This window comes from Parus major, chromosome 4, assembly GCF_001522545.3.
Source record: "Parus major isolate Abel chromosome 4, Parus_major1.1, whole genome shotgun sequence".
Lineage (NCBI taxonomy): Eukaryota > Metazoa > Chordata > Aves > Passeriformes > Paridae > Parus > Parus major.
Window position 1 is genome coordinate 61,655,045 of NC_031771.1, and position 144,179 is coordinate 61,799,223.

Genomic DNA, 144,179 nt, shown 5'->3' on the forward strand with positions numbered 1-144,179 from the left:
ATTGTGGAAGAATTGAGTTGTTGGCAGGGCCGTCGAAAGGAGGTGGTTTGGCAACGTGGGCCAGGGGAGGGTGTTTGGGACTGGGTTTGTTTTACCATCTCCCAAGAGATTTTCTTTATAGCTCTGGTGGTACATGTTTTTACAGCTTACTACTTTTAGTATCTGTCACTTGAAAAGAATAGATGGTCTAGATACATGGGGGAAAAAAAAATGTGCAAGCAGCAACACGTAACCAACAAAAAGAAAACTTTCCCATGAAATACCCAAGTGATACAGATGTTGCAGGGTGCTTAAGGAACCACGGGTTAAGGAAAGACTCAGCACTTCTGGCTAGATTTTGGGTCCAGAGGCTGCAGATGAGAGCCTTCAAGCTCCCTTGGGTCGGATGCCAGATGATCCATTAGCCCAATGGCCATGCCAAGACGTGGTACCTTCCAGCAGCTGTAGCTGGCAAGGATCTCTTCCCAGACTCCAAACCAGAAATGGGAACTCCATGAGTGCCTTTAGCCCCAGTGCTGTGATTAACTGCTGCATGGACGAGCACTGCCTGCTGGGCTTCCTGGTGACACAGGGGTTTCAGGGTGCACAGAGGCAGAGGTGAGTACCCTCCCTCAATTCCCAGTGGATGATGAACTCCTGGTGTTACTCCTTTTGCCCCTGCACTTGGGGACAGCCCTTATTAAAGCAGATGGTGGCTTTGATTTCCAGGCCACAGTGATTAGTGACTGTGCTGTCCCCACGGGCTCTGGGCTACAGTGTCCCCTTGGGGGTGTGAATTCAACTTTTAAACCCCTGCACAGGAGCTGACCTTTGTTTCCACCAGTGGCACAATTAGGATGGACTCAGGGTGGTCCTGGGGAGAACATCAGCCTCCCTGTAATTGCTGGTGACAACAACCACAGGCCGGCGTTGGACATGGCCCACATTCTTGTGTTGTCACCACTGTGCTGTGTGACTTTGTGAGGACATTTTCCAGTGGGCATTGGCCTGGAGCCAGGCCACAGCCCGAGTTACTGGTTAAACCCATAGTTTTAATGTGCTAATCCCAGAGTTTGAGCTACATGTACTGTGTGGCTGTGTGTGTGTGGTCCTGAAAACTCACCAGTCTACTTGCAAATTAAAAAAACCCGAAAACACTATAATATTTGCCCATTTGTTGCCATGGCGATGAAGGAGTGTGGAACAAAAGAAAGATATTCCGGTTGCCCCCGGGCCTGTGAACAAGCAGAATCAGAGAGAGTGGGTGAGAATGTGCTGTTAATTGTAACCAGAAATGCAGTAGGTCAGCCACCATCACTGCAAAGTGTTCTTCAAACCTCCTTTCATGTCCCAAAAAGACATCCTGTAAAAGCCGGTGAAAGCACTGACAGCGGGACTTCCATTGTACCAGGCGGGACTTGGTCCATAAATTAAGCAAACTGAAAACGTAGCCTTGCTCCCTCCAGGTACTCGTTTTCCTCAGTCTATCGATAACCTGGCAGGAGCAGATCCTGAACCAAATGTTATCTCGGCGCTGCCGGGACTTGCCGGCAGCTGCGGGGGGAAGGCAGCGCCGCTGACTCGCGGAGATAACAGGTGGAATGCAACAGGCGCTGCTTTTGTCTGCCATAACTTGCACTTCAAGCTCTCGGATGCTGCCGGGCCCTTTGCTGTCCCAGCCTGCAGACTTTCCTGCCATGCATGCAAAAGAAATCCGAGGCATTTCACAACTTCCAAGTTCTGACAGCATTGAGAAAAATGCATAAAACCCCAATAAAGTCCCTTCCCCCATGCATTTGTTGTGCTAAGGAGGCACTTCGCTGTTTCATGGGTACAGAACATGGGCTCAGAAATTAACTGTAATTGTTGGTTCTCATTCTGTACGTGCACAACATTTGGCATGAAAAGTGTCTGCATCTTCTGTAAATCCCTCTTCAATTATGTGGAAGTGTTGGGTTTAATTTAAACCATGGCTGCTCCCACCAAGCTTAAAAATAAAATAACATAAAAACAGAACCACCCAAATCAGTCATAGTATCTTGGTCATGTTTATGTTATATATATGTAGCTAAATTTGCTCCTATATAGATGGAAACCTGAAGCCCACTCTCAGAGCCACCTAGCTTGTAAAGTTTCAAGAGGCTGTTGGATCCATGTGTAGTTGTTCTTCTGAGAAATTATTTTCCTGTCTCAAACTACATTCTTCTATTTGCAAGAACCCAGAAGGTAATGCAACCTTCAGACCAATTCCACAACCACAAAAAAAAGCCAGTACCCTTGATTCATTGCCATAAGGATGTCCAGGCACAGTATTTTCAGAGGCAGTATTACATAGCTCTTGCTAGGTAAAATGGATTTTTCAGAAGTTAAAGAGCAGCGTTTTAAAAATGTCCCAAATTAAATGCAGTCTTATTGACGTAGTTTTAAACACAAAGATGGTCCATATAAAGATCACAGGATCTGGCTTACAGTCATCAGAGATGGAAAAATACCTATCAGACAAAGCTGTACGAGGGCAGAATCTGGTTCCTCCTAAAAGAGGGCTGGGTCTCATCTTTCACTGTTCTTTCTTCCATTAACTTGATCTTTGATCTCAGTTCCTGTTAGAAATATCTGTAAACAGTGATGAAGTCCTAGGCCATTAACCAGATGTTTAACATTGTGAGAAGATCCCTGCCTCTATTAGACTATCTGATAAAGAAGACAGCTACAAGAGCAATCAATAACAATAACAATAACTACAACAACAATAATAATAATAATAATAATAATAATAATATTCCTCAGCAAAGAAGACACAGCATTTTCATTTTCTGAAGGATCTGTCTGTCACTTTGAAGCAAACCAGGCTGCTGGAAATGTGGTTCACATTTCAGAATCATTCCTTTCAGAATTATCAGGCTCAAGCATCCAAGCCAAGCTAATTTTTTAGTTTAACAAATATGAGCTTTCAGTTCAACTATATTAATTGGGTACTCAATCCACCACCAAGTTCTTGACCAAAAAGATAATTGAAGAACAGTTATTACAGAAACTGACCTTGTAATAGGGCATTGCAATTATTTTAGTTTAGACTTGGTCAATACAGGGTTCAAATCCCTGAAGCTTCCAGCCCCACACAGGTGACCTGCTGGGAGCTCCTGGAGCATGGCTAGTGCTGTGCAAAGACTGTGTTTTCAAGGACAGCTGCCTGGAAAGCCTTCCCAGCAAAGATCTGCCTTAGCCCAGGCTGACGTTGTTCAGGGAAAGCTGCAAAGTGCATTTTTAAATTTGTAAAGTCTTTCCCTGACCTAAGTGATACATAAACCCACATTGGCAGTACTCTTCACTGAGGAAGGAAGCAAGGCAAAAAGCCAACAGTTTTACTTTAGGTTTTTATAGCCCAGTAATTTTGTACAGCATGGTAGGCAATACATAATGGAAAGGTGTGTGGAACCATCAGGTTAGAGAATTAAATTCTATGTATTATATAGCCATGACTTATAAGCTATGGCTGAGGTATTATTTAGTCCCATTCACAATCCTGAGCATTTAGAAGTTAAAGCCTATCACGGCAAAAATGAGGCAGAGAAGGAGATCTGCTTTAAATGTACTCCTAATTACTGCTAGAGAGCTTTTATGAAGAACAGACCACAGCACTTCCTATTGTTTTACATTTTGTCTTGTTTTAGAGTCTCAAGAGTGATGTCATAACAGGGGGAAACTTGTCATGGACACACATTAAACCCTGGACACAAGGAGAAGATCTTTGATAACATATTCAGTACATAGATGGGTAATTCAATAAGGGGAGAAAATGCTGAATTAAAGACATTTTTAAAGTTACTTGTATGCATGTCTCAGAAATTCTACCTCTGTTCAGAGGCACATGCTGAACTGCAATCAAATTACTATGTCCAGCTCTGCAATTTCAATCATTTATCCCATTTATAGGGGTCTTTTTGTCTTGAATTAGGCAAAATGTGAGCCCAACAGGAAATTAAGCAACTAAGCAAAATCAGGAAATTCACTCAAGTGGCTTAGTCAGTGGAATGCCACTGCTATCTTCAAACTAAAACTCCAAAGAGGTTGAACTGCAGTTGGATTTATTTTCAAAGTGGCTAATTTGCTTTTAATTTGTACAAGGTTAGTAACCAGGAAAAAAATACATTGCTCTCATGAAGCTTGCCTTTAATTATTTTCACAGAAGGCCTCAGCATACAGACATACATAATGAGTTTAAAAATATAAAAATATCAGAACATCTATTTTAATGACAAAGTTTGAGATGCTTATTTTAAATAAGTACCTGCTGTCTTTAGAACATTAAAAAAGAACTGAAACAGAAAAAAATATGTTCAAAGATTACACTTGGTCCTCAAAACACATATTTGATGGTAGCTCTTGGGGTGGGGAGAGAGGAATTCTTTTAGCTGTTTACAGTGCCTCCCTGCATTTGGGATCTACAGATCTGTATGCAAAGTATTTTAAGTGATTTTTCTGGGAGGACAAGCTACATATTTTGCTTCACAGAAAACACTTCACTGCCCTGAACCCTCAAAACAATTTCTTGCTTGCAAATTACCATTATTACTTATCTACCCAAAGTACCTAGGAACTCCTGTGATGGTCCAGGTCCCTGTTGCACTGGGCAGTGCACCAACACAGAATAAGTGTATAATCCTTGCCAAGAGCACACAGAAGACAAGAGATGTCTTTTTGTAGTTTAAAAAGAGGACAGAGGTACCATGGCTGATCTTTATTATAATTCCGGTGGTCCTCATAGTGTTGATCTATTGCAGTTTGAAATCAGACATTTTCTTGTGATTTTAAATAATCATTGCTGCTTACACAGCAATGCACTGCACTTGCCTTTGATTTAAACTAAGCCATGAGATGCTTCATTAGCTTCAAGAGGAAACCATGGAGCCTCGCCCTGTGGTAACAGGTTTGGATCTGGAGGGTTTCACTGCTGCTTTCTGAGCCCAGAGCCTGTGTCACACTCCTCCTGCTCAGTTCTTCTTTCTGGGCAGCCTTTGCTGGACTTGTAACAACTCCTGTTTGGTATTCAAATAACAGCTATAATTAAATCTTCTGCCTTTAGTCAACAGAGATGAGGGAGGAAAAAAGAATAGATTTATACTAGGCATAAGGGAGAAAGTTTTTATGATGAGGCTGTTGAAACTGGCACAGGTTACCCAGGGGAGGATGCCTAATCCCTGGACACATTCAAGGCCAGGGGGGCTGGAGCTCTGAGCAACCTGATCAAGTTGAAGACATCCCTGATCATTGCAGGGGGGTTGAACTTGATGGCCTTTAGAGGTCTCTTCCAACCCAAGCCATTCTGTGCTTCTGTGATAACACACAGCCACTGTTGCGTGTCATCTGTGCCTGTCTGTGCATATCTGTACACGATGTAACAGATTTAAAACCAGTTGGGCAACTTCAACTGAATTTGGTAGAGATTTAGCGACCTTCTGGAGATTGTGCAAAATTCATGGAAGTACCCAACTGAAAACACCCCACAAGTATTTCTGCTGAAGACAAGGCCTCTTAATCAGCTCCTGTCTGGTCTTAGACAACAGATAACAAAGAAAAAAAACCACCCGAATTTGTGAGGCTTTCTCCTACCTCAAGTACAGAAGAAGTTTCAGCCAGGACTTGCATCTTAATCAGTCAGTCTTGAAACACCTTCAAAAGACACCAAGTTTCATTAAAACAGATTTTAAAATGTACTAGTTCCAATAGTATCTCCTCCTTTCTTCAGAAATATCCTAGATGTTTCATAGTTCAAAACACAGAACAGCTTATAGGGGTGTTTGGAGGTGATGGGGAAACCCCTCTTTCTACAGGACTGATGGATGTCTCTTGCTCCTTTGCACAGGGTTGATTGGGGGTCAGGAAGACATTTCCCTCCCAGTCAGGGAAGAAGGGACATGAAGATTCATTTGTCTTTTTTTATCCCTTTCCTCTACAGCCAGCAGCCTGGCTGACCTCCTGAATCATTCAGGTCATCATAAAAAAGCCTCAGGTCATGGTGATCACTCTTGTTTTCTGCTTGTGAAACACAGGTTACTCTCCTGAGAATGAAAACACTTTAGTTTAATTGAAACCTTTGGGCTTAATATATGAGTACCTTTGTTAAATGTAAAGCCCTGAGGTAAGTAGAGGTCACAGTGGTGCAGTTCAGAGTGACTGGGGGGCTCGAGAGGCAGAACAGCCTTTGCTTTAGTGAAGGGTAGACAGAGGCACAAGAGGCTGTGAAGGGCTTTGAATTAAAAGATGGGAAGTTTGTGGCTGACACAACTAAAATAGAGCACAAAACCAGAACCACCAGAGTTAGGAGGAGGCTCGTGTGGCTAAAGGACATGGCTAGACAGCCACTGCAGCAGTAGTGAGTGGGTCTGGATGGGATGAGATTGTGTTAGTTGAGAGGAAAAGAGAGAAAATGAAAAGTCCTGTTTGAGCCACAGTGGGCTCTATCTCTCACTTATGTGTCAGGGACAGGATTTCTCACAGGCTGTGATTTCAGCTGGAGCAGAGTAGGCAGGTAAGGGAGCAGGAGTAGAAATGTGGTGTTTGAACAGCTTTCTGCATGATCCAGAAATATAATATGTAAGAGAAAACCCTTCAATAGTTGAATATGCCCTGTGATTAGCATGCACAATTCTATGTGAATGTTTCATGGTTAAAATCTTTGGTACATATCACTCCTCTTGGCTGAAACACAAGGAAAATTCTTCCCTATATTGATGTTTTGATTTAAGGATGAAAATAGTCCCTGCTTTATCTAACCATAGTCAATTTAGGAATGAGATGAAGTGACATACAGATATTATTGGCTTGCAATCACTTTGTTCCCCAGTGAAGTTTCACATTTGGAAGATCTTTGTTTCCAGAGAGATGGTAAAAGATGTTAAGGCCTGACACTGTGACACTGCACATCTTCTACCACTTCACGGCCAAGTTTGAGGCAGAATAAAAGAAAATAATATGTATGCGGATATAAACAATTCTAACACTAACAAAATATTTATCCAGTGTGTTTCCACAGGGAAATTAATTTGCTAATTTCTCTCTCAAATTCCTGGGTAAGTAAAAGCAGAAAACGACCAGAATATTGCTAACTACCATCTTCTTGAAACAAAAACCAAAACAAACAGATTTCATAATGTACTAGTTCCAATACTATCTTCTCCTTTCTTCAGAAATATCCTAGATGTCTCATAGTTCCAAACACAGAACAGTTGTTTAGTTGCACAACAACAATAAAAAACCACCCCTCACAAAAAACCAAAAAAAAAACAAACAAAAAAACCCACCCAAAATTAAGAAAAACCAACCAAAACCAGCCCAAACCAAACAAAAAACCCCCGACCTCAGCCCATAAAAAATGAGAAGCAAATGAAATGGCTCATACAGAAATTCTATATTAAGGATGGTGAACCATAACAAGTGTGATATGTTGTACGGAGCGGGCTTTAAGTAACAGGGCTTATTAATCAAATTTAATTTATTTGTTCCTTATGTCTTCCCTATGCCTTGTATTGGAAATCACTGGAGGAGTCTGAAGGAGCTCTGTAAGCCCTGTTCTGGCAGAAAAACTGCAAACCTGAGAACTTCAGCAGTAGGATGCACATACCTGATGCACCTGTGCTGCCCCTGGCTTTTTCAAGGAGACACAAACTGGGGAAAAGTTCTGGGCTGAGAAAAACTCAGTCAAGAGATGAACAAGCCATTTGGAAAAGCAGACAAGTGCTGGAAAGTTCAGGAAAGAAGTGCTGTATACAACAAAAAGAACAAGACACTTGGAAACGTATGTAGCAAGGACTAGAAACTTGAGTAGGCAAAAGATGCTTTGGCTGAACTCTCAGTGGTTTAGAGTTCTCAGGAGTGGGGCTGTTCCTCAGGGACTGCAGTGAAAAGCTGCACAGTGCTGTACTGGCTCAGCACATGGCGCTTGATTTGCCCTTTTTGAAATCCAGTGGCTAGTTCATCCCCTGGAAAAAGAAGTATATTCTGGCTAGTTGGTTCAATTTAAGAAGAAACAGGCAAGTGTGTAGCTGGAGTAACAGGTAATGGAAGTGAAAGGCTGGGTGTAGGAAAAGTCAGCTGTGTGCAGGGGGCACAGGATGGAGTCACCCTTCCATGAAATCCAATAAAAACTGATCTGGTCATGATTAACTCAACATTTTCAAAATCCTTTTAAGAGTTCACAAGGAACACAATATCTAGCCAGCTCATAGTGGTATGTGAGGGACTCCTGACTCTAATATCCCTGGATGTCAGCCCTCTGTTTGTTTCAGATTTTGATGCTGAACACTGCTCTGCTTCTCAGTTCCAGCCTATTTATTTAGTATTCTTATCACTTTATCTCATTTTTAGCAAGCTTGTGAATCTAAGTAAGGAAAAATACCTTATACAATAACTTCATCTATTTGAGCAGTCTGAGCAAGGTCTACATTAAGCCCACCAACTGATACATATAATTAGTGGCAGAACTTCCTCTTGTGCCCAGAACCTGTGAAACTGCTCAGCAGAGAGAATGGAGAAGTGTGAAAAGCAGCTTTGATGGGGCTCAGCCATGCTCAAACATCCCCTCAAAACAGGAAGAACATCACAGTCAACTCAATACCCAAGCACTGTGTCCTGTACCTGCTCTGTGTCAGACTCCAGAGTCAGCCCAGTGTCTTTCTTCACCCCTTGCATGGGAATTCCCTGGGCTGGGAGAATCCACATTGCCCTCTTGCTTCTCAGGGGAAGTGCAAAGTGACCCAGAGGGAAACAGGATCTGTGAAGGATTTTATTTGATCTGGACTCTTTCTGACAGGCCTTCATAAATGTATCTTTTAAAAGCAGAGGCCCCTTTGCCACTATATATATATTTTATGGGGAAGCAGATGAATGACCAATGGTGATTGCTAAAAGAAGTGAGATAGCATGATTTGGGGTAAATTTACCTCAGACTTGCTATTCCAACTGAGAACTGCTATCCCAACCTGCTTGTCTTGCTTCTGTAATTCACTGTTAAAAGAATACTGTATGCAGTAAAGACACTGTTTTGTCATACTAATGTTGACCTAATCAATGTCCACAGCAAAACACTTTGCAATCAGTTTGAAATAGTGTTGGAAATGCTCATCTGACCTTTACAAGCAGTTGTGCACATTACAGAGTGTCTGAACTACTTTTGCACTTCATGACCTTACATCAAATAGCTGCTGGGCTCCTTGTCCACAAACAGTATGAAAATAATAACCAAAAAAGAGCTGAGTTGCACAGTCTCCTCTGCTTCCCTTCCTGATCTTAGGTGGTAATTTGTCTAGATATGCAGCAGCTTAGGTGTAACACACACCCATAGCATTCAGGACTAGCTGTTGTTTTCGCCCGAGAAGCAACGCCAGAGTGTCACTCATGTTTCTCTGCCATGCTCTAAGGAGGGGAAAACATTCCATTTCTTGAATACCTGGATCCATGACCTGGATGTGGAGACAGGAGGTTAGAGGAGCTGCTATTTCTTTATGAAACATGGGGGTCAAGATGGACCAAACTCATCCTGTAGTGAAGACTTCCATATTCTTAATGCAGCAGTTTAGGTGCATAAAATAATGCTCAAAAGGACATCTTAGAGAAGCTATGCCATCCATTGGTTCCCTAGGTGAAAACTGTCTCCTGAGGTTCATTGTGATTGCACCTATTTCAGCTTGTGCTTTATTGCAAAGACAACTTTTTGTCTCTCTTTAGTTTGCTCTCTTTCCCCTCTCTGTTTTTTCCCTTTCTTTTTAATTTAGAAACCTGCCTACATTTGTGTCTCACTGTTTTGTTGGAAACAGATGGCCCTTCCTGAAGACACACAGTTGAGTGAACAGACACGGACCACTTTACCATGTGGTAGCATGTTTGTAATTAGATATTTAAAGTGCTAGACAATTACTATCGAACCTTGTCATGAGGGAAATTTAGGTCTGTGTTTACCCAGATCTGAATTATAAACTGGATCCCTGCCAGGGCTTTACTTGTGGGTATAAGATGAAGGAAGACTCTGGTTGAATACTGAGTGACATTGATTACAGCTACCACCTGCCCTGTCTCAGACATGATCACACACTCCTCTCTCCCACCCTGTCTTGTAGTTTTTGTTGACCATTGTTTGTGGTTTCCCTATCTGATAAGTTTTGGGACCATAGGAGGTACCACCTCTGTAACATCTCTAGTTAAAGGCTCATCTTCCAAAGTGGTTCTGGACTACAGAGAGGTAAAAGCAGTTCCATCCCAAAAGAAGTCAGTGTAGAGCCATTGTCACATTGGGAAAAAAAAGCAGGTTATGTTGGAGAGGAGAATGGAAAGTGATAAATCAGGGGAGAAATTTTAGGGGAGTATTACAGAAGAAGATAAAGAAGTTCAGGGATTTATCTAATGCAGAAGATAGTTCAATTCCTGCAAAGTTTTGCCATGGAAATACCCAGGCTGTGGAAGCTGAGAGCAGCAGCACTGGCTGCTGGGGAGCTGCAGCTGTGTCCCTTTCACGTGCCTCCCCCAACGCTGCAGCCACAGCTGTGCCTGAACAGTTGCAATCAAGAAACTTCAATTTCAGATACATGAAGTTCACTCTGGTTTCACCCTGTTTGAAACAGTAATAGTATAGGAGTCTGGAGGAAAGAATCATGGAAACACAAATGTTTGCAAACTATGAAAATGGTTAAAGTCATAGGTAAAGGAAAACCAGTTTTACGTCAAAATCTCACACCTGAGCTGCTCTGCTCCAGTGGAATACTTAAAATGGTTGTGAAAGACAAATTATATCATGACTTCATTTGAAAAAACAAACAGAAAAAATTGTTAGTTCTAAATTTGGATAAGGATTTAGCAATGAAATGCTTCAGGGATAACTTGTTTTCAATGGGGAATTCTGCGAACAAAAACTGATTACAGGATGGAGCCAAATCCCTGGCAAGGATACGGACAGGATCATGGAATCAGATGAACTAAAATTTCCCATGCACTAGAATCCACAATAAGGCCAGGAGCAAAATGAGCACAATCACAATGCATTTCAAGAGCCAGGACTGAGCAATGGGAGAAAGCTGTGTACTTTCTTCTGTATACCTGTAATCTCTTGCAAGATCTTTCTGAAGAGAGGTATGTGTTGATCTTACAGAGAACTAGAACACTGATTTAAATATTCATTGTATAATCAAGGGAAGGAATCTTGGAAAACTATGTGAAAAAAGTACTGTGGGGTTGTACAGAGTGCAAAAGATGGGAGGACAGTGATGAAGACCAGCAGTAACACCTGGTAATGTTCTTTAAAATAAAATTTGGTTTAATTTATTGGTCTCTTAAAGTTCAAATTTGAAAGTAAGCTAGCCAAAGTAAGCATTTCCCAGGAACATAATTTTGGTTTGGAGTCTGCATTGTAACATTAACTCCGGTATCTCTTGCAGCATTGTCCTGTAATTCAAAAAAATCCCACAGGGAAATAAGGTAAATTCAGCTGAAAAACTCATAGGTCGAAGGACATGTGAGTGAAATACAACTCCATGTGCAAACACAGAAGAACAGGTTGCAGAAGGCTGAAACAACAGATGGTTGTCACAGGGACGAGAAGAGCTTGATAACAGTTACCATGAATAAGAAATACCTGCACGGCAGTAATGTTAGGCCTGTGGGCAGCAGTAAATCAGGGTTTGGTTTCTCATGACGTTAAGGATTATGCACCCACATAAAGAAGCCTCTGCCCTGACAAGTGCACGGTGTAATTGTTGTCCAAACACATCCCACTTCCTCGCTCCGGCTGACTCACGGCCGCCTCTGAGAAACTCCCATCGGAACGGTTCCTGTGGGGCGAGCAGCAGATGTTGGGCGGCTTTCTGCCCTGCATTTCGGGGGCGATGAGGAGCTGCCGGCGGCTGTGACTGGGAGCAGGGATCGGGCAAGCAGAGGGCAGTGTAAGCACACGGACACAGCGCCGGGAGCGCCGGCTCCAGCGAGGGAACGGGAGCGGCTCGGGCCGGGGGCTCTGCGGGCAGCCTCGGGTGTCCCGCCGCGCCTCGGCCTGCTTGTGACAGGCAAACATCATGACTTCATTCTTATTTAAAATAAATAAATAAATAAATAAAATTAATAGTTCAAAATTTGGATAGGATTTAGCAATGAAATGCTCCAGGGGATAACTTGTTTTCAATGGGGAATTCTGCGAACAAAAACTGATTACAAGGATGGAGCCAAATCCCTGCCAAGGATATGGACAAGGATCGTGGAAGCAGATGAACTACAATTTCCCATGCGCCAGAATCCACAACTGGGCCAGGAACAAAATGAGCACAGGCAGAAAGGGTGCCAAGAGCCAAAAGGAGGAGTAAGAGAAATCGGAAGTGGAGGGAGAGGAAGAGAAGGAAGAAGAGGAAAAAGATGAGAAGGAAGATGAGGAAAAGGATGAGGAGGAGAGTGCGCATCCCCCTTGCGGCTCCATCCGGGCATGCGATGACGTCATCACCCTCGCGCGCGCAGCGCGTACTCCCCTCCGCGCGCCCCTCGCCCCTCCGCACGCGCGCTGCCCAGCCAATGACAGCGGCGCGGCGCCGCAAGGCCTCCTGGGGGTTGTAGTCCAACGCGCGCTCCCCACCCCACCCGGCACCACAGCTGCGCGTCCCTGCCGCGACCGGGGTAGCGCCCGCCCCCCGCCCCTTTGTGGGCGGGGCCGGACCGCGCCTTCGGCCAATGGCAGAGAGGGTCAAGGTTCGGCCGGCGGGCGGCGCGGCCAATAGGCGCGGGCGGGCGGTGGAGGGGGCGTGGCCGGCGGTGTTTTGTTCGGTTGCCATTGAGCAGTCCGGTCCATACGCGCGGGGGAGGCGGCACGGCCGCTCAGGTACCAGCGGCTGCTGTGGGGAGGGCACGGGGTGGGGGGGCAATGAGCGTGGCCGGCAGGTAACAACAGTCGTGCGGCTAACAGGTAACAGCCGTGTAGGCAACAGCTGGACAGGTAATAACAGCCCTGCAAGCAGCAGCCGACAGGCAACAACCCCGCTGTCGGCCCGCAGGCAGTGCAGGGCAGAGGGGAGGCGGCCCGGCCATCCTCGGACCCCTTCGCGGAGCCCGGGAGGGGCCGTGCGCACGGCGCAGCTCCGGGCGGGCGGGGCAGCGAGCGCGGCCCGGGGGACCCTGCGGGGCGGGGGTGTCACCCCGAGGCTGCGCTTCCCCGCAGCGGCACCTCCTGCTGCCGCAGGGCTGCAGGCTGCTCATCCCTCCGGTTACCTCGGCAGATAGGTAAAGCGGTGTGGATCTTGTGCATTTTGTTGTTATTGTCCATGCTCGGCCCGGGCCGCGCTCCCCCCGCACCGCCGGGGCTGCAGCCGTGCGCCCGCTGGGAGCTGGAGGCGGCCGCCCCGCCGGGAGGCAGAAAATCCATAACCCCCAAAAATGAAGTTATTAGCGTTAATAGGCGCTGCTGGGGCGGGATCCGGGCCGGCTGCGCGGCGCTGCCGTGTCTCCCAGGGGCCTGGCCTGGCCCGGCCGTGCGGGGAAGGGAAGGTGCCCGGCCGCGGCGGGGCTCGGACATTCCTTTGTGCCGCTGCCCTGCAAACACATGTCTGCAGGCACGTACCCGGCGATTTTGAGGCGATTCCCCCCTGTCTGGCACAAGGATAGAGTTACCTCGGTGGAGGTGCCCGTTTTTCCACAATAGCTGCCTTCCATAATGACTCCTGGGTGGAAACGGTGGCTATTTTCTTCTTTTCCCCTCCCCTCAGCAATAGAAAGTTGATTTCTAGTTTATGGCCCCGAAGTGTAAGGACCAGTTGGGCTCATGGGCGAGTGAATGGGCTCTTTGTGTTATCCCAGCTTTTCTAAGGGCAATAACATGGCTTTGTTCTTGTTATTTGGCTTATTAAATGTCTTCTGGCCTGCAGGAAGGCTGGATAGAAATGTGTGGTTGAAGTTCTGGGTGCTATTTCAGGAGGTCGTTTTAGGTCCTATGAGATAGAGCAGCCACCCGCTGTGGAGGCTTCTCAAGATTGATGTTCAGGGATCTGAACTCCTGGGGTTGGGATGGAAAAGTTCAGGCGTTTTCCTCTTTAGGGAAGGATATCCCCATCCCAGCATCCAAAAGCTTTGGAGCAGCACCTCAGCTTTGGGGTTGCAGGGTTGAGAGAGACTGGGTGATTCTGTGAGTGCCAGGCCCTCTGCCTGGGGATGTTGGTCGAACCCATTTTCTGGTTCGCTGTGCCTACATTAAAATTAGCTCCTGGAACAGCTCTTAGAGCCTTAACTGTTGCATTGCCTCCCGTTCATTTGCCTGACTGATAGCAAATATTTTTGTCAGAAAAAAATTGCCGTTTTTGGCAAGAACCAGTAAGTTTGTATCTCTTGTGGCAAGCTCAAATGTTTCTGGGTGTGTTTTAATTGTGAATGGTCTGCTTGCTTCTAGTCGGGCTTATGAAATGTGGAGCACAATGTTTGCTGAATAGCAGAAACTTTCCTGATGAAGCATGTTACTTGATCTGGTTTTATTGGAGGTGCAGTGTACTTGTTCAAGCCCGAAAAGCTTGTATCCTTACAGTTATTGAGCTTTCAAAAATGCCTGGAGGAATTGTGCTTAGAGGCAGGAGACTAAAGCATACATTTTAAGTAGCTCTACATAAGTTGGTGGGACTCTGAATTAGAAAATGGGCTCACTCTTCACTCACTTTGGATTTCTGTGAAATACTTTTCATGTTAACATGTCTGCTATTTTTAATAAGACCTATTTTTTTGCATCAATAGCAAGATGCTGCTCTTCTTCATAAGGAAGAAAATGCTGCCTATTAGACACAATCTCAAAATAGTGATCTACAAGATCAGCCCCAAGATGATATGATACCCTTTTGGGATGTTCCTGTGGTAATCTGGCAGTCCTCTAGCGGCCTTTACCTGCCAGTGCGTAACCCACAGTTATTGTCTCTTTAACTGGGGAATTAAAGTTGGTTAAATAATTGTAAAGGGGTATTTTAAGTTCAGGATGGTTATACTTCCCTACTTCCTTTCAAAAAAGCTGTTTTTCTACAGGGTAGTATGATTCAGAAGAATGAGGAGGCTGAAAGAAGAAATATTTATATTTGCAACCATTGTGTTGAGCTTTGGAAGTTTAGTAGAGGTGTAAAACTATATTTATGAAAATATGGTGGGCAGATAGACTGAAAGCCTGACTGTACTGAGAAGACTGCAATTTATTGCATGGATTGCTTTATTTAAAACAAAACCTTGAAGGATTTATTCTTTCCTTTAGGAATTCCTTGAGAGTCTGGTAGCCATTACTGTGGCTCCCTTTTTTTAGTTCCTTCTTTTCCCTTCTCTGTGCTTTCTCCCCCTTCCTCTGTTGCCTCCCCCCAATCTACATTCCTTTGTGTTAGCAGTGATGATGGCAGTTCTAGTCACCTCCTGTGGTTTGATAGATTATTCCCTTTAGAATCATGGTGTACTTAAAACTTTCCAAACAATTCTTTCCTTGCTCCTCCACTTTTTTGATGCTGGCTTTGAGTTTTGTTCTAAAAATTTGTCCTCTGTGGTTCTGCTTTGAGTTGTCTTAAAAACTAAGAAGTAGTCTCCTTAAGCCTTTAGTGGAAAATATTAGTATTTATGTTATGATTTACATTTCTTTTTGTGTATGTTGATGGTCATAATATAAACAGAAATTTTGTGTTTTGGCAACAGGGAGCTTCTGTCTCCCCTGCAAGCTCGCAAGTTCTGTGCTTGCTTTTTAGACAAAACTTTGTTTGCTTTCAACTGTAATTTTTATTGTTGTGAAATAAACTTCTTGGACTTTGATTACTGCATTCTTGAGATCTGGTAGTCACGTAAGAACAGTCTTGCAGGTACTCTGTTTCAAAAAGCAATAGACTTCTGTCCACTGTGGAATTATTTGCAACATTTACTTTAGATGTTGTAAGTAACAACCTTACTGAGGAGACTGAAACTACTCACAAATCCCTGTGGAGGGCTTTATGAGCCCTCCTGAAGGAAGGGTTAATCAGCACAAGGAAGCCCTGTTCAGTTCTGGGGAAGAAGTTCATGGCTAGAAATACAGGTACTTGAAGTCAGTTCAGTGTCTGATACTTTCTTGGTAGGTAAATTTTAATCTCTTGACTCTGTACACCTGTGAGGGAGCTCTTTACATGGACAATGTGCTTTTTGGTTGTCATGAAGTTTGTGTCCTTAACAAGATCTTAGCACTGAAGTGCTGCAATCCGATGGTCTTTAAAACAAAGCACAACAGCCTCCACTTTGTTGGTTTCTCTTAACTGTAAACACTCTGTTAGGGCAATTGAGACAGTCATATTTTCAGAAAATGGTTTTCTTTAAGGATTTTCTTCTCACTCAAGAGGAGGCCTTTCAAAAAAAAAAAAGGTGTGTGTCATATTTTTAACTCTTTTCTAGGCTGCTCAACAATTTTTTTATGATCCAGTTGGATATTTTGGTACTGTTAAGTATAGAGAAACCTGAAATCAAGGTAACTGTCAACTATTAACATAGCCCTTTCTACATTTGGTGCTGTTTTGGCGTTTTTGGTTGTTACAGGGAATAATACCATTAGCAAGCTGGCAAGAAGCTGCTCAGCTAACTGCTAATGCTTTGCAGTGGGTGTAAATAACTTCTGAAGGCCATGTTTCTGCTAATTTTTAGGTTGAGGGGAGGAAGTAGGCAGGGTTGTTACTAAATACATTATCTGGGTTATGGCTCTCAGTTTACTGACAGCACTGTTTTTTTGAGCAAGTGTTGAATATTATGCTTTAAGGTAATATGAAATGTTTCAATTAGGATATTTAATGAGTTATGAAAACAAAACTAATATAATTGGCTTTCTTCTGTTTGAACTTGAGTATATTCTGGTAGAATGCAGTTTTGCATTTTGGGTGTTGACAGTGAGATCAAGGGTTCTGATCACCTGATGGTCACATCATTGCTCTGAACATGAAATGACAACATTGCTTGAAGTTCCTGTGAGAATTAACCTGTAGGAAAGCATTGGGGGGAATTGTCAGTGATCAGGCCCAGAGCTTGGGACATCCAGTGCCAGTGATGGCAACTGCTCTTCAGTGTGTCTGGGTCTGTCTGTGCAGATAGAGCCAAGGGTGTGAAATCAAACTGTATTTTGCCTGGAGCTTTCATTAGAAGTGTCATTTGCAAAAGTGATGCTGTGTACCAAGACCTACACGTCATTGTGGGGAGGGCATTTGAGCTACAAGAAAGCTGTTTCTGCATTTGCTGAGCTTCAAAATTGGAACACCCAGCTGGTACAGGAAATAGTTGAAGAAATAACTGCAGCACAACTGTCTGTACCTTTACTTTTGTGCTTTAACCTGAGGTATATGATACTGGAAGACAGGACCTGAATTCCGTTTTTTTAAAGGATTACCTGTTTCTCCTTGAGACTCCCCTCATCCAGCCAACCTAGGCAACCAACTTACTGTTTATTTGTTAATTCACTCCAGTTTTCTTGGGTTATGAAAGATCACATTTTTAACTTGCCCAGTTCTACATTAAAGTGAAGGTATTAAAAATCAAGGAAAACGTGTACTGTCCTAATAAGACCTCATATAACAAGGCTATGGCTTTTCTTCTACTGTCACCTCCCCTTGAGCCATTAATAGGAATAATAGAAACTTCTGTTGGTGTTATATTAACTTTAAGTCCCTAATTTGCATCACAAATAACATTGTGAACAGCATTAATGCCTTCCAGGGGTTTGGGAGGTTTTTTAATTTGTAGGGTAAATGTATTTTTTAACCTAATTGGGCAGTTCAGAATATTATTGCAGCATGTTTAATTTTTGTTCTGCACAGCTTGTGTTGATGTCAGTGGCTTTAAATCATTCCTTCAGTGCACATGTGTTGTTTCACCTTCTTAATTGTGGCTTTAGATTTTGGTGTTCACCTCATACAGTTACTACTAGATAATGTATGATATTTTTGTTCTTTATTCTACCCTCAAAAGTTTGTTTAGAATGAAAATTCTTCTTTTAAGGGTTCTTTTCCCTTTAACTCTCCCTGCTTTCCCAAAGAAAAATGCACTTCTCTGCCTTCCTTCAAGGTTTCTGTTGATCTGATCTCCTTTGGTTTTAGAGGGATGAAAGCTTATCATGTTTAAGGAAGGGGCAAGTGACAAAAGCTGTGTGTCATTTGGCTCTGTCAAACCCTGTGGCCTTATCAGCTTCCACTGTCCAAAAGCAATATGCAGAGTATGGAAGAGGTTAAAGTTTGGAGCCTTAGGTGTGATGTAGGTTATGAAACAGAATTCTGAGAACATAGTTGAGGCAGGATGATGGGTCTGGATATGAGGTTCTGCCTTCTGCAGCTCAGCATTTCTTAGTCAAGATGTAAATGGCCATTGAGGTCACAGGTGTTTTTTGTACCACATTATCTTTTCATAATGTCAGAAACTTCTGATCTAAGGACTGTTTGAGGGTGTGTTTTATTGATTTTTTTAAGTGCTGGTCTATGTTTAGATTCCTGAGACCTGTTTGTATGTTTGTACTGTGTTTTTGATGAACTGACAGTTAAAATTGAAATCCTAGTTTAAAAAAAAAAGGAACCTCTTTGTCCAATTATCCCAGTGTGATAGTAGTGGCAAATAATTCATTGCTATCTGTTGGAATGGAGGGTAGTGGTGTGTGAGCATGCCTCAAGACTACTGCTGTGCTTCAGAGTGTAATTTGATGCAGTATTTAGTAAATGAGAGGAGAGAGGGGTAGTGAAAACAGCATTCAAGAACTACTTACATGAATTGACTAAAGTACAGCATGTATTTCTTGTAGGGGGAAGGAGGAATGGAACAAGTACCCAGCACTTCATCTTTTCATTTCTTAAAAGTGATGAAATGAAACAACAGAGTTGAACCTTTATGAATTTGAGAAGTGTGAGTAACTTGGAGGCTAAACTGAAGTGCTGCTGCCTGTTGTAAGAGGCTACCAAAGGTTAAGAGACAGCAGGGGTGTTGCTGGTTTGGGGCTTGTGCTGGTATTGGAACATGAGCCAGCATGTTCCAGTGCCGGCCTGGTACTTGGCCTGTTCCCTTCTCAGGATGCATGAGCTTCCCCTTGAGCTTGGCTCATATCACATATGTGCCTACTGACTTCATCCTTTTCTTCTATTAGCACCCCATCCTGACCAGACCTTTCTGGTTCAATATTTGGATAAGAGATTGCTGAACTGCAGGAGGGTAAGGTGGACTGCTGCTGCTCTTCTGTTTTCATGCTTCACAAATCAGAGGAATGTCATTTATTAAAGCGGGAAAGTACCTGGATAAATACTTGTAGTACTAAACTATTACAGAGGATGAAAAAGGATAGTACTTTGTCTTCTTTTATGCTTTTTAGGTGGCCTATTTTATGCTTGAGCTCTTAAGAGTTAATTCCTCTGTGCTTTAATGACTTGTGATTTTGCAGTTTAAATGCGAGCTCTGGCTGTAACTAACGCTCTTTGCTTCAACTCGCCATCTGTAAAATGCTGCGTACCTTAATTTTTGTTTTGGAGTATTTGGCTGCTGCTTGCAGCGTTTTCCATCCTCAGGAAGTCCTAACCCAGCCTGAGGCAGTGGGTGTAAAAGGTGCAGGCACATGTTTGTGTGACAGTGCCTTGACACCACATCAGTGAAAGCCATTACATCACCCTGCTGGGTTGTTGGAAGGCAAAGCACGCCTGTCTTTCTGAAGTAATAGGCTTCTGGCTTCTCTTGGTCAGAAGAAAGATGCAGCAGGATACTGCAATATTGCTGAAACTTTCATGCTGCCACAGGAGGGGATTGGAGGGGTTTTATTTCTGTGTGAAGAAAGTGTAGGGCAGGTGTGACTTTTTTTTTGCTAATAATAAAATAACCTGATTATGCAAATCCTGAAGTTTTAATTTAAAAAAATCAGAAAAATAACTTCTAGTTCATTGAAACTCAAAAAACATTGTAGGAGGATAAGCAGAAACAGGGGTTTGAAACTGAATTTATCATTAAAAAAAAAGTAGGGCTGTGAAAGGTGTAGGCTGGTTGTGAGTCTCCTGCCCTATACTGGTATTACACATCTAATGTGATTCATAACAGAAGCCTGAGTAGCTCTTCTTTCTACTTAGTCCAGTGCTTTGCTTTCCTCAGTATTAAAACTTCTTCTGAATATGAAATCAGACATCTTTCTTACTGTGGGTCAAGCTTATTGCCTAATTGCCTGGACATAAGGGACAGCTATTCCTTCCCCTTTAGTAAGTAATCTTTCAAAAATATTTGAACTGTTTTTTGCAGTGTTCTTGTTTCCTTGTGTCTTGCCCTCCACCCTTGTGATACTTTTGTCCTAAATAAAACTGGTGTATTCAGGTCTTCCTGAGAGGTCATGTTTTCTTCAGCTCTGATTGTTCCTGTTTTTATCTCAAGTTAGTTCATGCTGGTCTTCAAGTGTGGTGCTCAGAACCCAAGTTTGAACTGCAACTGAGACTTTGTGCTGAGTGGAGTGAAAAAATGGCTTCATGTACCCTGGAGCTGATATTCCTGTTTATGCTTCCCCATGCACTGGACTTTTTTACACCAGCTTAGCACTCATTTCAAGGTCAGCCTGTTGATCCCACCTAGCTCACAGCTTTCTTCTGAAGAACTTGCCTTCCTGTTTGTTCACTTAATCCTGCCTGAGCGTGCCTTTCAGAACTCACTTGTATCCTATTACTTGCAGAACAGTTTTCCAACTTGTCAAAGTTATGCAGGATTTTAAGGCTGTCTTGCAGTCCTTCCTGCTGTTCTCCTACATATAACAAGCCTCCTCTGCCAGCAGCAGATCACGGGAAGCACAGAAATGGAACTGAGCTGGGTTCCTGCTCCGTGTGTTCTCCCACGCACCACTGGCAACTGCTCTTCGGCTGTGATTGTTCCCCAAGGACTGCCTTTGCTTACCTCCCAGCAGCACAAGTCTGTAAAATTTAGGTGTGTGAGCTCACAGGCTCCTCCCTGTCCCTAAACCGTGTTACACTGATGTCCCAGTGAACCAGCTGGGTGCTGCACACCTCTAGTGCTCACAAAAGGTTCCCACTCTTCCCAGAGGTTCTACTGAAATATGGGGGAATTGGAGACTGCTTGCATTAATTTTGATATTTCTCTTAATGCTGTCATAGAATGAAGACAGGCCTAACTTCAAAGTGATGTCCAGACCCGTTTTTGTTTGGTTGTTTTGTTTTAAGAAAGCCCCAGCCATCTTCTGTTTCTGTCTGTATTTAAATATATCACATAACAGCCTAAATCTAGTACCTTGCAAATAATTCCAGGTGCTACAGAGTGACTGAAGTCATCTGTAGTTAGAGATCTTTGAAGCTGTCCATTCTTGAGATGAAATTGCTCTTTCATTGCAAGCTGTGTGTCAAAGGATAAGCTCTACTTGGAACAGCTTTTCTTTAGAGTATTTTTCTTGGATTTGTTTTTGTAAGTATTTTTTGACATCTCTATAGGTGCAATTTTCTCTGTTTGAAATCTTAGTTCTCATATTATCTCCCCCCGTTGAACTCAATGCACATAATGAATCCTGTGCTGCATAGAAATGGATTTCTGTGAGCCCTGTCTCTGTTGGGGTTTGACACAGTTCTGTAAGTGCCATTTGTGTTTTTTTTCTCCAGCACCTCTTCCTCTAAATTTTCTATACCTCTCTGCCATTCAGTATTTCCCTTAGACTTGCTCTTATCATTGCCTTATTTACAGTCCCTGTGTGTGTAGCAGTTTCTCATCACACAGACGTATTTGAGTGTAGTTAAAAGTTTTATTGTGCCTGGCTGCAAGCTGGAATAATTAATCTTCCAACCATTCTTTCCATTCCTAAGGAGATGGACAGATAATGCTTTGAAACCATGCTGCAGTATTGAGCAGAGGTTTACAAAGTCTGATGGTCCTTTGCTAAAGATATTGAATGTTTGTTAGATGGGATTACCTCAGTGACCACTCTGAAGCCAGAAAATATTACCAGAACAGTAAGGTGGCATCACCTGGTGTTGGGAAATTAAAGGCAATGTGGATGGTGAAATTTGTGCTGAGTGTTCTTTAGGTTAATAGTTGTTTGTATGTATTGCAGACCTTAAAAAGGATTATGGGGGAGCTACGTTCAGAAAAGCTCTTTCAAGGTGTGTTCATGCTAGTGAGGGTTTTTCTGTATCAAGTGTGATACTCCAATTTTAGTAACATAGTTGACTGCAAAATGCCATGTATCCTCAAGATTAAACTTTATAGTCCTGTTAAAAATACAGTCTTAAATTTTGGAACTAGTTTGGAGGAACCATCCCTTTGTCCTTTTCTCGCTGGAGCACAAGCTGATCAAATAATACCAGACCTATTTCTGAGCTCTAAGCTAGCTGTTGAGCTGAGCCAAACTGCAATGAAGTAAATGCCTGTTGCACCTGCAGAAAAGGCTGCAGCTGTCAGAAGCTTGTTTATCACTTCAGTACTTCTTGAGTCCAGGTGCTCAGCCAGTGACTTCCCCTAACACAGTCATTTGTTTCAGATCTTCAGCAGAAAAGATGCTACTGCTTTATGCAGATTATAATGTGCTTAACCTTTGCATGTGTGAAGATGCCAGGAACCCAGATGTAATTTCAGAGGCTTACTTTAGAGGAAGCTTTGATGGAGTACACTTTTTGTCAGCATTGAAAGATCATTTGAAAGACCACATCTCTCTTACTGTTGACTTCATCAGATAAATCTTTACTGTTTTGTGCTTCAGCTTGGTTACCAAAGTTGATCTTGTCAGAATACTGTTATCTGTAAAGGTAACTGCCCAAGTGGGAGGTCCCATTTCCCTTCCAAATACTCTTGGTCCTGTCCTCCTTTGCACAGCTGTTGTCTGTGAATATTATGTGCTAGACTTGCCAAGTGACTTACCTGCTGCTGCTCAAAGCTGATAAATTTCTGTCCCAGTCAGGAAGGATTAAAAGTGAAGGCCTTTCTCAACACTTTCTCAACACTCTTTTTTTTTTTTTTTTTTTTTTTTTCCTGGCGTTTTTGTGATCAAATAAAATTCAGGTAATATTCAGGTAGTACACAGAAAATACTGAGCTTTTCCATCAAGCAAAGGTGATCTTCCAATATTTAAAGAAATAACAATCAAACTAATGTAGCTAAAATAGTTTACTTTTTTTGCTTCTTTGCCATAGTGTAACTTTGTCTCATGAAATTTCATTAGTTGATGTAATTGTTACAAATGTTTTTTCTAAACCCTACTGCAATGTGTGCCCCTTGGTTTGTGTCTTGACCTCTAATGCAGCATTTCCTGAATCCAGCTGTTCAGTGTGCTGCTCAAGGCTGACTGCATAGAAACAAAGTAGTTATCTGGCTTTTCAAATAGTCCAGTGAACTAGTAAGAGCTGCATAGCTCACCTAATTTTTATTGAAGTACCTTTAATAGGTCTGGCAAGAGGGATGTCCCCAGTGACACTTGAAGTAATGTCTGAATTGAATGCTGAAAGCACACACAGTATTGATGTGTACTGCTTTTGTCTTTGTATTTCATTCCATTATTTTAATGGGCTTTAATTTGTGGTCTGCTCATACTTGGGTCATTTGTGAACTGAGAGCTTGCATGTAGAGCAGATTATATGTAGTGCAGATCCCTTCAGAGACTTCACCATTCAAAAGCTTGTGGTATGTGCAAAACAGAAGTTGGAAACCAGCTATTAAGTTGATAGGAACCATAGTTTAGCAAATTAAAGAGCAACAACAAGGAACTCTTCAAACAACCACTCAGTTTTGCTATTTGCAGTGTGATACCAAGACCTCTTGATTTAAAAGAAAATTTTTGGTATTTGAAAGCTGTTTGGTACTTGGGTTTTATTTTCTGGATTCTAATGCATCTGGTAACTAGATGGGTGTTGTAGAGCTTGTGATCTTCATGTGCCACCTCTTGAGGTGGCATCTCCTGCCACGTGAATTAAGGTTTCTTCAGTGGCAAATTGCAGATGGTGAGCCATGAGAGAGAATAAGTTTTGGCTATGAGGTGGAACTTGGTTGTCAGCTATACACCATATTTCATATCTGTTCAATGCATTTCCATGCTCTTTCCACAAAGATAAATGTAGCAGCAAGCTTTAACTACTTTATGCAAGCCTGCATAGAATTTTACTGTTGTGTAAACTCTTCCTGTAATTTGCCATCTTCATACTTTAAGGTTTTACATGAGAATATGTAAACAGTGTACTTGTGAGCTGCTAAAGTAAAGGGTACACACACCCATATGCTCATTCAGTATAGTTGCACAGTGATCTTCTGCAGAGTTCCAATTTTGAGACAAAGACACACTTTTCTTAAACTGTGAAATCGGCTGTAATACTTCGTCATGAGAGAAATATTACTCATAGTATGAAAAATAAGTACAGTGAGGCTTGATGAAATGTGCTTCATGTTGCTGTAAGCATTGAGATGTATGGATATTTACAGAATACTGCTCAGAACTTGAGTTCTAAATTTAGTACTATCTGCAGTTCACCAGCTGTACTATTTACTGAAAAATATTTGGACTACCATAGGTTCCTCATTTTTAATTTTCATAGTTGTATGCAAGCTAATGAAGGGAGACTTGGCTGTGTGCAGATTATATAGCTCATTAGATCCCTGAAATGCCATGAAGTAGCATCTTAACATAAGTGTTTTTCACCTGGCCTGAGGCCTCTAGCAAGAACATTTCACACTTGGGATCATGAAAACAAACCTACTAGATGGGCTTTTTATTTTCAACAAGCCAACCAGATGTCTGAAACTCCTCAGAATGAACCTGAAGGCAAACAGGAGGAGGTTTATTAGCTGTGTGTGTTTTGGGAGCAGGATGTATGGAAGAGATTTGTATAATCCCTCAGCTCCAAGCCCATAGGCTTTGGTAATAGAACAGTACTTCAGTGCTGGTATTACTCTATTCTATCATAGGGAAGCAGGATGTGCGTGGGGTAATCATTGTTGTCACTGCTGTACAAATTAAGGGTCAGTACTATTTTTTTTTCAGCCCTTGGTATTTTTAAAGTATGCATAAGTGCCTGTTTTACTTCCCAGTTTTAAGGGCAAACACTAAGAGAAAGCAGGTGACACTACTCATTAATTCTCTTTTTTTTTTTTTCCCTGGCTTTTCTAAGTGGTAGATTGAAGCAAATATCATGGTAGTAGGGCCAGTTGATCTATTTTTTCCATTCTTCAAGCCTTAGAAGAAAAAAACCCAAAAAACAACCTCATGGGTCTTGTACAGTCTGGATCACTTGCTTTAGTGAAAGTCTGGTGGATTTCTCCAGACACTAATATTATCAGTATAGATTAGTATTTAAGTCTGAATTTTGTATCTTACTGGAGGCTTATTCTAGGAAGTAAATACTTCCATTGGTTTTAAATAGCATATTTTAAAAGCAGTATGTGGAGGTGAAAGTAATTTGTGTAGGACCTGAGCTTTTAGCAAAATACACTGAAAGCTACAGTAAAAAAGTGGTGATTGCCCACTAGGTTCTGTTCTGAATTGCTTAAACAGGCAATGGCTCTTGGTTTGAGTAGTGTAGTCTTGAAATAATGACTGTTAGCTCATTTAGTTCATAATTAGAACAAAAGCCAAGGGCTTGGTGTTCGTGTGTTCAAGCCTCTGTAGATCAGGCTTCTGTTCCTCACCATCACATCATAGCCTGGGGCTTTCTGCAGACAGGATGAGGAGAAAGAGTCCAAATCTCACATTGCAGGGACATGACTGCTCATGGGCTAGCACTGATGGCTCATTCACATGGAACTCCAAACAGAGTAGATGTAAATATTCTTCAGCAAAATTAATGAAATCCTTGCTGTCATTGTGGTGGGATTATTTTAGGAAAGAGTGTAAGTAACATAAGCATCTTGGAACAGCATCTCTGTACACCATCAGACACAAGACACAGCTCCTCCGTTGTCCTGTCTGACAAAGATACTTTAAAAGATGCAGGATGACTTGTCTGTGATATGAGTATTTGGTCTTTGTCAGGTCTGAAAGACAGGTTTAAACCCGAGAGACTGATTTCTTACTGATATGAGTAGGCAATAAAAAATGCTTTAACCTCTGGCTGAATTGAATTCTTAGCCCTAGTTTTCTGTAATGATATATTCCCTGCTTTAATTAGGTATGACCTGGAAAAAGTCTTCTGAGCTTACTTCACCACTTCTGTTGCTTTGAGAAGTGCACTTTATAAACTGTGACAAAGGTTTAACATTGCCTATCTCCACCCTTCTTTTTCTTTTCTGGAAGGAGACTCATCTTTTTTTTAAAACTAAACCAAAACGACTGACAGTAACTTGGGAAGTAGAAGAGGGTATCTTTATTACAGACAATAGTTCATACTGTAAAATATTTTGGTTCGAATTCAAAATGTATTAAATTAATGTAGGTCTTTGTTTCATATGTGTTCCTCTGCCAAACTGGGTGAGAACTCATCTCACACAATGAGAGTGTGATGTATGTCCTTTAGGTATAAAGGTATATCCTTTAACCTCTTTCCAGCATATATGCTGGAAATTCACTGTACTTTTATAAGTACAGTGGAATTGAAAGGCTGTGTGTGATGGTTGAGGCTTCACTTCCTTCTCATGCAGGAAGAGATCCTGGATCTGAAGTGTGGGAGATGGAGTAGAAGTGAAGTGTGCAGAGGATGCAGCTTTTAGTAGCAGTTTGTTTTGTCTCAGCTGCCTCAGTGACCAGTTGGTCTTAGTGATGATGCTTTAGTGTCAAAACAGTGAAATTCTGGGCTCAGGAGTGATTTTCTGCATTTGAGGTGAGAGGACCTAATATTTATTCTCATCTATCTCTGGAGGCATTAGCAACCCAAACCCTAATTTTTACCCTTAGAGTGGTGATCTGTAGTCCTGCCTTGCACATTAAGTGATGCATGTTCTTCAGCAGAGTTTTGAGCTCTTGATGTTCCTGGCGCTTTCAGAACCTGTGGAATATCTGAAATTTGTCTCCACTGGCCATTAGCTGATGTGAAGGATGTCTTCTAGCCTGTTTTTCTTGTCCTTTTTTTGAGCTTTGTGCTGGAGTTGTCAACCTGAATCGTGCTTCAATACCTCATAATATTGAAGTTTCCTTCTAATAAAAACTGGCTTATGAAAGTGCTGCATGGAGAGAGTGAGAGGTTCTGTAACTCATGAAATTGGTCTTCAGTCCTTGTAGAGAAAAATCTAAATTGCAAATGTTGAAATCGGGTTCTTTGGTTTGTTCAGAGTTCTGGAATGTGTAGAGTGTGGTGTTAAGGCTTTATTTTGTCTCATCTGAACTCTTCAGGGAGAACAACTACAATTTAAACATAATTTTTTAGATGGTTGTGAACTGGTTTCTACAGAATACAAACTAGGATTATAAACACTCTTCTCTTTATCCCTTTTGGTCGGAAGCTGTTTTTCTAATGCACTGTTAAAAATCTCTTTGTAAAGAACCTCAGAAAATAAAGGGGTGCTAGTTAATGGCATTGAGAGGAGTCCTGAATTATAATATGTTTGAAATAGAGGTGTCCCCTTATAGTACCAGTCCCCCAAAATGCTGATTGATGACTTTGTAGCTGTAGGAAACTTTCTAATTAAAAATGTTTGGGTTTTTTTTCCCCCCCCTTAATGTGGCATTTTGGAAGGTTTGTGGAATAGCCACACTGCAGATTAGTGCTGGAAAGGATAGAGTCCAAATAACTCTCTTTTAAGTGCTTGCTATCAACAACTTTTCTGGGCTGAAAGTTATTAATAATAGAATTATGTTGTAAGGAATGCTTAGCCTCTCTGTGAACTTCTTAGCACTGTAGTAAATAATACATATTTTTAGGAAAAGAATGTTCTCTTCCCTTTTGGAAGCTGGAATTCTACATTGCAGGAAACTAGACATTTTATAGCTTTTTGTCAGATGGCATAAAGTATTAGTTTAGCAGTAGGTGATCTTCCAACTTAGTGTTGCTTCAAGGATAAGTGGATGGGACAGACAATGCTCTATTAAAACTTAATCAGTTTTGTGTGATGTTTCAATTTTGAAGTGCTTCTTGGATGCTGCAGAAAGTGCCAGGAGGCAAAAAATCACATCACCTTTCATCTAGAGTCTAGTAACAAAATCATCTAGATCTGAAGTTAGTACTGGAGTGATTAGCTCCTTTGGCTTGCTGAAGCAGAGATAATATTTTAAAGGACCTACTTATCCGAATTGGAATTTTGACTTGAGCTAATCCTTTTCTTCTGCTGGGAGCAAGCTAAGTGCTTGTATGGGATTGTTGGTAATAAAAGTTCCATGTAGCACTCGGAGCAAAGGGTAGGAAACAATGTGAAGTAACAGAGGAAACAAACCTTTGTGTTCTCACAGGTCATTTTAATGCCATAGGCAGAAAAATAATGGAATAGTGATCACTAAGAAACATTTGTGTTATGGGGAAATCATCTAAAAATCTTGTGATCTCTTCTTTATCCAAGATAGAACTCCCAGAAACAGAAGAAATTGTTAGAAGTGTTTCAAACAAATGTAAATTTTCCCATTGAGATGAGCTGTTGCTGGAACATTTTGTCCTGCAGGATGCAGAGGAGGAGGAGTGGGTTGGAAATGAGTCTGGCTGCATTACTTTCTTAGAGCCAAGGAGAGATTTTTTTTTTTTGTGTTGGTTTTGTGTTCTTCATCAGGATTCTTCATCTCTTTGAAAGTAGCTTGTCAAACTGAATGAGCCTCTGACATCCTTTAATTGACTGGGAGGTTGGATAATCTGTATTTTTAGTAGTCTTCCCAAAAAAAGACACTAGTGATGTCACTGAGAAGATACAGAATTCGTGACATGAGCACTTCTGTTCTGTCTCCACTGTTAATTTTGGTACAGATTTTACAAGTCATTACTACTTGCAGCTAAACTTTTGAAGAAATAAAACCCTCTCTCCTTTAGTAGTACTATAGGGATATAATAATGAATCTTTACTTTTCCCAGCCTTCAGAATGAATAGAAAAGAACTTTAAATCAGAGATAGTGGTGATACTGATTCCATCATAGCTCGTTCTCCAGCTTTGGGGAATGTTAGCTTTGGCTTGCATTTGAAGTTTGATTTTTATATTCCATTTATTCCTTTTGAGTTGTCTACTTTCAGCAACAAAAAAATAGCTTCTCTTCCTCCCCAGCTCTCACCTCTGCCCCCCAGCTCAAGGAGATAGTAGGAAGATTATCTCTCCCAGGAAAGAGACTGAGTAACATCTTTTGTTGTATGTGTTTATCTTGGAGGTCTCAGCTTGCTTACTATCCCACCTAATCAGGCTCCACAAAGGATGGTGTGTTAAGGGAAAGATGGCCATGATCTTGTAGGACTCTATCCAGCTTGGAGCTCCAGCGCCTATTGTTATTAGTCAAGGCTTGGAGGATATTCCTGTTTGAACTGGCAGCACCTGGCTCTGCTGCTGCCTGCAGAGGCTTGGTGACAGCAGAGGTGTGTTACCTGTGGGCTCTGTGGAGACGGGGGCAGGACTGCATTGTGCCAAGATCTCTGCCATGAGGCAGCTGAAAATGTGCAAATTCAGCAGCATCCTCATTGCCCTAACAAGGATGGTCAAATGTTTCATATTACTGAAAATCCTGGGAGTATGAAGTGCTGAGCTGTTTGAGAGGAATTCAGCCTGATAAGCATAAAGAGTACGATGAGGAGAGACTGAAAAATAAAGTTGGCTGCTTCTAACCAGCTCTAGAAAAACAGCATGGTAGAGAAAGTACATAAAGTAAACAGCTTACTCTACTCTCAATGTGGATCCATTAAATACATAGCATAGCAGAGAGTCTTGAAATAAACTAAATGCTCAAAAATAGGAAAATTAAGTGAGGAGCCCTTCCTCTAGGAGGTACTGATATTTTATATATTATAAATACCTAGTAACAAAGTTTTAAAATGACCACAGCTGAGTGAAGTCATTCTGAAGAATCTCTCATCTCCTGGCAGCCAATATTAATTAGCAAAGATGAGGGAAACAATTCCTTGTAGAGTATCCATAGCTCAGCCAGAGTGAACCAGGAGTTTGGTCACTGAGTTAATGTGCTGAGGCTGCAGGGAGGATTTCAGATCCCTTTGAGCTGGTAAGTCTGACCAGTCAAAGGTGTACAAATTGGGAAAGGAAGATGAGAGCAAAACACGTTCAAACCATGCTTCAGGAGGAGCTGCCTAATTTCTAATTAAAGAAGCTGCGTGGCTCAGTGTAGGAAATGCTGATGTCAACTGGCTTTCTTGTGTGGTGAATTTCTTTTTTTTTTTCTGATGCTGTAGTTGGACAGGTACTTGGACAAGCAGTGTCAGCATCCCACAATGTGCCCACACTAGCATTTGTGTCCAGTTCATGGCAAACCCGGCTGGGGAGCTGATCCAGCTGGAAAACAACATTTCCCAGAAACAAAAGGAAGTGTTTTGGTTTCATCCAGCTATAAAAATTCCTTGATCTAGTTCTCTGTGATGAGCAGAAACACTTGTGCTGGCACACTGCTGTGGGCCACAAATAGCCAGAGAAGAGAATGTGTTGGCAGTTGTGATGGCAGCTGAGGTACATCAAACTGCAGCCTAGAAATGGCTTTCAGTGGTAGGAGTGTGATGGTGACATTTTGACCACTTAAATGTTCATTGTGTCATCCTTAAAAAGGACTGCCCTGTAAGAACAGATTTCTAGTGTCAAACAGTTAATAGCAATGTACTGATCAAGAACATTAAAAAAAGGTGAGAAGGGAGTTCACTTGTCAAGTGTGCTTCTGATCTGAGCTACAACTCGTGGTATCAGGGTTGTGCTTCATATGGAGAAGTGGAATCGTGATGGGGAGCAGATAGATGAAGGCTTTTTGGGCTAACAGCACCTTTTCATCCCTTCCCCATACTTTAAAATAAAATATTTGTCAATGGAGCATGTCTCCATTTGAGAAATTATTATTGTAAGTGTGAGCTGCTAAAATGAAACTTTTTGGGGAGGTTTTCCACACTGCTCTGTGTTTCAGAACTGATTGGGCTCCATGCTGTCAGAAAGGGCCTGAATGGCTGCAGTGCCCGAAAATTCCTTTCACTTGCTGGCAGGGTTTATGAATGTGGATAAGAACAATTCAGCATGATTCTGAAAGTGCTATGCTTCTGTGATTTCATTTGCTTTCCCTTTATCCTTTGATTCAATTGGTTCATTAACTAAAGTCTAATGTCATTCTGTCTACTCTCTCCTTATTTTAGCTTGTACTAAGCTGGCTTAAAATTGAAGTGAAACATTTGAAGATTTGAAGTACTAAGCAAAATATAACTATAATTAACTGATTAATGATCAGCTTTTCTCCCATCTTTGATAGTTTTATTGGATTTTGGTTTTTTTTTCCTTGAGGGACATAAAAGCCCACAAATTCTTCTATGGCTCTTCCAAATAGAAGTGAGTTCATGTGCTGAACTTTACAGCTGGATCTTAGTAGTAGCCCCTTACTACTGGAAACATTCATCCTTAACATAGATCTGAAAGTCTTTGCACCAGTTATGAAGCCCTTCAGTATGTTTTCAATCTGTAAAGGAACAACACCTGACCTCCACTCAGCCTTTCTTGTGACTTCTATTCTGGATTTCCAGATTTACTTTAAACTCCACCAGGTTTAAAAGGGATGCAGCAGTGTTTAATTGTGCTGCTCTAGGTGCTGCTGTGTTCACTCATTCTTGCCATCAAACTTGGCTTCAGTATTTCACGAACCACACTTTGTTTTGACTGCTCACACTGAATAGTGTATGTCTCACCTTTACCAGTGAGTGCATAAACTTGAGAGGTTTTAATATTTGACCTGGTGTAATTTCAGAACAAGATGTAAACATTTAAAGTTGTGTGCTTTCCTGAAAGATAGGACACATGAAGAAAAAGCAGACCAGTTGAATTTCCAGCTATCTGGGTAGCATTATTTGTGGTGGAAGAGTATTTCTAAGTATTTCTATCTTGCAGGAAAAAAAAAATATATATATATATAAGAACAAGGCCAAAAGTTGGGCAGAAATACTGCTTTTATGGGACAGCTCTCAGGCTGAGGGAGGCTGGTGTGTAGCAGGCTCTGAAGGTGAAATAGTGCATGGTTAGCATATGAAAATCATATTTGAGGATGTACTTAAAGGCAACAGGTTTAAAAGATAGTCTAGCATCACCATTATTATAATTACTATTAATATCTTAGTTTTAAGTGGGTTTAACTTGACTCGTAGCCTCAAGTTGCTTTATTTCCCTTGCTACTACTGGTTATTTAAACAGCTAATTAGTAGTGCGGAAGAAGCAATATTTTTAAGGAACACTACTTGAAAATAATTTCCTGCATTTTTTTTAAACTGTATATGTTAAAACTAGAGAATGTAAGTAATTCAGAAATGCATCTATCAAGATCTCTTCCCACTTTATATTCCATAAATGAATATGCTTGTCCAACTTAAATCATCGAGAGTGGTTAATGCAGGTCACTAGAGAGAAAGAAAATATGTGGAGGATGTTTAGGATAAAAACAGATAGCTGATGAACCTAGTGCTTTTGATTTAGATGACTACTTACAGAATAAAGATATCAAAGCTGTTGTCTGTGATACTTTTATGTATATAGGAATCTGTCCTGGTTACCAGATCTGGTGTTTGTTGACAGGTAAATTATGTAACCTTTAAAGAAAAAGCTGAAAAAAACACAGGGCAATTATTAAAAGTAGCTGTGGGTTTGGGAAGTAGGTGTAGTATTTATTACCCTATTACTGCTTCACTTTTCTTTTTAAGAAGGGATTAGTGATTAAAAAAATATGGTAGCTTTACTGAATGCTTTAACATGCCAAATAGTGTTAAACATACAGAACAGTATGGTGGGTAAGTGCCTGTGTCATATGCTGTTTTCATATTCTTGGCTTAGGCTTCAGTAGTTTAAGTGAGGGAAAGCTTTCTTTCTGCCTTGGATTAAATTCCTAGGTAGAAGCAGTTCAGTAGCAGGAAACAGGCAAATAATACTCTGATGTTCACCATTAATAAATCTCATATCCTTTCTAAAATTTGAGTCAGTGAAACCTCAAGTAGGAGTGTTCTTTCATGAATAGAGATGTGTGATCTGAAATGCCAGGCCATCAGTGTTGGTCACAAAATGATATATTTGTGTGAAGGAATAGTCCAAATAAGAGTTATTACAATACTAATTACAATACATGCAAGAGTTTTTCTGACTTTTTTCCTTTTTTCTAATCCAATTTTACAGGAAATCAGACATGATACATTGACAGTATTTGGAAATCAACTTTGGCAGTAAGATGGAAGCATAAATCTCAAGATTCTAAACTGACACCGAAATGGCTCATGAGTGTTAAAAGAAGAGACTGAAGAGCCTCCAATACTTGTGTGAGCAGTGGAAAAGGAACAACTACCATGGTAACACTAATAACTGAAAAGCTGCAGAACCAGAGCTTGGATGATCTGACCTGTAAAACATACAATATTAATCTGGTAAGGATCTACCAAAACAACATGAATTAAATGTGAAATGCCAAGTTAACTCACAACTGCATGACAAATTTAAGAATGCCTATCAGCCAGAATTCAGCTGTTTAAGTTAGAACTGTTTTGCAAGATTGGGTGAGAGTTGTAAGGGGAAGAAAAAGTGTATCTTCAGTGCTTAGTCTGTTTGAAGTGATGCTTTTTTACTTTAATGATCTTGTTAACCTTGCTACATGATTTTAAATAGCAAAAAGCCAGTTCTCTTCATTAAATAGTGTTCTAATAACTGAAAAGGATTATCCAAGCTTCTCAGGATTCCTTTTTTGCTAGAAAAATGTACATGTATTTGTATGGTTTGATGTCTTTATATCTGGCAAGAGTATTTACTTATAAAAATCTCTGGCTACCATGTAGGTAATTGTCAGCACTGGGCAGAAGGAGAACAGTTCAAGTAAATACAGTTAAACTAAAATTCAGGTTACTACCAAACTGTTGTTGATGCTAGTAAGGTGGATCTTTGCTTTTTCAATGTCTCAGATGCTTGGTGCTCTGAAAAACTTTGTAGTTTATAGTGTTATTCTTGCTGGTTTAATCTCTGGGTACAGTGTGTGGTTCAAGCATGCAATTCAGGCATGAAGGAATCTATTCTCTTCACGTGTGTCTTGTGAATGAAATATTTACTCCAGAGTGAGTAATGCAGAACAGTCTCTTGTTAGTTTTAGGTGCCTACCTGAGAACCCCAAAACTACGTTCTGTACGGAATACACTAATTTTATTTTACTGACTTTAATTACAGTGGCACCCTTCTGTAGGTCAAGATTTAATGTTCCAGTGAGACACAAAAAACTTAATTTGACTAAATGTTCAATTCTAGTGCTTTTACTTTTTAAAATAATCAAATGTTGGACCTGAACTATGTCAGTAATTTTAAAATTCTGTGTTGTAACTTATTTAAACAACTGAACTGCTTCCTTATTTATTTCACAAGCCCAAAGCAGGTGAAGCATACCTTGAATTGTGGTGGAGTTTTTGCACAAGCACCTGCAATTCTTATGTATGCAATTCCTTGTCCAGTAAGGATATCTTACAGTAGACATTAATCAAGCAATTTGATTTTCAAAACTGTAGCAGGTCCTTTTAGAGTTCTTCCAATAATTGATTTTACTTTTATTTCACCTTCCCCTTAAACATATGCTGTTGTTGAAAGGCAGATTTAAGGTGTTGAAATGATGTTAACCCTCAGGACAAGTGCATACTTGGCTCGCATTTATTTTGTCTGGTTTGATGAAGCACTTGGGGCATGCAGTTTGTAGGAGAATCTGCTCTATCTGTCAACTGGCAAAGTAATCATTCATAACTAAACTCTGGGGCCCAATTGTGAGCCAATGATGACTTACAACCTGTAGCAGTGGTTAGTTAGGAACATGTAGCAGCACCTTGTAATTTCTTTTTACCAATAGTCACTGTAGGTTTTGGACCACAGACCTCTGATAGCAGAGAAGGACGTTTCAGTGCTTTTACACTGTGTGGAGTCTGTACAGGAGTGTGTTGGCATGCTGTAATGTGTTGTAGATTGATTGTTTTTTATTCCTGTCCTTATCTGGACTTACAATAAAGCATGAAAAAGAATAAGTGGAGCGGAAAATGGCACATGATGTCTCATCAGTTGTTTCGTCCTCGCCCTTCTCCTGTTCCTCTCCTCCTTTTATCTGTCAAGTAATTGGTTTTGTAAGTGCTTTAGTTGTTGCAGAAAATAGGTTCTGAGGACAGGAACAGGTTCTGTTTGTACACAATGGCACCCTGAAAAAGTGTGGAAATTGCGTAGTGAGGTGTGGAAATAGAGCAGCAAGTGTGAATAAAAGTGTGCAAGTAGGTTGCTCCCTACTAAAAAAGATTCATGCAAGCAAATAATGACTTCCTGGCTAAAATGTGAACCTGAGATAATAAAAAGTGCGCTTTTTCCACTGGTGAAGGCAGTTGCTAAATCTCACTAAGAGAAAAAGACTGCTGGTGATGGTCTGGTATCACTGCTAGCACATTCAGGCTTTTTGACAAGAAGTTTAAGTTAATGCTGTAGTTTCTTCTAATAGCAGCAGCAGTTTGGAGCAATTCTGAAGTGATCTTGCCTGCACCTTTTGTGCACTTGTGCTGGCACAAGGTTCTGTGACACCATGTGGTGTACCTCATTGTGAGCTGATTGAGGATTAAGAGCAATTTCTCTTGCCTGGGTTAATGTAGTTAAACCTTATCAGTTTTGTGATACCTTTGCAGTGCATCTGCACAAGCGTCTTGGCACAAGTAGATAAAATAGCTGGGCAAAAGCTATTCTGTAATACAGCTCATGAATGAGGGTTATAAAAGAAAAAAGATTAGCTCTTTCAAAGCTATTTACTGTGCAGCCGAACTGTGCATAAAGACAACATGTAAAGGACATAGTACACTTTTTCATTTGTGTGAGCTGTGTGGTGACCAAGTACCTCTCTTTTATGTTGTAAAATACTGGCTGCAGCTTTTTAGTGCTCTGTTAAATGACATGCTAATTTTCCAAGCTGGTGTAATTCAGCCAGTGCACGCTCATTTGTATTGTACAGCCTTGTCCTGCACCTGCCTTAAGGAAAATGACTGAGTGACCTGCTGTAGATGCAGGGAGGTTGTTCCAAGCTTTTGTCCTCAATTTGGGTCGTGTCCCTGGTTGCTCAACTCTACCTCACAGAAGAGAAGTTCCGTGAGCACATTGTGGCTTTCATGGGTTGATGGTAGCACTAAATCAAATAGTTGGTCTCTATTTCTGTGAACTCTCAGAACTTTCATAGAGCTCTAGTCTTGGATTTTTCTGTATATTCTGACTAAACTTGCACCCTTTTCATATTCCTGCATAGAATCTCATGTTGGTTTGTGAAGTTACAGCATGTGAGCTGTAAGACTTCAAGGTGTGATACTAAGAAGGAAACAAGCACTGCCAGTCAAGGGTTAGTGAAAGGAACAAGTATAATTTTAAAAGCCCTTCCAGGCATGTGGGGTTTCGTTATTTTTAATTTCTGAGACTTATTTGTGTTGAAAGATGTAGAATTAGACTGACTTCCTCAGAGGAAAAGCCACTGGTCAGACTAGTTAACTTAATCCCTTCTTTACATCCTGAGAAAAGGTCAAAGTGTTCCTCCTCACTATTTCATATCCAGTCATATTTGGAGGATATTTGGTAGAGAAACAGAGGTCTGGCATGGCCTGTTCAAACTGAGTCACATCTGTATGGTGGTGGTTAAATTAGTATTTGAATGATAAACAATGGCTTCCCTGTGGTTTGGAAAGGATGCTGATAAATTGGAGGAACTCAAATATACTTGGAAACTAAAAAAAAATGCCTTGAAATTAAAGCCATTAATTTTAAAAGTATGAAGATGAAGTTGTCATTCTGAGAATGAGGAGGGATAGCACAGGCTGTGAAGTATTTAATGCAGTACATTGGAGTGTAGAAGAATAGCCAGAATTATTTTTGTTACAGTTGGCTTCTGCTAGCAAAGAACACTTAAAATTAGTGATGTAAATTATAATTCGTTGTCAGCCTCACTTGCACAGCTCTTCCACTTTCTCAGTTCAGACTAGATGTCTTTGAGGGAGTATTTTAATGAAAGAACAGCTGTTAAGATTCAGAAAACCAATTGAAACTTGCAGCACTGTCCTAAATGTTGTACCACATGCTTCCTTTCCTTTTGAACATAGTATCTCCAGCTGCACAAAAGAGATTCTATTTGTGAACAAGTATTTCAAAGTAGAGCCACTTCTTGGCATGAAATGAACATTTCTAACCTCAGGTGAAACTTGTAGTTCCATTGTTTTGCATGTCTATCTTAAAATATGCCATTATTTCCCTGATAAATTCTCCAGAGGCATGAGATCTTGGTGGATGTTTTAACATCTATTCAAAAAGCAGTAGTTGCAAGATGGATGTTTCCTCTTCAGGAAAATGACCCTGTTGAATAATTTGGCCTTATTCTAAGGAAGGTTTCCTTCACACAGAGGGTAGCAGACTTCCCTGTCAAGGTTCCTAGCGATTACAAGCTCTTTTTAAGCATAATCACAAAATACTCATTGAGGAAGCTTCAGGTAGATCGCAGCACGAAGGGAATGAGTGGGGGAGAGTGGAGTGTGGCCAGCCCAGGAGAGCTGATAAACTGGTTCAGAGCCCTGTTACACTACTATCTAGTGGGACTTGTGCCATGTGCTGTATAGATTAAAAAAATCTTCTATAAAGAATTTACAGCCTGACAGGGTCTTCTCAAGTTTGGGCTTCCAGAGGTGGTTAAAATACACCAACAGACACTGTTTCCAAGTGTTTTAGTTTCAGCTATGGAAAGCCAAGCCCATATTGTGAAGGAGATGTGTTACTTACTGTCCTTAGTCCCTCAGCCCTTCATTTCAGTGCCTTGAGCTTTTGCTGGAAATAGTGGAGCTCACTCTTCCTGTCAGCATGTGATGTCACATGTCATGCTCTTACGGTTTTTGGTCTGAATCTCCAAAGAATTAGAAAGTAATTTTTTTGTGACTTAGCAGGATTCTGTATAAACAATCCCAAGTTGCAGAGGAAATACGTCTGCTTTGTCATGGAAGTGAGCACTGGCTTCTCCAGAACCTGGTCAGAAATAGCTGTAAGGACAAGGTTCCTGAGTTAGAGAACATTGCAGTTCTCTGGAGGACAGATAGTGTGTGTGAATGTGGTCCCGCTTTTTCCACGGACCCCCTGAAAATCAGTTTCAGTGCTTTGCAGCTGTCAAAGGTAAAGTAGTTTAGTCTTTACTGGATGGACAAGGCTTTTGAAGGTGGTAGAAGTACAGGTAATCAAATAACTTGAACATTCATGAAGTGAAACTTGTTAAAGATGCCATTTGGCTGAAAACTGTAAAAATTAAGTATCAACTGCCACAAAGGATTGCCCTTGAGATTATTTTCCTTACAAGCATTGAATATCTTGGCCTGTGTGAATAAATAGTCTTTGAAACATCCCTAGCTATTATGTTCATATTAACTCATCTTGCTGCCCTTTCCATTTGGCTCAGGCTAAATCAGCTGTAAGACTTTTTGACACGTATTTTGTTACAAAAACACATTTTCTGTAGCTACTGTCTGATAGTTGAATAGGTTGTCATTGCCTTTCATTTGGGGAACACTGGAAAGGAAGAATTTGTTGGAAGACCTTATCTTTAAGTCTCTAATTTGTCCATTTCTCCTTCAGGGACAGCTGAAATGTAACTACTGTTACCTAAATGTGTTCCTGTGTTTTCACATGCAGCTGGTACCTGATTAAAGTAAATGGTGGAAACTGGCTTTTCAAATGTGAATTCTGTGGAACTGGCAAGTTGCAGACTTCAAATTGTTTGAATTGTACAAATTAACAGCAGATCCAATGGAGATATAAAATTGTGGTTCTGCTGTTTACTTTAAGGAGCCTCTTTAAAAGGAGGTTATAAATGCATCTAGATGGATTTGCAAAGTAAAAATTGAATGGTTTGGCTCATATGCAGATGCTGATAAAAAAATAAGATTAAAAATTTCATTACTGTCATATCCTTTCATCTGTTCTGTTATTTCTTACCTGTGGAACAATAACACCAAGGGAATATTACCACAGCTCAGTGTTTGTCTCTTTGGGGCTCAAGGATATAAAGTTGTCACTAGCACTCTGTGCTGCTGTACAAAGAAAAAAAAGGCTTTGTAGCCCAAGGATGTTTGTTTAAAAATTGACTTTGTATCTGGAAAGGAAGTGTATGTACAATGCTATCTTCTTTGGCTATACACAAAGAACAATGTTCACATAAAGTGTGTTGCTGTTTTTAAAAGCAATCTTCCTCTCCATCCTGAGGTGGTGGTGGGGGAGTGAATAATGACCCTTGGGCTGATGGAGCTATGAGCCACTTATTTATAGCTCCTTTATAGGAGGCTGGATTGCAAGCTCTGTGCTTTGTCTGAGAAATCTAGACCATTAAGAATGCCTTTGTAGTAATATTTTTTAGGTAAATTAGTTACAAACTTGTCTTACTTTGTAGATCCTACTGATGAGGCTTAATTGAAGGCCTTTGCACACAAACCTTTTAAGCATGGCTATTATGTTGTTTCCCACCAATAAGCTGAGATTTAAAAAGCAGTCAGTCTGCTAAAGATGTTTTGATGATAGGAAGGATTTTTTCCAATGGCTTTTCTACTTTGAAGAAACAAAAAAAAAATCACTGCATTGATAATAAGAAAATGTAAATGCTAATAAAGCCTGATTGGAACAGTGTTCATGGTGGTGAACTTCAAGATCTTGTATATTTAATTTAGATAAAGCTATTCCTGTTCCTTAGTTGAAGATGAAGTGTTTTGCCTTCTAGCCTTAAGATTGAAAATGGAAACCCAACTGCCAGATTGTAATTTCCTCTCTACTGAAATGAGAATTGGATCAAAGCTTTTTCATTAAGGATGAATTATCACTCTTAATTTTCTAGTTGATTCACATGGGCTGATGTTGTAACTCTTGAAACAGTTTGATACTTAGCAATATATTAGAAAACATAACAAATAATTAGGTGCCAGATCAGCTGTTCAGGAATTTCTTCAAGTTACATTGGAAAACCCCATCTTTTAAAGGTGTTGTTAAGTGCACATATAGAAAAACTAAAACCTGCATGCAGTTTCCTTGAAGTGAATGCTGACTCTTTCTACAGTTAAAACTTTTTTTTTCTGATTGATTTCAGTACTCATCTGAGAAGCTGAACAAAAGTGGCAGCTTGTTCCCTTTCGAAATCAATGGTAAGTTCTTCAGAAACCTTAGCTGTGTTTTACTGAGGTAATTGGTATAGCAAGCAGCCTTTCTTTTGTAAATAAGGTGAGGGGGATGGAGCATGCTGCTGTAGAGCCTGCTGGTTTAAGCTGGTCTTTGAACAATACTGGGAATGGCTGGTTGTTAGTTTTGTACTTGTGATCTGCTTTGCATAGTAAAAAGCCCCTGTAAAACTTTTTTTTTCTGTTCAATTTCTGCCTTGGTGTGTACAGAGGCACACTAATGCTGTTTTTCATGTTAAACATCTTCAGATTCCTCAACTGGTAGAAATCTTTGTACATCTTATTATATTCTTTGCCACATGGACCATCCAGCATGATGCAAACCATAAGTTGAAGTCTAGTGCCTGCACAGAAGTGTTATTTTCTTTTATTCCCCCTTGGTCCTATTAGAATAAGTTTTGTCTTGCAAAAACAAAAGTTCCAGTTACTGATATGTAAACTTTGTACTGCCTTATTAAAGGGTGGACTTGAAATTTTGCATGTTATGTTTTCTCTGAGCATGGAGGACTTTTATTTGCTCAGTGGGATTCCTCATAAAATGTGAATCTTAGTTTGTGAGAGGTTTCAAAAGGCAAATGGTGCTTTGTCTTAAATAGCATTAGCAACTAGGCAGGTATCCTGGTGGGTGTCTGTTACAGACCACCCAACCAGGATGAAGAGAGGCAGACAAAATATTCTTTTAGCAGCTGGGAGAAGCCTCACAATTGCTAGTCCGTGTTGTTGTGGGGGACTTGAACTCACCAGATGTCTGCTGGAAATACAGTACAGCAGAGAGAGCGCAGTCTAGTTGGTTCCTGGACTGTGTGGAAGAAAACTCCCTGACGTGTGAACTCACAGTGAGGGGAGATACTCTGCTGGAGCAGCTGGTTTGGAACAGGGAAGGACTGGTGGTGATGTGGTGGTCAGAGGCTGCCTTGGGTACAGTGACTGGGGGTTGGATCCTTGGAGAAGGAAGGAGGCAGGGATTAGGAGAACTGCCACCTTGAACTTCTGGAGGGCAGACTTCAGCCTGTGCAGGAGGCTGGTTGGCAGCTGGAAGGCAGTCCTGAAGGACAGAGGAGTCCAGGAAGGCTGGATGAGCTTTAAGAAGGAAATGTTAAAGGTGCAGAAGCAGGCTATCTATGCCATGTGCTGAAAGATGAGCCAATGGGGAAGAACATTGGCCTGATTGAACAGAGAGCTTTGGCTGGAGCTCAAGGCTAAAAAAAAAAAACAAACCAGGAGAGTTGACCTTTGGAGGGAGAGGAAGGCAGCTCAGGAGGACTACAAGGATGTTGTCAGGTTATGCAGGGAGAAAATTAGAAGGGCCGGAGTCCAACAAGAATGTAATCTGACTACTGCCATAAAACACAATAAAAAATGTTTGAATAAATACATCAGCAACAAAAGGAGGGCTAATGAGAATCTCCATCCTTTACTGGGTGCAAGGAGGAATATAGGGTGATGAAAAGCTGAGATGCTTAATGCCTTCTTTGCCACAGTCTTTAACAGTAAGACCAGTTCTCTGGGTACTCAGCCCCTTGAGGTAGAAGATGGGAATGGGGAGCAGAATGAAGCCCCCATAATCCAAGGGGAAATGGTCAGAGATCTGGTACATCACTTAGACATGCACAGGTCTGTGGGGCTGGGTGGGATCCACCCTAGAGGACTGAGGGAGTTCATGGATGGGCTCACTGAGACACTCTCCATCATTTACCAGCAGTCCTGGCCCCTGGGGAGGTCCCAGGGGACTGGAGGCCACCAAATGTGACACCCATCCACCAGAAGGGCCTGAAGGAGGATCTGGGAATTTACAGGCCTGTAAGTCTGAGCTTTATGAAAGGCAGGTCCTGCTTGACCAACCTGATCCCCTTTTCTAACAAGGTGACCTGTCTTGTGCATGAGGGAAGGATTTTTTACAAGTAACAGATGACAGGGCAAGAGGAAACGGCCTCAAATTTTGCACCAGTGGAGGCCTAGATTGGATGTGAGGAAAAATTTCTTCACTGGAAGGGTTGTCAAGTATTGAAACTGGCTGCCCAGGGCAGTGGTGGAGCCACCATCCCTGTAGGTATTAACAAGGCATGTAGATGTGGCACTTGAGACATGGTTTAGTGGTAGACTTGGCAGAGTTAAGTTAATGGTCGGACTCTGATCTTAGAGCTGTTTTCAAGGTTTGGTACTTCTGCCATGTAAACAATTAAAACACAGGTTAAACTTTTTTTTTTCTACATTAAACTTTTAAATAAGCCTCCTAGCCTGGGAGAAAGCTTCCTAAGGATTTTAAAAAATCAGGTGAGTCCCAGTTAGGAAATTGTCCTACAGTAGATGCTAGGAGTTTCAAACATTAGCTGGATCCCATTGTGTTGGCTCTTTTACTTGCATTGAATTATGGATGGTCCCTGCCTTGAAGAGCTTGCATGCTTAAGGCAAAGCACAGTATGTGGTTGTACCCATCTGAAAGAATGGAGGAGGAAGGACAGAGGAATTCTAATAAAACATGTTTGAATAGGCCAGCTGTCTGCACAGCTAAATGATTTTGAGACAATAGGGTGTTCTTTAAATAAGATCCAAATAAACAGGATAATCCATGACATACTTTGGGCATGGAACATGTACAACTATTTGGGTTTGCAACTTTTAAAGCTACTCAGCAAATCTTTTAGCTGTTGATTACTCTAAAACTTCAGTTTAGATAGTCTACCATAAGAATATACTAGTATTCAGTGTGTAGGCTCTCTCTAGGTTCTTAAAATAGGTATATGGGAAAAAAATGGGTATTTTAAATGCTCTTTCTTTAAAGCCAGGATAAGTGAAACTTATTTGGCTAATTGGTTTAAATTAGCAAATTTTCTAACCAAGCATGAAGCACTGTTAGCTGGCCAACAGTTTTTCTGCTTTTCAATTTGCAAATCCAAAGTCTGCTGTAGTTCTTCTTACACTTCATTGTATAATGCAGAGGAACAGCTGTAAAATGTGCAGAATGTTCTCAAAGAAATGCTTCACAAAAGAGTGAGAGGCTGCGCTGGCAGACTGCTTTTAACCCAGCGTTGCCACTTCAGATGAGAAGTTGTGCACTATGTCTGCATTCACAGTAAAACTTGCAGGAGGTTCTTAAGGGATACTTTATTTTATGCATTAAGTTAAGATTTGCATTTCTTTCTTATATTCAGAGTGTAAGGGGGGGAAGGCAGCAGTCTTCAGTCTGATTTAACTTTATTCTAATCTAAAGCTTTTCAGAGCAGAGAATATGAACACCCTTTGCAAGTTTTCTTTAATAAGGTGTTCTTAATAGAAAAGCATAAGAGTTAAATGAAGAAACAGTAGTCTGAAGTGATTATCCTGCTCTTGCATAAAAAAATAAAAAAGTTCCCTGATGGCTTCTCACATTGTTAATCTGTTTTGGTTGTACCTGTGGTTGTTCACTGTTACACAATTTATTTGTGGTATGTGCTGTGCACTAGGAAACTGTCCCTGTTGCTCACTGGAGAAAAAAAAATAAAATTGTAATTATTCAGAATAAAGGAAAAAGTATTAACAAGATACATATATACTGGAATGCCTGGATTGGTTCCTGATCAAATACTTTGGTCTTTGTGTTTTTTGAATTTTCTACTTTTTTCTTTAGCATGGAATTTTGCTTAAGAGCTGGGTATTTATGGCTCATCCTTCTAAAGATGATTTTGATGGCTTTACATGAAACTAGGTTTAAAACGAATTGTTCTTTCCCTTTTCATCTTTTACCTGTATCTTTTTCTGCTTTCAGAAGACAGTCCCTGGAAAGCTTTAAATGGGAGTTACCCAATCCAGCCTGACACAACCAGGAATTCAGCTTACCCTTTCCCAGTGTGCCCGTTCAGCACCAGCGCTGCCAGCAATGGCAGTCTGCCGTGGCAGCAGGAATCCTCCAACACGTCCATGGTGTCAGGATGGATAAGCGAGCTAAACCTGAATGAAAACTCGGGTCAGCCCCTGGCACCGCCCACCAAGCGCCACTGCAGGTCCCTGTCGGAGCCGGACGAGCTGGCTCGCTGCCGGTCACCCTGGAAGCCCGGCAGCTCCAAGGTTTGGACTCCTGTGTCAAAGAGACGCTGTAACAGCGGCGGCAGCGCTACCTTGCAGCGCTGCAACAGCCATGGAAGTGCCACCTTGCAGAGAAGCACAAGCATCAGCCTGCCACAAAACATCCTGTCCCTAAACAACGTCTTCACCATCACCAGCTTCAACACCTCTCCAGTACCCAGACCTTCCTCTGCCAGCAGCGGGTTTGTGGACAGCAGCGAGGGCAGCACGAGCTCCAGCACCCGCTGGAATTCCGGAGGCCCTTGTGACTTTAACCCAAGGCGCCGCCTCTCCCTCTCCCAGGAGCACATCACCGAGACAGGAAATCTCTTGCCTTCAGCCAACAGCACTCCCACCTCCACACCCGAGCTCAGCCGGCGGCAGGGCCTGCTGAGGTGCCGCTCGCAGCCCTGCGTGCTGAACGAAAAGAAAAGCCGGCTGAAGCGCAGACGGGAGGAGGATGTACGATGGAACAGGCCATCGTTAGACTTTTTTAAAATGACACGGGTGAGATTTTACTTTCCTCAGTGTGGGAAGGGAGCTCTTGCAGAAAGGCTGTTCCTAGATCAGCGGCACTAATTTGTAGTTGTTGCAGATTTGCTTGTGCCCTGTATCTATCACCTTTGGCAGGAGAACAGGTTGCTTGTGCTGAACCCTAATGCAGCTTATATTCTGCCTGTCAAACCCAGTTCTTGAAGTCCATTCTACTTGATGCAGAGTGCTGAGAGAGCTGAAAAGATGCTTAAAACAGAGGCCACAGAAAATGGGCTTGCATTTTGAAAAGCAAGAAAGCCATGGGGAATGGAGTGGACATGGTAGCAAGAAATTTATACCACTGTGTTCCCAAGTGCAGTGATTTGAGTAATCTTGGTGCAAATCTGTTTGATTAAGCCTTCCCATAGTTTGAGTAATTCTATAATGCTAAATAAGAGCAAGCAAACCCCTGTATAAATAGATTAACTAAAGAAGCTGCTAATAAGCAGTTGGAAAGAGATAGTGTTCTAATATGGCAACTCCAGGTGCTCCAGCTCAATGGAGGGGTGTTTTACTCCAGAATTTTATTCAGAATTCTACTTTCCCTCTCATGAGAGTAGAGGTGCTGATTTAAGAACTAGAAAACTTCAGTTTGTGCCTATACTTTGCACGTAATACAAGTGCATACGATACAGCTTATTTTTTTTGGAGCTTCTTTGTCCACAGAGTTGAGTGCTACAGTTAAAAATGTAAAACTGAATCTAAAATTATAGTCAGAGAACACTTTGTGCTTGTGAATATAACTCTACTGCTTTCAGTAGATACCAGACTTGGAAGGCTTGTGTGGTGGATCTATCATGACTAGCGGTAATGAGGCAGTTTGCAAAAACCAGTGAAATTGCAAGGAAGGGACATAGTTGTGCACCAGTGTCCCTGTATGTGATGCACCGTGCAGAAGAAAAGCTGAATAGGCCACAGTGTTGGCTAAAACATGCAGTTTGTGGTACCCCAGTATTAGTAGGCTTTACATCAAAATACATGGGCAAAAATACCAGTAAAATAGGTACTGGAACTGTCTGATACTAACTAATTTATATCCACTTGACTGACTGAAAGTCTCTACTATGACAACTGCCCTTCCCTTGTACTTTTGTGAAACAACTTTCCTATATCTTAAAGGATTTTCCTCTTTAAAAATACAGCATTTTTAGTGAAGCTGTGGGGTTAGAACAATCGGTTTATTACTGACAAGGTTGGTAATGGTTCTGTTCTAGGTATGACTAGACAGTGTTCTGAGTTTTGGCTAAGATGCAAGTTTACTTGTTAGCTAATCAGCTCTTACTTGTTTCTCTGTGTTAATCACTGCTGGGATTAATTTGCTAATCTAGACCAGAAGTATTATTGGATTTGCCTTTCAACTGCCTGTGTGGTCTCATGCAGGTTTCTTAATGTAAAATTTAAAACCTGCCCCTTTTTTGGCTAGACTTGATGTTTGCATTCTTCAGGCTCTGGAGGTGAGGTGCAATATTTCAGACTACTGAATGGCTTCAGTTGCTCAGGTCTTAATGCCTTATAAATAATCTATACAGCAGTGTGTATGGAGAAAACCTGTTACAGCCCATGTCTATAGGAAGTTTTGGCTGTTTAGATTTGCTGCAGAATTGTATATGACACTAATATTTAGCCAGTCTTTACTGTTTTTTCCCTGTAAGACTGTTCTGAAGAGATGATTTCATGATGAGTAGTTTATTCTGCAGTGTCAAGGCCTAATGTTTTCTTTCCATCTATTTCAGTAGAATCTTCCTATTAAGACACTACTGTGTATTTAATCAAAGGCACAAAAACTATAGCTTGGAAATGCATCAATTTCCAAACATGCTAAACTTTAATGAAAACATTTGCTTAAAAACTAGGCAAGTACTAGAAACATTTGAAGTAAAAATTGAATTAAGTCTAAGAAATACCAGGTTATTTTAGAATGTCAGCTTGCTTACCCATGTTATCATTAGAAGGCTTCCTATCTTTCCTTCTCTGCATGCCCCAAATCCTGGCAGATGTATATGCTTTGGAACTTACATTGTGGTCTTAAGCAAAATTATTGCTGTGCAAAATATCATGAGCTAATACTAGAGAAGGCTTGATTTGAAGTGTTATACAAGGTGTCCTATATCTGCTTAGAGCTCAGTGAAGATCAGGGCTACCATTAGGGAGAGTTCAGTAAGACCTTCCTTTCATGTATCTTGATGGCTCCTTATTGTTTCCAAAAATACTTTTTCTGTGATTTCAAATTCACTTCCAAGTCAGTTTATGAAAGACCTCTGTTGAAAACAAGCACTTTTAAGGATTTTTGTTTTAAGCTTTAGTGCAAATATTTTGATGTTCTCAAATCTTCCTAAAAAGCTCAATTTACCAAGTAGTTGCTCAAAAGCAGGTCAGCAGTTAGATAATAGTGCTTGTGGAGAACTTAACATGGGTCAAATGATTTATGATAGATCTGAAGGTGATGTATTAGAACCACAGCTGCTTGAAGGTGAAAGTTTTGGGGCTGCAGACATTTCTGCCAATGCTCTGGTGTCTTGAGAGGTTGACACAAAGACATGCTGAAGTTGCAGAAAGCTTCTCAGCACAGAATTCTCTCAAATCAGTGTTTATCAGCTCTAAATGATATATTTACGTTAGCTTGAAGCGAGGGCTGTTGTATCTGAATGAAGATCTTGAATAACTGTGGTCAGGTGAAACTTAGGAGGCAGAAGGGGATGAAAAGTCTTTTTTGGTTTGATGTGTTTTATTTTCTTGTTTTTGTTTTGATGTTGGTTGTTTGTTTTTGGCTTTTTTTCATTAGTGAACTGGTTTCTTTGCTAGTTGAGTTCTGAAAGCATACTTGTTGGTTGCTGCTGCAGTCCCTAATAATTTGATATTAGTGTTAGAAAAATCAAAAGTCTGATTCTGAAAACAAAGTTCCTATTGTCATTGCTTTTTAAGTTCAGAATTGATGAGAAAATTCAGGTTATTAATTTATTTGTGCCTGTTCTTAACTTGTCCTTGTTCATGGCTTGCTCCTTCCACTGTTGCATCTTTAGTATTCTGATTTGTGCCTTTATTTAGAAGAGGTAAAGAAGTTGGGCTACTCTGAATATCGTAAACTGTTTATTTCTATGTACTTTGACTTTGTTTTATTCTTCCACAGACCTTCACACTTCACTGTACTCCCCCTCTGGTTTAGGTTTTCATACCTCCTTGGGAAGGAATATGCCATATCTTCAATTCTCATGGAAAATGCCACATTAATATCCAGTAAAGTGAGTGATTCATGTATGTAGAAAGAGATTCAAGTGTTCAAGCAGATTGCTGTACACCCCTGCTTAGTTCTCATAGAGTGCTAAATTCTGGAAAGATCTTTTTTTGGACTAGAAGCTGAAAATACCAACTTGTGAAACATCAGACCTTCTAGGACATGAAGACAGCTGTAAAAACAAGTGGAAGAGACTGTAGGAAAAGATAACAAAATACGATAGCAGTTTTCAGCCCCTGAAGGCTCAGAATGACTTTCTCCATTCAGTTCTGTGTGCAAGAAGAGCTGTAGGAGCTGTAGCACAGCAGAACGCGGTGTCTGTGAGCGTTTGTTGACCATCACCCTGATCCTGAGCTGGCTGCAGTGAGCGGTGTCAGCCTCCCCCCATGGCCCAGACATCCCGGCACCCTGGTGTTTGGAGATGGCACAGAGCCTCCCTGGGCTTGTGCTCTCCTGCAGCAAACCCGCTCTGTCTCAGAGCCTGCCACAGAATGAGTCAAGGTGCTGTTTAGACTGCTAGCTGCAGTATGAGGAGAGAAATGTTTCTTTACTGAAGTGGAAACTGCTGAGTTTTTTCCAGTGTTCTGCTTTGTGAGTTATGTCAGTTGATCCTGAGGTGCGACAAGGAAAGAGCAGCCAAGAGGTTGCACATGTTTTTTGGTGTGTAAGCAAGTTTTGCTGTGACAGTGAGATTTAATTCTGTTTTAGATCAAACAAAACACTGTAGTTTGAAGTATTTCTGGTGTTCAACATTCTTGTCTTACTCCTCCCCCAGTGCGGTTGCATGAGGTTCCAGAAAGTAATAATCCTGGTATCATACTTAAAAATCCCAAGCTACTTGTGTTTTCTGTGAAGTGGTCCTTGGTCTGTTTAAATAGTTAATACCAAATACCTGGCTTTATTCACCTAATAGTTTCAACTGTTGAATCCTGGGGCATATCATGCATTAATTAACATAAGACCAATAAGACAACACAATGAAGAGTTTTAAGGGCCTCTAAGCAGTCAAATAGCTCAGGGACTGAAGTTGTAATTTCCTAGTACAGGGTGCTTCTTTTCTTAGAAATGCTTTAAAGTCATCTGGATTTTATACTACTGGATTTTCTTGGTACTGAGAGAGAGCCTAAGTGCCACACCAGGTCAGGCCAAAGCTGCAGCTGGCACCCTGCCCAACCAGAACAGCTGCTTTGAGGGATGCAGGAACAATGAATGTGCAATGTGATACTTCCTCCAGCATGGCCTGGCTCCAGCCAGTGTGCATCTTGGGGGCTTCAGAGTGTGCTTCAGTGGTTCTAACTCTGACCATTATTGGTAGAGCTATTTTCTGTTGACTGTCAGCTTTTTTAACCCCATATCTTGGACCTCCACCATGTTACACAACAGTTCAATTTTTGTAAACACTTCTTCATCACCTGCAACACCTGAATGCTTGATTTAGTCTTTCTTGAAGTTTCAGCTCTTCAATAAGCAGAACACTTGGATAACTTTGATCCTTAAAGTCAATTGAGGTAAAATTTCTTTATGACTATTGCCTTTATGCTGCAGATAGCAGTGATGTAATGGCTTTATATAGTAATGAGGGTTTCTCACAGGGCGAGTGTGAATAAATAAGTCAAATATGTCAACTTTGACCAAAACAGCAAAACTAGTATCACTTAGATGTGAGAATATGCAGAAGGACTAGATGGTAGTGATTCCCACATCAGTTTAAAAACATACAAAGCTGAGGTGAATCTTGGGGGTGGATATGTGTCCCTGGAGGGTGGGAAGAGGAGGCACTACTTACTAAAGGGCAGAGCACATCAGCAGTGTTGCAACTGAACTTGGGTCAGGTGGTTGCTGCTTTTATTACAGAGACTTTCCTGGTAACTCCTGATCTCTATTGTGCCATCTCTGCATCCACTTACTTGTTTCACTTTGTGTGGGCCAGTTTGTAGAAGCCAGTGTGAATAGATACAAGGGTGAGCTATAATACCAATTATTTTATTTAGGTACATAAGTCAGGGCAACAAAATGTGTGGTTTTGGGCTGCGAACTACCAGGCAATGGCTGGTTTTTGCCCTTTGAGGTTAACTGTAATGGTTAGTATGGGGACAGGTTTATGAATTAGCCATACTGTGACCTTACTAAGCTTAAGCCTTGAGCAAATTAAATGTGGAAGCTTTCTTCCTGATTCTTGGAATTTTTGTTGTGATTAGTGCAGTGCAGGAGCTGCTCCCTTTTGTCAAGCTCTCTCCCAGGTTGCTGTTTTAGCATGTGCAAGATAAAAGAAGTGATATCAAGTCCCTCACTAAGCTCACAGGCTGCCTGCCCTGTGAGTCAGGGCTGCACTGGCTAAAGTAGGTTAAGTGCTGGCTCATAAAGTTCATTCAAATTGTGCTCTATAAATAGTAAACATGTTGCTTTAAATAGCTTGAGATGCTTATGTAAAGCTTGTGTCTCGTAGCCTCTTGTCTAAATGGGAACAAACAGGTTATTTGGGGTAGATGTAATTTCTGCTCGTGGAGTCAGCAGAGACTGTTCTGTGCCCTGCCCACGAGTGCAGTGTGATTTGAGGGAGGTCTTTAATACGATTGCAGCACGTAATCACTCACACTCTTGTGATTCACTTGCAAGATGTACTGCAGCATCTCTGGGTCACAATGTAGGTCTGGTTTTTCTACCTGTGCATGACATGTTGCAATTCAGTGGTGCATTGATGGTGCAGTAATGCTCAGATAAAATAACTGAGTAGAGGTCCTTGCCCTGTCTGTAGGTATCTTGTGCTGCAAGGCACCCTCAATGCCCTTGGGTTTTGGAATATGGTTTGTGGAAAATACAATACAGATGAGTAATGTGTACAGAAGGATTGGGATCAATTAAATGGTAGCAAATGTAGATGTATAATACTAGTAGTTTCCCTTTAAGACCAAAAAGAACAGCTATGAATGAGACAATTGAGCCAGGAACAGAATTTTAGTTCTTTTTTTAAAATTTAATACCTATTACCATGGAAGCCTTTAACTAAACATTTGAAAAATAGAACTAATCCTAGCCTATCTTTACTTTGAAAAACACTTCAGGGACTTTTTTGGCTTTTTTTTTTTTTTTCTTCCTGTGGTGGTAATTTCTGTAAGTGATCATAAAACAAGAAAGCAAAAGATAACATGATTTATATTTCAAATATCAACACTCTATCAAAATTGCCCAGCTAAGTAAAACAGTGGTTTAAATCCATTTTGTGTAATTCTAGGCATAAATATAATTTATAGCTGGAAATAAATTGTGAGCAGTGGACCTCAAGGAAAATTTTTGTACTCTGCCCGTGCAGCATCACCCTATGTGCAAGAGGCTAAAGACTTCAATATTTCTTCAATATTTAAGAGTAATCTTGTCCTGGAGGACAATTGTCTGAATGAAAGTGAGTACAGTAAGATATTTGCAGGTTGTCTAAGCTTCTGTAGAATTAAGATAAACTCCTGCTATACCTGCAGGATTTTGAACAATGAAGAACAAGTCAGCATCAATCTGCTAGAGGCTGGTAAAGCTGTATTTGTTCGATGCAGATCAATTAAGAGGCCAGAGAATTGCTAAGATCAGGAAGAAGTTATCTTTGGAGAGGAACAGGTATGTGGAAGATAGGAGCAGTTTCTTGAGATACCTCCTCCTGTGGCATTGACTGCTTGAGCAAACTTCAGTGATGGCCAGCAGCAATCCCAGCACCACTGTCACTGCTGGAAGAGCACAGGTATTCCTGTTCTGCACTTCTGTGCAACAGATGTCTAATAAATATACAGATATTTTGACTTGGACTGTATGTTAAATTTGCCTCTCTGAAGTTAAGCAATATGCATCTGCTATGTAGTGTGATTAAACTTCCCATATTCTCAAATTAAATAAAAATAATGTACAGTTGAATCACATTTTGGTGTAACTATTTACGTTTGGCTATCAATCTGTAAAAAGCATTTGTGGAAATCATGGCCGAGGAAAGATGTCCTAAATCATCCTGTCTCATTCTCTGTTAATGCATGATTACTTCCCACAATATATTTTTCTAGTATTTTGTCCACTGTAGCCTTTTAAATGCCTCCAGGGATGTGGTTTCCTTAGCAGATAAAAAGAATCTTTTGTGGGAAGCAGAGGCAGTTTTGCCTGAGCTATAAAAGTTATTCAGACTCACTTAAGATAGTGTCATGTAGTTTTGGATCTCTTTCCTACTGTCATGGTAGTATTTCATGGAAATAGTCTTCCTGGTCCTCTAGTTAATAAAAACATGTCATATGTCTTAGTCTCCATCTGAAAGCAACTTCTACAGGAGCAAGAGGAGGAATAGCAGATACTAAATGTGGTACCTAGTGCCTGGGAGCCTGAATACAACTATACTTTTCTGCTTTGTGAAAAGTTTATAAAGGCTGCTTTCTTGGTCAGGAAATATTTTTCTTCATGAGTTGGAGAATAACACATGTGCAGGATATTTGAGGGAGCTCTGAGAAGTAGTAGCCAGGGATGAGAGCTTCTTGTAGAGCTTCAAGGATTCAGTAGCTCCAGCTGAGGTGTTCAGCTAAATCTCCATTTCCAGTCAAACATGTAGACTATTCCTTTCCCTAATAGTTAGGTCTCTTAATTTAAACCTCTTCAAAATACTCCAGTAGAACAGGTTAATGAAATGAATATTTTGTTGAAAGTGAACCTTTTTCACTAATCTTAAGCTTTATTTACCCTACTTTGTAAGGTGTTATACAGATGATACTTCCTATGTTGAAGTACTTACGTTAGAAATACTCAACTCCTGGTTTCAAAACTAAGAAAGATTCTTTAACATGTGTTGCATCAGAATAAAAAGCCTCTAAGTGGGCTTAAGCTCTAGATATTTAAAAGAAACTCCAAACAACCAAAACAACCTCCCCACCACAACTTTGTTTTATGCCATTATAAATCAGTATAGCTTTCTTGTAAACTTCTTAATCATATGTAGCAGCTAGTGTTTGTCTCTTGCTGTGTCCATTGTTTGAGCAGGAACTTGTTTAAATAACAGTAGTATCTTCAGGGGCATATGGAACTATTTTTGGAGTATGCATTTGTAGCATAAGTAGTTGACTTAAGCTTAAAGACAGCTTTTTAACCTTGTCAAAAAATCTGTATTTTCCACTGGGCGTTATGTTACTATCTGACAATCAGTTTTGAGTTGAATTTTGTCATTTCAGGCATAGTTGTATGGCTCTTTCATCCTTCCAATCCTAAATAGATGAACTGCACATCTGTTGTGTGAAAGTAACGTAGGAGGTCTCTAAATTTTTCTATTTCAAGAGTGACTTTGTTAACATCAGTTAAAAGGCTTATCTATAATTACACAGTTCCTATTAACACTGTGGTGTTGCAAAACTGATGTTCATTTTCCATCCCTTCCCAGATGGTTTTTAATGTGAAGCATGTGAAAATCTTTATTTTTAAAACTGGGTATTATGCTTAATAACTAGCAAAGGAAAGTATCAAAATTAAGCTTTAATTTTAAAAATAAGTTCAGGCACTGTACCAGGTGAAAGCAGAAGTGTTGAAAACAAAGAGCTGAGAATTGTCACCAAAATGTGTGTAGCAGCAGTGCCTAAGGATGACACTTGTGCCACGACTGACTTTAAAGGGCCTTTGGGGAGCAAACATTAGGAGCCTTCTCTGCACTGGGGAGGTGCAGAGACTCAAGTGTGGCTTTTAGTTCTTTAATGTGTTGTGATGAATTTTTTTAGAAGTGAAAAGAACAGTCTCTTAAAATAAAGAATGGCATCAAATACATTTTTTTTTCAGAAGGAGGCAAACACTGTATATAAGCCTTTCAACATCTGCCTGTAAAAAAGGCAGGACAGGTCATAACTTAATTTGACAATGAATCTTGTATGGCTTAGGATCCCAGATGGTGTCAATGGTGTAGAGCTACTGACCTGACTTGTCTGAGCTTTTCATGTAAAACTTGTGGGCTCTATATCCAAGTAACATGTAGCTCAGCTCAAAGTGGATTTAATTGCCAGAGACACTGCCCTGTGGAATTGACTTTCCTTTTGAACAGTCTGTGTGAACCTTTATGGCTGCAGTATATGTATAGATGCTGTAAGCTCCAAGGGCTGCCTGGCAGAGCAGTGCTAGCTTAAGAGTGTAGTTATTGCAAGAGGGAGATGTAGGAGACTCTAGCAGCAGACTGGGGTGATGAGTTTGGGTCCTCTGTGCTTGATTGTATAGCATCAATTAAACTGAGAGGGATGCTTGAATTTCCAAGATTTTCAGTATTTTCTATTTTCCTTAATAAAAAAAAGAAAATAGTTTTGCTCAAGTAGAAGCATCTCTGATAGCAATTAATATTTGCTCTATCAATTTCTTGAACTTAACAGTTCAGATAATTCTGCAATTCAATGAAGCTAGAGAAAAAGGTATGTGTAATTAAATATGAAATGAGATGTTGAAACTACTGCTTCTCAACTTCTTCCCAGTTATTTTTGATTCTGGGAGCCTAATTAAGACTCCCCCTGCCCCATCCAATAAAGTGTTTATTGAGAATTTGAATTAATTTTTTTCTGGTAAGTTCTGTAGGTGGAAAAAAGTAACTTAAATGGTATCCTTTTTTTATTCTGCATTACAGGCCCTGCTTCATCACTTGATGCTTTATTTTCCTTGTGTTTTACATAGATGAAGATGTGCTGTGAAACACTTCTTTTCATGACCTCTGTTGTGTAATTTTAAGTTTGGGTTCTCCAACTACTTGAATTTTTGTTGTTTAAGGATGTCCTTAAGCAAATGGCAGTATGCAAGGCACTGGTATAAAGCATTATCTTCCCTGAAGCTGTGCTTTTCCTGTGGTCACTCTGCCGCATGTTAATGTCGTGCATGCTTTGAAATTATGGAGGGTTTGGTTATAGAAACCACTTTAGCATTTGTTTTTCCCTTCCTTGCTCCCCTCCCCTTGCCACCCCTGTGGTTTGAGTTTTGTATGAGGAGGACTCAGAGGAAGGGAAGCTGAATTCCTTTTCCTTGTTTTCATCTTTCAAATACAATGGTGATTACAATGTCTGTATGAAACAGGCATTATATTTTGGTAATAATGTTTTGTCTCAAAGTGAGTGAGTCATCTTCTGACTACCAGGCTTCAGAATATGACAGTCCTTAAGAACTTTCCATATGAGGAAGCAATAACAGATTTGTGGGATGGCTAATGAATCATGGATAATTAGTGTCCTGGTCCTGCTAAGCTTTAGCATCTGACAGGTATTTTTACTTTTTGTGGGGTGGTTTACAGAAACATTCTCTACCCAGTTTATAATTTGATCTAATATGTGAAACCTTTAAATGCCAACTTTTTATGTCATGGTACAAAAATTATATTGAATTGATATCACAAAAACAGTAGAATTGATCTCACCGGATTACCTTCTGGACTTTATTTGCTTAGTTCTTGTGAGTATATTTTAGGGCATCACAGATTAAGCTATAATCTATTAAAAATGAAACTGTAGTCTATTAAAAAGCAATTATTGTTATAGTGAGGGGGACAAGTGATATATTCTGTATTATATTATTGGTGTGCATGTTGTATGAAACATCTAGCTCCATACTGATTTGAATGAGAAGGATCCTTGATATATCAAAGGCTATGTATTTTTAGCTTAGTTCAAAGTACTACAAATAATTACTTCAGTAAGCCAGAAGTTTCCAGTTACCAGTATTTGGCTTCTTCTGAGAGTAGCCTGGGGCACTTAATCATCAGAGCTCGCACTTGTGGGAGAGTCCTGCCCATTGCATTTGGTATCTGCTGAACATGAGTGGTCTCCAAATCCCTGCTATTTTAGTGTATCTGCTGTTGTTCATATATAACTGTGTGCCTGCTACAAAACTAATGAAATTCCTTTGATAATTGATGATTTTTTGACACTAGAGCTGTTAGTTTTTGTACCTTATCCAAGGAACAGCCATTTTTGAGAAGGAAGGCCTTTCAAAATAGGTGTTGTAGAACAAGAAAGATTTTCCTAAGAGCTCCAGGGCACATCTGAGGCTTCTTGTATAATCTGACTTACGGTGAGCAGCTGTTCATATTGATGACAGATCCTTCAGGCAGGACCAGCAGGTCCTGTCTCAATACCTTCAGCGTTTTCCAGTCCTGTTTTAGTAAATAGGCCCAGTTGACTGAGGCTTGATTTACTCTGGTACCAATGTAAGTATCTGAGGATTAATCTGCAGTTTGCCAAGTTGCTGGAGATAATGCTTAAATTAGAGAGTTAAATTTGATGCTTTTACCTCTTCCTGCCATGAACAAGATGAGTATCTAGGTAGCTTAAAAGAAAGGGAGGGAAGGGGATTGGGAATTGCTGTCCATTTAGGGCTCTGTTTCAGGTGCATCTGTATTTGGATAATCCAGATCTTGTGTGATTCCCCCTTCATTATGATGAACAAGATCCTTTACTTATAGCTGTAATTTCTAATTAATGGAGTCCTTAATTTGTTAGAAAAAAACCTATTAGATTGAGCAGTGTTAGAGGGGGAGCATTTTTTTCCAGTCTTGCTCCTTTAAATGATCTTGCTGTCATGAACAGATTTAAGTTTCCTGTGCTGAAACATAACTGATAACTACATTCCAAACCAGAGTTGTACAGGTCATAAAGTTTGTCAAGAAGTGGCCTTGTGGGTTTTTCTAACCACAGCAGAATATTTTCTTGACCTAGTTATTTTTCAAAGACAGATGACTGTTTTTCTTACCTTGGACATTGTTGCCTGAAGGGGTTAGTCTGATGGTTTGACACAGGGTTTGGAGAACCTCTAGTCTCTGCCTCTGATACTGTTGAATTTGGATGCTATTCTGGACAGCTGTGCTCTTTAAAAAAAAAAAAAAAAAAGTAAGATTCTTGAACTTGAAAAGCTCCTTCAGTAACAGGCCTTGAAAAAGCAAACCTTTGCACATAAGGCGTTTTCCTCTAGGATGAGTCTTGCATGGTACAAACCTAAAGTATGGAACTGTTCTACTGGGAGTCAATATTTTTTTTTTACATGGCATTTAAGCATCTTTACAAAATTCATGCCTGTGTTTATTGGGAATTAGCAACCCAGCATGATGTCTGTTGGCTAATTTCACATGGTCTAAAAACCTTTTTTCCCCTAAATATTGCCAACTTCTTTCCCTATTACTGTATCTGTGTGTTCCTGCATGTGTTTGTTTTATAAGGATGTTATGGACTACTGCTTGCTGCTGTAGGCTCTCTCTTTTGGAGGGAGGAAGCAGAACTGAGTGTTGGAAGCAGGAGTAATTCTTTCTCTATTACTGTGTGAGAACAGGACATGTGCAGAATTAAGTAGTTTACACAGCTACTCCTCAGGTTCTGCTTCATGTACATTGCTGTTCTGCAAGTTCCTTTGGCTTTGCTCTGAGTTATTTTTGCAGCTCTGCTGCTTTCTTTTTTTTCAAGTCCTTTGGTCTGGTGTCAAAATCCTGTTTAGATCTTTGTAGAGAATAACTTTCTAGAAAACCAGCTGTCCTTTCTGGTGCTGAGCATCACTAAGTCCTGTTCCACTTTCATTATGGCAGTAAGGAATTTTCTATTACTCGTAGCAGAAAAATCCAGTGGAACTGAGTTTTCTGATCCTCTTGTGTGGTGGCATGACCCACAGTTAGTCCTATAAATACATTGGGCTATTCTTAGGCTACTGTAGAAGCTGCCTTATACAAAACATTCCCTGACTAGGTAGGCTTGGGATCTAGTGACCCTGATGTTAACTGGATGTTGGAGCTGTGGCATATCTGAGAACCAGGGCTGAGAATATCCTGTAGCATCTGTGAAGCCTTGTGAACATCTCCCCATCCACTCTTTGCTCCCAGACACACAGGACATTCTTCTGCTAATGTGATCAACTCTTTTTATGGCTTGTACTTGTATTTTATTTTTTTTTAGTGAATCTGCTTCTGCAATCAATGGCTGTGGTTTTGAGTCTTTGATGTTACCATATTAAGTTGAAACCCACTTAGCATAATTCTGACTTTTTGTTTTAATTCATATTCTGAAAAAATATGAAGAACCATGGGGAACCATGAGACAAATTACATGTGTGGCAGTCAGCAGCTAGAGGATGGTGGCAGAAGGGTGAAAACTGTTCCCAACTGTCTGTTCCCAAGCAGAATTTGGGGATTTCTTTCTTTTTTTTCATTGCCACTGTCAGCAGTTTGATAGTCTGGAAATTAGTGCCTTGAAGCTGTTGGTTAAAAAAAGCATGCTAGTGTACTTCAGGAGGGGATGCCAGAGTTTGAGGGGGAAGGAAGGAAGGAATGTCCTCTGCAACCTTTTTGGTGTATGCTCTATGAATAGCTCTCAAAGCCTGTCTCTTCCAATTATCAATTCCCTGAGCAGCACTATTTGTAAAGTTTATGTTCTTGAGATGGCCTTTGGTTTCAAATGTCTATTTAGGCATAAATGCTATTTTTTTCTTCAGGTATGAGTCTACTGATACATACTGGAACTTCTACTTTAGGAGTTCCTTATGCACCTGTGAAATAACTTCAGTTAAGATTCCTGTTCTCCTGAGTAGTGATGAAACCAGCTGCCAGATGCACAAAGCAAAAATCAATATACTGCCAGGTTCACCACAAGTTATAGCAGCAATATGAGGTGTTTCTCTGTCCTACAGTAACTTGTGGGAGTAGCAGGAACTGTGACCTAAATAGGAAGGAGATTCAAACTAGTGCTACAACATATTGTCTGCAGAGTGTAACAAGTGACAGGTTTGGGACACTTTGAGTTTCTCCTCTGTTTATCTAAAAACAAAACAACCTTTTTTGCTTTGATATCTTACAGGAGATGTTGCAAGCAGTACTGCTTGGCTGATTTAGCTGCTGTCATACTGCAGGGTGGTTTTTTCTTCTCTTGTGGTGAAGTCTTTCCCCTGCTGTGAAACAGACTTCGTCATGTCTTCCATGGGGGATCATTTGATCTGTATGCATTCAGACTGAGGGTCAAGTCCAGTTTTGTAATAATAATATGGCTTGTAATGCATATTAGTGGTTTTACCTTTGGGTTACAGCAGAAATGACTTGGTCCTTGAAGTTCATGTTTGGAAACTGTAAACCAAAGGATTACAGAGAGGAAATGAAGGAGGGGCAGGATGTTGAAATGCATTTTTAGTGAACAGTCGTATCTGTAATAACCTCTAATCTGTAAGAACAAACCTCAGTGGAGCTGTTAGTGAACTGTGAGTGCTGCTGTTCACTGCCTTTGCTTAAAACCTCCTTCCCCTTCTACACGTCAATTTCAAAGCAGTCATATTTAAATTCTTTAATGTGACTCATACCTACTTTGAGTTTTTTTCTTCTCTCCATCTGAGAAGGTTTTGTGTACACAGAGTAAGGCTACTTTCACCCTTCACTGGCTAGCTTGTGGTCAAAATATTTTTCTGTGATCTATTTAAATGTGTCCTGAGATTTATGATAAATTTGTTCTTGTGTAACACTCCCCACCCTGCTAGTTTCTCTTCCTTAACCTTCTTCTTTAGGCTTGCATACTGTGGAAGCATCAATTTCCAAGAAGTGGTAACCGTCAGATGTATAGCCAAGCTGAAGTCTCCTGTTGAAAGAGATTACACAGGTTCCTGGGCTTCAATAGCCTATAAAAATCAAGTGAATATTGCACAAGTTGCTGTGGTTTGGTTTGTTTTACTTTTAGGATTAGAACATGAGCACCATGTAACACTGATTTTTATTGGAGCTGAATTTTATTGTTCATTCCCAACATGGTTGGTTTATGTTAGAAAGCTGCCATGAAGAAGATGATTGTGAGTGATTTCTTAATCTTTTCTTCATGGCTGATCATATCAGGTGTCCTTATCAAGTGTTTGTGCCCTGGAGCTGGTACTTCAGCTCTGCTTTCCAGCTGATTCCCCTTCAGAGTCCCTTCTTAGAGAAAGTTACTGCTGATTGTCTCTTTTGCCATGCTAAGTAAACCAGGCTCTGCTGAAGCAGACTGTGGGCACTGCTTACCTCTGACTGCTTTTTTTTTTTTTCTGTTTGCTTTTATTCTCTCTCCTTTTACGGCTGTTTTGTGTTGGTGACTGCACTCACTTGTTTTTCTTGTCCTGCTCTGACCCTTCCAACTGATTAATTCCTCGTGATGCAGTTTGATGGTGTGACCTTGTGCTTTTCTATAAATGTGCCCATGATATCGTTTCAATCAAGTTCATGAATATTCCAGCCTTCTCTTATGTGGCTGATGTCACTCAGCTTTAACTCATGAAGTATGTTAATATAATGTACTCTTTGGGGCATATTTTTCCCATTTTTAAGCAGTCTTCAGATGCATTGTCACAAAGATGTATTGCCACCTCCTTCTTTGAGCAGTTGTTTTGTGTGTTGGTTGGATTTCTGCTCTGTATCAGTATTGCTGCCCTGTGTCTTGCACAACTCAGCAGTGATGATTTAGCTGGTCATGGAGGACAGCAGTAGGGCTGGGAGCAGGTTTGTGTGCCACATGTAAGATAAACATACCACAGCTCTGAAGTAGATTAAACTAGAAGAGATGGAGTTCTTAAATTCTTAGAAAACTGATCATGATGAAGAACAATTATTCTCTAATTATTCTCTTCTGGACTTGTCTTTCTGTGTGTTTTTCATTTTTTTATTTTTTTTTTTAGGCAGTGCAACTTTGTATCTGTTAGGGCCTTTAGTACAGACTGTAACTTGACTTTTTGTTCCAAGTGCTGTGTCATAGCATGGTTTTGAATAACTCACCCTTTTCCTTTTGGGACGAGGTGTAACTTCCAAGACTAGTTGTGTCATGCTGCTGTTCTGGGCTCCCTTGGACTGAAGTCTGGTCACTCAGCTCCCTTGGCTGTCTTACTTGTGGAAAACTTTTTTAACCTGCTTTGATTATGTCAGTAAGGATAAGTAGAATATAGCATTAATTGCTGAATAGGGGGTGTGTTCTCCTCAGCTCTGAGGGCATGAAGATGTTCCAGGACAGAGTTTTTTCTCTGGAACTGTCTTCTGGTTTAAGGTCTGTTTGGATGGTAGAAAGTGGGTTTGTGCAATAAAACCAAACTAGTAATTCAGCTACAGTTCAGAGGCTTTTGAAAACTTTCTCAAGTCTCCACCCAAGAAACTTCCTGTGAGATCAGTGCACACAAGAAGAAGATAACAAAGTACTAGGTTTAAACTGGATTAGTGGAGAAGACTCATCTTCTGTGGGGTTTTTGATGTTCAAAAAGACTTCTTAAATTCACTGTGGTGTATAAACATATTAGGGAAAATAACTTGCTTCAAACTTGTATCTGTAAGACTCCTTGAGTGTAATGACTGCTGGGGATTTTCAGTGAAGGAAGAAAATTGGCTTACAACAAATGCAGCTGCAATCCTGATGTGAAATGAGCTTTTGTTGCAAAAATTACAAGGGTGAGCACTTGCATAGGGGAGAATTTCCATTTTGAAATGAGAATGGTTTAAGTTTGCAAAAAGCAAGAAGAATCTTGTCTGTTTTTGAAGAATTACCCAGGAATAGAGAGTGCCATGAAGTCTCTAAAATCTGGGGACTTTTTTTTCATATGGCTGAAGGGAGAGAGCAACAGGAAGGTCGCTCAGTGCTGGTAGGCAGTCCTCTGGTGTGGATTTTGAGTGTTTCTGGGATCTCTGTGGGGATTTACCAGGATTCAAGTGGTCAGGTGTATGAGGTTTTTACTGTGCATTTTGAAGAAAAGGATTAAAGAGTTTTTGTTAAATGAAAAAATGATTTATGGCAGAAGTTAGTACAGTAACTTTCTGGTGAGTCTAAAGAAAATTAGGATTAAATGAGACTAAATTTCTTTGAAATCTTTCTAGTTTCTTCATATCCAGATGTTTTGAATTGTCCAACTTTCTATGCAAGCAGAGATTAAAAAATGAATTATTTTAACATTCTTTTCTTTAGGTCCTGCAGGCTTTGGTTTTCATAGTTTTTGAATAATTCTCAAAAATTAATCAACTATTTATAGAATTCATTTATGTGTAGTAGAAGGAGCTGGTTTCACATTTGCTCTTGACATTAAGATTGAAAGTGGCAGTTTGGAGTGAAAAACTGCTTGTATTTGGGCAACACAGGATGGAGTTAGGACTCATGTTGTTTTAATATCAAAGGTGTTGCAGCCTTTTTTTGTAGATGATTTTCTGTTGTCATGGTTATAGTTTCTCTGCACTGTTCCCAGTGTTGGAGATCCCACCAGAGATTTTGAGGTTGCTTTGCCACGTGAGCACATCTGCTGTGTTGTGTACCTGACTTTCAGGAAAATACTTTCATCAGACATCACCTGTCTGGTTTAAAAATGCAATTAAATAGTTCAAGTAAATATTTGCATTAGCTGGGAAATAAAGTGGCACCTTGGAGATTAGGTCTGTTGTAATAATGAAGTGATAGAGAACAAAATGCAGCTCCTGAATAGGAGTTCTTAACTCTGAAGTGCAGTAGAAGATAATCAGGAATTAAATAAAATTTTTAGTGCAAGTCATCAACTGGATAAGTAGTAGATAGATCCCTTAGTGTTAAGCTTAATTTTGCTACATCAAAAAATGTATTTTGCTGACAGGGTGTTTTTGATAAACCTGTAGTGGCTAAAATGCTCTGACTTCAACACTAAAATGGCAGGAATGTGAAGAGCTTGCTTAGCCCAAACCTTTTGGAGTGCGAGCTGCAGCACCCTGTGTGAAACAGAAGCCTGGGTAGTTTTCCATTAGTTGTTCTTGTTGCAGTACTGGTGTGACACACTTCATCCGCCCAACAGCCTTTTTTAAGAATCTTGAACTTGCAGTAGTTAAAAAATAACTTGGTTCATTCAGTGCTCTGTGAAATGACTGTTCCATCGATCTGGATGTTTGCTTAACAGCATTTCCATTTTAACTGTCTTCCTATGCTTTTGAGAAAATAGCAAATGCATCCTCAGTTCTTAAATGAATCTGTTTCTGCTTGCTTCCAGTACTGCTGAGCAGCCAACAGTGTACTGCTAACTCAGTTATTGATGTGGCAACCTCATAAACTTCAGCCAAGTGACTAAGTACTCAAATACTCAGATATAGAAGCTGATAAACTGATGTCACCTAAAACAATTTCAATAAACTTATTTTGAACATGAAGCATCTCCAGCTCAAAAATGTTTTCATGATGCGTTTCAGTTGGATAAAATATCGAATTATATTTTGAAGGCCTATTGAAAATTTTTAATATTCACTATTTGCAGTACCCCAGTGTTCCAAGTATCATTGCATTTCACAGTCTGCCTTGATCAGAAATATTGAAGTGTTGCAATTGTACTTGCAGATTTTTTTGTATGTAACTATTTCATTTTCAAAAGCACAAGATGTGCTAGTGCAATAGGAGAACAACATCTTGTGGAAGGGGAAGGAGAAGTGGTAGATCTCACTCTTGGGTAGATGCATTAGAACCAAGGCCTGGCTCAGTGTCACTTTTGGGGTCACTGGTGCCTGCTGTGGGTCGAGAGTCTCCCTTCCTTCCACCGTACCCAGGAAGGCTGCAATACCACACTAACATTTCTAGCTCCCTACTGAAGAAACTGCCTTCCCTCAGCCAACCCTGAATAGTAAAACCAGGAGGCACATAGCCTATGTGGTCCTTTTTCTCCTGCAAGAGGTAGATTAGTTTGGCACAACTCAAAAATTGTGTGATTGCTTGGGCCTGTAAAGGTTTTACAAATGTGGAGTTTAAAAGAGCCTTTAAGACCAGAGGTTGAGTAATTTAAGCTCTGCAGAGATACTGTCCTTCTGGGAAAGCGTTTTGCATATTCCCAGTGTTCTTCAGGTGTGGCTTTTGATACTTTTTTCCTTTCCTAGTTATATTTTAACTATTTCATCTTTCAGTTCTGTTTTAAGTTGATCAGCGTGTGCTTTGCCAGTCTTCTAGACTAATTCACATTACCAGTAAAGAGCAGGAGAACTTTGTGGTCTTGGCAGTATTGGAACAAGAATACTGTGGTATAAATTGCTTAGCAGGACCGAAAGTTTTCTGAACTTCAGCTAATCCTGGGTAACTGCATTTCAGCCCATGTTGAAGTTTGTCCCTTTTAAAATGTGTGTTGCACAAGGGTATTTAAGTTTGAAGTGGTTTGTTAAAATAAGTGATATGAAGTAGTGTTATGATGTAAAATAGTATGAAAGATCGTAAAACACATATGACAGGTGTTTGTGGCTTAACTGTCATGTCCTATTTTGTAGAGCTTCAAGGTTACTTGTAGCTGCTGTAATGTGTGCTGAGAGTGGCAGGAATCAGATGTGCTTGAAGCACAGTCAACATGGAGCCTCACTGAAATTCTTCATTAGTGCACAAAACCAAAATTGATCCAGAGGCTGAGTCTCTAGATGTGCTCCAAACCCCTCAAATATAAACTTAATGTGGGGGTATTTTTTAGCTTCTCTCCTTTCAGCATTTAATTAGTTTACTTTTGCATAGCAGCTTGCCTAGCAGGTTTGGTTTTTGGTTTTGTTTTTGTTTTAGAATGTTATTCATCATACTTGTTTTGAGGATACTTTCCTGAATCAAAATACGTACTTGAAGGTTTCAGGGATTCAGAGTGAATGTACTGTCCTGAAGGGTTCAATGCACAGGCCATTTTGTTGAGCATTTAATATTATTTTGGTTGTGTAACTCTTGTAACTTAAGCCTGTGTTACTATAGAACCAAAAAATTTTTTAAGTTGAATTTCCAAGGCTTGTTAAAATTGCATGTCCCAGAGCAATAAACTTGCTTTTTCCAATTTTGCAAAGCTGACAAAGTTGGCACAGTAAGGTGTGTTTTCAGGGCATGCAAGTGTGCATTTGGGTTGGTAAATGGCCCTTAAGCTTGTTAAATAGAAGTACTTTGTCAGGTGAGTAGGAAAGTAATAATGGAATTTAATATGAACAAAAGCACTTTGCAGTGGAGTGTTTCACTTCCAGACTTACAACTAAAGTATATATATGCTCCATGTTGAAAAATACTGTTCTCTGGAATCCATATTCTAAAAGAACTGAATTCTTTCTGCTCTCCTGGGGAGAGGACACCTCATGGAGAGTTTGAATAACCATAAGAAGAAATGACAATTTTCTGTTACTGAGCCTGAGGTCCTTTAACAGCAGAAAGCATGGACCTTGAGTAATTAGGTAGTAATTAATAATCTTGAATGGCTTCAGTTCTGGAAAGAATTTAATTGATTGCTATCTTTTGAGGCACCAATAAAACCTTCGAGATCTAAACTGTCTGGTTGTTTTCATCTCCTTTTGACAAAACCCAGGTTTAAACTCAGATTATTTTACCTCTGTTCTGTGGTGGTTGAGCTCTGCAGGAGGTGTCCTCTCCCTGCAAGAGTGGGCAGCAGAAAGAATTCTGTTTTAAGAGAAACAGGTCCTCAGGTCAATGGGGCCACCTGCATGTCAAGTGTAGTGTTTTTGTTGCATCTTGTAGTGATACAGTTTGATTCAAAAATAATTAGATTAAACTTTTGGGTGTGGTTAATCTGGTAAATACATTATTCTGTTTGATGGGGGTAGGAGGAACCCTTTGTAAAGCATACTTGCAATACCTGAAGTATGTATCCTCTTCTTAAATCTTAACAACTAAAGAGTCAGATTCCCACCTTTATCTTGAGTAAAGTGTAACACAAGCTCATTCAGATGGCCTCCAGACATTTGTGGTGGACATAAGCCAGCATGTGCTTGTGTAAAAACAGCAATTGTAGAAAATGGTGAACTGTTGGATGTTGTCAGGGAATTTTGTATGCATGTCATGATAAAATGTTTCTACTAGGAGGAACAAGGGTGATACCACTCCAAATGAGGAATTATTAACACTGAATTAGTTAATGTTAGTGACCTTGTAGGCTAGTATTGATACTTTTATTCTGACTAGTGTCAGGAGATAAAGATTTGTGTGTCTGCTTACAGAGCACACACACACCTCATTTATATCTTAAAAGGCCTTTCTGTACTTTTTTCACTGTGCTCTGCTATTGGAGACCTTGACATGGAAACATGTTGCTGAGTAATGATCATCATGAGGACTGAAGTAATACTGTTCAAAATGCTAAGTGGTGGTAAGAAACTTACTGAGGTTTAAAAAATACATTTATTGTATGAATTTTTTAAAAAGTCACATTTTGTTCAAACTACCTCAGTGCTTTTGGAGCATTATTTTTAAATTTGGAAGTTCAAGATAGTAAAGATCAGACTTCACTTATAGATTATTAGCTACTTAAGTAGGATAAGATACCAGTCTCTTAATGGTTCATGGTTTTTTGCCAGTATATAATTTGATACAGTTAGAACCAGCTGTAGATCAATTTCACATAGGCTTGTGAAAGTGTTGGCATGTGGATCCCAGGTCCCTTAGTTATTGGGGTAGAGGGGAGAGATCCTAGAATGGACTAGGGTATAAATGGAGTTTGTAGAGATTCTTCTGACTTGCTACAGTTCCTTTCACTGGCACCCAGCCACCCCTCTAATGGGTATGGACTGGAGAGTTAGTCACAAAGCCCTTTCTTTGTGATCACTGATTTTTAAGGACAGATGATTGTTGTCTTTCCAGAGCCATCTGGTGTGTAAGAGAAGGCTGGATGGACAGATCCTAATGAGCCTGATCCTGGATCTTTCTGCCATTTTCTGCAGTTGCTTTCTGAGACTGATTCATCTATCCCTATAGTCCTGTCTGAATGCAGAATCATGCTAGATATGTATATGTACTAGCTAATAAGGTGTCAGCTTTGTAAAAGGAATCAGGTAGGTTACACTTTCCAAATCTTCACAGAAGTGTATGTTTATGTGCAAACAAGTGAGCATCCTTCCCCCCATAAAAGTTGGATGCTTTGCTATAAGGCTTGCAACAAAGCTGCATTTTTGAAGATTTCCAGATCCTCTGATTATATTCCTGGTTAATCACCAGTATTAGTTTGCTCTTATGTTGTAATATATTTGCAGGTTATGCAACAGCCTTAGGGAATTGAACTACAAGTTGTAATCTTAGTTTTTACTCTTAAACATACTTGGCAATAAATCTTAAATTTATTGCGACAGTTACTGTATGTGCTGGCTTTTGTCCATGTGCTTTGTGTGGCCACTCAAAGTACTGCAGACAGATTCTGTCCTTTGAACAGCTTTTATTGAGCTCCCTCAGTTGAGGCCGACTGTCCTTTGAGAGGTGTCCTCTCCAAGCAGCACAGATTTGGAGCTTTTTCCCCTAGAGAGGGACAGACCACTTGTCACATCAGTGGGGAGCTTTGGCAGATGGGACACTGTGGTTACTGCTGGGGCTTGTGGAGCTGCTTCTCACCAGGAACAGACTTCACCATCCTGGCTCTGATCCTGGGAATGGCCTGTCTGTGTGTTGTGCTGCCAAGGAACCTTTCCATGTACCTGGCAGGTTGTTGTACTTGCTGTTAGATGTGCTGGGTCCTGTTTCCTCCATTTAAAAAAAAAAAACAACAAAAAAACCAAAAACCAGTGAAGTGGGAGGAAACATCCCAGGGGCTGTTGGGTGGGCAGCAGTGTTATATTTCCTTCACACTGAAATTATTGTTGCATAATGCCATTGCCAAATGAATATTCTATTAATAATATTGATTGCTTGAAAGCTTCAAAGCCCTCAAGACTTTATTTGAGCCCATTATAGTGTCTGTGTCTGTTGTGCATTTGTAGAATTTAATTTTGACCTATGTACTACATGCTGGGAGTTATTTTGGTTTTCTGCTGCATGCAGTCTTTCCTAGGAGTGCTTGATGTGTGCTGCAAGGCAAGGAAACCAGTTTGCAACCCTTATTGCTGCTGCCCTTTGTAACAAGTAAGAACTCTGTGAACTCATATTTTGTGTGAGTTTTCTGCCTTGTTCTACACTAAAATTTCTTAATCTGACACAGTTAACAGTAAAACTTTTAAATATTTGCTACTGTTTGGGTAAAAACAAAACATTTGTGAGCCAGGAGGGTAAGATGAATATATTGTTGCTATCAAGTACATTTCTCAGAACTTAATTAGCATGAAGTACCCAAAGCCTTGCTTCTCTGAGTTCAAGGAACCAGCAGTCCCTTCATTCTGTCCCTTGTCATGCTGCAGCCACTGGTGTTGTGTCACATACTAAAAGCAGAATATCAGTGTAAACTCAAAGAGGTAATTTGAGGTTTAGGGGAGCTTTTGAGTGTGTAACAGCTGCAGCTTGAAACTCATCTCTGAAACAAGGTGCTTGCAGCAGCTGCTTATGATTTGTTTCCCCCTCTAACAGCAGCCTGCCCTGGCAGAAAGTACTTGTGACAAAAAGAAAAAAAAAATCCAAAAAAAATCTATGTGTTTAATGAGGGTGAAACTTGGCAACTATGTCCCAGAAAAGCACTGCCAGGAGTTGTGAACCACTTTTCAGATGGCTTAATGCAGTTAATGATCAGTTGTTTCTTTCCAGATAGTAACCTCCTTTGTGTGAAGCACATTGCCCTGTACATTAAAAAAATCTGCTCAGTTCTGTGAAGACAACATATAGTGTTACATCAGCCCAAGACTGTCCTTAGTCAGCAGGTTTGATTTCCAGAACATGATTAGGAGGATTGCTGCACAATAAACATTTCAAGTGATCCTAACTTGTGCTTTGGTTTAGACTCTGTGGATTTTTTTAAATAGGCAAGGAAGAGGGAGCTGGATAAAAGTATGTTCTTGCCTAAGCAAGGGAACAAACTAGAAAAACAGATGGTGCTAAAAATAGTCTATTACTGAGATCTAAATATGGCTCTGTGATTCCCCCCACCCCTTATAAATAATGCAGCTATAAATCCTGCTAGGTATCAATAAGTATTGAATTAACTCCAAACTGCTGAGTGTTACAGAACCTTTTGGCAGCTTTCCAAGCTTGGTGTTGCCCTTCATTCACAGGATCAACATTTAATTCCTTAACAGGGGAAACCTGAAGAATTCATCCTCTTTGAATGGAAACAGACGCAGGGAGCTTGAATGAGTAGCTACAGGCTCAGGCATCCCATTGCAATGGAAGGGGAGCCGTGCTTGATGAGTTTCTGCTAGGTTGCAGCCAGGATGAATCTCTTCCTTTCTTTTCTGCAACGCATGAACAATCAAAGGCTCCTTTTTTATCTATTGTTGCCATGGAGGGCGTCCATTTAAAGTTCAAATTCCAGCAGGCTTGGGAAGAAGGAAAGGAGATAGGAGTAGGCTGGGCTGGGAGATGATAGGCAAGCATCAAAAGTGAGCTGAAGACAAGCCAGCACTTTGTCCTGTGACAGGACAGACCATGCTGGGGGTACTTGGTTTTGAATGGATGCCTGGAAGTTTTTTGGAGCAGAGAATGGAACGCTGCTGAGGTAGCAGGCACAGAGAGCATCTGGCGTTTTGCTTTCTTTGCCTCGGCAGAGTGGGTCACAATGTGAAATTAGGCCCAAAATGGCATTTAATGAAGTGAGCCCTTGTGCTGGAGGTTCCCTGTGCTCTGACAGTGAGGGAGTATAAGCCCTGAGGAGTGTGAAGAAAAGGAAATCTCATTAAGGATGGAGGTTTTCCCCCTCTTTTGTGAATGGATTCTGTAACAAATATCTTGCAGATAGCCAGAGCTGCTCATCGCTGTGTTGTTTTGCCATACCTGCAGTCAGCACTGCCTGTGTGTTTATGGCTTTGTGTTACTTTCCTGTGAGCAACGTGCTGAGGAGAAGAGGAGGCAGTGAAATATCTGCTGCAGAGTTGCTTTTCCTTTCTTGCAAGTTCCTGTATGTACAATAAGTATTCATTGCTGAAAGAGCTAATGAGTACCAGACCAGCTGCGTTTGACATTATGAGAAAAGAAAGGGGCCATCTATTGACTCACATGCCAGGTTTCAGCCAGCTGTGGATATTTCTTTTTTAATTATTACTTATCCCACCAGAAAATTGGATAATGCTAAAATTATTGGTGATGTTGTTTGGAAAACAATACTGAGTTAAGAGCTATGGTTCAGCGTTAAACTTATAGTTCATGTGCCTAAGGGTTTAAAGAGAGGTGAGAGCTCTTTTCTCAGGTTTTACCATCTGGGTTTTGGCAGGTGGCAGGGGATTAAGTTGTTTTTTTTCCTCTGCTCTAAATTGCAAGAGGTGATGGCTAGCAGAAATGTTGAGTAGTGTCTCATCGTTGATACAGGAACTTTTTTCCAGAATTTTTTGGCAAAAAATAAAATCCCAGTGTAATCTTCAGAAATTTATTAGGAAAATAAGTTGTACATCTTTGAATTTAACTCTGGGTAATTCAGGGAGAGGGTTCTTTAAATATTCAGTATTTTTTATAACATGTTAATCAAATTAATAGATTAGTAGGTTTTTGTTGTACCTGAATGCAAGGACTGAAGTCTGAAACTAGACCTTGTTCTTCCATACTATTACCTGTTGTGGAACTTCCCTTGCTTTTTGACAGTCACTTTCTGACTTGATGCATCATCATCTAAGAGAGACGTTAAACCAAGTTGATTCATCTGAGGCTTTTCTCTGCAGAGAGGTTTATTAAAATCACTTGGAGAAGTCCTAAATTTAACTGTCACTTGGTCTTTTGTTAGTCTTGCATTGCATTGATCAATTCCTGCTGCGTGTATGCGCTGGTGCATAGGGGTGATAAAAGCAGAACAGATATCTCAAGCCTGTGAAAATGAACTGATTGTAATTTCTCTACATCACTTAGTGATGTCAGTTTTTCCATTAGGATGGGAAATAATAGCTTGCTTACGTGTTTTTTCAAGTACATACAAATTGAAGTTTGTTCTGTTCTTAAGTTGCTGTTACATACAACTTCTAATGGATTAGAGTTAATAAGGAGATGTTTTCTGCACAAGTGATCTGGGAGGTGATGGTTTAATGCTAAGGTGAGCTGCAGATAATCAAATAGATCATCTGTTTCTATATATGAAAGTACTCATTTATTTTTATTCTGATGATATGTGCTTTGCAATAAAACTTAAATATTAGCAGAAAAGGAATTTTAAGTAAATGAGACTTCTGATGAGTTTCCTGATTTCAGTTTTCATTATATTAGTAACCATGTGACTAAAACTCAAGGCCTTCATGGTATGCAAGGAAGTCTGCAAGCTGGGGTAGCATAAACAGATCCTCATCTTTAAAACCAAGCACATGTGATAATTAAATGAACAGGTTTTTTGAATGTTGCAGCTTTTTCATGCAAATTCTGGATTTACTGCACAATAGAACAAAACTGAGGCTGTATAGTGAGAGATTGAGCTCAGTTTTAGTGTTACCTCAAAGTTTTAGTAATATGAGCATTGTCTGTGCCTTACACAAGTTGGGTATACTTCTTGTCTGACTTGGTATGATGTATTTTAAAACATGTGTTGCACTGAAGGATAAAGGACCACATATATGGTTTCCTGACTTTTTAAAAAAACATACTGAGCATCAACTGCTGACATGTTGTCAGCTTTGGTATTTGAACCAATAAACAAACGTGTCTGAATTCTGTTTCTCAAACAGAAATTTTAGTGCAGGTTAACTTAGTATTAAAAATATATAGCAGTATCGTCAGTTAATGTCAGGAACACTTCCTGAACCACATTATTTCAAAAACGTTCGAATAGTACAAAATCGGATACTGAGCTAGGAAAATGCAGTCCTTGCACCATTCACCTTTAATCTCTGGTACTAATTCTGTTCTTCTTAAACACATTGTCTTCAGTGTAACTTGTCCCTGGAAATAATTAGTGCTAAAGGTCCACCTACAGTTCAAATTAATGCTCCTGGAAGAATTTACTGTTAAAGCATTTGTGCTTTGTGTGTGTCTGTGCCCGTGTGTCCCTCTGTGCACTTGCATAGCAAGATCTTAGGGCTTTGTTTTGGACAAATATTCCTCTAGTTGAAAGTTGACTTGAAGAAGGGGGAACTTTTCCCAAGCTGATGGGGTAGTTTTCCTTTTTTTTCCCATCCCCTCCCCCTGGCAGAAGTGAACTTTATGGCCCAATTATAGAATCCCTTAAAATGCTAGTTATGATGGAGTTCCAGCATAACCCAATAATATAGGTGAGTCTGACATCTGTCAGTAGCTAATGAGGGCAGCATTGGAATCAGGATTTGGAGTTTTCTTCTCTAATTTCTCCTAAGTTTGACCTATCATATCAACTTAACAGTTGACCTGAGGATAAAAATAAAATGGAAAGAGAACATGAAGGAATTTTTAAGAGAAGTTGGTACATGGATGTACACTGCAGCAGTTGGTGCATATGTGATTCAGTTGTTAAAGTAATTGTTTGCAGCTCATAGCAAAGCCATGAAGGAATAAGACCTTGGCTAAACTTCTCAGGAATAGAACTTCTCTGTAAAATAGATGACATGTAAATAGCAGGAAATGAAGCCAGTATGGTCATGTTTTGAAGCTACAAGGGTCAAATCCTGTCCTGTGTTACTCCAGTGCATAATCAGTCAATGTAAACCTTGTTACTTGAGAGCAGAGTTTGGCATGGCAAAGCAAACTTTGAAATGTCACTTTTTATTTAGAGTTTTGTGGAAGCACAGGTACAGCTTTTTCTCATCTAAATGTATCTAGTTAGAGGCTGAGAAAGTTATTAAAACTCCTGGGGTTGGAGGTAACTTTTTTGTTTATGTTGTTTCAGAGCTGATTGTAGTCTGTTAATTCCTCTGTCAGAGGAATAATACATCAGAAGGCTTTGACTACCCAGGGTGGTCTTTGCTTTTGGATCCTGAATGCTGAACACTGAGAGATAGATGGTACTGCAAGCAATCATAGTCTTGTTAAGCAGTTTTCTTGTGCTGCTCCTTTTGTGTCTGTGTTTCTGTTCAGGGGTGTGTGTGTAGCTCATGTTAATGATGTGTGTGTGCTTTCTTATTTCCCAGTCTAAAATGTGGAAAAATAGAGGCATCTTTCATATGTATTAGTTAGATTTGATTTAAACTAAGTCTTCATACAACTATTTTGTCATATAACTAAGGAAGATGGTAATACACAGTTTAAGCTGTTTCTTGCTTCCACAGCCTGTTTTCTTTCTGAAAGGAAAGGTAATAGTTCTTGAATAGGAAAAGAGGGAATGACTCTGGCAAAGCATGAATCACTTCTGCTGGGAGAGAGCATGTGCTTACATTGTTTCCCTCTGTGTCCTTCTACTACAAAACCAGATGTGTTTATCATCCCTGTATGCACACAAGTGATGCAGCTGTTTGTTCATCACACCATTGCTCATTAGTGCTGTTGGCTGATTGGATTTGCCAGACCAAAGCCTCTCGAGTTTTGTGCAGCTCAAGCACAGTAAAGGCCCAGTTCCATATTGTTCAGCTCCTCAGTCTATCCATAAGAGGAATAAATTCACTGTCCATGATAGAGCTGTGCTTAGGGTCAAGCAGCCAGTAGGAAAATCTGGTTGAAGGTGTGCAAAGACACTGGTTAACCTTAAGGCAGAAGAATTTCTGTGTCACTTCAGAGACCCCTGACTGCAGCTGTTGCTGAAGCAAGACCACAGCAAGAATCCATCATCCAGGCCCTTTCCTTGCTCTTTCAGCACCCTTTGGAATATTTTTTTTTCTGTGGTGGTTATTTGTCTTTGAAGAAACCTCTATTTTAATGCATGGGTGCATTTCAGATGAACACTGCTGCTGTATCTGGGAACTGTCCTATTTGGCTTTAACCTTCTCCCTGGCCCAAGCCTTTTATGCAGTATTATTCAGCAAAACAAAGCAATGTCACTGTGTTACACTTTGGCACTGTATTGATTATTAGTCACTTCAGAAGAGTTAAATCCTCTGTGTGAGCCCCCTCTGTTGTAGCTAATGGCATAATTCATAGCATCTGTAGGTGCCTGGTCCTGAGAATAGCTGAAACTTTCTCTTAATTACATGCAGGTGAAATAGGTAGGCCTGATGTTTGTAGAGAGTAATTCCACGTTCTTACAATAAAAGCTTGCGTGATTTATACTTAAACTGAGAAGGTAAAAGGTTGCAGTTCACAAATCCACTGAATTAGAAAATCTAAGAGGCTAACATATTGATTAAAATTCCATACTGTAAATTTTTAAAAATGTGGTTTAATGTTGGTCTGGGCTTTATAAAGGGGAAAATTCCTGTGTATATTCACCCTCTCCATGTTAGCACTAGTGCTGAATCATATTCTTGACTCTATTACATTAAGCACTGCATTAACTTGCTTAGGTTTCAATTTGTCTTTAAAAGCAAACAACAGTTAACTCCTGAGACGAATGGTCCTGACCTTGTAGTAGCTGCTAAACCCCAGCACTGAGTTTCCTGTGCTGAATTGCCCAATCCAACCAAAATTTAATTTTTAAAGGAATGACTACAAAATGACAGTATTGGTGTGTCTGCTTAAATTCAGTTTGAACACTTTTAGGCAGACAAACTTTTATTTAATCTAATTAAATTCTTTAGTTTCTTACATTACTTAATGTTGGAACTTCAATGAGCGCATGAACTCTATAAGCATGAGAGGGGTGAGCTGATAACTCTGAGGGGGCCTGGGGATGCTCTCAGTTGTTCAGATCATCTTTGCTAACCACTAAAAGGAAAAATTTGTTTGAGAGGATATTTAGTTTGCGTGTGGAATTTATCATATGTGCAGTGCCCATGATGGATGATTTTTGAGTCTGAGTTTGGGGCAAGGGGGTGTAGGTATTTGGGTTGAACTCAATCCATGGTATTTGTAATCCCTGATGTATTTGGGATCTGCCATGCCTCCAGCTTGACTGTTTGGATTGTGGTGTGAGAGCAGTGATGTTAATTGGGTCCTACAAGTTTCCTAACTAGGTGAGTAGGCTGCAGTGCCCGAAATCCCCTCACCAGTGCAGGGGACCCTGTGTGGGTGCAGTGATGTTCAATCAGGAACTGACCCCGATTTCCCCTCCTGTCCCCCAGTATTTGTGCATTTTATTTTTCTCACTTGGATACTTAAACTATTCCAGTGGTTTCTCTCAGTTACTTCACACAGTAAGCAGCCTTGTATTCTGGCATATCTGAGCATAATTAGATAAATTCAGTATTTAACCTATTTTTTTTAAGTCATTATTTTTTTTCAACTAATAGCACTAAATAGAAAGCCAAATTAAATCATAGGTTCTTGCAGCTTATAAACAAAACTTATAAGGACACTGTGGCACAATTTAGAGTATGAGCATAAATATCTAGGCCAATAAATAGATCAACTTTCATGGTAGACTACACCAGAAAGCTGCACACTTAAATCTAGAACAGTCTGGCTAGAGGGAGATGAAAGCCTGTTACATCATGATGCTGTTTAGCATCTGATGTGAAATGAGTTGATGGCAGTTTCCTTCCTTTCCTGGACACCTACATCTAAAAAATTAAAATAATCTTTGAAGATACAGCAGAGACAAAGCACTGAACAATTGTCATTTCAAGCTGTAGCCATACTGCTGTGTATTGCTGTCAGCTTATATTGATTTTTAACTGGATCTTTGGCATTGCAAATAGAGTTTTACCTTATTAGACTACAAGAATTGCAGCAGTAATTCTTTCTCTGCTGGAAGGAATGGCTATTATAGTTCAGTGTCTAATTACATGGCAGAATGTTAGAGGCTGTTTGCTCTTTCTCATTCATATCCAGTATTCCAGTTCTTTTCTGATTACTAGCTATAGATGATGACATAAACATTGCCTTTTTAATATATAAAAGTGCATGCCAAATTTCCAGGAAAATGAAGGGATAACTACAGAGCTTAAAAAAGAGAACAGCATCTTTGGTTCTCAAATCAAATTGAAGAGAGACTTGATTTTGCCCTTGAAGGTATCAGGAATTTTCTTATGATTTGATGGCTTCCACATAATACATAAATGGAAATATTTTTGTTCACTACTTTTTTTTTAAGCTGGTGCAAGAAAAATAATTATGGCTCTTGTGATTTACTTCAAATGCGTAACTTAAAAATTCTGCAGTGGTTTTGGACCTGAAGTATATACCTAGACACTTGAATTATAAAAGCTAATGTATTTCTACACCTTTTAATTTCTTGTTTGAACAGAGAGATTCTTTCACACTTAACTTTGGGTTTTAACTTCTAGTGCATTAGCAAGCCTCAAGCACATAACATCATGGAGAATGCTATATTGTTTTCCTCCTGTCAGCACCACTTTGTACCAGTGAAGCAGCATTTCTACTCAGCTGCAAGTTTCTTGAAAGCAAAGGTTATCTGCAAACATTGGAGTGTTCACAGAATGCTCAGTGCAATTCAAGACAGAAAAGAGTCAAATGTCAAGAGATTTACTCTACAGAAAGATTAATAGTTTGTTACATAAACACAGCATTTTTTCGTACTATTTTTCACTTCATGCATAGTAGAAGATGCAGGGATTAGGACTGTGATGGGATGTTTTTTAATCTATACAACCAGCTGACATTTTTAATCGTTTACAGTAGACAGTGTACATATCTCCAACATATCTCTGAATTATTACAGGTGAAGGTGTTAATGTAAGCAATTAGGTGCCTGATGTGAAAATTCAGTTTACAGGGAGGGGCACCCTTCACATCTGTGTGTGGTTGGATGTGATGTCAGCCAGGTGATGGTTTGTTCTCAGTATGACTGAGAGCTGCTCAGCACCAGGCTTTTGTGTCACTTCTTATAAAGTTCTTCCTTAAGCCTCCTCCTCAGCTTCACTGAATGGAATCTCTTAAAACAACCAATTTGTACTATGGTTGGGTTTTGTTGTTACTGAGGCTCCACTGTGACCTCTTTGGGGACAGGTTGGTGTCTGAGACACCAGTGAATGCATTGTGCTGTTTGTGGTGCTTCTGATCTGAACTTTGAGTTACCATCAGTAGAGGCATTTTTTGAGCCAGTCTCACTAATCTACAGGAAACATAAATCAAGGAAGTGAAGTAAGGACCCATGAAGCTCCCAAAGGGAGAAGTGCAGCCTCTCTAACTTGCCCCATCTCCCTCAACTGGCTGGATACACGGAAGGAACAAAAAAGCCACATATTGCTCCATGCTTGGGTTCTGCTACTTCAGTGTTTTGCTCTTGGGTTAGATGCTGATACTCCAGGAAATTCCAGACTTTCCTCATTATGAAGACCACTGCACCATCCATGTATTTCTTATTACTGGTAAGGAGACCTTAACAGTCAAGAAATCCCATGTGCCAGCCTTAAAGCAGCATCTCTTGTGCCATCATAGGGACGAGTCTCAGGATGGGACAGGAAGCAAGCCAAACAACCAGTCTGATTACACTGATGAATTCCCTCTCTTCCTAAGTCTGTGACTTCAGGGAGCAGCCCATCCTGCGGTGATAACTGGTGCTGACAAAGCAATAGGATGGGCTGAGGGTGGTTTGAGGCTTCCTCTGCTGCTCAGTGTGTGCCAGCTGCTGCAGCTGCACCTCTTCAGAGCAGCTGGATCTTCACCCCACTCAGAGCTGAGGGGTGGACTTGGAGGGTGATGGGGGCTCGGGGGGAGAAGCATGAGAAGTGCAGCTCCCATTATACACCAGGTTTTCATGCACATAAATGTCTTATTTTTTTCCCTTGACTACTGTAGCAAATGCTCTAGTTTTGTTAGTAAAACAAAAACAACCTTTTTATTGCTGCTTATATTCGGAAAGTGATGTATTACGGGTTTCTGAACTGAAGGTTTAATAAAGAGTACAGACATTAGCTTCCTTTCAAGCTGCCCTGGGCCTTTCTTGTTTGCTTTGTATGGCAAGGGTCTAGAGAGATTTCTTTTATTTCCTTCCCCCACCATTGTTTTTGGTACAAAGTTGGGGTTTTTTTCTTAATATTCAGACATTTTATCGCCTCACTTCTTTTAAAACTCTGAGGTTCTTTTTTTTTTTCTTTTTTTTCCATCACACAAAAGAATACTTCTAGCTGATTGAGTTCTATCCATTGCCAACTGTGGACTCTTTTGTCTTGCTAGTCCAGCATCCTTTATAAAATGAGGACCATTGAGCAAGTACTCGCAGGCTCCCCACTGAGCACAATTGTTCTTGAAAGGTGTGGTACTGTACCAGTGTAACATGGAAAGCTGCAGTTCAGAGGGCCTGAATGCATTGCAATTTCTACCTTTTGCTTTGTGAAAGGAGCTGGATTGTGCTGCGAGATAATAAATCCACCTATTTTTAGTTTGGTGAGGTTGTGACAAGTGGGTGAACAAAGAACCAGTTGAATGCACTTGCTGTTGTGTTGAAACCGACTAAAAGTTCCCATTCAAGTGGTTTCAGCACAGTACAGCTAACAGGCAATTTTCCATTTATGTACACAAACCTTCTAGAAAGACAGCTGTGTGGTTGGATTAATTTCTAGCAGTAAATTGAATAAAAGATATTTTGAAGGGGGACTCAGGAATTCCTTTCTAAAGCACTGAAAGCAGAACTTTCAAAGCTTTTCTTTATTTGGTTCCTTTCCCTCCCAGTACTTACTATAGGTTTAAAGAACTGAAAATATTGTCCCATATATGGAGATAGAACACATCTTGTGTTTTTCAAAGCAATGAGAGAGACTTAGGATTAAAATATACTTTAACTTTTTTTATTTTAAAAATATACTGGTTTGCTTGAAGTAAATATGAGAGAAATTTTTACCTGTTAGTCATAGAAAGAAACTCAGATGTTCTCAAATGTTTCTACTTGAATAAGCTGTGAGCTGTACAGAAGCATTTTGAAAACTGGGATGTATATTATACCAAAGCTGTTTTCACAGGGGAGTGAAATTTGAAAATAGAAATCTTTATGATCATGCAAGGTTATTTATCTTGTTGGTGTTAGTCACATGCAGTGTTAGTCACATGGAAAATTGGATATGGGCTTTAACCACAGCTGACAAAGACTTTGAATTTCTCCTGACAGAACTATGACCAGCAGTAATGTTTTTTCATCTTTGGATGCAGGCCTTGGAGTTAGACAGATCAACTCCTAGATGAAATCTTGTTTGTCTGTTCAAACAAACCAGATTATCCCTTATAGATCTTCCTAGCTGGAAATGTATAAATGTATGACTTAACTAATCACCTAATGTGTGTTGTGAGGTATGAAAGCTGTTTGAACAGGGGAGGAGCAAAGCAAGCCTGTGATCAGTAATGTGTTGGTGTGTTAAATGTGCTGCAGGCTCAGGGAATGCTGCTGCAGTGCCCTCCCTGTGGAGGGGTACCAGTGATGGGGCCACCATCCCATCCCAGTGCTGCTGATCACCCTTAGCCTGCCTGGGACTGAGCTCCACACTTGAGTGCTCTGCTTTTTACCTTTACCTGAGCTTTCCCTCCTGTGAACTTGCCGTGTAGATTTGATGTAGGAATGACCAAGGGACTGTATGACCTTGCAGCGTGGCATTGTCTGCAGTGGGATTGTCTGCAAGGTGTTCCATATGTAACATCATAACCTCAGGGATCAGGCTAATACCCTCCCCCTTGTGAGCTTTCCTCTTTTAACCTTTGTAGACAAGGATAATTCAAATTCCTTCTGAATTTGTGAAGTTTTGTTTAAAAAACACCCAAAGATACTGGAAAGCCCCATATGTGGGTGCTGATATGCCTTGGTGAAGCAGGAGCCATTACACTGTTCTCTGGAAGAGCATCTGGAATACAGCATACTAGGAATGTTGCAATGTTCCCATTTCAAATAAACAAATATAAAATACTTAAGAAATGACAAATTGGGGGAGGAAGCTGGAAATGGGTGTGAAAGTTGGTCTTGTTCCCTGTGGATCTCCTTGTAATACAATGATTGCCATGTATGAGACTGGAGTCACTTAACCAGTGAGAGACTGAAAATGAGTGTGACATTATTCTGTCTTGCACCACCTCTCAGAGGAGCCCTGGCTATGTCACCTTCCTCTCACTGGGTGCTTGCATGAGGCACAATTTGGAAGTTTCTCTCTTGTTAAATTTTAAGTCTTGTTCTCTGTGTATTTGTGTTTTTTTTAAATGCTCTCTCTGGATTCTAGACAAGGATCCCTTAGAGCTCCATGAGAAGCTTAGGCATTTTTCCTTTATCTCTGGTACAGAGGTTGCACATTTACTGAGTGTTTCTTTTCTTTTGCCATTGTACAAATAAAGTTGAGTGCCCCTCTAGTTTTAATATCCTTTGAACTTAAAACAGAATTGCTCCTGAGCTCTTGTTCAGACAGTACCCAGCTGAAAGACAAGCCAAGCAAGCTGACTCTGGAGTAAGATGCTCCCAGTAGAGGCTTGGGTTTCTTCTGTTTGAGATTACCCAAATGTGCCAGTTGTCCTGGCAGCCTCACCGAGGCAACGCCTGAGGGCTCATTCTCTGCAGGGGAAATTAATTGTTGACCAGGCTGCAGCGCAGCTGTGTGACCTAAATGCTGCTGTCACCAAATGCTCTGGGTTTGCCAGAAGCCCAATGCAGCAGACTTGGGTGGGTGTCTGTCTTTCCTCATGTAGTTGACCAAGAGGAGGTTTTCAGACCTTCCTGCAAAAGAAGGGGACTGTTTTTCTCACAAATGGGCATCTAGGCAAAATATCTATATGAAGCCTGACTCTGTAGTAAGTAAATACCATTCTTCCTCTATCTTCATGCCTCTCATTTCCAGGATTACTTCAAACACGTGGCACTCTTGAGTACATACACTCAAACCATTCAAGAATTTCAGGAATTTATTCTGTTCCTCCTGCCCAGTCATGGTTAATATAGTCATGGTTTCTCTTTTTTTTTTTTATTGCAGACTTTAAAAAATTCCAAAAGTCTTTGCTCCCTTGACTATGAAGATGATGATGATGACACACAAATGAAGACAATTGTGTCATCGCCATGTGACTCAAATGATCTTATGAACATCATCACCCCTGGCTCCAGCCCGATGAAAGAGCAGCTGGATGAAGGGAGGCACCACGGGTCGTGCCAACGTAGCTTCAAAACAAGGGATTATAAGAAAGCCGACGCAGTGTGCGAAAGCGACGAGGACACGAGTGATTGTGAGAGCACTGAAGAAGGAATCTTCCCTCTAGACTGTGGGGACTTGGACCTAGAGCAGATTGAAAACAACTGAGAGACTCCAAGTTGTGTGCTAGAATCAGAATTGTTCTAAATTAAAGTGATAGAGGATTACCTTTGCCATGCATAATCCATGTCCCTGAATCTCTGTATTGCCTATCTTTGGGCCTGTGTTAGAAGAAATGTTTCAGGTGGGGGAAAAACGTGAACCATTGTTACCTGTTTAGTCTATTGGTCAATATGTGGATAACAACAACAAAAAAGTAGGAGGTTAAATGTTATTTTGAACATTAAGGAATAATTTTGATTAAAAATTTCCTAACAAATATTTTGCATTTTTATGGCTTTTACAGTTCTGGAGAAAAAGCATCTCTATTTTGAAATGAATTTTCAGAAGGGCATTCTATTAAACTAAATCTGTCTACAGTGATTCTGGTGCGGGTCTATGTTGCTTTTGTTAAAGAGCTTAATGTGAAAAGTGAATTGCATAATGAAATTGGTAATAAACCTTCAGATAGAACTCTTAAATATCTGGTTGACAACTGGTCCAAAATACTTAACTGCCATCTTTGACAGTGTCTGGTTAAAAAACAACTTCATAACATGTACAAATGTTCTTTTCATACATTCAGGACTTTTTGATCAAAATATGGTAGTGACCTTAAAGGTTAACATTTTTCATTATTTTACTACTTGAATTGTTTTCTAGCCTGAAGCAATGCTAATTTAGGTGGGCTAAAACTGCAAGTAGCTGCCCACCTACTCGGTCATTATGTTTTCTGTGTTTCAAAAGAATGTACAACAAGAGCACTTGAACTTTTAGACAGGGACTTTGTAATGATCAATTCCCCAGGAGGTGATCCCTTCAGCAATACTAGAAGGAAAATAGTCCTTGAATTAAATAAAATGACATTTTGCTTTGCACTTGTGTCTGTTCATGGATTTTACTTGTGAAAAATGTGGTAGATTTTGTAATGTGGTACTTACGTGTGGAATTTGATGGAGGGGAGGGGCAGATTCCTGGTCAATTGAAACAAAAGTGACATCAGGTTTGTCTGGAGAGCTGTGGAAAAACTCATGCTGGATCCCAAAGGTGTCTCAATAGATTACATTTACTGGAATAATCTCAAATGTCATACTGCACTTATTGCAGACTCTTGCAACACGTACTTATTTTTTTAGTTCAGTTGCAATAAGGAACTTCCTCAACAAGGAGGAAATTGATCTCAAAATGGTGTTAAAAGGGAGAGACAAAGGAAACTTAGATAATGGTATTTGAGTCCATCACTCATCATGGTATTTGAGTTAGTGTGCTTAAATGAGCCAACTCCTACTGGAACTTGTGCCATAAAACCGAAATACAGCAACCAGTCAGCTAATGGAATATGATTAAAATATGAAAAAATATCTTGAGGGATGTGCTGATGGCTGTGGCAAGGTGTGATACAGGATCCAGCCATGTGCTTAGGGCCAGCCTTTGATCATACAGGGATTGGCCCTTAATCACTGAACAAGTGTCCATAACTCAGAACCTAAACAAATTTTTAATAGGGTATTCAGTAAGGTGCTCTAAACTTTTTTCTTTTATGGCTCCCACTGCAAGTGGCAATGATCTGTGCTATTGATACTGGCATGTGTGCGTAGTAAGGTGCAAGAAGACTGCAGAGACTTGCCAGGTTCTTGGTGTGTTACTGCATATTGTGTGGGAGCAGTAAAGCTGCTCATCCTCCTTTTCCTAGATGATTAAATTAAGGAGTTGCTGTTGGAGCAAAGATTTGAGTTCCTTCAGAAGCTCCTGTTGGTCCTGTCTCACCCTGCAGATGCTTGCTGTGGGGCAGCACAGAGCAGACAGGTGCTGGCACACACAGCCTTTTGGAACCATTGGATGTGATGGAGGATCACTATTCCTGGTGCTTCCTCCAGAAACAGTGAATGAGGTACAGCTCATTCCCCTCATGGGTGTTTGGGAAAAGTGCTGCAGTCTGGTGATGAGACTCTGTGGTAATGGAACAACCCAGCTCACTCCTGGACTGCAGTTGCTGGCTGCAGAACTGCTTTTCCTCCCTGTGTATTAATCGAGCAAGAGAGGTAAGTAAAAGTGAAGCAGCTTTAAGGCAGGATTGTAGCAAAGGCCAATGGTACAACTGGGATCACTTAAAAGCTCATTTACCTATTTGAAAGCACTAGTTAAAAGTGGAATGGCATGGAATGAGAAAGCTAATGTGGCAATCCATTTAGCTCTTCCTTCCCCAAGGAAGACAAGCTTTTGGAAGAAGAAGAAAATGCCTCAGAGGACACAGATAGAAGGAGGTTAAGATGTGCATTGTCAATGAAAAAATAACAAGAGCTGAAGCTGTCAATAAGATGTTGATAAAGCAAAGGCAAGGATAGACAACTAGATAATATTTGTTCTAGCTTTGAAATACAGCCTGCCTGTGGTGTTATGAATTGCTTTTGTAGGTGTGCTGTTTTCAGTCCACACAAAGCCACATTCCTACCCCACTCCTTAGAGCAGGAAGGGGTTTCCCAAGGGAAGTTACAGATACATTTGCTCATGGTAACACAGGACTCAGTCTCCTGCTAAGCCAGCTGTTAAAACTCTAAATAGGCCTTTCATGGAAACAAACAGAAAGGAGTGGGTTTGGATACTGAAGAATGAATTTCATGACAGTAGGAAGTAGTAATTATCTAGTTTAGACTCGTGTTAGTCAGTGACAGGAAAATAAGCAGTTGAACAGCTGTGCAGTGACACTGGCAAATTAAGAAATTGGCTGGAAGGAATCTGTGCACTTTGTCTGTAGATTCCAGTGTAATCCCCCATGAGAACCAACAGCAAAAAGGAGTTGTTGGTTGAAACTTCCTTCAGATGGGGTGGGCTTGGACTTTCCATCTGCCCCATGAGATTTGATGTCCTGCTCTAAAACAAAATCACAGATGATGAGCATGGCACCTTTGCACTTGTTTATAGGATGGTGTAGTGGCTGTTGTGGCAAACAGGATGGTTTGCAAAAAGGGAAAGTGTGGTTTCAGAGACTGAATTGTGCTTGGAAGCAGCTGAGTGGGCTGTAAGCAGCTCTGCTCTGGGAGTGGTTTCCTTCCATCTTGCACCCAGGGTCAGAACGGAAGGCCGTGTTGCGTGGGGCTGAGGGAGTTGCTCTAGGTCACTTATCTTTCATTTTTATTACAACCTGGATAACAAAATAGTACTCACGTTAAATCTACAGTCAACAGGAAGCTGGACAGATGTGAAAGATAAGATAGCTTTTAGAATTCAAAATAATCTTGGCAACTTGTAGAAATGGTTGCAGCAGGGAGGAGATGGGGAAAGACAAGATCCTTTTTAGCAAGGCACTAAATATAGGTAGGGTGAAACAACTGCACAAATTCAGAGTTGTAAGCAGTTTCAAATAAAGCTGGTCCTGGTGGTGGTAGAAAAGCTTCAGGCTGGACTTCACAAATAGTTTACAAATAGTAGTGTATTTAGTGAGATTCAAGATAATCCTGTATTTTAGAGGTGCAACCTGAGACACTGCACATGGACAGGAAAGTGCAGCAGAGAGTGGCATGAATGATACTTTGAAAATGTGGGAAAAGACACGAGGATGCAGTGGAAGGACTGAGCTTGAAATATGGTAGATGGGGCTTAAATTGTAGCTAGGATGAGTGGTAGTTATTTCCAATGTCAAATATTAAAACAAAAAAAAGGTAGGCAGTCACTGAACAGAGCCAGTAGTAGCTGTTCCACAAATGCAGACCTGTTAAGGGCAAGCATCTGTCAGCAGCAATGGCTGTGTTACAGCTGGCTTTGGGGCAGGGGACATGGCTGGCTGACTTTCCACAGTCCTTTTCCTCTGGATGCTGTCCCATTTTCCTCTGGATCTGTGCAGCTTGCATCTCTAAGCAAGCCTTGATGTTTCAAGGTAAATAACTGCTGGAGAAAAAGCTGAAAATAAGGGGGCAAAGAGAGCACTCTGGAGCAGAAAGGAAGGAGCTCCCATGCATGGTTCAACTGAGATCTGTGGATTCTGCTCAGAGCTGACATTGTTAGAATATAGGCCTCTATATATTGGGCTAAATCATCTGTCAGAAAAACATAAATATGTATTTTTGTGTATGCAGGTCCATTCTGAAGGGTGGTGCCTAGTGAATTTACCTTTGCTTTCAAATCTAAGGTGAAGTTGCTGCTTACCTGTTGGTGTAAAGATGGCCTCTGCAGCTCCTCTGAAAACCCACAGGTTTGTTGGAAAGGCCTCAGTGGAGGTTGGCAGATGCCAGAATAATTTTTCTCAATCTGCTCAGTGTGTTTATTTTGCAAACAACACATTGTTTGTTTTTAAAAGTACCTGAGTCTAGAGCTGTGTGCTTGCACAGTGGGCTCTCACAGTGGGGCTTATCCTTTCATTAGGAATCATCCAGTGCTGCTCAGCAGATCACCTGGGATGTTTCCTTCAAGGTCCTGTCATTAGAAGAGGTGACACAGCTGCACTGCTTGCATGTGTTACACCTTACCTGGACGTGGTCCAGGAGCTGCAGGCTCACACTTCCACCACAGCTCTGCACCTTTTCATCACCATTGTAAAGGGACAAACATCAAATAGTTGGGATCTGGGGCCCTGCTTGCTGTGGCTGCTCGTCCTTGGGCCCCTTGGTGGAGCTTGTTAGTTGTTTAAAAGACACAAAATGCAGTTTCAGTGGAGCGTTGCTGCCATATGCTGAGCAGCCCATTCTGGTGTGTTTTCCAAGTGAGTTTGGACATCAGTTGTTTTGGAGTTTGTGTGTAGTTAACATCATCCAACTTACGGCTCCCACCACCATCTGGTCATCACAATAGTCACAGGCATGCTGAAATGCTGGGTATTTACTAGAAGAAAATGAGGCTGCTTTCACTATCTGCAGCTTCTAGGACCCATCAGCAGTAGTGCTTTTATGGATTTTTGCTGCGGTAAAATGCCTTTGAGATCTATGCTGTAAGTGCTTTGAGGCAGGGAAGTATGACATGACCTCCATGGAAACAAGTTTAAAACTTCCTTAGAGCGGCATTTCATTTCTTGAACTCTTTAAAACCCAAACCATGAGCTTAAATGTTTCATGATGCCTCAGTTTGGACGAAGAGCTGTGGCCTCCTCATTCAGGTAAGCCTGTGTGATGTGAGTGGTGATGTGAATTGGAAGTGAGGGCTGGAGTACTCAAAACCTGTGCCCCACTTTCCCAAACAGACTTGGCTGAACTCCTCCCTGCAGCAGGATGGAGTGAGCAGGTACTCCCAGAGCACTCAGGTAGGGGCTGGGATATTGGTCAGCTGCCCCAGGTCCCTTTTTTCCTTTTTTCCTTTTTTTTTTTTAGGTGTGTACAGCAAGGGAAAGGTCAGTGCTTCATGACTCTACTTCATTCTCCCAAAGCTCTTTCCATGCACTGAGATGTGTTCCCATGGAAAATGGAACATGTTGTTACATGAATGCACAATCTTGCATAATGCAGAAAGGTGCATGAGGGCAAACTGTGAGTCTGTGGGCAGCCTTGACTCTGCTGTTTGCTTATTCTGAGGGACTTCTCAATGTTCATCCACCTCTAGCACAGTATTGAAAACATTTAGGTGGTATAAATCCTTCACTGAAACAAGATAGGAAAATATGTTGATTTTTCAGATTTGGTCATCAGAATTGTCATGACCTTTAAAAGTCCTATGAGGAGCAGCTGAGGGAGCTGGAGAGAAAAAGCTTGGAGAAAAAGAGGCTGAAGAAAGATCTTGTCACTTTACAACTCCCTGTAAGGAGGTCAGAGCCAGGTGGGGACCAAGACAACCAGTGAGAGGATGAGAGGACAGAGCCTCAAGCTGCACCAGGGGAGGTTCAATTTGGACATCAGGAAAAATTTCTTCATTAAAAGAGTTGTTAACCCTTGGAACAGACTGCCCAGGGATGTTGTGGAGTCACTGGAGGTGTCCATGACTGAACGTGGCAGTCAGTGGTGACTGAACTGTGGTCCAGTTGACAAGGTGGTGGTTGGTCAGAAGGTTGGACTCAATGACCTTGGAGGTTTTCTTCAACCCAAATGTGTGGCCCACATCAGAGTCAGTCTCTATGCAAACATACAGCCTAAGATTACTGTGTTTGTTTTCTGATCAAATGGATCCACCAGAGAGGAAATTAGATACATGTTTTGCAGATGTCTTCATAGCTTTTTACTTGCCAAGAAAGCAATGTCCATGCCTAGGGAGCACAGGATTTACTCTGGAATTTAGTCTGGCTATTACAAGATGATCTAGTTCTGGTTTTCCCCTCTGACTCATAAGCATCCCTAATGTCTTCCCATCCCCATTTTTCTGTTCTGTCCTCCCTACTGCTCAGTTACATCCATTATCCTCTCTCAGTTTGGAAAATTATGTCCAGAGCTGGTTTGTTGAATGGATTTGGGTGGTGTGTTGGCTACCTGGGCAGTGAGAGAGAGCTGGGACAGCAGGTGTGTGCCCATCCTGTGTGAAATGTTTAGAGAGCTGAAATGCTGAAATTTCCAGTCTCAAATAAGAGTTAACAAACTGCTGTGCTTCTCTGTCTTAAAGGAAAGGTCAAAATTGGATGAAACTTTATAGCAATCCCAAATGCTGATTTGTGAGATGAGTGTTGTGAGGATCACAGGAATGTGAGTCCCTATAGATGCTAAGGCTTCTTACCTAGAAGGTTGGTGGTTTGTTTTGGTTTTGGTGTTGAACCACTTAAGCTTTTTTTCAACAAATGGAAGGAATTAATCCAAAGGAATCTGTAATGGAAGAGCTTTGGCCTGAACACCTTTAAGTCACTGGAAACAAGTCTAAAATCAAGATCTTGTAATAAAAATGTTGATTTGGGACCTCCTCTCCATCATGTAGGCAGGGTGAGTGTGCCTGACTTGCCTGTTTGATGTGGATGTTCTGCTTTCAAGTGTCATCATATTGGAGTCTGTCTAGGCTGATGAGAAAATGGTGACAGAAACAAAGAGGGAAAACACACAGAATTCAACAGAAATAGCAAAATTTGAATAGGACAAAAATCCAATATAGGCAATCATAATTTAAACTAAAAGGGTTGTGGCGCAATGTTTGAACTGTAGCAAATGAAAGTTGTTCTACTCAGCATATTTTTGGTCTGAAACACACATTCATTCTTAAGGAAGGAATTTCTTTAAGTCAGCCTTACTCAGGGCTAGTGGGAATGGCTGGGATAGTCTTTAGGCACCAATCTCTTTGAGTTCTTGCCAAGGGAAGTTTCCTAAAACTATTGCCCTTGGGGAAAAGAATGTGAATTTAGTCCATAGGCAGGAAAGCACTGGGACTGTTCATCTTATTTGTGCATACACAAAGCTGTTCAGGCCTTGAACTCCTGAAGACACAGGTAACTTGCACAGCAAGAGCTATTCAGAATGGTATCAGTGACTCTCGGGCAGGAAAAGAGCAACTTCAAAATGTATCTTTTTTTCCTAATTTGCATAGCACTGCATTTTCACAGATTCCAGTATTCAGAATTACACCTGTTCCTAAATCCACTTTCAAATGGTAACATCCAACCTCATTTCCATGCTCCCAACTCCCCTCACAGCGAGGGCTCTGTCCCAGCGGATCTGTTTCCTTTCTCCTCACCGGGATATTTGTATATGAACAAACTGAATTGCTGGCAAGGGGCTGAGCAGGGAGCACCTCCAGTTCCCGGCGCAGGAGATGCGCGGGTGGGGGGAAAAGCTTGAATATGCAAACGGAGCGAGCCAGACATGGGGACAAAAGGGTGATATAATCCATTTTGCCAATGGCCAGCTGTTCGGCTGCGGGGCTGCCCCGCTCCTCCCGTGGATAGTTATGCAAATGGAGGGGGCACAGGAAGGCAGCTGGACCACGGCTGAGGCTGGAAGCTGGGCTTTGTATGGTGAGCCTGCTCCTTAGCCAGCCCCTGTGTGTGTGCCCGCCGGGCCCTGGGACCAGCTTTGCCATTTGCCTGCCGAGAGTTTGCCTTCGGCCCCATGGCATGCCCCAAAATTCCAGTTGTTTAGGGGAGGAAAGCTGGATTCCCAAGGTTGGTGCACTGGTTTAGTAAAGCAGGCTGGGTGATTCACCTGCCTGTGGTCCTGCTCCTCCCTCCCACCCTTATCTCTACCACGCAATGAGAAAAGTTTTGTCTGAAATTAGGCACGGGAGTGTGGAAAATTGTGATGTTTCAGCAAATATCCAGGCTCTGCCATGGCAAGCTGGCTCATCCCGTGTTGTTACCCCTGTTTTAATCCCTCTGACCATGTGCTGGGGTTCCTGGGGTGGTGTGCCCACCTCTCCTCATTGCCCTGGGGCCAGATTTGTTCTGCAGTGAGGTGGAAAGCTCCAGGTTTGGGAGACAGCTGGGTGGGTCAGGCAATCTGAGCTCAGCTCCCACAGGGAGTTCCAGCATGGGGCAGCTGCATCCCTCTGCCAGGCTATGAAATGGGGTCCCAGGCTTGCAGATCAATGCTGGGGAGCAAGGGCTGGGTGACCCCAGCCAGGGAGTGGGGCAGCTCAGGCACAGGGCTGGATGGGACAGGACATCAGCCTGCATGACTGTCCTGGCTCTGCAGTGTCCGCGGTGAGGAGCTGTGGTCTGGCACCATACAGCATCTTTGGGACAGGGGCTGGTGGCCTTGGCCTGGGCTGGAATGGGGTTAGGATGCCTCACAGACCTTTTACAAAGGGCTGGGCCCCTTCTCTCCTCCTACCTTGTGGTTCCCTGTCAGTTGCTGTGTTTCTTGTCCCTTAGCAAACACACATCAGTGCCTGGGAGTGGGTGCACAACACGTGAGTGGTTCCACAGCACACACTCTTGTAGAATTGTTCCTGGAAAGCCCTCCATGTGTCCACACTGACATCAAAACCCCCATCATGGCCCAATGGATGGCAAGGGCAGGAGTGCTCTGCCCTCAGTGCAGCCAGGGCACCGGGCACATGGGTGCAGGGAATTCAGCACCCTCCTTTTGGGCAGAAATGCTGGGAAATTTGGATCAGCAATTCATCTGGCAGAAGGCCAAGCACCATTTCAGGTGTTGAAATCCACTCCTGCAAAGTTTGAACTGCAATTTGGCATGTAAATTGTTGGGCTTTTGAATGATAAATTGCATTGCTTGGAGAGGGGGAATCAGGAGGGACAGACAGGCAGTGGGGGCTGGGGCAAAGCTGCTCATCATGGTGAGATGTCTGTGAGGAAAGAAGGTTGCCTTGGATGGGCAAGTCAGTATATGGGTTTCCAAAGCCAAAGGAAAAGGGTGAATCATAGACAGAAAGAATGGAAGAGTTCCATCTCTAGACATTGAGCCAGGTTTGAGCAGTGCAACCCACAGAGAAATTTACTGGACTTAGAAGCAATATTGGCTGCATTATCAACACTTTCAGATGTGTAGTGAACCTTATTCTCCCACAGTCTTCCTATCCTAAATATTAACTCCATGCATCTTTCAGCTCCTCACTATGCTGTGCTAGGGAGAAATCCAGTGAGGTGCTGGCAAAGAATGAAGAAGACTCTCACCATCATCTGTGAAGAGTAGGTGCTTTCCCCAGAAACACCCTTTTTGACTTGTCAAAACCTCGTTTGAAACCTGACTCATTCTCCATGTCTCACTTTCCCACCAGAAAGTTGGTGCTTCTACCAATGATGATCCTTGCAAATAGCTTTTAGAATCTAATTTTAGTGCATTTTGTGAGTAGTCCATCTGAAAACACAACAGATTACTATGGAGATAGTCCAGACTACTGGGAAAATAATGTTTCTTTACTGCCTGGTAGATTGTTGAAAGTTTTTGTAAAATGTCTTTCAGAATCACAATTAGTTCCCTTTTTTAGTCTCTCCTTTGTAAGTGAAATGGAAGGTCTGATTAGTGGAGAAATCTGTCATTTCCCTAATGAGGTTAAGTGATTAGATGAAGGAAATTCATGACCACAGTATGTCCTGGCCTAGAAGTTCCATGCAGCAGTCTGTGCTTTCCACACTGGGAGCAATTCAGCCTCCTGGCCATCATTTGTTTTTTTTTCAGCATAAGAAATATGCTTATTTTACTGACCACAGGACTGTCAGGATGATTCTTGGCTGTGGACAGCAAGGTAAGACTTCCTCCAAGAGGCTGTGCTTTCTTGGTTGTGCCTGCTTAGACACTGCAATGCCAAAGCACACGATTTTCAATATTTTCTTGTGCACTCTGGGGACTGTGCTCAAGGCCTGTGCTTGATCTCATTGTTGGGGCTATACCTTAAAACTGCTGACAGAGCCTGCAGCAGAGCTGGGGGCAGACTCGAGGGTGCTTGGGTCTCCCCTGTGCTGCCCCTTTGCCGAGTGGTGCTGGAGAGCTGGTCCTCAGGCCTTTTAACATCTGACATTTTCTCTCCCCTGCTTTTCCCAGCAGGACCCATGTGCTACAGCACACTTGGCATCCTGGTTGCAGCTACTTCCTCGAACTGTAACGCAAGCCTTCCCTAATGGATTTTCTGCACCGTTTTGTAGCCTGACTATTGCTTTTTTTTAATTTTCCCGCTCTGACTGGAGGCTGACAAGGTCTGTCTCCTTTCTGCCCGCTCAGCCTCAGCGGATTTCGGTTGGAGCAGTTTAACGAACGTCAGCCGTGGCCTCATTGTGCTGCATTGTTTTTGTGGGTGTCTGCACCTTTCAAACCAGCCCCAATTAGAAGAGCGGGGGAGAAGAGGGGGGAAAAGAAAGGAAGTAAATAGAGGCAAAATGATTCAGCTTTCAGCAAATGTGCAGCCTGTTTGTCAGACAGATGGAGCCACGTAGTGGATGGCTTTGCTGCAGCCTGGCCCCCCGAGCAGGTGGGTATTTTGGAAACGAGGAGCGGTTTGTCCCGCTAATTCGCGGCCGCGCAGCTCACACAGGACATATGTTGATTACAACTTGCCTCGGCTCCTGCTGTTGCAGGCATCAGAACGTGTCCACCCCTCCCCACCAGGCTTTAAAGAGAAAATGCTGGAATAAAAACAAAAAGAAAAAGTTACAGACACTTGTTGCATTGGAGTGGGAAGGACAAATGGGAGTTCAGAGCCACCCAGGCACGATTTCACTGAAGTACTAATTGCCAAGTGCCTTTCATTAAGAGACCATCATGGTTGTCCCAGCAGCATTTTGAACATCTATGCAGATGGGCAGATGGCCCTTTGCTGTAGTACAGGCAGACGCATCTAGTGTTACAGATGGATTATTATGTTGATTCATCACTAAAAGAAAAACTTATCTCACAACAGGGCACTCGTTGGAGCAGAGTTCCTTCTCGAGCTTATGTTTCTTCTCAGTATTGCCAGCTTTTACTGCTTGAAACACAGACTTCAATCAGCAAGGCTAGTGTTTTCCCTTCTGTGCAGCATAAAAGAAAAAGAAAAATGTTTAAGGGCCTGTCTAAGAGTAAAATGGTCCCTTGGGAAACCTAGAAGGTGTTGTATAACTTTAACTGCTGCTGGGCAGGGAGGGCACCTTTCCTAAGTGGTACCAACTCTTCATCTTTCTAACTTGTGCTGAGCTGTGGTCATTTCTGGGTCATTGTCATCAGAAACAGAAACATCATGTTGTCCTTAAGGGAGAGGAATCAGTTTAAAGCTGAAGTTAAACCTGCCCAGAAGATGATGGCTTAGCCTCAAGCACCATCACAGCTATTGGATTGGTAGATATGGGTCCAAATGTGTGGTCCGCCACTATGGTGGGATGAAAATGGAACTTCCACAATGAATACTACAAGATGCAAAGGCTGCGTGGTGTCTTGCCTAGTTAATTGGAAGGATGCCCCCTTGTGCAGTGTGGGGGCAGAGGAAATGTGAGGCCTGCTTGCCACAGGTCCAAGGGGAACAAGATAATGAAAGAGGTGGATGGGTGAGTTATGTCAGACCATGGCTTTCCTTGGGAAATCAGTCTTCTTGCTGCTCCCATGGTGATCATTCTGGGTTGCATATTTTTACCTTTCCTAAGGTAGGTCCTTTTCCTGTGGACATCTTCCATAGGACACTGGAGAGTCAAGTGCAGCCTCTCATGACTCCTGTCACCAACTACATTGCAGTTGTGACAAGAATATCACTCTTGTTTCACCCTGTTTAAAAAAAAAAAAATGGAGGGGAAAAAAAAAATCTCATTTTCTGCTTGACCTTGATATCTGGATGCTGAATTTTATATCCATTAGAGAAATTCATTTCCTGCTCCTTATCTACCCAGCTTTTGTAACTTGGTGCTGTTACCATGATCAGAGCTCTACCAGAAGTTTGGCCAACAAGAGAAAAGCAAACAAAAGATGAACTCGGAGATACGAAATCTGGAGCTGCACCTGCTGCAAACAAGGTTATTCTGAAGCTGGCTGTCATTGCACACTTCAATAATGAAGCAGCAGTGTAAGGTCCCACTAATGCTGAGATACGCATCCCTGTGGTTGTGTCACTCTGCAAGTAGCTGTCTGTCCTGAGATCACAACTCTTCCCTTTATGAGGTGTGGTTTAACACACCCACCCTCCTATGGAGGTCTGGGGAGTTGAAAATCCTCTGATCACACTGGCATTTCTCCAAATAAAGGGGGAACTTGTGTGCCAAACCCTGAAAATTAGCCTCCAGAGACAGCTTAAATTTGCCAGTTGTTACTTGGGCAGATGTGACTCCCACCCAGGCTTGATGCAGGATTTCAGATTTCCAAATGTGTCTGGACAGTCATTAGATAAATGAGTGTCTGGTTCACAGGCTGCCTCAAAGCAAATGGTATCTGCTCAAAGTTTGAGTCCAAACTGGGTCCAAACAGTCCCCCTGAGTACCCGCACATGGGGCTTGGTGCTGCTCTGGGGACTCCAACACGTGGTGAACGCCTGCAGATAAGGGATATCTCCAACAAATAAACAGGACACTTATCTGTGGCTGCAGAACAGACAATCATGGAAGGCAGCAGAATTTAGGATAGACACACATGTAAAATACTGAGAAAAAATAGTTATATAACATGAAGAAATATTGCACAATGCAGTGAAAGGGATATAATCCTTAAAACAGAAAATGACCTTTTAGTTTTAGTTTCTGAATGACATCAGCTGAGATTATGCAATGGTTAACCTGTCTGTAAAACAAGGCAGTTGATATTTACCTGCATCCCCACCACAGGAGTCAACAATCAATGTTTGCAAGGCAGTTGGAGGACTTTGGATGAGTGACTTTGCAGGTACAAAGACAGGCTTTAGAGCTTCCTCACTGAGGAGCAGCAACCAGTGCCTCCATGTGTCTGTGCACAACCACATGTGCTCACCAACAGCTTTCCCAAAGGAGCTCTGTGGTTTCAAACATGCATGAAACACAGTCCATTGCTGATCAGTTAACATCACCCTACAGTGCCTTGTGCCTGGAGACTCAGTGGCCACCCTACAGATATGTCATCATATTCAAAGGAAGTGGATTTTGTACTGGGCATATGAATCCAGGCTAGACACCCACTGTGGGTCTTCCTGGTCTTGGTTTTATCCTATCAGAGCATGAAAATATATCTGCTTAAAAGTGTCACCTGTACCTAACAATACTAACTTCAGTGGTCCCTACCTCCTGCCGCTGTCTGATGCTGCCAGTGTGACATTATTTCCCAAGCTCCATGGGAAGCTGAAAAATGAAGTGACTGTTGGCACAGGAAGCTGTTTAGGGCAAGGTCTGGTAGAAGGTGTCTGCCTTCAGCATCTCCCGCTCTCAATTTTATGACCTGTTTTTTCAAAGAGCCTCTCGGATCTAGGGAAAAATCCAGGCCGTTTATTTGCCGTGCTTACCTGGGACTTGAAATACACTTTGAAAATCTGGCCCAAATATTTCTTCTATAACTAAAAAGAGGAAAAATTCTATTTGTTAGAATTATAATTGTCAAGGAAATGCTGGTGTCTTTGTTATCTGAGGCAGAGCCCTTGAGACTTCTCACGTCTATATATTGCTGAGAGGCACTGTCCTCCCATGTGGGTCAGGAAAACAAGGCAGACAAAGCAAAGACTGAGGGAATCATAGGATAGCAGTGATAACATCTTCTGTGGAGTTAGTTTATAGTGACCTCATTGCTTTGCCTGGTGATTTGTTTGAGTGTTTTGAAAAAGATAGTGAATAAACCAGGGGGAAAGAAGCATCCCATCAGCTTGAGGAAAAAGGTAAGAAAACAATCTCTTGCTAGGAGCTTGTTTCTGTAGGGAGGAGAACCCCCAGCTCTCTGCAAAGGATGGGCTTTAGCTGGCAACAAGCTGAGGTGTCACTTTGAAGGTGGAAGACAGCATGTGCATTGGGGTTCTGCTGCCTTTGAAGCCATCTTTGTGCCAGCAAGAACTGGAGCTTCTCTGCAAAAAAAAAAGGCAGACTGGTGTTTCACAGAGAGAGGTGATAAGAGCAAGTGGTTTGCAGCTCAACCAGGAGATAAACAGGTGTCTTAAAATGACTTTCTATGTATCCAGGCCAGGATGAGAAAAGGAGAGGTCTTTTCTCTGCTGGCTGTAAAACCAGGAAGCAACATCTGAAAAGTAGAAGTTATGTTAATGTTTGGTAGGGTCCCATCCACTCTGGCTAGGGTCTCTTTTTTTTCCAGGTGATTCACATCATCTACAGCCTCTATCCTCCTATCTTGCTTGCAGAATTCCAGTTTCCAAGCTGTCAGCCCCTCTGCATAAAGGAAGACGCTGGCTCAGTTTGTTAAGACCATGCTGAACATTTATAGTATAGAGTGAAAAAGTAAAGGTGAAATGTGCAGCCCAGGGCTCCCAGTTCTTTCTTGTGTGCTCCTGGGAATGGAATTTTTGTCCACTGGACTTGAGCTGCTCTAAAAAGCACAGAACAAAAGCTGATCTTAAAAGTGATCCGCAAAGGAATAAATGGCAGGCTCACTCTTTGTTATTCATGTATGGTGCTCAAAGAGCACTTGAAATGGTTGGGATTTTCTGCTGAACATTTTCTTTTTTTAAAATTCTGCTTGGGTTTTGTGGGGTTTGGGTATTTGTTTTAGCAGTGGTTCAAGCATATGTCCCTCCTGAAAAACATTATGGGTGGCTGGGAAACCCATACATTGATAACATGAGGGGCCACATGAGACTGAAATGGGCAGAAATGGGAAAAGCTGGGTGGTTGGAGGGGTGATATTCTCCAAGAGGCAGCCTGGCTTTTGTCTTTTACTTAATTTTATTCCTGCCTGCCCTGTGCTCTGTGCCACACGATTTACTCACTGAATCATGCTCAGCAGCTGTATTCACAAGCTGGCATAAATTTATTTTCGTCTGCTGGCCAATTACACCAACTGCCTCAACTGTTGTTTATTTTCTTCTGTTGCATCCTCTTGAGTTACTGTTAACAGTGTCCCTTTTGAGTAGAGATGGGCTTTTTGGCACAGGGGCTTGTCGGCCTGCCAAACTAATGGACCATATCTGTTATTTAACTAGTTGTAAAGGCTCCAGTTTCAGGACAGCTTGCAGTTGCTGCGGCCACCTGTAGCACATTGGCAGGGGTGGAGGCCACTGCCCATGTGGGACGTAACGCCCCAGCTCAAGAGTGTCCCTTGGCACTGACCTGCCCTCACAGGGACACTTCTGAGGTTTGCCTTGGGGACAAGTGCCCTTCTGTGGCTGAGTGTCACCTCCCTGAGGCTGGGTGTCACGAGCTGGGCTGTGCCAGGGGAGCCTCACTGCCCATGAGGTCCCCAGCTCCTCTGGCCAGACAAGGACTTGACCATGGAGAGGCTGCGGGAGGGAAGAGCTAGGCAACAGCACCTGAATGCCCAGGACTGCGGAAGAGGTTAAATTACAGTAGGAATTAATCAGCCTGAAAAGCTGATTAGGGTAAGGACATCTTTCATGCAGTGCAACTGTAACTCTGTCCCATTTTGAGAGGCAGCTCTATGTACCAGTGAGACCAGCAAGGATGAGCTCCCACCTTTACAGGATGCTTTGGGCACACAGCACTTGCACCCTGCAGGAGGTCCTCTGATTCTTTCTCTTAGCTGTGTAGGGCCTATAGGATTTTTTGTGCTTGTAAGCTAGGCCTCACCACCACATTTGCCTGTTTCAAGGGGAAAGTGGCTCTTGTGTTTGCAAACTGAGGTTTGGCTCCTATTTTTTTTTAAAAAACACCTTAAACCAGAGCCCTGCAGGCATTACTGCAGGAACAAGGGCTCTGCAGGTGCCACAGCGAGTGCTGCCTCCTTGCCAATGCAATCTGGACAGGGCAAGGTCTTGCCATAACTACTTGGCCACATGCCTGAGGTTTGTAGGCTAAAAGTGTTCACAGATGAGCATGACAAGCAAACTCAGCAGCCTCGAGGGGTGAGATCTTCATTCCCTTTGAGTCATTTTCATGAGAAGCCCTGTGTGATCCCATGGCAGAAGGGCCTCATTTCTAGATGTGCTATTAGCTCCTTGACAGCCGTGACTCTGCTGGACACGGGTTGTCTGCATCCTTTTAAGAGCCACAGTTTCTTTCAGTGGGTGTTTGCCTTTGCTTGGAGGCCTGTGGCAAAAAGCTGTGCTCTGAAAGGCTCCTCTGAGGCATTTGGCTTTCTGCTCCCCAGAGAATGGCAGGGCACTCCAGCAAAGAGGGGCCTCGTGCTGCCAAGTCTGGAGTCATTTCCTTCTCCCAAGTGCTCGAGGCTCTCTGGAGCAGAGGTTGCACTGGAGGCTCATCCGTCGCCCTCAGCAAACTTTCCAATAAACAGGAAAGATCGCAGGGAGGCCGACAAGATGGAAATCATTCTCACTCAGACCTTTTGTTCTTCCCCTCCCCTTTTGTCTTAAAACTAACAAGGCATCGCTTGATTTGTTGCTCCATGAACTGCCAGATGGAAGTGGAACTCCTTCCATTGGAGCATGTGGGGCTCAGCGAGGCCTGAGGAGAGCAGGGAGGCCTGAGGGGCTCAGCTCACTGCACGGCTGTGGCTGGACCCCATTTCCAGCTGGGGACATGCCACCTGCCAGCCCACACCCTGGCTGCAGTGACACACTTAGAAGAGGACAGTCAGTACCCCCACAGCCACTGTTTGCAATGGGGCTTTGGGGTACATGGACACAGGGCATTATCTCAGCCCACTGTCACTTTTTTATTGTTTTGATTCCTTCTGTAATGTTGCTGATGTGAAGGGGAGGGAAGCCTTTTGTTTGTGAAATGTTCTCTCCGGCCTTTCACTGTAGTCTCCCAGAGTACCTGAAGGTGGTCAGGAAATCTTCCCCTGTGCTAATGAGGCTTGTCCTGCTCTGAGGGGACAAAGAACTATGGCAGGAAGCAGCTCTTTCAAAGAAGATCTCTTCAAAATTGACCAAAAAGGGCTGATCCTCTTCTGTGTGATCCATTCCAGCCCTTCCAGACTTAATTGACCTCTGAAAACACAAATGCATGAGAAAATTCTGAGAATTTGTCCTGGAGGCTGGAAGCATGGTATAGTGATAAGGGTGGTATAGAACAGGAAGTGGAGTGAGGGCTCTGCTGCATGCCTGAATTACCAGGTCTCATTTCTCTCCACCTGGCCCTGTCTATCCCCATGACTCTTTCCTGTGAGGGTACATGCCCTGATGCCCTATGTTTGAGACATCTTCCAAGCACCATGGCTCTTTGAGTCTTTTCCAGGTGGAAGAAGAGCTCTTTTCCCATGGTCAAGGTAAGCTCCTGCCAGCAAGCAGTGTCACACAATGCAGCTTCCAGCAGCTGTTCCAAGGTTCTGTAACACTTCAGCTGACTTTCTGTAACTCACCTTCAGCACTTGGCTCTGCACCCACAGAGAGTCCTGACTCCCCTTTGTCAGCTGGAGTCCCACTGAAACCATGATGGGAGTTTCCTTCCAAGACCCCTTCTTTTCATCCTGCCCAAGACTCCAAAGGAGTGTGTGAGGATTTGGATCCATTACACATCTGCAAGGCACTTGTTGCAGAGAGCCACATCATGAGGTTGTTATACTGTGTGTGGCTCAGTGGGGGTGAGGTGGTTAATGACTTACTTGTAAAACTGCTTGGTGCATGGGTGAACTGAGTAGGTGTTTTCAGAAACAGCTGAGCCAGTTTCCCCTGTCAGGATGGGCTTGGGTGCTGGCCAATTTTCCTGTCACACTCTCTGCTTGCAAAACTTTGTGGGGTTGAGTTTTGGTTTCTGAAACCTGTCAGGCACAACTAAAATGCAAAAGTGGCATTGCTTGGTTTTGCAGGGCTCCGTAACAACATTCTCCAAGAAGCAGAACAACATTCTGTAAGGAAGTAAGTCAAAATACTATTGCCAAAAATACTACTGCATCCATGACTTACACATTGGTTATAGTAGGAGAAGAAACCCAAATCCATCTGGATGATGGTTATCATACCAAGAGCTCAAGGCTCTGTACGTAGTGTCTGGAAAACTGGGTTTGAGGATGGGTGGCAGCTCTAAGCCTGGCTATTTTTACATCCTAGCTCTTAATAACCTATGTTGTAAATCTTACAGTGGAAGATCTCCTTCTCAGGGAGTATAGTATTCTGTCCACTTCTCTTGGTGCCCAGACCTTGTCCTCCAGGCTGTTGAACCTGCCACAGCCCCTGGCACTGATTTTTCTGAAGAAAGCAGAGATTTCTAGAGCAATTAGTTCTCTTACAAAACTGGAAATAAGAGTTTCCACCCACCAATACTATTTATAAGTTAACAGTAGTGGACCTTAACTGGAATCCCTGATGTTTCTGATTCCACTTGAAGACTATGGTTGTCACAGTCCACACTCATGGAGCCTGTGAGTGTGAAAGATGCATCTCATCTTGAGCCATTTCTCTTTCATTCTTATCACGCTTGAGCACCTGTGAGTCAGAGGTCTGTCTCTTGCTTTCTTCCCTTCTCTCACTCTCCCTCTGCAGGCTGAAATGGGGGGTTTCTGGTGGACCTTGTCACATATGTGAAATTTGGCCATGCAAAATGAAAGTGGTGTCAGGCTGCTAATTTTTCTGTCTTCTGCAAACATTACGGGTGGCACCTGGGTGCACAGGTATGAATTGCGCATAATTATGCTTTTTCCAAGGAACCTACACCAGGGTCAGGGGAAAGTCAGCCTACAGATGGAGCAGCCAATTGCTGGGGTCACTGCATGTGGGGACACACCCCAGTGTCAGCTCTTTGCAAGCTACAGAGTTCACACAGTCATGCAATGAACTGCAGAGTTCATGCACGCAAATGCCACTCCAGGTCTCTGATCAGCATTTCTCTCCACAAAATTTGAGGGTGTGCAATGGACTTTTAATTTTGCTCTCTGTCCTCTTCTGATAAACCCTATCGCTCTCTCTTTCAAAGCCTCTGGTCTGGAATTTTCAGACAATTGTTCACAATTATGTCAGTTATTTTTCTGTGCATGGCTAGGATGATTTCTCCCACATAAATTAATCTGTGTTTATTGATACTGACTTTTAACTGTGGCTTAATTGCCTGGCTACTCATTGTCATCTTTCCACAATGACTCACATTCAGGCTTAGATCAGAAAATCTTGGATAACTTTTAATACTTGATCATTGGTCATTTCACCCATCACTCATTCTCTTTCCAGCTGATTATGATTGCACTAGACACCTGAAATTCCAGCACAAGTTACAAGGTGTTGGGGGACTTTCCAGAACCTCTTATTCTGTTACATATGCCAGAATGTACAAGTACATGCCAAAATATGGACCCATATCTGTATGTCTTCATTCATACCATCCTTTATTCTTCTTTTAACTTCCTATGTTTTAATCTGGTATGAGTTTATGATATTCCGTGACAAAAAATTATTTGGAGATTTTATCAATTATCAGTGTTTTTCAAAACCCAGGTGCAGTGAATCAACCCAGCTGCTCTGTCCCTCCTGGCAATCCTTCCAAAATATCTGATAGAGTTTTGAGGTACAACTTTGCAAAACCTGTGTTTGCTTCCACTGATTCATTGATCCATTGAACAATCTATTGACAGAATTACAGACACGCTGGTTGGGAGGGTCCTCTGCTGATCTCTAATCCAACCTTTATTCAATACAGGCCATAAGAGGTGAGGCCAACACAGCCTCTCTGTCACCTGCTCTGGAAAACCTCCAAGGATGGAGTTTATACCCCATCTCCAGTTACAGGTCCCAAAGCTGCTCATCTGAGCCTTCTGAGCTGAAACTGGCAACCTCCTCTGCTCCCCTTTATTGCTGCCTCTTGCTCTACCCTCTACCACTGGCAAGAAGAGTTTGTTTCCATTACTTATGGCTCTTCTTTCAGCAGTTTCAGTTTGGGGATTCTCCATCCTTGAAGATAATTAAAAGTGGAACAGACAACTCTGAAGGTGACCCTATTTCAAGCAAGGGTTGCCATAGGGGTCTCCAGAGGTGACTTCCATCCTGAATTATTCCAGGATTTTGCAATTAGACTGAATTCTAATAGGTTCCTCCATGAGAGACATCAGTCCAAGGTGACATATTAGGAGGTATCATCTACTAAAGCACAATTCTGGCATCCCAGGTACTGTTGGAAATTTTCCAAATAGACATGAGAATCCTTGGCACGTTGGAGCAATATGAACAAGCAGTTCGTCCATGTGTTCTGTTAGTGTTCCTGGGATGTGCCTGTCTTGAGCAAGAGGCTATAAATTGATATTTTGCCACTCTCTTATCTTGGATTGTCAGTCCATTTCTGGATCTGGTACTTTTCATAATAACATGGTGTCTGGAAGACAAAGCTCATGTCAGCCCTTACCAGCAGGGCATTCTCCTGAAGATAAAGAGCTGGAAAGCAGCACAGTAGGAGCACAGAATCCTATCAGAGCCAGCAGCAAAATACTTAAATGCTGAAATAATTCAACATCTGCTTGGAGCAAGAACTATCCATATGAAAGACATTGATCTGTCCCAGACTTTCAGGCTGGAAGGGACTGTGATGTTCTTTCAGTCTGACCTCCCCCATGATTCAACCATACAACATCATTTTGTATCAAGCTCAGATCTCCCAAATGAGCTTGTATTAAAACTCTTAAATGAAGGACTGAAGGACCCCATTTTTAGGAGATCATGGTAAGGTTATCCTCACAGCTGGGAAAAATACTCAGTGTTTCAGTTTTAATTGAGCTTCCACCCTCTGGCATTTGTGTTGGTGGTTTGTTTTGGCCTGCTGATTTTTGTTTTGTTTTTTTCCTGGATTAAGCATTCTTCTACTGCCAGGGTAAGTTTGGTTTCCCATAAATATTTTGACCAACTTTCTTACCTTTTAATACCCTCCATAGAACCTAGAATAACTATTTCTGGCTGGGCTGTAGATATTGCAGATAACCTTGACCTTTGCTTGTTTCTGCTAACAGCAATCCTCTGTAAAACAGAGATAATACCACTTCCCTCCCTCTCACAGGTGTTGGCTGCTCAAAAAAAGAGACCATTAACATTTCTCAAATGCTGCAGTGGGAAGCCAATATTAAAGCAGTCAAAGATCAGAGGCTGCATATTGCATTTACAAACATGGTTTAGTGCAGCAATCTTATCTACTGGAAACTAAATTCTCTGATAGCACTAGAAAATATGAACTGTATTTTCATATATGGATACTGCTGTTCTGAATGAAAAGACGTCATCTAAAAATGGTTGTGTACATCAATAACTGGATACACTTGAAAAAGAGAAGGTATTTGGTGAGAGTAGGGGTTAATTGTTTCATTTATAAGGGACCTTGGGATAAGGCATTGCAGACCTTGTTAAGAGTACTTCTCATAGGAAAAGGCTTTTAAAAATGTAAAAACAGAAGCTAGTCTATTTGAGTCAGTTCATCTGTTTACTCTAGATGGGGCTTTTACTTGTAATGGAGCCAGTTGTCTCAGCTATCAGCCGCACCATTTACAGTCAAAGGCTAGACCAAAATAGCTCCTAGGTCCTTCTGATTTTCTATTTTTGTCAATGATCTACTTAAATGCTGACTATATCCCACTTAGGACACTCAGATCAATCTAATTGGCTAAGCATCACTGAGCTGCAGAGTGGCAGGGGAGTGGATCACCTCTCTATATTTAAAATGAATGTATATGAGGTGTCCTTGTGGAGAGTGGCTGTGGGCAGGCCTGGCAATGCAGAGTCATGGCTGGTGACTGGGAAGATGCTCCACTTCAGAACAAAACTGGTGTCTTCCACACTGTTGCTCTGTGGTGCAAAGTGCTGTGCAGGGATGAGTCAGGAAAGTGGATGCTCTCCCTCTGCCGCCTCCCATGCTGGAGTCACCTCGTCCTGAGAAGCCACCAGGGATGGATTCCACCTCCCTGGTGACAGGAAATCACTCAGTGGTGTGGGAGTGTTCTAAACCGTGTGTCAGGGAGCAGTCTCTGCTCTCAGCTCAGCTATGGCCCTTGCCTGAAGGCCTGAGGAGGTGCTCCCTGTTGTCCAACCTTTTTGGTTATTCATAAGTGATGTAGGTGGCTTTATTTATCTGGTGCTCCAAACACGGTGCAGAGCTGGTATCTGGGCTTGAGCAGCAGCCCAGAAATCCATCCATATTTCCATACACAGGGACTGAAAGGCTGATGCCCTTGACTTTCTGCTACCCTGTTGACAAGTTATCATCAACAGAGCTGTCTCCAAGTCTGCATTGCAGAAATCATTTATCCTCTGTGGCAAAAACAGATATTGAATCAGAAAGATGAGCCTTCTTCCAGATTATCCTGGGTGAAGGCTTTGGTCACATGTCCTGTGTAGATCATTTGTAGGTTGACACAGAGTGGTTCAGCATTAACCAGCATTAATCAGTATTTATTTAGTTGATGAGTTTCAGTTAAGCAGAAATGCAGAAGAGGTTGGGTCCAGCTGTCACAGTAGTGCCTGTGTAGTGCCAAAGAGTCTCTCTTCATTCAAAGAGAGATTTTCAAAGATTTTCAAAGCAGGAAATTTTGTGAGGATTTTTTAAAATCCTCACAAAACCCACCATTGTTGTTTATGACACTACATATACTCTAAAGGAAAGTTAAGGAAAAACAAATATCCTCTTTATTTTTAAAGGTAACCAGCTAAAACAAATGAGTCCTCATGTCATCTTTGGGGAAGGGATTGGGCCAGGTGTGCGCTTGGGAGCTGTTGGGCACATCAGGGGGATTGTGCTCAGTGGTACTGTGTGCTCACAGCCTTGGTTTTGTTCAGAGAGCAGGTGCAGACTGTGCAGAATTACTTAAAAAAAGTCAAATCCCAGCATGACAGGACCAGACACAAGAAAGTCTTGGTAGCTTGGTCACAGGTTCCATGTCAGGTCATAATCAACTGGCAAAGCAAACAAGTTCTTTAATGTTGTTCTGTATTACTTTAATTAATTAAACACTGGGAAAACAGTAAGAAAGGTTTCATAAATTATTATTTCCGTTCAGATTTTTTTTAAGAAAAACTAAAAAGGTCTGGCATTTTTCCACCCATCCATCTTGGATTTCATGCAAATGTGCCGTGTTCAGGATACTATTTTGTCTTTGTCAAACGGGAAAATTTGGGATGCCATTGTGGAATATAGGTCTGTTTTGTCTCTTCCTTCTGCTGAGGACATGCCCTGTGTTTTTGTTAATGGTGTTCTTCCTGTTTTGGGCTTTTCTGGTATCCTATTAACAATATACCACACAATATTTTAACTGGCAGTGTTGGTTATAGGCAGTATGTAAACAGAATTTTTCTCAAAAGCTCTGTCTCTGATACATGACAAAAGAAATGTATTAAATGAGTGATAACCCCCAGCCCATGCAGTGTGCAAACTAAATCCTTACCTTCTTTGCAGAAGTAACTTCCCTGGTATTATCCTACACGTCATTCCAGTGGCATTAGTGCAGGATGGAAAAGGAATGGAAAGTTTGATTTTATTTGATTATATGATACGAGGAAAACTCGTGTGGCATCGCTGGTTTGAATTTAATAGCACAGGCTCAGCTGATGGGCTGTTTCATTGCTCTTCACTGACCTGTCCTGCAGCTGAGGACACAGGAGGTCTGAGCAGACATTTCCTCTGTCTCACTCAGAAAAGGGAAAAGCACTTGCCAAGGAAATCTGCACTCAGAAAAAAATAATTTTTGTGAAGTTATCCTCTCTTTGGGAACTTTGGTTTAAGTATAAATCTTACTTTTAGTGGAGAAGGTACCCTATGGTTGCCCAAGCTAACTGAGAGCAGATCCTTAACAATTCCCGGAGAGTGTGAATGCACCTAATCAGCAAATTTATTGCATTTTTCTGTCCTTTCCCATGAAATGGTGGTTGGGTGCCCCTGGCACACTGTCTGCTCTAGAGGTCATAGGGTGTTCTGGAGGGATGGGTGGTCACCAGGTGAACAGGTTGAAAATAAATAAATAAATGCCTTGAGGGGGTGTATCAAATTCAGGTCGCCTTGTGTGTGACAGGGAAGAGCACGGCAGGCAGAACGGACGGGAACAGATTTTGTTTAAATTTAGCTGCAGTGTTGTGGTTGGAAAAGGCTGATGAGAACTTGGCACTTAACTCTTCACCTCGTACTGCTCCCCCCAGTAGGGCTGACAGCCTCCAAACACAGAATTGCTGGTGCAGAGCCTGGGCAAACACCCTTTAAATAACCTCTTCCCTTCTGAAGACTGTTTTGCTGAGCTGTTCTATTTTTTAGTGTCCACAATAGTGGCCAACGTTTTAGCATGTGGAGGGGTGTAAGTCCCACACCAGAAGCAGGTGGATCATGAACTGATGTGAACCTCCCTGTCAGGCAACCACCATCTGCAATTTTGGGTATGTTCCATGACTCCCCTCCCACCCTGTGGTCCAGGTGGGAGATGCACCAGGTAAGACTGGCCGATCTCCCATCTCTTGAAGACAATTGCACCATGAGGCCACTCTGGAATGCACAGGAGCTGATCCCACCTTCCTGCTCTCCTTGCTCTCTCCCAGCCCTCTCACTGCACAGGGTAGGTGGGATCTGGGCCTGTTGTTGACAGCTGTTTATCTCCTCAGCTCCACTTCCCATGCCAAGCCCCTCTGTTTGTCTTCTGGGATATGATGCCTCCAAGTATCCCCAGTGCAACCTTAGGTCAGGAAAAGTTGGCACAAGATTTTGGCATCTGATGACTCCAGGTCCCCCACGACTACCCCCTCTGTGCAGGCCTGTGAACTTTCTTAACGCAGAGCAAGTAAGGGAGGCCACTGGAAGCTGTGCTGCCATCAGCCTCCTGTCTGCAGGGAAGTTGTGGATTCCCCCAAACCAGTATTTTTGCCAGAAAGTTACAAGGGGAACATCACCTTCCTCAAAACTAGGGGAACGCCATGCTCTGCATTCCAGGTAGCAGGGAAGCAAGCAAAGAGAAAAACCTTATTCCTTATCCATCCTTCCCACACCAAAAGATATAGTTCTCTGAGTTTTCCTATGCTGGCACATTATAAGCACCAGTAATGTAATTTTTTTTTCTGGCTACATCCTGAGCCTCTGATTTTCCACAACAGAAGTGCCAGTGCTGTCCCTGTCACCACCTGCAAACCTGCTAAACATGGCTGTTGTCCCCACTCATGGGATGGGGACAGGGCTATCTATTTTGTGTAGTCCTACAGAAAGCACATCAGCTCCAGTGGAAACAAGCAATGGATTTCACTGGAGTACTGCAGACAGTCATCTCAGCATGGTTTTCCATGCTGCTATGCTTGTTTTATTTTTGGTGACAGAATTAATGACCCCTCAAATGAATATTTAAAGCTTCCTTTCTTTTTCAGTTTGATTGGAAAAATAAAGACATTTTTAAAAAGTTGTGTGCCCCTGTTTTGTGAAGTAACAACCTGGTTTTTATCCCCTGCCCTTCCAGGTGATATCCACCATGCCCAATATTTGTTTTCTGCACCAGGGATCCAATAGCAGAGTGTGTTAAGCACCCTGAAGAAAGAACCTTCACTGGTGTCTGTGCTGCTCAGCTTAGGTCAGCAGGGCTTGCAATAGAGATGGACCTTGAAATGGACCTTGGATGTGTTGCAGGTATCTTTAGACCTTCTTCCAGGAAAGGAAGGAGAACTTTTGATCTCTCCTTTCTGTGCCAAGATGAAATCAAAATGGTGCACTGGAAAATGAGTAATCGCTTCTGGTCTGAAGTTTTTGGAAGCCTAATGCTGAAGGTTTAGGACAGTGTTTTTCACACTGTAATGGCCAGGAATTGTGTCCTCACTGAGGCTGCAGGACTGAATGCCAGTAAACTGTGCATTGTAGGAGCTGGGGGGAGCTGAGGGTGTTACTACACTCCCATTTTTTAAGTCTCTTTTCCCTCTCTTCCTCCCTGCACTAAAACAAGCCCAGCTGCCTGCCCAGAGAGAAGACCTCTGTCAAAGCACCCTCACTGACAAATGAAAGCCCCCTGTGCTGAGATTATGAGGAACTTTCTGGTCGTGGGAACCTTTAGACAAGGATATACGAGCCTCCCCTTGCCCTGGCAGTGACCCTGGCTCCAATCCCAGTCCTGCAGCACGACCACAACTGGGGCAGCTCGTGACTGCTCTTGGCCACAGACCCCAGGGCCCCAAAAGGTGAAATGTGAGGACAGAGCTCTAGGCATGACCTCACCTGATGGACATAAAAATGGGAAAAGCTGCTGGAGCATCCTCATACCTCGTGACCTTTGAGGAGCAACATCACAAAAAAATGCCATGGCATGGTGGGGAATGGCAATGAGAACTGCTGGCCATCAGGAAGGAGTCTAAGGAAAGGTGGCCACCTTTCCAAAACAGAGCATGTTGCAGCTGCCTGTGGCACTACCTTGCAAAAGATATAGGTTATGTGTGTGGGGAGAAAAAACTATTGAAAATAATAGCATAATTGGCTGTCTGGCAGGCTAAAACTTCAGCAGAAGCTGTGATTATACTTGTCACTATCTGTTAACCTTCAAAACAGGTGTTGTGAGTTTGAGGTGCCAAAACGGTGCTCAGGCTGCAATCTGTGTGTGACAGGAGCATGGGCTGGAGGAAGGGCTGGGGGCCCTGCCAAATGGGCACAGGGGCAGAAAGGGGATGGTCCTGGGCAGGCAGAGCGTGTGACACAAATGGATTTGGCTGCCTTTGAAAGGGGAGCACGTCCTGGCAGTGCTGGGACCCAGCAGGACACGTCCACAGCTGATGGCAGACGGTGCTTCAGTGGGGACCCCAGCAAAGGGGTTCTCTTTTGTAGCCTGATTTAACAGCTGAAGGGTTTGGGCTAGGTTCATTAAAGTTCTCAGATTACTTAAATTTGTAATAATCAGCTGAAGGAACCTTGACTCCTGCCACGATTTTGAATTTATACTTGGTTTTAGGAATTGGGATTACAATTCTTTGTTGCACTCTTGGTCCTGCTCAGTGCCTTGTTTTAATATGGTTGTTCTAGTAAGAGCCAAAAAAACTGTGAACGTTTTGTGTTTAATATTTTTTTTTTAAATAAACAAATCAAAATGCAGTATTTCAGCAAAATGAAAGAAAAAAGAAGTGTTTTCTTTTTTCTTCTCATTATAAACCTCATTGTGACAAGAGTGTTTGGGTCTTGCAAGGCTGCATTACTAAGTAAGTCAACAAGCATTGTAATGCTTGGCATGTGTGGAAGGTGAGTGAATAACATTAAAATGGGAAGATTAGGTAGGGCTCTCTACAATACCTAAAGAATCTGAAATACAAGACTTTGAAGAAAAATGTTAGGGATGATGATCAGGAGATCCTAAGGTGCTAATCACCGGTATTTGGCATGGCTTGAAAAGGAAAAAAGGCTGTCAGCACACTTAAAAATCTCCTCATCCTGTCTAACTTAATGTAATTAACTTTAAAATTCAAACTCAATCAGGGATGAAAATGTGCTGATACCACATGTATGAGCAAGATAACTTTGTGTCTGAGTTCCACCATGGGAGTCCCTCTAAAGCAATCCATGTCAGGTTATCTGAGTGTTTTTAAAATTACACCTGTATCATGCCCTTGTCCCAGATAAGAACAACTCGGAAACATTCTCATGTGAATGTGCATGACAGTCATCAAGCAGAAATAGCTGATTGTTGGCATAACAACAAGTTTACTCTAATTGTTGATGAAACTCCAGAGCTGGTATTTTTTATTCCTGCTACTGTTTATTAAACAGATGTGGGTTTGGGTGTGAAGTCAGCAGGTGTGGAAAATCTGTTTCTACCATCAGAGTTGGTGCTGCAGGGCATTGTCTCAGTTTGGGGTCTTTTTTTATACTGTATTTTGGAATATTGCAAATCATAATGCGATAACTGAGAACCCATAAACAGTCTCCTGGCAGCATATCTTGATGATCAGAGATGTGGTGCAAATGTGCCTCCTTCCCTCAGGTGTTCCCATGCCCTGCACCTCCCACCCTGTTCCTGAAAGTGGGGGAGTTCACACCAAAGGTTATGGCTCAGGTTGACCTGAGCAAAAACTGCTGTCATTTCCAAGCTCTCTGCTGCAGGACAGGGGTGGCTGTGCTTTGTCTGTCTGAGGAGGACAGTCTTGGTGCCAGGGATTTGCAACCCCTGCAAGCCTGGCTCCAATGCTGTTATTTCCCAGCTGGAGGCGGAATGGCACACACAAAGGCTGTCCTTTTCCTTCCTTCAAGAGAGTCAACAGGCACACCTAGAAGTAAGGAGGAATAAATTCTTATAGAGAGCTAAAAGCAGACTGACATCAATGCAAAACTTTGGTTTTACTAATTCTTGAATGGAGCTTGCAGAATTCTTGGTGTAGCTGCACCCATGAGACATCAAGATTTGAGAGTACAGAACTGTGAAGCAGAAGAGTTTATAAAAGCCAAGGAGCTATGGGGTATTTAAAAGAACATTTCCTTTAAAGCAGTGAGCAACGCTTTCTCTATGGCCCTAGGGAGAAATTTTATTAGAGAGAAACATAGTTTGAAATATTGCCTTGGTAAAGAGGGCTCTGTTTTCCTGCTGAAAAGCATTGGATCAATTTCTCTGAAAAAATTAGATGTTAAAGGGACTTGTGTGGAATTTAACCTGCTGATAAGAGTGAGTGCCTTCTACAGGAAAATAACTCACCAGACCTCTCAGACTGTGTTGATTCCATTTCCACTGACCACAATGGAAATTTGTGAAATGGCCAAAATTTGGGCACTTTGCTGTGCTCCCACGTCCTAATCTTGGATGTCAATCCCACCCCTCAAGTCACTGATGGTTTTAAAGCAGGTGTGATGGTTCAGAGATTGAAAGTGAGTTTCATCTCCATATGGTAAAAGGGCTGTTGGGAAATGTATAAACCACGGCACAAAGCGATCGGCAGCACAAGCCACAGTCATTCCCTGAACTCAGTAACCTGCCATTGCACGCTCCATCTGGGAGTGGGGATTATTTCAGAAAGTTCAGGACAAAAAGGGAATTTATCTCTTCACCTCAAGGAATTGATATGCCTTACTTCAGCAAAGAAATGACAGATTTAAAAGAAAAAAAAAAGAGGAAGCGTTTCAGTTATTTTTGGAGACCATGCTTCATGTCTGTTTCTGACTTGGGTGGAAATTAGATGGAATTGACTGTTTCTCTTCCATTCCTTCACAAATTCTTTATTTCTTTATATCAGAGGTTAATTACTGAAGCCAGAGAAAAGTATTTTTTATCAGCTGTGGCTGTCTACAGGTGGTTTGGATGGCACTGCCTTAAAGCCTTAAACCATTCTTAAAATAGAATACTGACAAAAAAATATTCATCAACACAACTAAATAAAAACTTTACAGATTACAGCTGGTAATTTAAAATTAAAAATTAGGTCAAATTGTACAAGCACTAATTAGGGACCTCCTTCATCCATCTAAGATTGATAACAAATATTTTTGAAAGAAAATTCATTTTGTGTCACATTTTTCTGATCCTCAAGTATTTCTTACTTGGTGAATACATGGAATATTTCCCATTTCATCTTTCATTTCTGGAGATGAGAACAAGTGAAATCAACAGGTTTTATCTGTCTCTGTCTTTGGCAGTGATTATAACAGCAACTTTTAGAAGTTCTGTTTTCCATAAATTGCAAAATATTTAGAGTACCTCCTTGAAAACTTTAGTAGTTAAGTCTTGTAAAAATGTTCTGTTATTGCAACCCTTAGTGAGTGCCAGGATGACAGATTTATACTTATTTGATCATTTCCTTCACCCTGTCCAAACATTGCAATAGTATTTGCTTTCTCTCATGTTTCTGCCACTGCTGGGCCTGAGTTACTAAAAGCAGCATCCAGAGGAACTTCCTAACCTGCACTTTTAGTAGTCCTGGTGCCACGTATCTCCTTGTTAAAAGGTACTTTAGTAGTGACTGTTTTCCTTCCATTTTTGATTATGGCCTAAGTCAAAAATATTCATTCTTTCCTTATGATATGAACTGGTTTACTCCTGGGAAGGGTAGGGACAGTGTTAAACACTTCTGATTTTCAGTGCTCTTACTATTCATGGGCTTTTAGTATTAGTAGGGTTACTCTTGGTCCCAATGGACTCAAACATCTGCTCCCTAATGTTTGGGGTTTTTTTGTCCATATATACTTTCTCACATCCCTTTGCTTCCTTATTAATTTTGTATAGCTCCAGGATGTATTTTCAGTGTTTGTAACATCTGTCTTCTAAACATCCATCCATTACTATTGCTTATTTTGCACCCTTTTCTATTTTAGATTTTGGAACCATGCTTTCTTCCTTACTTACAGTTTTAGTCTGATTTTGTTGTTATTTGGTTCTTTTTACATCTAGCTAAATAATTTTAAACTATTCATTGCATGCATCACATTTAGTCTTCAGTCCTTCCTTCCAACTGGCTCGTACTTGTTTCAGCTTTGTGAACCTGGTTGTGTTGAAATACCATGTGCTTTTAACTGACTCAGACAGGGATCCAACATAATCATTTCCACCTTAGTTACCGTTAACTTTTATTTCTTGGTTAGAAAATTGTCATCCATGATTTGTAGAAATTCCAGAGGAGTTACTACTGCCAGCAGGAGATTTTGATATATATCATCCTGAGTCAATTTTCCCATGACAGTCCTGCACCCATGGTAGATAAATGGCTTTGGAGCCACCCCACCTAATTCTGAGGGTGGTTTAGCATTGAGGCAGGCAGTTATTATAACCTGATTTTGTGCTTTACCCATCTGGACATGATCAACAGGCAGTCAAAATCATTTGCTCCTGAGCTATCACTGCTACAGAAGAAATTAATGCCAGCCTTGGTCTCTTTTGCACACCTGATACTCCTCTGGAAGGTTACAGTCACTGCTTCCACCTCACTCAAAAAAGTAGATAATTTTCCTGGGTTTTATTAGCAGGAGTTAAAAATAACAGCTTGACAAAGAATTTTAAGAAATATTTCACAAATGTTGATGAGCGTTTTAAATTGTTCTTCCAAGGTTATACTTTTGCACATAAAACCTGTTTCCCCACCCTCTCACTAACTTTTGTTATAACACCTATAAAATGCTTTATCTTTTAATAAAAGTTTTGTTTGAAAAGTTGTGAATGAGTGAGATATAAGGAGATAAGCTTTCACAAGACTTCTTTCTGAACTGTGCTCTTAAAACATGGTAAGGATGGAAAAGCAGTGATAAGAACTTCAGTTCACTAGAACTGAGTTCTAGTTGGTGTGATGATTGTGCTCATCAGCAAAGGCAAGTAGAAACTCTATAATCAGAAAAAACTGAAGAAATTAAAGTGATCCAGAGCAGGATCCTTTTGCATTCTGCTTTTGCTTACTTGTGAGGCCAGGCTGTCACCACCTTTTTAGGTTCAGCAGACCACACATGGAAGTATTCACAGCATTTAGTGTCAATTTTCAGCATTCAAAACTGCTGGTCCAGCCGGGGATACACATAAAGGAGAAGGGTGACATCCTCGGGAGCAGGAGGCCCCATGGAGACACTGCTGTCCTCAAGGTGCTAATTCCCAAGCCCCATGCCAAGGGGCTGAATGTTACTGAAAGGCAAATATTGACTTCTGACAGAGTTTGGAGAAATTCATGTGGGTATTTCCAAGAGTTTATGAATTAACCAGAAATGGAGATAAGTCCTAGGCTATCTATTTCATCAGCTAAGAAACTGTTGACTGAAGCCTAGTGTGAGCCAAGTACCTACATGCACTGTGTTTCAAAGAATTAATCATATCTTCAGATGTGGAGCTTGCTAGTTAGTTTAATTACTGTCCTTTTTTTTTTTTCTTTCAGTAGCTAAATGGATCTGGTGACAATTCTTTTATTTTTTCTAATAGATGAAAGAGAAGCAGGCTTCAAAACAGATAATGAATTTCTTCTAACTCGTCTGGAGACTGAAGAGCCATAATTCTGATTGATCAGATATGGTCTGCCTCAGAGAGGCACCAGATGTGGTCCAGATTTTAAATAGATGCTGCTACTGTCAAAATGCATTCGCTCCCTCCTGGTGTAACAAAGTGAAGTCCATCTGTCTGGAGTTGTGCACTTTTTTTAGTGGTAATAACAGTTAACATCAACAATAAGCTTTGTCTCATTAGTATCACATAATCCCTACCACCAAGTCCCCAGTTTCTGGTCCCCATATTATCCGCCATGGAAAAAATAAAGACCACAGCAGGAGCTAAGAAGGTCAGTGCATTCTCAGGGTAATCAGCTGTAGTAAATTCAATTCTGACAAGACCAGGCTTGCAAATGTCTGGGGAATTAAGGGATCATCTATAATTTCACATGTTGAGTGGGAAAGTGTCCTTCCAAACATTTATTAATTACAGATGAGGGTGTGTATGGTGATCATCCTTGGAGAAATTTCTGCTGAAGCAAAACAAGAAAAATAGATGTAACTGTTTGCTACTATTTCTAAAGAAAAACTACTGGTCTTCTCACTTGGCCTATCAATGGTTTCAGCCAGTATTCTTTCTCTCCCAGTGTTTATTGCTCTGTTTTAGCAATAGATGCCTGTCACTCCTTATGACACCTTTTGCATAACCTCCATCAATGGAGGAACTTGCCTTGGCTTTAGTCTGGCTCAGTGCCCTCACTCCAGGGTTTGCACTGCTTAAGAAGTAACAAGTAAAGAACAACAGACAAAAGGGCTTCACATTTAGAACTGAATTTTTCACTTGAAGATCTTGGAGCACTTTGGAAAACTTAATTACTCCCCTTTGAGGTCTGTGTTGTTCTTTCTGTTTTACAGATGAGGAAATTAAAGCACAGGGAGGTCAGAAGCTAACATTTTCCAACTTGGGCAACTAAAGGTAAGCACTTACATCCACACCTTCCTTCCTCAAGAGGAAGTCCTCAACACTTTCACACTCTTTTTGCATCTGTGTTTTGAAAGTGTGGGCTATATCTCAGCCAAGAGTTCTCCAAAAGTCACCAGAATTGGAAAGGCCTTTAAATTGTATTAAAAATAAGAGATGTAAAGTGTGTAGCTCATTTCCCTTAGTGCAACCAAGACTGAGGAGAAGCAATGAAAACAAAATGCAGTAGGGACTGAATACCCAGGGAGGGAAAGACCTATTTAAGTAAAAGAATAAATTTGCCATGAGAACAGATTTATCTCAGTTAAACACAAATAAGCATGTATTGAAAATTAGAAGAAGATTTGTAATAATCAGAGGAGTGAGGTCTGGGGACAAATGGGGAGCCTGGGGGAGAATAATGTCACTCAGGTTGAGATGAAGCTGGATCAGAATTTAAGAGAGATGAAAGGATGCTGTACCAGCATTTCCAAGGGCTGGACTCAATGGGTCAGCATGTGGTTCCATGTGGTGTTCACAGTATCGCAAACCAGGTTTTTAACCCACACATAAACTCCAGGATAAACCAGTCTTCCTCCTTTCAGGGGCCCCTGGGTGCTTCTTCTTTAGGATTTAGGTTGTTTGGGCTGGAAAATGCTATTGGTGCCACAGGAAAAAAAATGAATACCTGATGACATCAAATACTGCTCTCCCTTTAGACCTGCAGTGCCTCGTATGCCAGATTGCAGCTATTGTATGAAGAATTTTCAGTTCCTTTTTGTGCCTGGCGGCTGATTGAAAGTTCATATTATTTATGGCAGAAAACAGCAGTGTACTTTTGAGCCTGAGGAAGCTGGGAAAGTGCAGTGGGTGTCAATCAATTAAGCTATTCAACTTATTTATGAAACAGGACAAAACAATGTCTAGGATATGAATTCCCATCTCAATGGGATCCCCCCTGATATAAAATGTCAGAGCTGAAAAAGGGTCAGCTCATGACCCTTGAATATTCTTTTAAACTATTTGCAAATCAATACCTCTTCTCTGGGTTTGTGCAGGGACCATCGTTCTCTTTTATTATAAGTCACGGGGCATAGACTGCTTATCAGGGAGTGTGGAGACAGATCACTGCACTAAAGCAGCAGCTGGCTTTGGAGACTGGGCCTGACTCTCATTTCTGGGGGGGCTCACTTCACTCTACTCTGGTAGAGCAAAGGATTTTAAAGTGAGCATAATTATGGGTTTTGCTGATTCTTGGGCTCCTTAATATCTGCTGGAAGAGCAAAGAAGTCCTTTGCCATGCATGCAGTTGGGCTTGTGTCCCTCTTACTAGTGCCTGTATCAGCCAGGAACATCATCTGCCATTTTGACTTCCATGTTTTTTTGCCAGGAGGATGCAAAACCCTGGGTTTTGGGGTTGCTGTCCCAAATTGTCACCCTCTCTCTCTTAGTAATAACCTGCTGTACAGGTAGGGCCTGAATGGACAGATGGCCTGATCCTCAGCTGAGCATCTGGTCTATTAAGCTCTCTAAAAAGGCATCATCTTTACAAATCCCAGTCTTAATCTCATTGCCCACTGTGTGACCCATGGGGGTTTCAGATCAGTGCCAAAGAGGGGAAGAGGAGGAGAAGGAGGGCAGCTGGAGGATCTGTGGAGTCAGGGGAAGGGAGGTCCCTGCAGGGCAAGTCTCCAAGCTGAGTGCTGGGGATGTGACCATTTCTCACCATGAGGAGTGGGAGAAGGTCAACAGTCCTGGCTATCTCGAGCCCTCCTGCAGGAGGACGTGTACAAAATGAATCCTTGAAATAGTGCTCCAGGCCTTAGGATAGGTTTATCTAAGGGACCTCCCATTGAATCTTCTCATGGCATCTTCTTTATCCTTGCAAAAACATGGCATCATCCCAATGCCTTTCAGCAGCTCTTGGGCCAGCTCAAGCCGAGACAGGTGAACTGAGGATAAAACAACAGAGGGAGTGCCCAGTTGCCTGCTGAGGTTTATCAATGAGAGCTTTTTGCCAAAGGGAGATGAAGAAGACAGCAGTTTGCAAGGAAGGGAGCTGTTCATGCCAATGACCCCATCTCCTAACAGCATGCCATTCCTCATGGGATATCAGTGTACACAGCTTTTGTCTACAAGGCCAGCAGTGTGGCCAGTCCTGTGAAAAAGGGACTCTTCCTTTCACTTTGCCTGTTAAAGAACAAACCTTGAGGAAAAATTTGATAGTGTTAATAGCATGTGAAAAAGAGAAGAATTTCAAAGTTGAACTTGCATAGTACTGAGTGACCTAAAAATGGTCAGCTATGGACTGGTTTCACGGCGGATCAGGCCCAAATATAAAATAATTTAGAGCAGACTTGGATAACATTCTTTTAGAATTAAAGACATTAAATGGACCATTTGAGTTCCCTGAGATTTTCCCCTCAAAAAATTCAGAATGAATTCCTTAAAAAATTAATAGACACAGATGCATTAAGTGCTTTATGGTACCTAAGCACAGAGATGGTCCCCTTCTGTTTTTCAAATCTAAAATATTTTAATGTATTTTTGAAAGATCAAGGTAGCAAACTTTTTTTTTTTTTTTTTTATACAACCCATTTTAATACCTGTGAGTATTAAAATGTGAAAAAGTGAGTAATGGTGATATTTGGAGTTTGTGCTGCTGGAAAAAATGTATCAGTGAAAGTCTCCCCTATGTCTCTAAAAGAAAATTTGGACACTACTTCATCTGCAGCTTTGTTTGCACTCAGTAATTCTGGTGCAGGCCTGTAATGATGGATGGTAGGAAATGTGAAACAAAAGCCCCCAAAGAATCTGAATGTCTTGTTGTTTGGATATTTTAAAACAGGATTTTCCTTTAATTAGTGAATCTTGGAGAAATCACTATTCACTTGGGTGTAAGACGTGCAGTGAAATCCTATATCAACCCAAAAGGGCCGAAAGGAAAATGAACCTCTAGGCATAAGCAGGAATGTAATACAAGTTTTTTCCATTTATTGCAGACAGACACTCTTCAAATTCAAGTCAATCATTCCAAATCTTTATTTCAGGCTTTCATCTAGAAACGTTATTTTTGGACATTCTTAACTTTAAATGCATATAGAGTTCTCTAAAATACTATTCAATAGGACAATTCACAGATACAACTTAGCTCTGATGTGCCTGGGAAGGTGATACAAACATATTTCCCCCACATAATCAATAAAAATTGTTCATGATCAAAATAAGAAACAAGCAGTTCATTAGCTATCAATTCACAAATAAGATACATAATGCAAGTCCAAGAATAAGAAAGAAATATAGAAGTTCTATTTGTAGGCATGGAAGCAATATCTTTAATATGACATTCACTGGAAAACTTTCTGGATAGTTCTGTCACTGAAAAGTGAAACAAAATTGGGTGAAATCATCTCAAAAACTGGAATATGAATACAGAAAAGGAAATTTCCAGTCAGCCCAAGGTTTGTTATTAATAGGCGCTTGCCACACAATACTTCTTACAAATAAATTAGGAGTTGAAAGTTCACCATGATGTAGCTATAAAAAAAAAAAAAAAAAAAAAGAAAAAGCTGATGAATCGCAGTTGTTTCCATCTAAATAAAGAGTAACTAACCAAGGAACCATCTGTCGGTGTATGATTACCAACTTTCTTTTTGTCTTTCAAAGCAGCCTGAGAAATCAAGGGCACTGGGAGTAGAGGGGAGAGCACACACACGCTGCAGCCTTGCCAGCAGCCAGCCCAGAGGGTCTGATCAGATCCTTGCCTTTTTATCTTGGTGCGCTGATTTCACACTGCTGGTTTTCATCTGGCATGCCTCTGTATTTCAAATACATGCTACACACTGACAGGGCTATTCTGCAGTAAATGTGGGTAATTTTTGTATGGTTGAGAGCTGAAAAGTAAAACTTTTCTAAGAGAGGGAAACCTCAAAGTCCCCTCTCTCAGTTTGTGAAACCAACAGAATAATATTAATTCATTTTTCCCCCTGTTGTTGAACACCAAAAAGCTTTGGATACCCTGAGAAAGCATATCCTTAACGGTTTTCTTAAGCCTGAATGCCCTACTAGCAGTAAGAAAGACAAAGCAATAAGATCTAAGGCCTTTTAGTCTCTAAAAACTGTGTAGGTTTTCATGCTGGAAAAATGAGGGATTTATTCCTTTTTTTTCGGTCACATGCATTCAGGGTCAATGTACTATTTCTCTTTTTGTTTCTATTCCAATGACCACCTATTTTGGGGTGCTTTATTCCCCCCAACCCCATCTGACTCTGATCAAACTCGCTGCATCTGGCTCTTTGTCGCTTTGCAATGTCTGCAGCCACACAAGGGACCCACAGCCCGCACAAAACCCAGCACCCACAAACCCTTCCTTTGTGAAGGAGGAGAGATGGATACTGAGAGATTTGCCAATGAAAGCCTGCTTCCATCCTACCCCAAATTAAATTTTTTATGTTGTATTTTTACAAATCCCCTGCCCATGGCTCTATGTCTTGCCCTCTCTCAACTCCTCCAGCTGTTTTCACACCCCAAGAACGCTTGCGTCAGGCTCAGCCTGCTCAGCTTCTCTCCCTGCTGCATTTCCCCTTGTTCCCAGCCCTTAATCCATGCTTCCTACATCTGACCCAGTGGCAGGGAGCAGGTGGAAAGGCAGGTGATAATATAAATATTTATGTCAGGAAGTCCGTGCTTAGAAATGTTTCCTGGTGGAGTTGTCACACTCAGAAAAATTACTTTTTTTTAAAAAATCCAATCCCAAAATACAAATCCACAAAAAAGCATATTTCCTTTGCATGGCCACCAAAACAGAGTCCCTCTGAATAATCAATAGTAAACCTCAGGAGCATGAAATTCAACAGACCTGAAGTTGCCAGGATCAGCTACTCAGTGAATTTTTACAATAGGAAGCCAGACAATGATTACTATCCTACAACTACATGAGGAAAGCAACCATTTACATGTATATCTTGTCAGTCCAATATGTTGGTTTCTGACTCTTGTCAAGTGTAAATGGGGGCAGTCCTACCAAAATTTCTATTTCTTTTACATAATATACTGATTTACGTGTCACTGTTGCACCAGCCAGTGCAGCATCTAGGTGTCAGTGAATATCCTATGGCCACAGATTTAAGCAAGTAAAACAATTTGCAAGCAGCTCTTACAAGCACTATCCCACTGTATGCCTGGAAATTCTTTCAGACTCATTAAGCAGTCAGCAAATAAGACACATTTGTCTCCCATTAAAGAGTAAATTGGAAATACTGAAAGGAAACCTATGCATGGCTGTGATTTGTTAGAGTGTGTATTAGCAGGAGCAGACACAGTATGTTTAGCAGCTGAGTATGAGTTAAAGCAGGAATTGGAGTGAGAGGAACTATTTTAAATTGTCTATTAATAATCTGAAAGTACATTTAAAACCATCAGCAGTCACAGCCATCTTTGACTCTTCCAAGAGGAAGTTGCCATTTGTTGCAGAGCCGCTGTTGCTTTTATTTGACACTCAATATGTGTTTTCCCCACAGTATTAGATATCTTGGGCTCTATCCAGGACACATTTGGAAAGGAACCGATCCCTGTAGTTCCTATGCAACGATGAGATTTACTACTTAGGTTGATGCATATCTTCAGTGAGTCAAATAAACATAAGGAACATTAATTAGGGCGGCTTGCTGAATTTAGATTGCATTCACACAACCTGATATGGTAGCTGGTTCAACCAAGGTCTCACTGGGTGAAACAAGCAGCAACCAGGGCCTGGATCAGCTGTGGCTGAAAAATAACCAGCCCTGTTGATCTCCCCCCAGGCTCAAGTCTGACTTTGGGAAACTCCTTAGAGTTTATCTAAATTTAAGGAATTAAGGCATAAAACCCCAACCTTTTCTGGATAAGGAGAGGTTTGAGATCATTTAGGGACATGTCAGCAGGGCAGTGCTGCTGCAATATTAAAACTGATGCTTCAACACACCAGAGTACTCAGACATTTATGTGATAAGTAAGTGTTATAAAAACTCATCTTTAAAATATGTTAGAATATGTTTTCATCTAGGAAGGCTGGAAGAGAGGTCCATGAGTGTTGTTGATTTCTGTTCTCAGCCCTGCATTAACTGTGGTCTCTAATGGCAGAGACAGGGCTCTGGAGTTATTTGCCTCATCACAACAGCTTTCCCTTCCCTCAGCTTCTGAGTCTTGAGTCCTTGCAATCTCAGGGAGGAAATGTTTTGAGGAGGCATGTGGATTGAGGTACTTCCCAAAGAACACGCATGCACAGTAAAGCCACCATGTATCAATGCAATCACAAGCATTTTGCAAATTATTTGACACCTTGTATTGCAGAGGAAAGCTACCTGGAGAGACCAAGTCAAGTCTTAGAATCACTGTAGTTTTCACCAAACCCAAACTGGACAGAAAAAGTCTTTGGTGACCTACCTAGAGGGCTGCAATAATCTATTTTTTTGTGTGTGTGTGTGTTCTGCTTGCACTGGGGCTTTGATCAGTTCTTTACCTGCTTCTTTTTAATTTTTTTAATTACTCCCTTACCAGTGTTTCCAAGGGCCACCCCCTCTGAGGTTACATGAAAGGGGCCTAAAGCATTTCAGCTGCTGCTGGGTACAACATAACACTGCAGGGACTTCAGCGTGGGAGCTGCTGAGCCCTGAGGAGGAAACAGGTAGGGCTACAACCCTCTCATGTCTTCAGCAAGTCAAATATGGGTGAGAAACTTGCTCCAACATCCTCCTTCTGCATCATGCACTGGCTGAACATATACAAAGCTCCTGGTACTGTTTGAGTTATCCGTACCATGGGGCTTTCTATTTCAGATGATTTTGCCAGAGGAGATATCTATTTTAAAGTTTTAAACATATTTTTTAAATCCTCACTTCTGCCAGTGTTGTGTTAACTCCCTGCAGACGTTACAGAGGTGGCTTTGGGAAGTGTTGGTTCCTGTGTGAGTGGGGAGGAGGAGTGGAGCAAGGCAGACCTGCATCCTTTTAGCTTTGCTGCAGAGGATCTGCACAGGCAAATGCTCATCTCTGCTGCAGAAGAAAACCAAGTATCTAGCTGACATTAAGGTATCCATCAGACATGAAAACTGGGGGGCAAATGTGGCTTTTCCTCACTGACTGGGGGCAGAGACTTTTCTGTAATGCCCTGATCACCTCTCTCTGGCAATCAGCAATCAGCTCCCTTGTTCTTTGCTGGTGGGATTGAGGCCCACCATTTCCCATCCTTGGCTGTCACAACATGTCAGCAACAGCAACATACAGAGGACCTCCTCTGGCATATCCCTGGTATACAGAATCATAGAAACATTAAGGCTGGAAAAGAACATAAGTTCATCAAGTCCAGTTGTTAACCCAAAACCACCATGTTCAGCATGTCCCCAGCTGCCACATCCACACACATTTGAACGCTTCCAGGGAGGGTGATTTCACTGTTGCCCTAGGCAGCCTATTCCAGTGACCTGACCACTCTTGCAGTGAAGAAATTTTCCCTAATATTCAATCTAAACTTCCCCTGGTGTAACCTGAGGACATTTGCTTTTGTCCTGTCCCTTGTTGCATGGGAGAAGAGCCCGAGCCCCACCTCACTACAACCCCCTTTCAGGGAGATGTAGAGGGTGAAAAGCCTCCTTCTCTCCAGGCTGAACACCTCCAGTTCCCTCAGCCCCTTCTTGTAAAATCTGTGCTCCAGACCATTCCCCAACTCCATTTCTCTTCTCTGGACTTACTCCAGCACCTCAATACCTTTTTGTTGTTAGGAGCTCAAAACTGAATTCAGGATTCAAGGTGTGACCCCTCCAGTACTGAGTGGAGGGGACAATCATTGCCCTCATCCTCTGTATGGGGCACATCCCCTTCCTGTGGGTGCTGGAAAGATTTGGAACAACTTCAGTGCTGTGTGCTGGATAAAGCCTTGCTGTTTGAGTGAGATCCCACATCTCAACTAGATTTTCTCTGCAGGGCCAGGGGCGAGGGGCTGCCCTCATGGGCAGCAAGCATCTGAACTACAGGACATTGCTCAAGGTAGAAGATCTACCTCTACTCACTGTGGATAGCCAGAGGGTAGGGTAAGGATAGGAGAGTCCCAGAAGAATAATTTTAAAAAGGAGAATGAGGTCACATTACTGAGGATGAGATCAAGGAATAAAATAAGCATGTAGGGCACAAAGGTTTCCATGCTAAATGAATTACAACCAGTGTGGAGTGTTAGGATACAAGGAGAAAGGTGCTATAAATACAGTAAAGTAAGAGAAAGACAGCAGCAGGCACAAGCCCATTACCTAATGAGGAACAGGAGTGGTACAGATGACCTAGAGAAGGCAAACAGATTTAATGCCTTTTGCTTCACTTTTCTCCAACAAAGAAAACCCAAACACTTCACAGTGATATAAAGCTGGCAAGACATGAGACAGAAGAGAAAAAGAGCAGACAAGGGACATTGTGATTAAATTGAATATATTTACCAGAGGGTACAAAAGAAAGACCTGATGAGGGTGGGGATTCTGCTCCTCTTCTCTGGTGAAGCCCCAACTGCAGAGCTGCATCCAGCTCTGGGAACCCCAGCATAAGAAGGACATGGACCTGTTGTGCTGAAATGACTTCAGAAGAGGCCATGAGAATGCTCAGAGGGTTGTAACACCTCTCCAGTGAGAAGAGGCTGAATGAGGGAGAGGGAGAAAAGAAAAGAAGAAAAGGCTTCAGGGAGACCTTAGAGCAGCCTGCCAGTACCTAAAGAGCTGCAAGAGAACTGAAGAGGGACTTTATAAGGGTGTGTGTTGATAGGACGAGGGAGAATGGTTTTAAATTGAAAGATGGTAGATACAGATTTAGCTTTACAGTTCAGCTGTTGGGAAAGAATTCTTTACTGTGAATGTGGTGAGGAACAGGGACAGGCTGCCCAGAGATGTTTCGGATGCTCCATCTGTGGAGGTGTTCAGGGCCAGGTTGGGTGGGGCTTTGAACAGCCTGGTGCAGTGAAAGGTGTTCCTGCCCATGGCAGAGAGGTTGGAACTGGATAATACTTAATGTCCCTTCCATCCCAAAAAAAGTGGAATCCCATATTACATGGGAGAGCAATGAGATTTTTCTGCTCTGACCATAAACTGTTTGGGTTTGCAAACGGGACCATCACGGGATATTTAAATGCCCCCAAGTGCAATTAAGAGGAATGGAGTCCCTACACACAAGTTGCTGGATACACCCAAGTGAAGGATGTTGTGGGATGCCTCCAGTCTGCCACTGTGATCTGTACAGGGGAGGAGAGGAGGATGAGCCAATTAAATTTACCTTGCTTCTATGCATGATAGGTGTTTCTAAACACCAAAAAAGTAAAAGAAGGCTGAAAGACATGGATGACTTGGTGGGAGGGATTTTGTTGTTAAGTTTTGGGTGAGATAAAAGCAGGGACAGGGAGGCTTGTCTTGGCTTTTGAAGACAAAGGAAAAGGAGCTGTTTGTCAGGATTCCCACTTGCTAGTACTTCTTCCATCAGTACCTACTAATCCTACCACCAGCCTTCAATCTGCAGGTTAAAAGAAGTTCAAAACGTTCTCAGATTTTCCTTCCAAAGGCAGAGTGTTGTTCAGGGATTATGCAACAGGAGATAGACACCACAGAACAACAAGAATCGTCCCCTTCAATCCCGTGTAGCATTAACGTGTACGTGACACCTGGTGCGTGTGACAGCAAATATGAGTTTCATGTGTTGCAAAAGCTTTGGTGTATGATCAGAACCTGATGTATTCAGCTTATGGGCTGGTGTTACTCTTCTATTTATGTGGTCTAAGAAAAGGAAAAGAGAGAGGCAAGCCTTCAGGGGCAGTGACCCTTTCTTTATTCAAACCTGAACAGAAGGAGGGTTTTAACTTCCAAGATCTCATTTTTGCTTTCTTCTTGCCACACAATGAGGACACCAAAAGAATAGGTCCTTCAAGCTAACAAGGTTGATCATCAAGGAAATTTCTGTGCTTTCTGAATCCTACGGCTGTGGAAAAGATTTAGCGATTTACTGAACCAACCTTTGGAAGCAGAAGTTACGAAAGTTCAATTTAAAGGCTGATTTTAAAACTGGCTATGCACAGACGTTTTCTGCTGTTCCCCTAAACAACACAGCATGGACCTCTGTATGCCTCCATGTCCTGAAGAGCCAAATAATGCCCAGTATTTCCCATATGATTGCAGCAGATGCCATCTGCAGTCAATAGTGGACCCAAGGTTAATGTTTAACATTGAGGGGGGGTAGAAATACAATGGCAGTAAATTATGGTCATTATGATGGTAGGTTAAAAGCAGTGTTGCTGCAGAGAGGTCCTGCTGGGGATGCTCTGCTGGGGGGAGTGTTAAGTAGAACAGCCTGCTGGAAAGGACAGCATGAAGAAATATAAATTACTGCACACAGGAGGATGGGATGTGCTCCAGAGGAAAGAGCAGTGTGATGGTAGAGCTGGGTTTTGAATGGTGTTAATGTGGAAGTTTTATGCCCACCTGTAATACCTGTATTTTACATGAGTAACATGGTGGTGAGAGCAAGGGAAAAAAACTGTTTGGAGATCTCTTGGTCTGTACTTTCCCATCTCTGTGTGAGGTCTGCTGGTCCCTGCTTTCCCGTCTCTGAGTAAGGTGGCTCTGATGCGGCACTAATGTAGTTTGCCCTGTCTTGAAAATGTAGAGAATAGTGCTAAAAAACAGGTAAAAATACTGTGTTCTAGTAATCAAATTCAGCTCTTCCTAAGTTTCTTTATGGATTAGCTGCCTTCATGATACCCTTGACAGAAAAGGTGAATCCAGAATGCCAGGGTCATCTGCTTGGACACCAGTGAAAAAGCTACCAGGAGCCAAAAGAAACTAATTTAGGAAGAGTATTGTTGAGAACAACTTTAAAGAAGTTATTTTTTCTGTTCCCAGCCTAATTTCTTGCTGCCCAGGAGTACCACTGCTGTGTGAATCACATACCCGGGCTCTTGGTCCTTCTGCAAACAGCAACCTGTTTCCATCATCTACTACCTTCTGCTCAGCTACAGGAGTGCAAATCAGCAGCCTCTTGTCTGGAGCAACAGTGCTGTCAAATGATGAAACAGTGAGTGCAAAATTCTTGATGTAGTTGCAGTTGTTGTTGCAGATCCAGGAGATAATGTTTCTGTTATCCCCGGAGAGTCAGCAGCATAAAACTGCTGTGAGAAGGAAACAAGTTCTGTCAGCCTTGCTGGCTGTATTTGTTTGCTAGTTTTAATGTTTAAAGTGTGGTCTGTGCTAAGGTCCTGACTCCTGGTGATCCCACTGGAAGGAACAAGGTGAAGTGGGTTGACATCAGGCTGTTTGTCCCCCCTCACTGCAGCACACAACACCCCACCACCACTACACTGTCTGAGCTGTAGCCAGACAAGGCAGCACATTGGCACACCAGGGACGTGCCCAGGACACCAGGCAGTGTCTGGTGTCAGCCACCCTTTGTAGTGACCCCCTGGCCCAGGGCTGCTGTACCCCAGCTATTCTCTCCCTCTTCTCCCGGGCCATATTTCACAGGTTCATCTTCCCCCTTCCTTGCAGTGTCTCTGTCCCATGGAGAGAAAAGATGGAGCTGACCTCAGATAGGAGCCATCTCCACACTGGTGACCTGTGACCACTGACCCCAGCTGAGTTTCCCATACTTCTGGGCCTTCTGAAGAGCCCAGCCCCTCCCACAGCTGCTCACATAGCAACGGAGCAAAGCAGAGGGTCTGCAGGGGCCGTCAGCACTGTGTGGAGATAGATACTAATGACTTTGGATGGGTGCTGAGCAGCAGATCTGGGGGGGCTGCAGCGACACACACACCTCCTCCGAAAGGTCAGTGGTACATGGGGCTTGACCCCACATTCCTGGTGCATCCCTGACCCCTGCTGCAGTCAATCAGACCTATTCTGTGGCACCATTAACTTAGAAGATTTATGTGCTCCGGGCAGTGGGAGGAGAGCTCGATTTCATTTCCAGCATAGCTCTTTGCTTTCCTACCCACATTCACGCTAATGATAACAGACGTGGATTCAGCTTGAGTAGCCAGGGAAACAGCTCAAGCCTGACTCTGCTCCCAAGCAGATGTGAACTACTGACTTATTCTTTAACGAAGTTGTTGACAACTAATGGTCTAATGGGGGGGAGGCAATTGATTTTGGATAACATTTTAAAACTGCAGACTCAGCTCAACAATTTATAACCCTGGTGGTGGTTTATTGCTTTGGCAGAGTTAAGTGGATTGAGTGGCCATAAACTTCCACCAGTTCCTTGTTACCATGATCCATGTTTAATGCTGTCATTGATTTGATCAATCATTTTCTGAAAACAAAAGTTCTCTTTAAAAAAAAAAGAGAAAAAAGAATAAAAGCCCCTGCAGCACTGGATATGATAAAGAAAGGTGTTCCATTGCATGAACATGCAGTTTAGCTTCAGGGAATTCTGGTTCTCTTCACACCTGGCCTATTTTTGGGTAATGCTGAGTTGTTACTCAGCTTATTGAGCTCAACATGTTATGCAGTTTATTGAGCTTCATTCCTCCTGCAGAAGAAACAGAAGGTGTTGAGCACTGGATGAGCATGAGCCTGCACTTTTAATCCAGGAATTATTTGGAGAGAGCTGAATCTGCCTGAAAGACATGAAATAAGGGTGTGAGCGTGAGAACAGACTGTCATGTGAGAGGTGCAGCAAGAGTCATTCCAGGGCAAACTGTAGTTCAAATCCTTCTTTTCTGAACCTGGACTGACCCAAAGGCAACCCTTCTTTCAGCTGACTTCCAGTTAAATCCTTTATTCTAGAAAAGGTGGGATCTTTAGCACCACTAAGAGGAACAAATGGAGAAAACCTCTGGCAAAAGACAAGTCACCCTATTCGTTGCCTGAGCTCTTCTCTTCTGCAAAATAAGGACAATAAAACCCAACTGCTTCAACATGTTGTGAAGATTAATGGATTAAACAGGTCTGATCCTGTAGGAATTGAAGGTTGCCTTTTGCCAAGCGTGTTGGACATGGCAACTCTGCTTGCTGGTGGTAAAGATCCAGTCATTCATTCTTAATTATTATTCTGAATAGTGAGGTTCTTCTAAGTATCTCCCAGGATTCACCCCATGGTCCCTCAGACTGGGCACATGAAAAGAACCAGGACAAATGTAATCCATCCTTTCTGCCCTGTGACAACTGTTGGTACCTCAAACCTTTCATTGTGTGAATCATTTTCAAGACTCTACACCTGCTCTAAGGTCTTTGGCAAAGGACATTGCTGTGCCCACTATTTTCAGAACATCTCCTGGGGAGGCTGGTCCTTCCTCAGTGCCTCCCAAAACAACAAATTATTCTGCCCAGAGCAAGCCATGTGACTCCAGCAGGATGCAGGTAGGGAGGAAGGGCAAGCAGATCATCACAAGGGTAGCAAGGTCATGGGTCACAAGCACAGAGTGTGACACTTCACACCCTGAAACTAAAAGAAATGTAACAAGGTGAAGCAGGGTGGGCTGTGAATGAACTGTATCAGTAAAAGTGATTTCCAGCTGTGATGAGTGAAGAAATGTTGTGAAATCTGTGCTTCTGTGCAGTAACTTTCCTGGCTAACCCTTCCCCAGCAGTGACTCTGGAAAGCTGGCTTCCTGGGAGCTGGAGCTCGCGTTGCACTCAGCTCTGGCGCCTGCTGCAGAACCCAAGATGAGAGTGTTCACACCTCCCAGAGCAAGGGATTATCCAGAACACACCAAGCAGTCACTGCAACACTAAATTGTATCTGCTGGAAAATGGCAGCATGGCTATTTTTGGGGTGACTCGTATAACTTTCCAAGTTTTGGTGTATTTTAATTTTAAAGTGCTTGGCATCACTGAGGCAGGATGTTTTGGATTAACAATTATGCAACTCAAGTGCAGAAGCAAAGGGCCTGCTAAAGTAAGCGAGAACTTAGCTTTGAAGTTTATTGGAAAAAGAGCCAAGTCTATAGGATCTAAGGAAATATTCCTGCAAAACTGGTTTACTGTGAGAAGAAACAGTAAAATCAATGAGGTTTTCAGAGATCTTGGAAAATCTTGTATTATCTTTTTTAAAATGCACTTTTCTGGGGAAAAGAGAGAATAAATACACACTAATGGGTCCTTTTCTGTTTTGGATATAAAGTGTAATCCTAATCATCCTCGTGTTCAGAAAGACATAGCAGAACTGGACCAAAAATAAAGCAAAAAGGACAGAGAAGAATGGAACAACTTTCATGCACAGGCTGTGAGCCTTCAGCTTGGAAGTGAGGTGGCTGAAGGCAATGAAGACACATGAAATCCTCAGCAGTGTGGAAAAGGTAAATACAACCCAAAAAGTCAAGGGCACCCAGTCAAATTATCAGGTTTAAAAATAAGTTCTACCAAAGGTCTAATTTTTCACCCAGTGGAATTGTGAAAATCATTGCTAGGGATGATGTGAAGGCCAAAATTATAAATGAGTTCAAAAAGGCATTTTCAAGGAGGAAGAGTCCAACAGTTATTAAATACAGTGTTCTTCCAGCTCAGTAAATCCCTGGATGACTGCACTTTTGGGGGGTATATCATGGAATACTTGACCTACATATTCATGCTTTTTCTCAGGCAGACAGGACTAGGTGGGGCATTGCCCTCACTTGAGGTGTTCTCCTGTAGTGTTATTCTGCAGTTTCCCCCAGAAACATCTGTTTAGAATGAGAAATACATGATTATATATCTCTGTATCTATATTAATCTAAAGTTAATGCCCTGATTTTCACTACCTTAAATCAGCCTCTGCTTTACAGACATTCAGGACCCACTTCAGCAGAAGCAGGGCTCCCATATCTCATTAACAGTGCCCTTCTCTGCCTCCCAAAAAGACGTGCAAAATTAAGATCCCTTTTCCAGTACATCCTCTAGAAATATGAACAATTTCTTCTTTGAAAGAACCAGGTGTGATTGTCAGTGCCTCTCTGAGCTATGACCCACAGTTATCCAGGGGATTTTCAGATGTGCTGCTCCATTCTGCTACTCTCTCCTTGGGTTTTTAGGTCAGGGAGCTCAACTCTGAACACATGCCTACCTCTTTCCTTGAAGATCTGAAACCTTTAATGAGTAGGCCAGATCTTCATCTTGTGCAACTGGCAGAGTTCCACTGCCTGCAGGAAAGCTACAGTGCTTTATAAAGTATTTCCAAGTACCTTTGCATCCACCTCAACCATTTCCTGGAGTTACTATTTGCAAATGTAGCCAACATCTGCTGAAAAAGTGATATTAAACAGCTTCAGGTTAGCATATTTACCAATGAAAACCTTGTTTTGCATGGGGGAAGCAGGTATCCTTCAAAATTATTTTCTTCTTCTGCCAGTTATCTTAAACCTGGAGTGAGAGATGGTTTTTCTTCAGCGGTTCAGATGTTTGCTCTCTGACCTTTTGAAGTCTTCTTTATCTTCCTCGATGTTATATTCTCTTGGAGCTGGTTCTGATACCTAAGGCACTTGCAAAGTTTTTCCTATCTCCTTACCTTTTTGACTAAGTCTAGGTAGACTGTTGAAACTGAGCCTCTTTGAAGCTAAGGATTTAGCAAGGTTCAAGTAGGAATTGGACATTTTATATTGATAGCAAGTGCAGCGTGAACTATAACTCCAAAGCTAACAAAACTAGAGGCTTGGAAATATTATCAGACCTCATTCTTCAGGGTTTAAGTGTTTCAGTATAAAGATTTAGGATGAAATTGTCCTGGCAGGCAGATTATCCCACAGCTGCATGAATTTTCTCTGAAGCATCTGATGCTGGCTTACATGTTAAAAAATGTCTTGCATGGATGTGCATTAGGTCTGACCCAGGGTGTCCCTGTTGTCTACTGCCCAATCCACTATTTTAAGCCTTTCTGTAGCAGTTTGTGGAAAACCACAGTGGGAGTTTCTTATAATCTGAGACAGACCTCTCTTTTAAAGAAATTGTTTCTAGATCTTGGAGTTGGGATTTTATATTTTTTTGGGGGGGTTTTTTGTGGGGTTTTTGGGGTGGTTTTTTTGGTTTTTTTTTTCCAGTCTTTTAAGATTACTAAAACTCTGCTAGAACAGACACCAGGAAATTTATTATGGTGTGATCACAGTAAAAAACCCTTTCCTACCTGGAACTATAATAGAGTTTGCTCATCTTTTACAAAAGCCAGTACAGACTGGCCTGAGGTGGTTCAAACTGGGACCCAAACACTAGACACTGTTGGTCTGAAATGTAAAGAATACCTGACAATATGAAGGGAAGATCAAACAATATTTTTTCAAGTTGGAAAACCTCCTTTGTATCCAGTTCTGCCTTTAAGACACTTACCCTTATTTTCTCACATTTCAGATGAAATTAAGATTAACAAAAAGTACAGTAGAGTCTCTATGACTGCAAATTTGGCAGAACAGCTCAGACAGACAGCATTGGGAATGCTCCAGGCAAATGGAATTCTACTCATAGGACTCTTAGTCCTTGGAAAAACTGGTGCCATTACTTCCAAGGAAAAACTATGTCAAATAGAGGCACACTCCTTAAATATATCTATTTATAATTATTATAAAATGTTTAATAAATAAAGAAGCATGGCAAGGGCAAGGGATGTGAATGACTTGTACTTTTGATATTCTCATTAATTTGCTCCATAATCCTCAGGGAAATCAGTCCAAACCTCTGTCACACCTCCTTGGTCATCATGTGAGTGACTCCACTGAAGTTTCAGTCTTCTTGGCTCTGTAGGGAGATATTTGTTGTGTAGAGGACTTACTACCAGGACATCTAGCACATACTGAAATGGATGTTTGGGACTTTTATCTTAGTAATAAATTCTCTGCTTCTTTGCTAAAGCACTGAAATTATCAACAGTAATTCAGAGACTTTCCCAGTATAGGAAGAATTTACTGGGCAGGGAAGGAAGGTGAGGAAGAGGGACAAATACACATCTAAGAGTTCATAAAATGAACCATCTATAAAGGATTTCTCTTCAAAATCCTGAATTTGGAGACATCTCTCTTGATGCTCTTCTGCTTCCACAAATGTCTTCTTTTGCCAGGAATGATCATTTTCTAAGGAAAACGATTCCACAAAGTTATTTCTACAGAGGAGTACTTCTTCCCCGACATTTTTTTAAAATTTGAGGAGAATATTTTTTTTAAGTCTAGGTAAGAATTCATATTTATATGTCCATCATCACCAAGTCATTTGCATTTCAAGCTATGTAAAGGCCTCATTCATCTTTGACTTGAAAAATTCTGCTGCTTTCACTAACTGAATTTAACCCAAAGAAATATTTTTGGTCCTGTAAGACATGGCTTGAAATTATCCAGTGTTGTGCCTATTTTCTACCAGATTATACATTACTCCTTACTAGTCTTTATAACAATTATATATTTTTGCTGCAGAGATTTTGTGCTGAGTTCTTGCCAGGCCTCTCTCCTCAGCATTAGCAGTGTCCTTCTACAGACTGTTAAAAAAGTGCTCTGCTCAGGGCTGGGATAGAAAAAAGCCACTCCAGGCTTGTGCCCAAGGCCACTGCTCTGGCACTTACCTGACTACATCATCAGCTCCCATTCATTAGGAAGAACAAGTGTCTAGCTCTTATGTTTGCAAAGAAAGGCTTAAAACTCACTCCTAATTAATTTACTGTTGTTAAGTCTTGTCCTGTTCTTCTGCTGTTGGTTTGGTCCCAGAGTGGTGGGTTTAGCATCTCCTCTGGGGCACTGCAGGGTGCAAGGGCAGAGCTGTCCCCTGCCTCCCCTGCACAGGGCCACTCCCCCTTTCAGGAATAATCCCCTCTTTCCTGAGCTGTAGTTCACAATCTCCACCCACTTGCTTTTATCTGAAACATGGACCCTTCTGAAGCTTCTCAGGACAATTTCCATGGGAAATGTTTGTCTCACAATGGAGTAGTTTCCCATACTTTTGGGAGCAGAGGGGCAATTTTTTTCTCATAAACTGGACTGTGCACCATTGTGCATACTGTAAACCTCTGTCAGAGGCCTGAAGAAGGACTGGTTGCCTCCAGCTAACAATACCTCTGGGCTAATTGGAAGAAATAATTATCCCAAAGGCTGGAAAAACTCAATTAGAAGAAAAACACATTAAAATATTGTTTCCAGATACTCTATCTTCATTATAAGAGACCACCCATGTGGGTCCTGTCCTCCCACTGTTACACAGAGGTGTTATTTTTAAAAAGTAGGAGATTTCAGACAGGATAGGGAGGAAGGCAAGGGGAGTCTTTGGGAGAGACACAAATCACACTGTCACTCTTCACTGAAGCGACAGTGTTAGAGGAGTAACAAGCCATTAGTGAAAGCCAAGTGCCGAGACTTCATGTTGTTTTTTTTTAATAATGTGTGGTCCAAAGCCATTGTATTAAATGTAAATGGAAGGGGAAATTATATTCCATATCCTCCACACTGTATTGTAGTCACACAGACAGCTGTGCTGCAGCACACACAGCCTGAGCCACCTCTCCGGCTGTACGTGCCATCCTCACTGAGGTCAGTATTATTTCTTGTCCTGACAAGGATTCTCTACTCAAAAGACTTTAATTTTTTTTGTCTGCTTCAAGCAACAGCGGGGGGTATGAGCAGGGCATTTTTCTCAAGTGATGAAGTCTGTTCCCACGGCTGTGGGAAGGAAGATGGAGGGAGAGGGAGCGGGAGGCAGGAGCAGGCAGAGGAATGGGATATTCAGAGATATGAACTTTGGCAGGAACATTTGGATGAAGACACTGAAAATAGGTTTAAACCAGATACGTTGTTTGAGAGCTGTGAGGCAGCTTCCTCTGCAACAGGTCTGCAGTCAGCAGAGTTTGCTCTGGCCTGTGCCTCAGATGCAGCTGAGGAATTATTTATCCAATATTTCTAAACTTGCATGCCTCTATGGAAGCAAGCAGATACGATGAAATCCTGTCTCACCCTCCTTTTGTGGGGTCAGCAGCACCTGTGGCTGTGGCTGCTCTGCAGACATCCCTCACAGAGAGGCTGGAGCCCTGATGTGCAGGGGGTGAGAAGAGGCAGGGCAGGGAGCAGCCCTGCTCATCAGCCTGTAGTGTTGTGCCTGGAGGCCTGGCTGGGATCAGGGCTCCCACTGTGCAGTTTTATCTGCAAAGCTCCTGCCAGATGAGATCCCTGTCCAAAGGATTGACTAGCCCAGACAGTCCAGGTGTGGGAGAAAGGAATTATTCCTGCTTCACAGAGAGAGCATTTCTGGCACTGAGGTTTTCCTGATGTCAGAGAGAATGCTGTGGCACAGCACAGAGGAACATCCAGGTCACTGCATGCTCAGTTTTGGTTAGTAGGACACTGGTTTCATGTGCTGGGCTGGTCTTGGTGAGATGGCTGCATCCCTACACCCCACAAAGTTATATTGGGCAGAAGAAACACCTAAAGATGTTACTGGTTCTAACATTGCAGGGCTTGGGGGGATGCTGCTCCCAGGAGTGCCCTTGCTGCTAAAGTTAAGATTCTGGCCTCCAGGAGAAGCAGCATCCCTGTGTGCTAGGGTGGTTGTGTCCTCTGCCCCTGCTGGAATGAGCCAGGAATGGACAAAGGGATGTTTCTGATCAATGCCTCCTCCCCAATCTCAGACTCCAGGCAACTTTAAACATTGTCATATTTGAGTGTGGCTTCCCCATCTTCTCTGTACTTCCCCATTAGATAAATATGACTAAAAAGCTGCAAACAGGATCACAGAATCATAGAGTGATTTGGGTTGAAAGGGACCTTAGAGATCATCCAGTTTTACCACTCCACTAGACCAGGTTGCCCAAAGCCCCATCCAACCTGGCCTTGGACACTGTCCTTCAGTAGTGGGTGGCACCTGACCACTCCTCCTTGTGCTCAAGGTTCAGCAAAGTTCCTTGTCCATGAAATGCTTCTCTTCCCCTTCCTTTCATGTAACGTGCAGCCCCAAAGTGCATCATGCCTGTGGCAGCACCTAGGAAACCACTGGTCAAAAGCCTGGTCCTATATTCAGGAATTTGTGCACAGCTGGAAATTAAGTAGGGAGCAAGCAAGAAGAGTTGGGTCCCTTTGGGGGAGTCTTTGAGATACAAGTTGGAATTTAAGAAAAAAACTTTAATTCCTCCTGCTTAAACTTAAGCTGGATCCACATTTTGGAAGGCTGTGTTTGCAGATGGAGTGGCTGTAGTTGTGTAATCGCCTCTCTCTGTGACCAGTAATGACAAATTGCTATTGCAATAAAGAAGAGAGGTGTTGAAAGACATTTTACAGCTTAGAAATAGGGAAATTCTTCCCTTCTTCCTCCATATATATATGCCATAATGTGAGCAAATATGGCAAAGTGCAACTATGTGGCACATGTTGAAGCTGAAATCTGCCTGGTCCTCTCCTCTGGGACTGAATTTGACAAGGTCTTACTATTTCAGGAGTGCTAAAACCAAGCAGCAATATACTGCTGAGTTTCATCCAAGCCCAGTTTTATTACATGAACTACTTTCATCTACTGCCTATGCCTCTTCCCATCCAAATATGGACAGAATAAACACAGCAAGCCCACGAAACTCTGCTGCCCTGCTCAGAGCACAGAGCAGCCACCCAGTACACTCATGAAAAAATTCAGATATCGCACCTCTGTATAGGAATTTTTATCTATAGTTCCCAGCTTGCTGTATAAAGGAGAGAAGAGCAGTGTGTCTGTTTTTCTAATGATGAAGTAGGATGAATACAACGTAAACCTAAATTCTTTATAAGTTTGAATCTTGACTCTAAGATAGGAAGATGTAAGTGTCTGGATGGAAAATGTAATATATTCAAACATGTCTGGTGCTGGAAATCTTTAATAGGCATGGCCCAGCCTCTCAATGTGTGGAGATGCTGCTCTGGGCAGAAAAGTGCCAGATCACTCAGAAGCTGGGAATTCTGTTTTAGTAAGGCTGGTGGCAATGCCAAATAAACTTAGCAAGATTCCCAAGCCTGCTGAATTCATGGGAGTCTCTCTAACAGGATACATCTCTAGAGGTCAAACAACTGCTAGATTATTTTGAAGAGAATTATCGAAAACTTCCAGCTTAGATCCTTCTTCTTTCATGACCCTTGTATGGGACAGCTCTCCTGGGATCCAGGTGGGGAGCAGACAGCTGAGCTGGTGGCTTTACAACAGAAGAACCAACATGCTCACAAAGAAGTTCTAATAGTGTTTGACCAGTAGGATAAATAAATAGAATTCAACTAACAACAGTATTATGCAGACATGCATTGTAGTCATTTTAGCTGGATGAGCTCATTCAGTACTATGGAACAAAGTTTTGTAATTGCTTGGGGGACAGAGTAGGTGCCTTTGAGGGGCAAAGGATATTAATGATGTTATTCAGAAAGATTAATGCTATTATATCAGAGAATTCCCCATGACTCCAAAGAGAACATCTATTAATGAACTTACTTATGATTAAAACATGCTGAGCAAAACAATAGTTAATTGAGAATGGAAAAAAATACAAGGGAAGATTTTATCTTTTGTGAAAGTAGATTTATACAATTTAGCCTGTGACTACAATTGTCTGTGAGGTGCGTAGGATCATGTTTTCAATCAGGGAATGTCATCACCTTTTGGACAGGACACAGGAACAGGCCACTGTGGGCTTCTTGCCATCCCAAATTAACTGCTGCACATCTGATGCACAAGAGCTTCACCACTTTCCTCCATTTTACTGCTGCAATATCTACACCATCCCATCTGCTTGCACACACCGACTGGGGGCCCAGAAAGGCCTGAGACAAAATGTACAGATATCAAATGTCTGGGGCTTTGGATAACCCAAATTAGAAGTCCAGGGAGTGGTTAAGCGATGGCAGGTCAGGGTGTTGCAGGGCATTTGCTGAGCATGATAACTGCTCGTGTGCCTGCCCCCGATCCCTGGGGAGCCACAGGGAGCGTGGCCAGGCCAAAGAGGGGCTCTGCAGGCCCCAGCTGGAGGGACTGACTCCTGAAAGAGCTCAGGACTGTGGGCCTTGGACTTGCTGCAGGGCTGGTAGGAGACACCTGAGGTGTGGAAAGGGGCCTTGCTGGCCCTGGCTGGTGCCACGTTGACTGCAGAGACAGGAGGAGCCTGCTTGTGGAGGCCCATGGTAAGGGATGTGTGTTTCCATCTACACTCCTGGATCAAAGGCTTTGAGGAGTCCCAGAGCCTCCATTATAGAGTTTTCCTGCTCACAAGGAGTGTTGTGTGTGTAAAGGCCACAGCTGCAAGTCAGGTTTGGACCACCCCCACCAGGCACCTGAAGGTGGGAAGATGCTGGATGACCTGAGCTCATGCAACCTGCCTTCCTAGGCAAGGCTTTTTTGGGGGCATCTTTCAACTCTTTTTTATGAGTAAAAGCCTGGCAAGATCTTCAACAAGCTACATCAAGAAGGAGTTGAAGATTTTTCTGAAAACTTCTGACCAGACCTGTCCTAACCTGCAACTTCTCAAGTGGTTTTTATTATTCCAAGAGCCATGTGGCTGCACTGCAAGTTTTCTTTCACTTCCTCAGCCTTAATTCCCAAAAGTCATCAGAGAAACATTGATCAAAGCATGGCTCTGTCCCTGTGATCTCTGGGAACCTGCTTCCAGAAGATGCTGCCCTCTGCCTTGCCCAGCCCCAAGGCCAGAGGTGGGATATCCACATCTCAGGGCATCCATCCCCATAAGGGGAGCGATGTTTCTTGGGAGTGGAGCAAGGATGCTAGTCCCTCAGCCTCTTGCCAACTCTGTCCCTGGCCGTCTGCCATGGTCTCAGCTGCAGGTCACTCCTTCTCCATGTCCTCAGATGGATGAAACCTCTACCCACATCTCATTGGCTTTGGTGCAAACTCCTCCACCTTCCCTGCAGCACTCAGGGCTTTGGGCAGACACAATGCTGCCTCTTCCCCTTTATAAGCAAACAGCTGCATTTAATTTTCTAGTTCATGTCCTCTTTTCCCTCAGGAGCCACACTATAAAAGGCTTTTCCTTTAAAAAAGACACTCCTCTCCCTTCGCTTCCCCTCCCCTGCATGCACAAATCGCTCCCTCCATCCTCACTAAGTGCCAAACCCCACATGGCTCAGTGTCCTTGCTGAGCTCTGCCTTGGCACCACCATGGGGCTTCTTGTTCAGGGGCAGCTGGTGTGATCTATCCCTGGACACAAGCACTTTCCTCCTGCTGGAAAAAGAACATTTGGGCTATTTAGCAGAGAGGAAGCTCACAGTGTCATGAAAGTTTATATCAAACAATTGTTGTACCACAGGAGCTGGAAAAACAATTTTTTTTAAACAGCACTGTATCATTTCCCTTTTTTTTTTTAAACAAAAGCTCAAACATTTCAGCTATTAAAAAGTGGACAGTGCATTAACTCTTCATGTTGCTTACATAAAGCTAAAATAAATAACTGTCGTTTTCAGCCCAGAACATTGTATCTATAATCCTTCATACAGGATTCTTATCTCAAAGTTGTGTTTCAAAATAAGTTCTAATAAAAATTATTCACCAGCCAAGGCAGGAAATACAATCCTTGCCCTACCCTTTCTATCTTGTTCCCCATGATTACAGACCTATTGAGTGTGCCATAAGGAAGCACACAATAGAATGAGATCAAATAATAAATGGAAGCAATACATCAGCCGTATACTCCTTTAGCCCAAAACAACTTTCACCTCCAATTCCAGTCCATGAGGCCATGAACAGAGCAGCACGTATCACCCTTTGTGGGTAAAATGTGTGTTAAGGGTAGAGGAAAAAATGAGAGTTGATTTTGTGGGCAAACACATAACAGAGTTTCCCAAAGGAAGCCTAAATGTGAAAAGATGTGTGGATTCAAGTTATATATCACAATGTTGATTTTTATTTATTATTTATATTTTATTAGTTTATTTCATAAGATAGGTATTTTATTGATCTGTGTGATCTTTTTTCATTGGGGGTGTGAAAACTGTGGTACCCTGAACTGAGTGTGTTTTCTTATGTCTGGGTACACTTAAATCTCTACCAACTACTTGCCCAGAATTCTCTCAGAATCAGAGAGAAACAAAACATGTTTCTCATCCTGACTAGCTTTGATAAACTCTGTGCAGAAATCTGTAGTGGTCCCCAAACTACAAGAATTGCCATACCTTGTTACACAAACTCCAGGTTAATCCAGAACTATGAAATGAAAGACTAGTAATTTTATCATTGGTTAATTTCCTGTAAGATACTGAAATGTTATTACCTGTTGTTCCTAAAATGTAATGGGGAACTAAAATGCATGCTAAAAAAAAAGTTACCTTATATGCTGACATTAAACAAGTTATGACTTACAATCAATTTTTGATAAAAAAGTTTTAAAGGCTGTTTCTATGAAATCGTTTATCTATTTGTAAAGCTACAGTATTGTAATGCAACTTTAGCATTCACAATGCAGTTTTGCTGCTAATACCCTATTAGATTTTGCAATCGAATGTTGCTATAATAGAAAAAGCATTTTGTCTGTAAAAGGTTGAGCAAAGGCTAAATATCCTTAAATTACATTCATGGCAGTATAAATGTTTTGAGTTCTTTTGCAATCACAGTTTTGTTAAGTGACAGCATTACTTTTGTTGAACTTGTAAACTTTCCAGTACAAACTTGCTTTTGTTGACAGTATGGTTTTTGTATCATTTTCAAGATAAAAAACTATTTTGATGATCAGAAGAACCCTGGCATAAGAAAAATAGGAACAAATATTGACATGATTTTTTGTCCTATTGTGGTAGGCACTTGCAGAGGATAAAGTCCATTAATGCATGGGATCTGATGAGACATAATAAGAATGATGTAAATACATTAAGTAGATAATTGTCTGGACAGTTGCATGGAGTTAAGCGTTTTAAGCTATTATCTGTGTTTATTGACTGGTCCATAAGCATCTGGGTCTGCTGCTCAATGACCAATATGAGCTGGGAGTGGAGAAAAGCTGTGAGAGAAGAAAAGCTGTGATCAGGGGACTCAGCCTGGGCTGACCATGGGGTGTTTCAGTGAGCTTAGGCATTGAATTAGGGCTGGGGTTGCAAAGGGAGGACCTGGCTGACTTGATTTTCAAGTCTTCTTCCCTTACTCTGCAACCTAATAATTCAAAACTATTGCTATCACCTTCCTTTAGCAAAAGCCCTCTCAGTGTGGCTTCTTGTTTGCAAAGGGGAATTGGATGCAGCTGCTGGGGCACATAACAGTTGGTAGCTCTTTACTGTGTAAGTCAAAGAGAATGAACTAAATGCTTACAGCCTGTGTGCAGGAGGAGAAAATGACACTAATGCCTGTGGAAAAACAAAAGGAGACAAGCAGGAAATAAATGAAAAAAATCCATGAGAAAATGGATTTTGTGGTGTATTTAACCATGGCTCAGAGGAGGTGCCTATGAAATGAGAAAGTTTGCTTGCTTGCCTGTAGGGTTTATTTGTTTTTTAAAGTTTCCTTTAAAAAGAACAGGGGAAAAAAATCAAGCAAAAAGTCAAGTTTCTCATCAGCTGGTGACTCAGACAGCTCAAGCTGTGAGCAGCTCTGTGATTTCTCACTAAGCAGCATGTGGTTCTCTCAGCCTTGTTGCAGAGATCCCCTTGCAAGATCCATTTGGACAAGCCAGAATTTATGCTGGTGTCTAAAGCTAGGCAAGCAGATGGACTTTTATTGGAAGAGGAGCTCCCTGAATGAAAGCAGGATTAGCTTTGTGGAAAATCACCTGTGTTAAATACTAGTTTGGGCCAGTGACTGATTTAGTGGCAGTGGATGGAGAAGCCAAACATCTGTTTCCCTCCATCATTTTTAAACATTTCTCTCATCTCTTCATAGCACCAAGCCTGCAAATATTTCCAGATCAAAGTTCTTAGCTTCCCTAACAATTTCTATATTTAGTGAACACCTGAATGAAGCAATGACCTTTCTCCATAAAAGAAGAGTTGGATGAACTTGGATTCCTACCTGTTTGCACAGCTTTCTTCCTCATACCCAGCATGTGTATGAGGTACAGCCACAATTACACGTTGCTGTAGAGCCAGATTTATCTGGAATAAGGTTTCACATCCATCAGTCAAGCCTTAGGATCTCCTTTATTAAAGATGCAATTGATCCAGGATGTGTAAGATTACAGGAGGGCAAGACTTGGGTTTCCATCCCATGTAAATTGACAAAATGTTGACATTTTTTGACAGAATTTTTCCATTAGCATTTAATGCAGACCACCTGAAATCTTCTTTGATCATTTTTAGGCCATATACTTTTGAGTCAAGCTACTTTTCATTTCCTATCTATTTTATGGATACATATTGTAGAATACATATATGTGTGCCAACATGCAGTGATTTTTGTTTTCTTTCATTGAAAAGGTTAAAACAGGGCATTATGACAATTCTGAACCTGAAATACTTTCCAAAACATTTTTTTTTCCCCAGCTTCTCTGGAGAATTTCCCTGCAGTCCTATAATGAAGCCATTCAAAACAGACTAAACAGGCAAGGTATTTAAATTACAATATTCCAAATGGCAGACACTTCAGAGGGAGGCATTGGTACATGCTATGTGCTTTTCGGCACATCTCAGTCCTTTGGTACATATGTATTAAAAAACATCTTTCTTTTTTCCATGATACTCCTCGTTTGAGGAGGGTGTGCTTCTTGGAACAAATTTGCTGTCCAAATGGTCTCAGGATGAGGGCTATTAAAGTTGAATAAGTTGTATAACTGGCCTTTTGCTAATTAATGGCAATACACCATGCAGTTGTTAATACTTATGTCATGGGTTGTGGATTTTTTTCTTAACTTTATTTTCTATTGCTGAGGCTCTTATTATTTTTTGAAAGAACAAGAATGTTGACAGTATCTGCACCCATGCACAGCTTCTGGAAGAGCTTAGGTAGATTGAAAAAGCATTTCCAAGAGCTGACTGAATTGGATAATCTTTGTTTTCCAGATTTTTTTCCTCTTTTTTTCCTCTTTCTTCCCTGTTTCATCCATACTGACATGACTGGCATTTTAATTACATAATATTGCACTTTTTGAAATTGCATTTCCCTGTGATGGTGGAATAGCAGTTCTGATCCCCATCAAGATGCATGAAAGTGTGTACTGTTGTGGGTGGGGGAAAGAATTTAATATATTTTATGCAAAACTCATCTGTACTCCAAAAATGAGCCAATTTCCATGTGGAAACAGATTTGGCCTCCTTTAAAAACTGGCTGACTTCCCTGGAAAATGTATCCATTTCGGCCAACATCTCTCTAAACTAACAGAACTTTCTTTGCGAACGTTTTAAACCCAAAACGCAATACAGAAAACTTTTCAGGATGAGTTTGTTTGCTGTTTCATACTTCTTCAGTGGTCACCCAGCTATGAAATTGGCTTGGTGTCATGGTGAGCAGCTTCAGCTTTTCCAGAAGTTCAAGACAGCAACTACAGTCCCAAGCAATTGAAAACCTGGGTTTATCCTCTCATCCAGAGCCTGGGATCAGCCTCAACACAGAGCTTGGGGTGTCCATGCTGGGATACTCATTCCTTATCCATGGAAGGGAATGTCCAGCACAAGCTAATCCCAAAACCAAACCCCAGGCCTTATCCTGCCTCTGGGTTTGAAACATCATGATAGGCCATCCAGGCACACTGAAAATGGAGAAAAATGTATCCCTTCACCATTGTTGTGAAGTCACGTGTGGAAATTCCTGGGCACTGTGCGAAGGTTTTCCTGTAGAGTTTGGCTTGTGCCAAGGATGGATTTTGTTATGTGGGCCTGTCAGGTGCACTGCCTTTGTCTCTAGACACCCCCCAGACTTTGGGGGGGTGGGGGGTAATATAGGTTTGCACAGGGTCATCAGGGCTCAGACAAGCGCGGTAGGAACAGCAGCAAGAAAAAGAACATTTTGTCCCTTTGAGAAACTCTATTCTGTTAGTGAAGGGTGAGGGAATATGCAGCCTAATACCTGATGTTTGACCTATTTTTGGAGTCAAAATATCTTCTGACTTCTTTATCATTCCACTCCTTCTAAACCTCACTCTCTAAGTGTTTTTTGGTGGCTGACATCCATTTGATCCATCCTGACCAGCACCTACTGGGCTCTGCTGTCAGAGCATGGTGAGGTCCCTACAAGATTCTGAGCTGCAGGACACAGTTTTAAGAGCCCCACAATTTGGCTCCATCCCCTGTCTCATTCAGCTGGCCTGCTGCAGCTGTCCCCTCCTGTGACCCACTGCTCCAGGTGTGTCACCTGTCACAGAGAAGACACAATGAGGACTTCTGTGTCCCAGACCAGTTAAACTCTGCAGTTCTTGTCCCCTTTGAGGTGTTCTTGGACTGTTGGTGACAGCAATGGTGCTTTGAGTGACCTGGTTTAGTGGAAGGTGTCCCTGCAGATGGAAGGGGTTGGAACTGGGCGATCTTTAAGGTCCCTTCCAACCCAAACCATTCTGTGACTCTGTGATAAAGTGGTTTCCTCTTGGTCACACAGGTGAACGGGAGAACTTGTTTTGCAACTGTATTCTCTCTGGCTTAAAGCACACAGTTCAAAACCCACTCACTAGTTGTTTAAACAGCTAAAGAAAATTCTCTTTGAGGGTTCTATTTTCATGGTGGGTTTTAATGTACAATCATCTTTCCCTTTTGAATACTTATATTAAAAGCTCCAACATAATTTCTTTCCTTGCCAGTGTCAATGCAAGAGGAGGAAGAATATTGTCATTTGGGTTACTAATGTGCTATTCTGTGTTGTCATAGCAATAAAATATTATAATGTTTGATTTTTATTTAGGAATTTTCTTTAAACTTGAGATTTAAACAGAACTAACAAATTTTCTCCAGCAATCAGTGTCATACTTTGGACAAGAAGATGCTTAAATGGTAAAGAACAGCCAGTTCAGGTGTTCTTTCATCTTTCTGATAATTTTACATATCCCCTTGATGCTACTGTCCTTAATAGAGACATCCTGAAGCTGGTTCAGCTAATCAATACATTTATGCAACAGTCAGGAGCTGCCATATGGCAACATTCTCCTCTGAGCCTGTTCCTGACTCCTGGCTGGGTCTATTTCTGGATTTACTGAGAATCCTCTGAGAATAACAGCTGGGTGTAAAATGATAGCCTGAGGGTGCTGTCCAACACACACTTCAGATTTTGGATTATTTATATATTTAGGCAGATAGTGATAAAGTGGAACTCTCTGCCTTATGGCTTCTGATTTCAGAAAGCGGGGTTTGGGGGGTTGATTATTTTTTCCTTTTTTTTTTCTTTTTTTCCCCTTTTTTTTAATTTTTTACTGGCCCACCAAATGCTCCGACAGAGGCAGTGGTGCAGCTTCCTGGAGGAACTTGTTCTTGGTATAGACACATCTACAAAATTAACCTGCTGAAACATAGAACTGTGGGGTTTGGGTTCTTGTCTTTGGTGCTGAGCATATTTTAAATACTGAGACTGCTGGAGATTGAATTTTTTGATTTATCTAGGGGCAATTCCTGGAGAAGATGGTGGAATTGTCTACCTGACCTCAGTGACTCCTGCTTGGGCTCCTCAGGTGTATTGTTGCTTTATTGTATTGGCTCCCTTGGTGATTTCTGCACATGCACAGAGCAGCAAAATACAAACTAATTCTCTCTGTGTTTGGATGCAGCTGAAAACCATTTATTTCCAGATCTTCTTAGAGCTGCTTGTGTGATTTCCCTTCAGCACACGCTGTTCAAGACTGTGACCAAAGGAAGTTGACTGCAGATTTTGACCCTCATTCTTTATTATGTAAACATTCAATGGAAAGTGAACTGGTTTGCAGCTCACTCCAGATGTCACTCATCTCATGGGATTTGTTCCCAGCCCATGTGCATTTCTCCAGTCTCAGTGTTGAAGGTCCACAGCACATACGAACCAATCATCCCAAATGTTTGTCTTTGGTCTGGGAAAGCATTGTTAGGTGGGAGGAATTGATTGCAACTTACTCTGCAAAAGGCTCCAAATAATCCCAAATTTGAAATAATTTGAAGAATTTTTGAAACCTTTTGAAATCTTTTAGAAGTCCCTGCACTGAGGCCAGTTTTTTTTCAGCTGGATGGGCAGTACAGTGTGAAGTAATGAGAAAGAGGAGGAAGCAGGTTTTGCAAAGAGCAGAGCAGGTTAGTCCAGATGAGGGTCCCCACATGTTACTTGGTGTTCAGTGGCAGAACTGCTCACTGCCCTTCTGTGAGGATACAAGCTGCTCCAGGACATTTGTGATGGGGTGGTGCTGGTGGCTCTGGATTTCTGCCCCCTGAGGAATGAGTGCCTGGCACAGTGACCATCACTTGATGTGCTTCATTTCAGTTATGCACAAGTCC

The 144,179-nt window shown here is 41.7% G+C and overlaps 1 protein-coding gene and 1 long non-coding RNA gene across 7 annotated transcripts; both read left to right on the forward strand.

The window, feature by feature from the left end:
* The first annotated feature begins 12,741 nt into the window (after positions 1-12,741).
* On the forward strand, positions 12,742-81,793 carry FAM53A (family with sequence similarity 53 member A). 6 transcript variants are annotated; one of them, XM_033513754.1, is made up of 6 exons: positions 18,746-18,846; positions 19,085-19,149; positions 33,131-33,375; positions 40,095-40,149; positions 43,928-44,730; positions 80,601-81,793. In XM_033513754.1, the coding sequence occupies exons 3-6, from the start codon at positions 33,298-33,300 to the stop codon at positions 80,922-80,924; spliced, it is 1,260 nt and encodes a 419-aa protein (XP_033369645.1). In that variant the 5' UTR covers positions 18,746-18,846; positions 19,085-19,149; positions 33,131-33,297; the 3' UTR covers positions 80,925-81,793. The 6 variants fall into 6 exon arrangements, with proteins under 6 accessions (XP_015480246.1, XP_033369646.1, XP_015480250.1 ...); XM_015624760.1 differs by lacking the exons at positions 18,746-18,846; positions 19,085-19,149 and adding an exon at positions 12,742-12,826; XM_033513755.1 differs by lacking the exons at positions 18,746-18,846; positions 19,085-19,149 and adding an exon at positions 12,891-12,910.
* Positions 81,794-101,552: 19,759 nt separating this feature from the next.
* Positions 101,553-121,038, forward strand: LOC107203553. The gene is made up of 3 exons (XR_001521228.1): positions 101,553-101,840; positions 113,890-113,950; positions 120,473-121,038. It is a non-coding gene; the product is annotated as an uncharacterized LOC107203553 (long non-coding RNA).
* Positions 121,039-144,179: the final 23,141 nt, after the last annotated feature.

Coding starts and splice junctions, on each gene's coding strand:
- FAM53A (XM_015624760.1), top strand. CDS start 33,298: ATGGTAACACTAATAACTGAAAAGCTGCAGAACCAGAGCTTGGATGAT. Junction 40,150..43,927: donor GTTCCCTTTCGAAATCAATG/GTAAGTTCTTCA, acceptor TTCTGCTTTCAG/AAGACAGTCCCTGGAAAGCT. Junction 44,731..80,600: donor ACTTTTTTAAAATGACACGG/GTGAGATTTTAC, acceptor TTTTTATTGCAG/ACTTTAAAAAATTCCAAAAG.